Source organism: Phaenicophaeus curvirostris, chromosome 28 (assembly GCF_032191515.1).
Source record: "Phaenicophaeus curvirostris isolate KB17595 chromosome 28, BPBGC_Pcur_1.0, whole genome shotgun sequence".
Lineage (NCBI taxonomy): Eukaryota > Metazoa > Chordata > Aves > Cuculiformes > Cuculidae > Phaenicophaeus > Phaenicophaeus curvirostris.
In genome coordinates this window covers 5557186-5675872 of record NC_091419.1, presented here as the reverse complement: position 1 = coordinate 5675872, position 118687 = coordinate 5557186, and the positions used below count along the sequence as shown (strand labels likewise).

Genomic DNA, 118687 nt, shown 5'->3' with positions numbered 1-118687 from the left:
GATAACCCGAGTGCCCAGCGGGGAGGGGGATTCGGGGACCCGTCTTGTGCCGAGGCGACCTTGCAAACCTCCTGCCGTGGGGCAGCAGGAGCCGAATGCGGCGCCCACAGGGTGTTCAGCCCCCCAGCACTGAAGCAGAGCCAGCTCTGCCTTAAACCCCAACCTCATCATCCTCTTCACGCGCAGCAGAGCGAAGCTCCTTGGCTGCTGAGGGTCCCCAGCCTGAGTTTCACCTTCAAGCACTTGCACGGGGGAGGCTGAACAAAGCTCAGCGCTTGGGCTTTGGGCTTCAAGACAAGCTGCTTCCTCACAAGGCCTCGAGGAAGAGGAGGAACAACCTCGCTGTGTGGAACGGGGCTTGTGCAGAGAGCCACTTACCCTCAGGGCTGGAGGTTTCGGTCCGGCGGGTTCCATGCACACGCTTGCACCCGACAGCCCCGGCTCCTTCTCCAGCTGCTGGAGGGAAGCGAGAAGCGGGGACTCATCGGGGAAGCGGCAGCCGCGCAGCTGGTTTGCTCACGGGGGCCTCTGGCTCAACCGCCTCACCGCTTCCCCTTTCCGAAGGCACAAACAAACCCGCCTCGCCCATCCCGTGGTTCCCTCGACGGCAGCCCCGGGGCCGCCCCGGCGCCCGCTCCCACCCTCGCATGGGTTGTGGCTCTAGGAGGGTCCCACGGAATCACCCAGAGGGTTGTGGACCCTAGAGCACAGGGAGCTGCGAGCCAGAGATGGCTGCGAGCCAGCGATGGCTGCGAGGACAGCGATTGCCACAAACTCCTTCCTCTTCCGTTCGGAGAAAAACCGCTCGGCGTGCGCCGTGGGAGCCCCGCACAGGGGCTGCACCCGTTCGCCTCCTGCCAGGGGCAGTGTGGCCTCCGCGGGGCTCCTGCTGATGGCTCCTTCCCCTTCGCTGCTGTGGGTTGACCCTGGGCAGCACCAGAGGCCCCGAGGCCCAGCAACACCCTGATGCAGCGGTAGCAAAGCACAGAATCGTAGAATCACAGAATCACCAGGTTGGAAAAGCCCCACCGGATCATCGAGTCCAACCATCCCCATCAATCACTAACCCATGTCCCTCAGCACCTCGTCCACCCGGCCCTTAAACCCCTCCAGGGAAGGGGACTCAACCCCCTCCCTGGGCAGCCTCGGACAGGGACCAATCACCCTTTCCGTGAAATATTTCATCCTCATGTCCAGCCTGACCCTCCCCTGGAGGAGCTTGAGGCCATTCCCTCTCGTCCTGTCCCCTGTCCCTTGGGAGAAGAGCCCAGCTCCCTCCTCTCCACAACCTCCTTTCAGGGAGTTGGAGAGAGCAATGAGGTCTCCCCTCAGCCTCCTCTTCTCCAGGCTAAACACCCCCAGCTCTCTCAGCTGCTCCTCTTGTTCTCCAGCTCCCTCACCAGCTTCCTTGCTCTTCTCTGGCCAGAGTCCCCTGTGCAGGTGACACAGACGGCTCAGCTGCCAAAGCCAGCGGGCGAGGGACGAGGCCGTGCTCTCCTGCCCTCGCCGTGTGCGGTCTGGTAGGCGAAACGGCGTTAGCTCCTTCCCGAGGAGCCCGTGGGCGGCTGAGCGCACGCTCCTCATCCCGCGGCCCCGAGCGCGCGCCAGCCCCGGCCAAGCCCTAATCAGAACAAGATCCGCTCACACTTCAATTACTCAGAGACCGCAGGTTTGGCAGCACTTGGAATAGCAATTACCCCGCGCTCCAGGAAACCGCAAGAGCAAAGAGGAATTAAGGTTAAATTTCTCTCGAAGTCCACAAGAGCGCGATGGGTATCAGAGCCGAGGGCTGCTCCCAAACACCAGGCAGCTGCTCCGGCTGACGGGATGGTGAATTTTCCTCAGCTCGGATGAGGACGGCATCTTCTGAGGCGCTGAGGGACGTGGGTTAGTGATTGATGGGAATGGTTGGACTCGATGATCCAGTGGGTCTTTTCCAACCTGGAGATTCTATGATTGTCTCCCGCTCCCGAGAGGATCTGGGGAAGCGGAGCCGTGCAGGCAGCCGGGAAGAGCAAGAAGGGATAACAGCAATTGAATAAGGGATCTCTGAACTTCAGCAGCCTCTCCGTAGCTTAGAGCCCAGCAGGCAGCAACCCCAGCCCCGTCACAGCCAGCTCCAGTTTTGTGGCTTTGCTTCATTTTGTATTTTAGGATCATAGACTAGTTTGGGTTGGAAGGGACCTTAAAGATCATCCAGTTCCACCCCCTTTGCCGTGGGCAGGGACACCTCCCACTGGATCAGGGTGCTCAACGCCCCATCCAACCTGGGAAGCAGCTCTCGCTGTTGCAGGAGGAATTTCTTTCCAGGGATCACCCAACGCCTCAGGCTGCCCAGAACCCCCTGGAGTGGACACAGCCCAGGGAGATTCCCACAGAGGAGCTGGACCGGTGCTTGTGTTCCCTTAACACCATCCATTCTGCAACTGAAAGCCTTGCTTATTCCGAGAGGTTTATCACTCCCTCTGTGGCAGAGCAGCAGTCGGTGCTGCACAGACAGCAGAAACAGCAGGAACAGCGTTATTCTTGGATAATTTATTCAGAATTTTAATATAAACAGTTAATTGTTCAATATTCTGACACACAGCAAGATTTTTTTTCCTTAATATCCAAAGATACTTTCTGTACAAGTCACTGCTTGGCTCTGATATGAAAACATTGAAAAAAATAAATCCGGGGGAGACTTTTCTTGGTTTTTTTTCCCTTCTTTTTAAAAAAGCCAAACATGGCACATTTGATCCTTTATTTCAAACGAGGTATCTGCAACCCTTTTGTATTCTGGAGCCTCAGACACGCAGAGAAACAGAAACCCCCCTCCAAAAACCTCACCGAGCATCGCTCCACAGGTAACCGAAAGCGCCGTCATAGAGAGCTGCTCAGATTTCAAGAGGCTTCTCTTAAAAACCTCCATCAGCCAGTTTCCACGGGGCTCGGTGATGGGAGACGTGGACTCGGAGGGTGGAAACGTTGCTGGGGAAAGCAGGATTAAGAGCTTTGCTGTCAAGCCCAGCTCCGATCTCTCAGGTTGTTAATCCTGAGCTCGGGCTGCCCCCACACCCCAACTCCCCTTTCCCTGCCAGACCCTGCGCCCACAGGCACCTTCTGGCCTGGGAACCTCCAACCCCTCAGCCACAACACCGGGCTTGGACCAGAGCAACTCCCAGAAACATCATTTCTTGCCCCCGACAGATGTGTTGGAATAAAATCCCCAGGCTGCAGAGTTCATACTCACTTTATTAGACAATATTTAAGAAGTCTCGGAGCCCACCTCGTGCCGCAGGGCCTGCAGGTAAGTGCTTCCTGGCAGAGAGGGACAAGCAATTCTGTTTTCACAAAGAAATATGCATTGAATGACAGCAGCTGGGATAGAAACAGTCTCTCTAGGACTGCTTTCCAACAGCCAGGTTCTCCAGAATCGTGCGAGGGCACAAGGCGAAGCCAGAACGGAACGGGCTGAACACGTTAACGCTGCCACAGCCACGGGTAGAACCCAAGAAGAGCTAACGCAGAGCCAAGCCAAAGGGAATAAGAAGGCCAAATCTAAGTTCATACAAATACAAAACTAATCTCATTCTGAAACTCATGGATTTCTTAAGCAACCATTTCTCACTTTCTATCCGTTCAGCAGCTCCTTTCGCTGGGAGATTACGAGGGGCTGAGCCCACGAGGCTCCCACGGCGACAAGAGGGGCCGGGACACGGCGAGAGCATCGGAGGGTTTGTCTGCAGTTTCTTTCTCACTCCAGGCTCTGGATCAATCTCACACGGATCACGGCAGCACCTCGCACAGCCTTGAGAGTAAAGGTTTATGGCACAAAGGGATTTCACTTTCCGATGTGTAAAACAAGGTTCCAGTCTCGGTATCAGGAATCGCTCCTCGCAATTCCTAACACCACAGTGATGGTAGGAGGGAACTGGATGGCCTCCCTCCCTCCCACAAAACAGAGGCTCAAGAATCACCGACGCAAGAAACCCCCCTCAAGAAACCCCCTCCTTGCCCCTGACTTTTCCTATTTGCCTCCGTCATAACCGGGCCAACGACAAATTAAGCGACTTCGAGAGTTTCCCAAAGAAATACCGAACACCATACGCAACGCACTAAAACGAAGCAAAGTGTCTCATCACTATAATACAAATTCAGGAGGAAAAAGATAAACTATCCATAAATTAAAAGTACCCTTCAGCAACCTAAAAGCAGCCTCTCCCATGCCAACACAGCTGCTTTGTGATCAACAGAGAACATCCCATCGCAGCGCGGTCAAGTTCCTATCACCATTTCTGAGCTGGCACAGCTTATGTTAGTCTCTCTTCTAATTTACATCACGACTGAGTATTTACAGGCACCCAGGGTGGTGCTGAGCTGGATAACGAGCGTCGCGATGCTGCAGGACAAGTACCAGGTTCGCAGGAGGCGGTTAGGAAGGGGCAACTGAGTTCGGCGTGCAAAGCTTCTGAGAAACCTCTCCAGCCTCCCACTTCGGACACCTGCCCCGGGAAAACACAGCGGAGGACGGAGCTGGTCCTTACCCTCCTGCTTGGGCAGCGATAGAGGTAGCTGCGAGTCCCCTCCCTGCTGCGATGCTCCCGAGCAGAGCAGAAAGTCCGTGCTGGAGTGGGAAGCTCTTCGCCAGCAAAGGGCAGGATCCAGCGCTCCAGCAAACGCCACCTCAAGAGAAGAGCGAGCTTCCCCTCCAGCCACTCCGCTCGCCTTCCCACGCGATCGCTTGGCTCCTCAAGCAGCACCAGGGCTTCTGCTGCTTTGCCCAGCCGGGGATCCTGCTGGAGCAAAAGGGGAGCAGCCCCCACAGCGAAAGGGCCAGTTCCTAAGCGTCCTCCCAACATCCCTCCTGCAGGAGGTTTCATCCAGCATCTGCGACCTCAGCACGTACGCAGCCCCCGTGTCTCCACACAGGGATCCCCCAACCCAAGGGAGGGATGGGGCATCCCCAGGGTGAGGATCTTCCAGCGGCAGAGGCCAAAGTGTCACCTGTGGGCCGAGCATAAAGGCTTTCCCAAAGTGAAGCCGGACTTTACGGGTGATGCCATTTATTCTTCCAAATGCTGTAATTCAAGAGTGAAATCTTTAACGGCCACGTGTAGCAACGGCTACTGTTATTTTTTTGTTTTAAAGAGGGGAAAAGCGACATCCTCCCCCCAGCACCATTCCTTGTCCCTAGCACAACAAAAGGAGAGCTGGAACGATCTCCGTGCAGAGCATTGGGTATAAACGCCCGCTCCAAGCTGACAACGTGAGCCGCGCAAACAGACTTTGCATCCAGAGAGCAGAACACGGCTCCTGGCTCAGTGCTCCGAGTGTTGGGGACCGCACGTGCTCGCAGGGCCAACCAATACCAACCAGACGGAAAAGCCAGACCCAACGCGAGGTTCTGAGGGTTGTTTGTATAAAAGATCTATTCCCACAGTTACAGTCACTGTGATTTAAAACGTTACCCAAAGCAGGATGTGCTGGGGAAGGGTGATGCCAGGAGGTTACACCGGCCGGACTCTGTTACACCTTGCGCAGTGAGAAATGCAGTGACCGAGACCACCAAAGTCCAAGCATTTAAATGGCTCTTTTCTTCTTTTTTCATCACTTCAGAACCAGACGATGGTACCAGGATATCAAATCCAGATTTGGGATCTGTTCCTTTGGTCACTGCTGCTCCGATCGGCGATGAACAGTGCCGAGCCGCTCTCTTGCCCATTCCCTGCGGTGAATGGTCCCCAGCAATCAGCCAATATTCATTTTCCCTGATCTACAATAGGTCCAGACCAGAATATTTCATCAGGTTGAGAGGTGTGTAGTATGAAAAATATCCGTAAGAAACACTGAGGTAGAAGGCACCAGAACGGGACAGAAGGAATCCCACCACACCTACTGGCTGGGGTTTTACAGGTACAAATTTACAGGTTCTGTGTGTAAGAAAACAAATTGTGGCTTTTTTTTTCTTTTACAGTGTTTTAGATATTAAAATAAATTAAAAAAAAATCTAATAAGAAAAGCTTCTCTTAGAAAAGAGTGAGAAAGTCTCCTGTCCTGTGGTGGTGCACAGAGCTGCTGAGCAGTTCTACTTCGTAAAGCAGAAGAAATGTAAACGAGGCCTTTTCCTTACCCTCTGCTGCCTATTTCCCACCAAACTTGTGAGCAGCCTGCACCCTCCTCCCTCCGAACCGACCGGATCCCACCAGCGCACGGAGCCCAGCATCCTCCCCTGACCCCCGGGTTGAGCTACAGCACGTCACGGGCTTGGAGAGGCGCTTCCCTACAGATCCCAGCCCCTCTCATCGGCTTCAGGGAGAAATCTGCAGCACCACCCAGGCTGGAATCAAAAGCCCCACGTCAGCCTGGCACCCCCTCTCTCACCAAGTCAGGGAAACCTCATTTTTTTTTTCCTAACAGAGCACAAACCAGCTCTTGGGCTTCCCCAGGAGGACCAAGCATCTCCCCTCCACTTGCAGAACCACCTCCCAGACGACAGCAGCATCGCTGATCTTCACTCCTCACTGCCACCGCGCTACCTCCTGACACATTTAGGTTCGCGATCATTTTCTAACCAGTTCTGTCTTTTAGGCAAACAGCAGCAAACAAAGCAGAGTCCAGCAGATGGAAGGTGACGTCCCAAAGAGCTGAAAGCACTGGATCCCGCACGCGTCCCAGAAGTGAGCAGGATGCAGTGCGGGTATTCCAGGAAAACAGCGGTGGCCAGCAGGTAGCACGGTGCCAGGTGCCCACACAGCGGCAGCGAATCACATTCCCATCCAGCTTCTGCTTCACCTGCAGAGCTGCGAGCCTCGGGCTTTTCTCGCTTCGAGTTCTCACTCGTCCCCTCTTGCCGGCTGCTCCTGCGAGGAACGTGGGGGCAACGGAGCAGCAGGACTCGGGATTGGGATGTTCCGGTGTCCTTCAGCCCCCACCAACCAAGCGAAGCACCAGCCACGTTATCTCGGGGCTTTGGCCAGAGCCATTGACTGCGTTGTATGAATCACGAAACTCTTTTTTATAAAGCCTTGTCAAGAATAAACTTAATGTGTGCTTCACAGCTAAAGGGCAATTGGCTAAAATCAGTTCATTCTGAAATCTTTGGACCACTCTAAGACCAAACAATCCCCCAGATTCTCCCTTCCCCGAAAGGACCATGAACAGTCAATAATTTATATGAAGTTAAAATTTAAACTAAAGACATTTTTAAATACATTACAACAAACAATATATATATTCGATGCTGCGAGGACAAAACACTTCGTGTCTCAGGTCAGGGGACTCCAACTTTGTTTGGTCTTGAAAGTACCCACAAATCTCAGATTTCTGCTCCTTTGGCTCCCAGCACATTTTCCTCATTCATTAATGAGTAAAAACCTGCTCCCAAGAGTCCTCAGTATAAAAATAATCTGTTTAGGATTCAGTCACTCCAGGGAAATGGGAGGAAAGATAAGAACACGCTTCCAAGAAGAGGAAAGCTGTGAGAACATACAAAATATGTACAAAAAAACCCCAGCAGCGTCTGTTTTGCTGGACACACAACCCCACGTAGAGATACTGCACACACACAAGCACACGCACGCTCGCTCCCCTGGGATTGAACCCATTTTAAAAAGGATGAAAGCAGCAGCTATTGGTCAATCTGAGGATCTGGCGCGTCCGATCAATGTGTTGAATCCTTCAGCTGTAGTGAAGAGTTTGCCTGAAAGCCCGGGATCCTACTGGAAACGCTTTTGTCCTGCAGAAGGTTTGTTCCGCTCTGTTGGCCCGTAGCTCAGATCGTAGCAGAATTTCACGTCTTTTGTTGGCAAAGGCGGGTGCTCCTCCCGTTCAACCGACACGGTGGCTTCCTGTTTTGAAACCATGGTTACAGAAGGGACAGCAGCCATGGAAACCTCTTCCATTTACGTTCACAGATAAATCCACTGACAACCAGTCAACTTGGCAAAAAAAAAAAAAGTATTAATCATCAGCTGATTAAAAATCCAAAGAGTCTGTAGACGTTTGACATCCACTGTGGCAGCAACAACGAGAGTCCTGAGATCTGTGGAGGGGGGAAAAAGCAGACACAACCCTTGGGCCAAACAGGAAGCGTTAGGAAGGACTTGACCTGGGCATGGAGAGAATCCGCCCATTTTTCTTGCCACCGTTCATGTGAGTGTAAGGTATGTGCTCTTCGTAGTTCCCCTTGAGGGCCATGGAGGGCCCATTGTCCCTCCCCAGGACTTTGTCCCTCTGCGAGTACGAGGAGGGATCGAGGGGAATGCTCTCCATGTTCTCAAAGTCCATCTCGTACTCCTCCGTCTCCAGAGGTTTGTTCTCCTCACTGTAGAAGAACGAGACCTCGTGGAAGCTGGGGTGCAAGTCCTCCTTCAGCATCTCGATGATCTCGATGAAGGTGGGGCGCATCTTGGGGTTGTACTGCCAGCACATCTGCATCAGGCTGTGCCTAGAGCAGGACAAAGCAGAGTCAGGAGCAGGAGGAACACGCACCCCTGGTGTCTACCTCAGACCATCTGCCACCCACGCAGCTCCTCTGTTCTCTTCCTGATCTCCGTATCTGCCTGTAGATCCTGACTCTCTTTTTTCTCTATTTCTGTTGAGATGAAAAATCCCTTCCAATTCCTTCAATTGTTAACTCAGCTTCCAAAGGAAACGGAGCTGCAGTTCCCATGCTCTGCACATGCACACATCCACTTAGAGCCAACTTTTTAATACACTCATTTTTAACTTTAACTCAGCCTGGAAGACAACAAAGCTCCTAAGACTTAAGAGGAGAAGAGGAGGCTGTACAGAGGACAGAGGTCCTGCAAACACCCTGCCCCAAAGAATGGCTGCGGTGAGAGGTCGTATGTTATCAGACACCACGGAGAAAGAACATAAGACGCACAAATACAGCTCCAAACTAGAGTTCGTAACTGCCCACGGGACAGACAGCTGGGACAACAGGCTTTTCTCATCAGGAGCTCATCTCATCTCGTCGCTGCGAGGTGTTTTGCACTGTCTGCCTGCAGTGCCCTCTTGTCCCCCTAACCCTGCAGGCAGCCTCGCCTTGTCCGTGAAGCGAGTCTGCCCCAGAAATGAAGAGGCCTTAGACAGGATAAACAGCTCCTGGCTCAGCACAGCCTCCCCATCCTCCTCATCACCTGGATTTCTGAAAACGGGTGGTCAAAACCTGCTGTAATCCTCAAGACTTGTTATGTACAGACATGAACTACAGAAAACCTCAGCAGAGCTGGGATTGAGGAGCTGGTCTCCAGCCTCTGTAGCCATGTGGACACCGATGGTGGCCAAGCTTTGCAGTGTGACTTTCAGCAGCCACTAGTCCAGAGTGAGGGAAAACCATTCTGTTTGGGCAATGGATACAGCACTAATTTTTAAGATTTTCCTGAGCTTTGTGCTCCTTCCTGCATCTGCACTCACGATGAGAAGTTCAGGTTGGTTTAATTTCCCTTTGCGTGAAACAGGCTGGCTCAGGTCTCTAATTCCTGATCACTAAGGATGCACCAATTGCATTTCTGAGAGAGGTGGCTCACTAAGGTCTGTTTTGTTCCTTCCCAGGCCACCCTGGCTAGCCGCACCTCAGCTAAAGTGCGTAACTTGCTCGACTGTCCCCACTTCACTACTTACAGCCGCTCCGGGCAGTTGTCCGGCTGATCCAGGTACCCTCCGTCCATGACAAACTTTAGCACCTGCTCGTTGGAGAGTCCCTGGTACGGCTGCTCCGCTAAACTGCTTATTTCCCAGAGGACAACACCAAAGGACCTAAGAGAGAGAGAAAACTCCTGGTGAGAATGAAACATTCTTAAGATCTACAGGTGATGGTCTGATTTGGGAGAGTAAGTACTTTAAAAGAACTCAACTGTATTTCTAAAAGGAGGGTTTCAAACAAAGCTTTGTCTTGTCTGGACTCTGAAAGAGCCAGCAAGTCATAATTTAAATTACTTATGTTAAAGCAGGGAGCTCCTGAGCTGGAATCCACGTGGGCCTGCAGAGGACAACTTACCACACGTCAGAATAGGCAGTGAAGACGCCATCCTTCAGCGACTCAGGCGCCATCCACCGCACAGGCAGCAGCCCTTTGCCTCCTTTACGGTAATAATCTGTCTCGTAGATGTCTCTGGTCATGCCAAAGTCTGAGAAAAGCAACGGGGATGTGTTAAACGTCTCCGCTCCCATGCTCCTGTCACTGTGCAACATCGCCAGATGAATGGTCCCTCTCTCCGAGGCCAGACTGTTCGGCCCAACCTGCAGTCGCTTGTCTCCTTGGCATTAACTTCCAAAACATTTCCCTTTTCCCTGCATATTTTCTACAGAGCCGTGAAAGAGGCTCCAGAGGTAAAATCTTCAGTGGCAGCTTCTGCTCTAAACATTATTTTAATTCATCTCTTTTAAGTAAACCAGAGCTCTCTGCCCTGAGATACCACTGCCTCGGCTTTCAGTCCAAGATGCTCCAAAAAACCACTGTGTTGTGGTATTTTGGTTTATTTTTACATGTTAAATTTACTTATTTCTAAAAGGGTTTGGGTTAAAAAAATGGTTTTTGCGGAAGATAAATGACTTCTGAAATGACAGGATTATCAACATATGTTTCGTTGCACAGAATGATCTCCCGGTCCCACGCTACTTACCTCCAATTTTCACGGTGAAATCTTCTGCAACCATACAGTTCCGAGCCGCAAGATCCCGGTGAACAAATTTTTTGGCGTTCAGGTAGGCCATGCCGTCAGCGATCTCAGCAGCCATCTGGATCATCTCTCTCAGCGTTGGTGGTGGACGACCAGGGTTGTTCTGCAATAAATAAAGCAGCATGAGAAACCAAATCACGTTACTCTGTCGCATAGCAGATACTCTCTCTCCTGTCTTACCTCAGCATCAGGCCTCAAAGAGCGAAGGTAGCTTTTCAAGTCTCCATGTGCCATTAACTCCATCACCACCAGAGTCGGTTGCCCTTTCGAGACCACCCCGAGGAGGCGAACCTGGAAAATAAGTGCAGAATTCCCTCGAAGCTGTGGCCAAGCGCTCTGGGAAGAGCTCAGCTGTGAAAAGAAGGGGACAGAGCAAAGCCAACAGCCCCAAACAAGACCGCAGAGCAGCACCAAAAAGCCTGCTTCTGCTGGGAGGTTTGGAAAGATGCATTTTATAAAATACAACACAGAAAGATCCTATTTTTGACCAATGGCCCCTGCAGACGCGTTACTTTTGCAAGCTGAACGCTTCAAGAGCACCAAAGCACCATTAGTTATGTGATGGGACTTGTTAATCCCCCAGGCGCCCTGCGATGCTCACCACATGATGGCAGCTGAATCCTTTCATCACAGACGCTTCGTTTAAGAACTCGATGCGCTCGCGGAGGCTGGCTGATTCGTTAACGGTTTTCACAGCTACGCGTGTCTCTGGCTCTCCCTTCACTATGTCCTTGGCGATTCCTTCGTAGACCATGCCAAAGGAGCCCTGGCCGAGCTCTCGGAGCAGGGTGATCTTGTCTCGTGAAACCTCCCATTCATCGGGGACGTAGACTGTTGAGCAGAGGGAAACGTTTCTGAGCTGAGCTGAGAGACATCTCTGCAGCAGCCTCGCACGGCTCTGCCACAGGATATTGTGGGGACGCATTTCAAACAAGGATTAAGAAAACCGCCTAAGGACAAGGCCAACCCCGCGCTGCTGCACTGCCCGAGCCACCACACAAGAAATAGGGCACTGAAAGAAGCCCTCACTGCTCTCACCATCACTGGCGCTGAGATACTCAGGGTTAGAGGATGCGTAGAGCGGTCCAGTTGGCCCTTCCGTTTGTCTGGAAGAGAGACACAAGTTCTTCAGCACATCTGCAGCTTTTGACACATCAGAGCTGAAAGCACATGATTTAATTCCCAAAGCATGTGGCAAATCCAAACTGTCCCGACTTCCAAACGCACAACAGATTTCCTGAACTAGCTCAGCATTGCAATCATTATCTAAATCAGAAAACAAACACATCAGCATTACTTGGAAACAACATAAAACTGCGCTCACCTCTTTTTCACAAGCACGTAAGCAGCTCCAATAATTCCAGCAATGATAATAGCAAAGATAATCGGAACAATTATCACAGCAATATTAGGCTGAGCAGTCACTAAGAGAGAAAGAGAGAGTTGGAGGTATTAGACAGCCCCAAAATCCAAGTCTTTTCCTCAATAAAATCCCCACCTTGAATCATTCGGAGCAAACATGAAACCTGAAGCTATGTCAAATACAGAAGACGGGGCTGGTTGGAACGAGGACTCATGAAGGAAAGTCACACATTTCTAAGCAATTTCAGTTTCTTGGAAGTAGATGAGTTGATGAGTATTTTCCAACCCCCTCAGTTGCACTGCTTGCCAAACTCCTGTCTTCCAAAACACCCCAGATTTCTATCAGGAATTGTGTTGCAAAACAAATCAAACTCACAATAATCAGCCACATAAAAATAGGTAGGTTCTGTCCAGGATCCATTTCCAGCCAGAGAGGTAGCTCGTATACGGACGCTGTAGTTCCCAGGCTGGAGTCCACGGAGTTTACAGCCCTGCTCACTGGCAAAATGCTTACGGGAAACGCAGTAGTGAGCTTCCTGCAGAGGAGGAGAGCGGACACCGCCTGAGCTGCCTCTGCGAGGACCACAGCTCTGTGACAGCACATTTGCTTTTCCACCTTGCCTCCCCATCCCTCAAACCCACACAAACAGGGCTTCCAGATGCTCAGGTCTTTTCCTGTGCGGTGGTTTGTCCTGGATTTGCGTTTTACAGTTTGGTAGGTCAGGTTACAGCGAGAGCTCAGCCCTGAAACCTGACCTGGGCTGGCAGCCCACCCTGGGCACAGCCCTCTGCCCTCCTGCAGCACCACGGCTGCTTTATTTTCTCTAAGCAACTTAAGTCCAGATGTGCATTTTCTGCCCTTCCACAAAATAAAATTCTTGAAAAACTCCATAGGGAAAGCTGGCAAAGTGGACACACTTTTTTTGCAAACAGGCACCTCCAAGGCAGGGTTTTATTTCTGGATGCTGCCCCAGACTGACCTCCAGAGGGTACAAACTCACCAGAGAAGGTTTATGTCGCATTGGTTCATGCACAAGGGAAGTAGATTAGGATAGACCACCACATGCATGAGGACTATTAAAGACTGGGCTTTAAAGGTAGTACCACTTCTCCAGACTTGTGGGGTTAAGGGACAAGCAGAAATTCTCACCTCTGTCTCCCCAAGACGCCCGTAATTCACCTCGTACAGCACAATGAGACCATTTGGCTCCTTTGGTTCCTGCCACTTCAAATGTACAGTATTTTTCTCCACCAGTTCATGAGTAACTGGACCGACGACATCATCAGCCTTAGCTAGAACCAAGGCCATAATTAGTAACAGCTTTATTTTGTGTACTTAGAGGGGCTCTAGGAAAGCTGGGGAGGGGCTTTTGAACAGGGAATGCAGGGAGAGGATGAGGGTGAATGGTTTGAAGCTGAAAGAGGGGAGATTGAGATGAGATCTTAAGCAGAAATATTTTGCTGTGAGGGTGGGGAGGCCCTGGCCGAGGTTGCCCAGAGCAGGGGTGGCTGCCCCATCCCTGGAGGGGTTCAAGGCCAGGTTGGATGGGGCTTGGAGCCCCCAATCCACTGGGAGGTGTTCCTGCCCATGGCAGGGGTGGGACTGGATGGGCTTTGAGCTCCCTTCCAACCCAAACCATTCTGTGATTCTATGATTCTGTCTGACAAAACTCAGACCTTCCAATACTTCCTCCATCCTCCTTTCCCGTCAGGACACAAAGACAGCACCGCTCCCACGTGAAGTTTCGCTATCGCAGCCAACTCCCCTAGGAACAGCAGCATTTGAAAGCAGCCTTCAACCCAAAGCAAAGCTCAGGAAGACAATTACCTTCTGGCATGGTTCTGGCACTGACGTAAGCTGCAACGCTGCATCGGGATTCCTGAGCATCGTGGTTACAAGCATGGAGCTCAATGCGATAGCCAGTGAAATGCCTCAGGCCTGAGATAACCAGAGATTCCTTGGACTTCACTTTTTCAAAAGGTTTCTGCTCCTCTGCACTCTCGGATGCTGCTGAGGAGCTGTTCGGGGAGGATGGGATGGTGGGTATCACCACGGTGGCGTTTGCCACAGACCCCAGGTCTCTTCGTTTTCTTGATGGCCTGTTTAAGAATACAGGTTACGGTGTTATTTGTTATATTTCATACAGACACATTCTTCTGAAAAGGAAGAATTAAAACAGGAGGGCTCAGAGTGCCACTGAAAAGTCAAATATAAGCAACGCAACAAAGAAATTCAGGACTTCTTCTTTTCAAACAAGTGATCTTACCCCTGTAACGCACGGAGCTCTTTACAATCACATATTTTTGCTGCACCACTTCACACAGGGCGGGGGGAAACCCCAATAGTCTAAATATTTGCTTGAAAATTCAACTTCCAGACCCTCTCAGTGAGCACAGCTTTAGTGGGTGCCTTTACAGATGCCTCACGCAGTGTTGCAACGCTTTGGAGTTCATCTCCTACACATGCCGGCTTCCAGCAAACGAGGTCACATCCAGCCCAGCTCGGAGGCCCTTGAACTGCCGCGTATCCCAAGTGTCATAAACTTGCATTTACAAAGCCCAGGACCAGTTTCACAGCCCATAGGAATAAATCCACCACGCGGAACCCTGAGAGACCCTCTCACCTTTTCCCGAGAGCCCACACCTACTCCGTCCTCTTTAGCAGATGCATTTAAAGCTCCCAGCCTCAGCTGCCACATTGCTGTGCTGTTTGCTAACCAGCCTCTCAAATCACTGCACCTCACTCTGAAAATCTGATTTTTGGAGCTGCACAAACAGCATGGACAAGACGATCTTGTCGGCCTCCCTGTTCGCAAATGCTCACAGCCACCTTCAGCGACAGATTTTATCAGTAAACAGACAGAATCAAACCCACAGAACCAAGAACCATTCACAAATTCAGTTTTCTTGAGAAAAATGAGGAACGACTAACAAACCAAAACTCCTCAGTCTAGCGCTTAATGCCTTGCCGCAAGGAATTCCAAGCTGGGAGCCAACCAGCGTGGTGAATCAGGAATAGGATTCAGTTACACAAAAGGCGTTGATGCCGTTTGAGAACCCGGCTGTGTATTTTAAGGGGATGATGATCGTTTTGTGTGTGCGGCTATTAAAGGGTACGACGGTGACCTGAGCTGAACCCACGCTCGAGGTGTCTCCAGTCTCTAAAAATGTACCAGGCTGCTGAAGCAAAGCTCTGCGGCCGAGCTGAACTTTCCACTGCCACCCTCCGACTCCAGGGAAACGATCGCACAGGTCAGGTCTTCGCCTGCAGCCCCCAGCTCCTTTCCCAGCTGGTTTTTCTCCTCCTACAGCAAATGCAACCAGCTGCGAAGTGGATTTTCAGATTTCTTCAAACTAACCATCTGGTTGTACGCAACAACATCAGCACGTTCACCCACCTGGTGACCAAAGGGGATGCCGAGCAGCAGGTTCAGCAGAGCGCACTGCAGTTTTTAATTTTCTCTTTCTCTAATTACTAATTAACCCGTTTCAGAGCTGCTGTTATCTCAGCTCGTGCATTGTTCTGCACAGCGTCCTCCAACAATGGGGCAGAGTTCAGAGCGCCAGGGCTGGGTCGTGCCCCCTCCTCTCCCGTGGAAGGTTTCCTTACGGTCAGCCAGGACCTGGTTTGGACTCGCAGGCACAGCCACGTGCCGCCGGGTACAAAGTGTGGACTCAGCTGTTCCTCGTGTTTTAAAGAATTTTGTTTTTCACAAGTAAAAGAGTAATTTGACTGCTGATGCACACATAGTAAAACGCAAGAATAATTTTTCCCTCCTCCAGGAACAGAAAGCCAGAAAACCTTCTGAAGCTGTGAACCCCCATCTTCGCGTGTTTATTATCCCAGATTTACAGTAAATTTCTTGCCAAATTCTCTGTATTTTCAAACACCTGATGTCTTCCCAGAGCTGTTCCAGTGCAATTTTCATCACGGCTGTTTCAGTAGCTCCACTGACCTTCCCTTCCCTGGGGAATACCCAGACTTGGGCTCCTTCTCCTTCCACTTCCACAGGCTCTCGGCGTGTGCGAGAGCTCCCAGTGGGAAGGATGGAAATAAAAACTCATCACATGCAACACAGCCTGTGCTGGGGGAGCGTGAAGATGCCTTCGCTACCTTGCACCAAGTGTTTCCACACACTTGAAGAGCAGAGGAGCAGCTGGAAAAGAGCTTCCCCCTTATGCTGGTAAAAATCTTGATATATTTGATTCTTCTGCACAATGGGATCGAAGTGGGAAACCAAGAAAATAAAGAGTTACTTTTAATGTGATTCATTTCCCAGCTTGTTCACTCTAACTCATGAATATTTGTAATGGCACAAGGGTGTGTGACAGAGAGAGGGGACGCAGACAGACAGAAGAGCGAGATGCTTTTGCTGTGGTAGCGATGGTGGAGAGTAGACATGGAATTACCCCTGAACAGCAGCCATTTGGTTCTCCTCTGCCTCTCAGGACTTTTTTTTTTTTTTTTTTAGTTTTAAATCTTTCCAAGCTTTCCACAGAATCGCAGAGCAGCTGAGGCTGGAAGGTACCTCTGGAGATGGCCTAATCCCCACCCCTGCTCAAAGCAGGGACAGCCAGAGCAGCTGCTCAGGACCATCAGGATCAGGCTCCATGCATCTCCAAGGATGGAGACTCCACAGGCTCCCAGGGCAACCTGCTCCAGCGGGCAATGGCCCATTCGCTCCAATCTGTGCAAAACTCGTTCCAGTATAAGACCAAATAACACAGGAAAGAAGAAACAAAGCATCAGCTTCTGATGGCCACTTTGTTCACCTGCAAAGGGAGGTTACAAGACTTGTGACAGCATCTCCTAGAGCAGCCAACCAAACGTGCCGCGGAGAAAGAAGGGCTCCTGCAATTCCCAAAGGTTCTCAGAAGGAGAGGGGGGATCAGAGCCCCGTACGGACTGGATACCGCACCAGGATCAAACAGTCGGGAGGAGGATGGGAGGAGAAAAGTGGTACATGGAAAACGAAGGGGTAAGACATAGCAGGAGTAACTTCTCAAGTGCTCTGCCTTCCACACCCCTGCCTTCTCACATTCCCTGCTGGCCTCATCCATGAGATTTCTCCCCGTGACTGGCAGAGGCTTCTTGTCTCAAGGGAAGCCTACAGAGGGCCTGGAGAGGGGTCAGTGAGCTACCAGGAGCTGCATAAAGAGAACTCGAAGTAAAAGACACTCCATGTTCAGCTGCCAGGCTCAAGACAGGCTGCCCGATGAGCAGGCGACAGGCACAGGGATCACAGGAAAATTAATTCTATTTCCCGGTGCCACAGCCTGCAGCCTGGCAGAAAAGACAGGCAGGACCATGTCAGCAGGACAGTATCTTTACTGCTGGCTTTGAACGGCAAAAGGGGCTTGTAGGGAAAGGATTTGTGAGCCTAGGGGAAAAGGAGATTCCTTCCTTAGCAGGCTGACAAGGTGGCACATCCTGGTGATTGGTTTCTTCCCAGAATACATACCCCGGAAACGGGCCTGAGAAGCATCCTGGGCTGGCTGCACAGTGAAATTGGGAAAAAAAGAAAAGAGAAATGAGATTGTCAGAATTGCCTGCCTACATCGAGGAGTTTGGCTTTGGTACATAGCCTGGTCCTCCTCTGCCTTTGAGTATGTTGTGTCCCGGCATCATTTTGCACACTGGAATTTGTCCTTTTGATCACATTAACAGCAAAGAAACAGCAAACAGAGGGACTCGGCAAGAGCTTCCCTGCAAGAACTGTTAGGTCTCAGAGAAGAGAGTAATGCACTCAGTAATGAAAAGCGTTCAGTGCAGCAACATAGCTTTTGTCAAGCACCTGCAAATAAATGTTTGTTAGGAGGACAGCAAGCAGAGAATAAATATAGAGCACAAAATCCATGGCAGTGAAGAGGGTAAATTGTTACAGACTCTAACCTGATTCCCAGTTCATATGAAGTGTGAAGACATTCAACACCGCTTACGGTGACCCTGTGTATGCCACTCATTTTATCCCCCAGCTGCGGAGAATTCAGAGATGGGGAACAAGAGCAGGATCTTCCAGATTTGCAGAACCATCCCCTGTAAGTGCTCAGCTCTCACTAGTTTCCCACACACATTCAGCCAGACCAGGCAGTCTTAGGGAAGCCCAGAGAGACTGGCAATACAGCCAGGTCCAGCCCAATATCTTAGTTGAAGAATTAATTACATTCCCCTGCCTGGGAAATATCGTTTGATATTCCTACCTGGGGACAAACACTTCATTGTGCAGGTAGTTCTCAAACGTCTTGCGGAAAGCAGACTCTTCCAGCTCCTTCTGTATCTGAGAGTCTGTTTTGGGACAGGAGCAGCACTCTCCACTGACATCCTCGTTTTCACTCTGATTATACTTCTGAGGGTCTTCGGATTCAAAAGGAGGAGACCACGTCCTCGAGGGCAGCTTTAATCCTGTGGACAAAACAATTTTAGTATCACTGGTGCTTGACAGGGCAGAAGCAGATGTTTGATCCTACAGAGATCCCAAACTAGTGCACACAAGATTTAAAAAAACTTTTTGGGCACTCTGAGCTTTAATACTCAGGGCCGAGTTGCTTTCCCTCTGGTATAACAGGCTTTTCATTCAAAACTGCTCTTTTTGAAATGGAGCTCAAATGCTGCTGTAGTCTAATAGAGTTCTACCTGGTTAGCTACCAGCAGGTGAGATTCTGGGAGTCCCGAGTGAAACTCCGTGTTCTGAAAGAATTCCAAACCAGGCACAGGATGCCTTCAAAAATTAACCCAGCCACTGACCTCCTGAAGCACTGAAATCTTTTCCCTTGCTATCTCCATAGCTATTATTGAACTTATCACTCAGTTTCAAAAGGAAGTGCAGAAGGGACATCCCCCAAAGGACAAAAAAAAATCCAATCACTTTGTAAAATTATGGGTTTGGAGACGTTTTGCACACCACTTGGGAACAGCACCCAATGTATAATGTAACTTAGCAGCAGGAGAACACAGCTGCACCTCAGCCACACCTCAGCCTGTTTCATGAACAGCAGTCTTGGAAACAGTAAAACGAGGCATCTGGAGCACCTCCAACGTGTGGAAAATCTCTGGATGAACTCAAGAAAGCCTGAAAGACAGGCACAGAGAGAAACATGTGCTCACCTTTTAAACAGTAATCAAGCTCATAAAGCTCACTATCTTCTGCCTGCTGCTGCCAGAACACCAGGTAGTGCGTGATGTTTCCGTTGGGCTCTGAGGGTGGCTTCCACTTCAGGATAATTTGGGATGAGGAGTTGGAAACAGATATCGGATCTAACGGGACTGACGGAACTGTGTGGGTGGGAACAGACACAGAGGTCACTTCCACCGCTCTGCAAGAGCTTGACAGAACAAGGGACAAACACAGGCAAGTTTTGTTTTTTTTTCCTTGGGAATACACAGCATTCTCCGTAGCAGAGCCACCTAAACCCAGCAATCCTGCAGCTGGACATACCAGCAAGTGCACGAGCTCTTACACACAGCCACACATGCCTGGTGGAAGAACTGCACGCTGGCACCACCACCCTTGCAGGGAAGCAAGCCTTCTCCTGCTTGTTTAAGAACACCTTCCTACCAGAGCAGAGCTGTAATGGAAGTGGAAAGTTTCATGGACAAGGGACTATCACAAACACTGGGCAAACAACTATTTATTTAGGTCTATTTTTCTTTTTCACCAGTAAGGTAACATCAGTTTAACGATACTGACCAGTAGCGTTGGTCTGGACATAGATGATTTCACTCTTCGCCCCATACGTTCTTCGCTCGTCGGAGAAGGTGACCAGTGTTTTCACAAATATAGCATATTGTGTCCAGGGCTTCAAGCCCCGCAGAAGCCAGCCCGGCTGGGCTTGGGCTTTGGGCTCGTTGGACCGGGGTGGTGGGTCAACATCCACGACTGTCCAGCTGTTCGACCCGCAAGCATCTTGGCCATCAAACTCTGTCACATTTTGGTATGGACTTTAGGAAAGAAAGAAAAGCCTCAAATGAACAGAATCTTCATTCAAGCTTTTAAAAGCCTTATTTCTAAAGGCATTATTGGAAGTTATAATCCTTTAACCTTCAGAGAAAGCAAAACTATCTCACTGTATCCTGAAAAATGGAGTTTTGCAACCCAGCCTCTTAACAGCATCACGGACCAGGTACTGTGCCACAGATGAACCCAACAACTAAATCCAGGCTAATTACTTCGAGCTTTATGAAAACCAACTTCATAACCTTGATTCTAGAAGATTGGTTCCTACCTCAAAGGGAATAAAAACCTGAACATCCCATGGAGAGAGTGGGGAGGTGACACACTCCAAGGTTTGAGTATGTATGTCTGGAATAGTTGGAAAAACTCATGTTTGGATTGCTTTTAAATGAGGAATTTTGAGTGTACACAACCCAGGGGAGTTGCGATCTTAATGAACGCCTTCATTTAAGGCTAACATTGGAAACTTAAATGCCAGCTGCCATTTGGGGAAGCCCAGCCCAGCTATTCTTGTGTAACCTCGTGGAGGATTACTTACGCTTCTTTGTAAAAAAGCATAAATCCCAGGAGATCACGGAAATCGGGAGGCCAGTACGGCTCCCACTTCAACAGGATCTTGTCATGAGATGTCCTAATGGAAGAGAATTTCAGCAACTCATTTTCACCTGTAACAAAAAAGAAGAGACAATAACTTTTTTAATGCTAAAAAATAAAGGTTTCTCTTTTTAATTATCTTCGACATATTTATTTTCTCCACAGATAAACAGGAGAACCTTGGCACTGGGACGAGCTCCTTATTAAAACCTCATCGCACTTTAACGCTATTCCTGCCTGAAGCTGGAGGCTGGGATAGATGAACCTTCCAAGACTCTTGTCAGCTGAAGAAAATGACCCGTGTAGGAAAGCTGAACGTGACCCTAATAAGTGGCAAATCTAAAGGCAACGTATTTTTCAACTCATTATCATCTCTACAGCTGAACTCAAGCGCCCGGCTCTTGTAGACTCTGCACCCCAAGAGCATGAATGCCCAGCCCTGCCCAGGAGCAGCTCGGTCCCTCTGCAAACAGGGTGGAAGGACAACCAGTTGCAGGAGGGTGGAGTTTGAAGGCTCGAGGGACGCATTACGATATGCTATGTCCAACAACCCAAGAAGGATAAACTGTAGCTCCGATTAGATTTGTCATTCCTGCGGTAGCTGCACAAGGGAGCACGAACATTCATTTCTCTGGCACTGCAGCCAGCACAAACAAGCACTTATTTTTCCTTTTTTTTCAATAAACAGGATGCTGCCAGTGTGAAAACTCAACTTGAAATGTGAAAACAAGCAAAAAGCCAAACATGCTGGCAACCTGTGGTTTGAGGTGGAGGGTGGCACAGGGAACAGCTCAGCAGAGAGGAGTTCAAGCTGGCAAAGAGAAATGCAACCATCGCCTCCAGCTGCCTTTACACAAAACACCACAACAGCACAGGATCAGAACCCCAAAGCGAGTTCCAAATGCAGGGAAAGCTTGTTGGTGTCCCATGGGAGGAGATGACCTTTACAGGCAGCTGATTCCGTGTGCCTCTTTCACCCTGCCCAGGCTGGAGCTGTGATATCCCTGTGGGTGCTGCTCCATGGAGGCATTTTTCCTGGAAATGCTGTTTTTTAGGTAAGCAGTCCTTACATTACCCTCTGCCCACCTAGGCTGGCATGGCTGCATGTGTTGAGACGTGGCAAACCAGATCAAGAAACAGATTCAGCCAAAAGATCTTCACTTTTTAGGTCTGTTCACAAATAGCTGCAGCGGTCCAACCTCGAGGGCAGGGCCAGGGAAGGGGCTGGTAAAAAAAGCAAACACTACATGTTTGCTCCTTAGCTGTGCTGACACAAGCATCATCTTATCGCTGTTCTCAAAGAAAGCTGTTAGCTTAAAAACTTCTGAGAAGCACAACAAAAAGCGTTGGGAAAATTACTGTTGTCATAGCGATTCCCTCACGTGGCTCCAGAGACGGGTGCAAGTTTTGTTTCTCTACTGTGTTTATTCTGTCGCCTTACGACGTGGGAAAAGAAGATTATGACTATTAATCAGGTTCTCAGCAGTAACACAAAGTCCCAGGCTGGACTGAGGTTACGCTGTGCTAAATTCTTCAAAAAGACACAATAATACACTCAGCTGTGAAAAATGAACAGCTGAGCACACAGAGGGGAAAATTCTGAGGATCAGAGTCGGCAAGGTAGGCTCCTGGCTGCAGTAAAAGCCTGTAGTGCTTTTACTCCTAGTGTATCAACAGCAAGTCACATGCCTGGTGCTTTCCCAAAAGGACAAGGGAGAGTCCCTGGAAAAACATCACAGGCTGAGCTGAGAAAAAACAGAGTGTGAGGTCAGCAAGGCACAGGGAAAGCAGAAAGATTCAAGTCCTGCTGCATGCTGAGACTTTCTTACACGAGGCCTGATCGCCGTTTGTCTTCAGGGCTATGTCGTTCCTCTCCTGACGTCCCTTAGTCCCAGAGATTTCCTCCATCTTGTGGATTTCCGACAAACACAGTTTGGGATTATAATGGAAGAAGAGTTTGCCTCGTGCAATAGTGAGGTTGTGTTTACTCCAGTCCCAGAGCTGGCGAAGATTCTGGTTGTCCAAGGCATAAAATGAATAATTCCTGAAAGCAGAGAATGAAAACATGGACTGATCCATCGAAAACTCTTCTTTCTGCATGTACTAATCCAGACACCAAAGAAAATGAATACAAACTATCTTCCCTGGTCAGCTACAGGCAGGAGAACATTTAAAAATAACTCAGGAACCAATACAAATTGCCCTGATAGCCCTGGCGCTCCTTAGGCTTCAAAGCATTAAAATAAAACCCTTTTGAAAGAACTCACCCAGCTTCTAGGGTTTCTCCTCTAATCAGATGGAGTTTACGAAAGAAAGAAAGAGAAACCAAGGCGTAAGACCGGCGGATTTTTAGGTAACCTGAGATTTCTTCTATCAAGCCAAGATTCGCCTCTAACTCAGCGGCTATGTTATCTGCGGAGAAGAAAACATCCGCTTTAGCGAGGAATACTGACACCGGAGCCCAGACACATTAAATACAACTGTTTTATATTACTTAATAAGACCTTACAAAAACCAGTTAGCAAAAAATCCCAGACAAATGAGGAATTGCTTTGCAGTTCTTTTTCTGAGCCACTCTTAGGATTCCCAGTGGTTGGAGCAGAAGAGAAACGCCCCAGCTCACAGCGGTGTCATATTCGCTAAGCTGACAGCCCTCTCACCCCTCACTCGTGCAGAACTTACTTCCTCCGCGGATATTTATAACTAAGCTCCCATTAACCACCGTGCAGCCACGCAGCTCCTGGGCCGATGTCACCGAATCGATCGTCTTCTCTTTCCCAAAGTCGCAAACCTTTGGACAGGGCCCTGCGCAGGGGGTACAGTGCAGGCTGAAAAACAAGAGAGGCAGGAACGTGGGTGCGATGCTTTCGCGGAATGTCACGGGAGGCGACCCCAGCAATTCCCAAAAGCAGAGGAACCAGCTCAAAGCGACAGCGTCCTGACAAAATGCTGTAGGATTCACTTGCAGCGAGCAGCACGCGGCTCTGGGGCACTCTAAATAACTGCTGATAATTAGCTAAATTGTCATTTCCACATTCTGAACGTTCATGCCTCTCTATGTAACAGAAACCAGAACGGAGTGATTTGACTGTTCAAAAAGCCCATTCACCACGATGCACACACTGCTACACACACCAGGGGTTTTGAGATCAAGAAACCCAGGCCCAGTCTCCATCCCAAGATCGTTAACCTAACCCATAACTGATGAGCAGAGAGCTGGCTCTCTGGGAACCCTCAGACTGACGTCTGTACATAAAATTGATTTTTTAAAAAGGCAAGCAAGCCTGTGCTTTGTGCTCTGAGGAAACACCTCTTGAACAGCACCAAGCTGATCCCTTGTCCTGGTGATAACATCACAGTAAGGATGGAGCAGCGCCATGAGGTCCTACCAACAGCAGCTTAGAACAAGCACAGGGGAGAGGCTACGGCTGCTGTTCCACAAGCAGCTTTGGGGGCTGCGAGTTCTTTCTTTTGAAAAAGCAAAACAGGAAACAAAATTAAAAATTCTGTTAGAGTGAATTCCCTGAAATCGTTACGGCAGGAGCAAAAACATGCGAGCACAAAGCTACCAACATTCATAGGAAATCTGACTCATCACAATATCTAACGATATTGCTCTAACGATATTGTGATACAAACAGCAAAGTTCTCAGTGATAAACAGCTCTGCAACATAATTTGTTTCATTCCTTTGTTGGAAAACCCTGAGAACAGTCCGAATGGCTGTTCCCTGCTTTGACTCATGCACGCTTGTTTGTTACATTGCTCATTTCTGTCTGGCACAGCCTGAACCTGCTCAATGAAAGTAATTACAGGGACGCGGGACGGACATTCTGAGAACGAGCCACTGGGCACACGCTGCGCTCTTCTCATTAGACAGGACTTCTCCCCATCTGCTGAACAGCCAGGCACTCCAGTCTGAGGGCTGCTGTGGAGGGGAAAGGAATGGGGCTACTAAAACCCATCTCCCTTGTCCTGCTTGACTACAGAAAGACCCTTCAAACATCAAAACGTCCCTTTTCCTTGTCCTCTCTCTCAGTCTCCCTTTCCCACTTTTACCTAACTTAAGAGGAAACAAGCAGAGGAAGAATAAGCTGGTAGGTGGACCTGTCTGTGTTTAATGGCTTGAATTAGCAAGGTCTTAGTTTGCAAATCATATTAAAGCACACCAGGTAATTGTCACAGACACCTCAATGCCGGAGCCTTTCCTTGGTCCTGACACAGAACACAAAGTGAGACAAAAGCACTGCACAAACACCACAATGTGGTTTCATAGAATCACAGAATCACCAGGCTGGAAGAGACCCCCAGGATCATCGAGTCCAACCATTCCCATCTATCACTAACCCATGTCCCTCAGCACCTCGTCCACCCACCCCTCAAACCCCTCCAGGGAAGGGGACTCAACCCCCTCCCTGGGCAGCCTCGGACAGGGAACAATCACCCTTTCCACGAAAAATCTTTTCCTGATATCAAGCCTGACCCTCCCCTGGTGGAGCTTGAGGCCATTCCCTCTCGTCCTGTCCCCTGTCCCTTGGGAGAAGAGCCCAACTCCCTCCTCTCCACAACCTCCTTTCAGGGAGTTGGAGAGAGCAATGAGGTCTCCCCTCAGCCTCCTCTTCTCCAGGCTAAACACCCCCAGCTCTCTCAGCCCCTTCCCCAGCCTCGTTGCTCTTCTCTGGACTCGCTCCAGAGCCTCAACATCCTTCTTGTGGTGAGGGGCCCAGAACTGACCCCAGGATTTGAGGAGTGGTCTCACCAGTGCTGAGTACCGAGGGAGAAGAACCTCCCTGGCCCCGCTGGCCACGCTGTTTCTCATACAAGCCAGGATGCCATTGGCCTTCTTGGCCACCTGGCCCAGTTCTGGCTCATGTTCAGTCTCTGTCAACCAACACCCCCAGGTCTTTCTCCTCCAGGCAGCTCTCCAGCCAGATTTCTCCTAGTCTGTAGCACTTCTTTACCTGCAGACCCTTGTACTCACTTGCTGGAGTTCATGATGTACCCTGAGGGGCACTCGTGAACACATTCGTTGTTGTGGATAACGTGGCACCCCGACTCTCTGGCGTTCTTGCATTTGTTGTGCAGCTCCTGGCAGAAGCCGAAGGTCACGCAGCGCCATCCCTCGAAGCGATAGTATCCGGGTGGGCAGGTGTCGACGCATTTGCCGTCAAGGTAGAAGTTGCGGCAAGCCACGCATTTGTCAGGGTTGTTTGGCTCCGTGCAGTCCCCGAGACACTCGCTGTGGCAGCACTGACCGTCGGAGGTGCAGCCCTGGGACTTGCAGGCCGCGGGGCAAACTGCAGAGAGAAGAAAGAAAAGGCAGCTGAGCACCACAGGACAGTCCGATGAGGTATAACCACAAAGAGCTTATGAGCAACCACACCTCATCCTGCTCAGCTGGGTAAGACGTCTGCCTCGTCTCCATTTCTAAGCTGTGAATCCCCAATTTCAATGATATTTTTGAAGTTATCATTCACCCTCACGAATCATTAACGCTCATCTTTAGAAACGAAAACTGAGTTTTCCCTTGTCTTAGCCCAGCACTCAGAGGCTCCCAGGGATGCTCAAGCAAGCCCAACATTATTTCCAAAGCCCAGAAGCGATGAGACTCCTACAGCGAGAGCTCTGGTCTGGAACAGCCAGGTTCAGTCAGAAGATTTGAGTTTCTCAGTTTAAGAAGCTAAGTTTCCCACAGTAACGCTGCCAATAACACAAGTCCAACAATACTTTTACATAACCCTCCAGCTTTATCAGAGATTTGCTTCTTATCCATCCATTACCCTGTCACCGGTTTCCCTGGAGAAGCCCTGGCATCCCACAAAAGCTCTATGGTGACTCTACCACAAATCCAAGAAGAAGAAGAAGGGCGTCCACAAGTATTATTGCTTGAGGTTTTTATGGTTTACTTTTTTATTACCCATTACTTAGCGCCTCACAATACTTTTAATGAGCAGATTGGGCTTTGAAATAGAAACCAAGCAGCAGCGTAGCTCAGAGCAAACACCGTGACTAAGACTGAGCAAACCCAGAGCAGCTCTGAAGGGAAGGACAGTCCTGCCCCTCTGCTGCTCAGCATCTTCACACCCAGTCGTAACAAGTCAAACGTGGCTGAACCAGTTAGACCCAATTCTGTCACCCAGAACACGCTCCAGACCTTCAAGTTCAAAAATAATGGGACAATTAGGGTTGGAAGGGACCTTAAAGCCCATCCAGTTCCAACCCCTGCCACATGCAGGGAAACCTCCCACTGGATCAGGTTGCTCACAGCCCCATCCAACCTGGCCTTGAGCACCTCCAGGGATGGGGCAGCCTCACCAAAGATCTAATGAAGTTGAAATCACCACTCTAAGAGCCATTTAAACAGCAGGAGAAGGAAGCTGGGATGAAGAACGTGGCCAGTTTCATCCTCAAGAACTATAAAGGCTGGAATATTCCAAAGAGAATCCTTGTTTCTCGAGGAGCAGATGAGGAACTGGGAAATGCTGGCCCTCACCCAACGACACCGGGCACCTACAAAACACTGTGCCACACAGGATTGTTTGAATTTGTTATGAGAACCAATCTTCAAAGCCCTGTTGACACGTTTTGAGTTCAGCTGCAAATATTCACAGGGCAGAAACTGTCTGAATTCTCAACTCTAAAGGTTTTTAGAAGACATAATTACACTACTTTTAAACTGCTGTTAACGTTTCTCTCTTTCCTGTTCTATGAGCTTTTGATGTTTAAAGACAGCCTGAAGAACGCAAGGCAGCCAAGGCAACAGCTTTGTTTCCATTAAGCGCTCAAGATCAGAAATCATCAATGCTGTTTTGAGCAAGATCCTGAAGAGACATCATCTCGATGTTATCAAAGTGTGCAGGCTAGGGAGTGTTAATATTTCATTTTTTCCAATAAGCACTTGAAAGTCGTGTAGGAAGCTCTCCAGCTTTTGTTCACCACCACTTCTTATAACGATTACTACAGCATCCAGGTTACGGGACCTCAGATGGATCAGACAGGGGTTTTGTTTGGGTTTTGCTTCAAAAGGGATCTTCAAAAATCCCAGTTAGAGACAGGGCAAAGCTGCTTCGGGGTGGGGGCAGAAGTCACCACGCCGTTCCACAAAAGCTGCTGCTGGAAAAGGTGCTTCAGCACTGGCAGCAGAACCAAGCTTTTCATCACCACCACAGATCCCCTTCATCAGATCCTCAGGAAGAGGGCTCCAAATCCCTGTCCCAAGGATGACAAACAGCACAACGCTTAACTAATCCACCCCGGACAGAGAGACACGGAGGTTCAAACCTATTGTTCCAGGGGTGAATAAATATTTAACTAGCAAGCCAGAGTGGCTCCAAAGGCTCAGGGAACAATGCATTCTACAAACCTTCCTGATTATAGATTCAGCCCGACATTTCTTCACGCTGCTGAGGCCCGGCTGGGGGGGACAAAAGGCAGCAGAGTCAGCGCAAAGGAATTTCTACCTCTGTGGATCGCTCCTGACGTTTCACCACTTCCCTGTGCTTCAGGTGGAAAGAAAATACATCGATACTGTAAACATATTCCAGAGCCAAGACAGGTAACCAGGAGATCTGCATTTAACAGGCAAGTCAACCAAGCGCTAAGCTGTTCAGCTAACAAACACGGTTTGTCCGACTATGGAAGTACGATTAAAAACACTGGGTTTAGGTCTTGTTTTGCACTCTCTGCTAATAAAACAAGAGCAGGGAATAGTCTGAAAAAAGGGATAAAAATCACTCGGGTAATTTTTGCTTTTCCTATGGGATCCTCTGGACCTGGATGGGTTTAAGCAGCAGTGCCTGGGTGAGCCGAGTGTTCAAACAGCAGTGGTTCGGGTACAATAAGAGGTACAGAGCTCATTAAGAAGAAGCCCTAATCCACACGTATGAACGTCAAGACGCTGCATTACAGACTGCAGGAACAGATGTTCTCACAGGGGTTTAGGATGGATTTGTCATGAGTTGACATGCAATAACAGCCGCATCCGTGTGAGCGCGGGTCAGCGGCGGCAACCAGGGCCACCATGGGTCCTCTGGGGCCACCAGCCGTGTCCCATGCAAGCCGCTCCTCTTGGCCAGCAGACAAGCTAGAGGCAGGGAGCAAACTCGCCTCGCACCACCAGGTCCGTCTGCGTGAATTACACAAGTGTGTTTGGATTACAGACAGGGCAGCTCGGAGGCTCCCGATCCAAGCGAGTCCAGGACAGAAAACAACTGCGGCAGGAGAACCGCCCTCAGCTTCAGCCAATGTGTTTGCTGCCTGCACAGGGAGGCATCCAACCGCTCCTATCTGCACTGGGCAAACATGCCTTAACCCCTGCCAGCCACCTCAGCCAGGGCTCCCAAACCAGCCTTTACCCACGCCACCGTCTACCCACGGCGCCACAAAACCCATCACGCCAAAGCCATTTACCCAGCTCTCGCAGGGGTTTTCTCATGAACTCGCAAAGGCGTATTTATAACCACGAGAAAAATGTAGGAGGAAGCCAGTCCGGACCCAGCATTAACACAGCTCCAGAGGGCTTGTTTTGGCCGCGATAGGCAGCGCCTGGTGCCAGCGCTCGGGCTGCTGTAATGCTGCATGACGTGTGCGTACGGGTAGAGTTCAGAGCCCCGCAGAAACAGGATCGGCACTGCCCTGTGTTTTTTCCCTTACTGTAAATGGCTACAATAAGCGCGATATAAATTTATCCGCCAACGGTCACTGTAAATGGCTGCAGCATCCGTGAGAGGAATTCACCACGAACAGCCCCGCACAATCACACCGAGTTACGGCTGCAGCAGGAACTCTAATTTAATTTCCTAACCGTACAGTCACGATAATGACCTCCGCAGCAAGGGGTTCTTGTGGTTCTCAACCAAACAAACCCAATAAGGAATAAAAAGGAAACCCAAGGACTAATCGCCCACGGCAGCAGCTCCTCGGAGTGTGTTGCAAGCACGGGATCTTAATTTAGCACCAGAGTTTGTGCTGGGTTCCTGAACTTCTGCAACGGCTGAGCGGCATTGTTGCTATGAAATCCACATGGATCTTACCTCCTTAGAAAATTATGTATTAAATCATGCTACACTTAGAGCATTTACTTGATCACTTTTGCTCAAGACTGTCATTCTCCTCTTGAGAAAACGACTCCAAACTCTGCAACTCATAGAATCACCAGGCTGGAAGAGACCCACCGGATCATCAAGTGTTTGATGCATTTTTTTCTGTAAAACATTTGATTTGTTTTACTCAGAATCACCTGTTTTCTCGTGAGCATTTATCTGATCTGAACACATCACGATGACGCCTAACCTGAAGGCATCAGCATATTGTAAGGCTGAAAAGAATAATCCAAAATTAAATGAAATTGTGTTCAGTGAGACCAGGTACAACCTAAAGCTCCAGAGGAGAGGGGGTGCACAGAGCTGCTGTAGGAAAACCAGCGTGCTGCCAACCCCCCTGCACTCTGCCTTATGTCCTCGTTGTGTTTCTTCGTGTCATCAAGCCCAGAGAGGCAGAAGCCCAAGCCCTGAACCACATCAGCCACAGCTCTTGGGCTGCACAGCGACATTCAGATGGAAGCGGCGCGCCTGGGGAGAGCGTGGTTACAGAGCTCCACTTGACCCGGCACTACCCACCAGGCCCTCTCCAGATCCTCCTGAGTCTACAAAAGAAGAGGAGAAACCAGGACAGAAGAGAAAATAAGAGTTTAACACGCTTCTACAAAACAACTGCCAGCAACACCCACCACCAGCTGCCGCTACCGAGCGAAATTTGGGAAACATCACAAAGCTTTCAAGCAAACTTTATGTCACTCGCAGCGTTCAGCTGCTCTTACAACATTTATCCCTCCCTCTTCCTCAACGCCAGAGGTGTCCAAGGAACAACCTCCCCAAACACATCGACTCTGTTACCCACACACAGGATTTCAGTTCTCAGCACCAACTCGGGAAGAAGCAAGTGCCAAATAGACTCAAGGTTTGACAATCAGCACTAAAATTAAAGTGTTATTTATAAAATAAGGTATTACAGTACATAATGCCATGACCCTGTTGGGCCACGAGTTGGGAATGTTAGGAGGGCCGTATCTACACAGGAACAGATAAAATTAACTGCAGGTGCCTCCCTTCCCATAGACCGGGGCTTCCAAAAACAACATACGGTTATGAAAACGTAAAGGAAACTCTTCCCATTGACATTTCTCAGGACAACACAACTCTTATCTCCTCTATCAGCAAGGATAAGAAAAAACTTGTTTCTCCTCCCAACCCTTTCACAAGTTATGTGCTCGTTTGGAGCTACGGGGAACGTTCAAACATTCCAGAATGGGATCGGTGCCACCTGTGAACACCACGTATTTGGTTGCTTCTTGTAAGGAATCTTCCCAGCCAAGAACAGCCGCTACGACCAACACCGGCAGAGATGCTGGTGTGTTGACCTGTTGGGATCGGAAATGTGAGTTTAAAAAAGATATAAGGGTTTGGAGCTGTGTGCCACCTTGTCCAGTGGCGATAACGGAGGATACCGAGGTCTGTGAAAGGAGTTGTTGAATGGAGACGGGGGGGAAGGTTGAGCTCTGCTGTTGAGAGGAAAAGATCAGCCTCTTCTTCCTTCTGCTGTTAGACTGGAGTGATCCATTATCAACTCCTGGTGGAGCGTTTCTCTGGAAATAGAGACATTCACTCATACACGAGTTACGAGTTATTTATGCAATATACAAAAATATATTTATACACAAGTTATCTTAACACAGTGAAGCCTGGAGGCAGTAATCCAGTGCAACAGACCCACAACACCTTTGGTCACTCACTCTTGACTTCCTGAAGAAGAACCTTTGCCAACGAGGTCCTCCAGCTCCCACCGCGAGGACACAAGGCAGCACCCGTGCCCAGGGTACCAAATCCTACGTAGCTTCAGATTCAGTGGCTCAGCTCTGTGGCTGGAGGTGGTAGGACAGTCCAACTATCACCTCTTATTTTCAGAGACAGAATCTTCCTGGGCTACAAGCCTCAGCTATGAGCGTCCCTCACCTCTTCTCAATAAACCTCCAGGACAGGCTCCCATTTCACACATCTTCCAGAACTTTGTTTCGTCTTTGTTTTCAGCCCTGCTCTCCTTTGTCACCCCAACTATTTACAGAGAGCAGCAGATGCCTCCCACTCGGATACGCCTAACATTGCCCAGATAGAATGAAGATCAAAGAAACATCTTCCTTTTGTGCATTTTGAGCAGTGCACACGGTGTTCACGCTCCTTACGAGCCAAAGGTACAGAGCAAACCATTTCTCTCTGATCAAAGCCAAGGGACAAAGCTAAAGTAAAAAATTACCAATTAAAACTCCAGGCTGGGTCTGTTGTCATTCTTGAGTACCTTTCGATCTTGCTGACTGCACAAACAGTTAAGAACAACTCTCAGGAATTTACCTGAACTGTTGGCAATTAGACTCTAAATACCAAAACACAGAGTCTGATGTGAAAACACAGCAGCACCGTTAAAGGCAGGACAGGCATCACAAAGTGCACATGAGGACAGAAGAAGGCGGAAACGCTTTACCTGGTGCCCACAACGCTGCTGTTGTGCCACTCCAGCAGGCAGATCCAGCCTGCTCCTTGTCCTGTGCATTCAAAAAGACACAGGGGCTTAGGACATCATCAGAGATCAGGAATAACCTCTGGCTGTGCTCACCTGCTTGTTGTTGTTTGATATGCAAGCCCCAAAAATGACTCTACATCTTTAGAACCGAACCTGGAGTCTCAGCGAGTTATCATAAATATAACAGCCCATGCAAATCCATACCGGCTGCAGCCTTTCACTACCCTCAGCCCCTTTGATGGCTGATAATTGAAGATGATGAAGAAGCCATCACATCCACTCCTCTCCCTCAGGTTCCTGAGCCCTGAGAGGATGGAAGGTTCCGAACTTCAGTCCTTCAGACAGCAAATTGCTGAAGAGACACTAAGGGAAATCCCTCTCCCCATCAAATGGAGAGAGGTGTTCAGTGTATGCTACCCCTAGTGAACACAAGAGATTCGTAAGGAGCACATAATTCTAAAGTCCTTTAGACACCCACCTCCTATTGTACCTCATGTCGTACAGCAGAACAGAAGATCTGTAATTCAGACCCAGACAAGAAACTTTGAAGAGCTTTTCTGTAAAGCTTTGCTCATTGCTTGACTAGATGATCTTAAAGGTCTTTTCCAACCTTAATGATTCTATAATTGTTTTCCTCACAGCTATGACTGTGCTTTTTTTGTTGTTATGGTTTGTTAAATTTCAATCCTTATTACAACCTGTTTTTATCATTCAACGGCTGACATGCCACCTGGGAGCCTCATGAATGCTTCCCGTTAATATTTAACTATATATTGCTCTTTCCGATGCCCAGCATCTCACAAACATCCCTGTTCACTTTAACCTACTCCGTCAAACCTGCTCGCTCGCATTGCAATCCCAGAAAACCCAAGAATCATAGGGAAGCGGGTCCAGGCAGCCACAGACGTCCTAAAAATAAGTGTAATTGCATGTGAAGTTTGTATCCCTGCTGTATTTTGAGTACAGATCTCCACTGTCGTACCCAGTGGGATGGGAACCAGGTTTCCCTCAAGCCTCATCAGTGCGGTGCGAGAGGCAAGTTTCTCACCACAAGAGTTTGTTTCCTAGTGATTGGCAGCGTGGCCTGACCAGAATAAGTCAGCAGCTCGATGCTGAACAAGAGATGCTGTAAAAGAGAAATTTATACCTGTCCTATTCAGAAAAGGAGACAAAGGCATGCAGAAGCACTTTGATGTGCAGTGATGGTCTAAGAACAATGGTCTCCTAGTTTTCCAAACGCCGATCTAACAGAAGCTACTGCGTTTACCTACAAACCTTGCCCTGAAAACAAAGAGTGATACGATCAAAGCACGAGGCGAGATGTATAACCTTTGCTTTCCGCAGTGATAAGAGAGGGAGAGGATTGCTTTTCTCAAGGCCACGGAGAAGGATGTTGTAGTAAACAAGGCAGGAAAGAATGAAATGCACTCAGCTCTGAGGGAATAAGATTGTGGTTTAGATTAGTTACGTGAAAGATGTGCAGAACGTAACCTGGACACACAAAGTAAGAGCAGATCTACCTCAGAAAGGACACACAGTACACAGCAGGTAGGAAAATGGAGCTGCCCGTAACAGAGAAAGGTAACGAAATGGGTGGAAGCATAAGATTAACCACAAGGCGATTACACTGATAACTAATGATCCACGCAGAAATGTCAGGCAGAGGTTAAGATTCTAATCTGGGCAGATTTCATGGCACAGTCAGGAATCGTAAACACAGACACTGCCGTGGAATTAGTGTTTGTGGATGAAAACACTGAAAAGACACCAGAGAGAAAGAAGGAATATAACTAACCCAGATCCCCCCTCCCAGCTCTCCCTCCAGAGAGGATGAGGACGGAGAAAAGGAAAACATCCCCTGAAGCCCAGCGCACAAAGGACTACTCAGAGGATGAATCTTCCCGTGCAAAGGTCCCCAGCTCTGCCAGCCAGATCTTTTCTCTTGAGTTACCAGGATGCATAAATGTTTTCATGCACGGTCACTTCGCGCACTGCCCAAACCCCTGCCAGACCCAGAGCGGCTGCGAGGGGAACCTGATCCCAACACCAGCCTCTGCCCCACGGCAGCCACTCCAAGGGTAAAGTGTTCCACTCGGTGCCAAGCGAGGCTGACTGCTGGAGACGGCAGCGGGGAGAAGGCGACTCCGGGTCGCGAGCAGGCAGCGCCCCTGGGAGAGAGGCTGCCAGTCAGCTGCCACTGGCACAACCCCAGGCTGGAACAGGCAACCTGGCAGGAATCAAAGAATCATAGAAACACAGAATCATAGAATAACCAGGTTGGAAAAGACCCACCAGATCATCGAGCCCAACCATTCCTATCAAACACTAAACCATGTCCCTCAGCACCTCATCCACCCGTGCCTTAAACCCCTCCAGGGAAGGGGACTCAACCCCCTACCTGGGTAGCTTGTTCCAGTGCCCAATGACCCCTTCCGTGAAAAATTTTTTCTTAATGTCCAGCCTAAACCTCCCGTGGTGGAGCTTAAGGCCATTCCCTCTCGTCCTGTCCCCTGTCCCTTGGGAGAAGAGGCCATCACCCTCCTCTCTACAACCTCCTTTCAGGTAGTTATAGGGAGCAATGAGGTCTCCCCTCAGCCTCCTCTTCTCCAGGCTAAACACCCCCAGCTCTCTCAGCCGCTCCTCATAAGACCTGTTTCCCAGCCCCTTCCCCAGCTTCGTTGCTCTTCTCTGGACTCGCTCCAGAGCCTCAACATCCTCCTTGTGGGGAGGGGCCCAGAACTGACCCCAGGATTCGAGGAGCGGTCTCACCAGTGCCGAGTCCAGAGGGAGAAGAACCTCCCTGGCCCTGCTGGCCACGCCATGTCTGATCCAAGCCAAGATGCCATTGGCCTTCTTGGCCACCTGGGCCACTGCTGGCTCCTGTTCAGTCGCTGTCAACCAACACCCCCAGGTCCCTCTCCTCCAGGCAGCTTTCTAGACAGACTTTCTCCTAGTCTGTAGCACTGCATAGGGTTGTTGTGCCCCAAGGGCAGGACCCGGCACTTGGCCTTGTTAAACCTCACGCCATTGGACTCAGCCCAGTGGTCCAGCCTGTTCAGATCCCTTTGCAGAGCCTCCCTACCCTCCAGAACGACACTTCCACCCAGCTTAGTGTCAAACCAGAGCAGTCGCACCTCCTGTGTGCAACCAGCGCACGGGAGGCTTCACCCCAGGACTAACACGTGCATCCTCCTCTGATGAGACTCACATCCCGCGTAGATACCTCCAAAACTAAGTACTATAACGTATGGCTTCCGGTCATTTACTGGATGTTGTCATGGGTTTCCCCGAACAATGATTGTTTCAAAATCATCTTTGAACTGCGGAAAGGAGAAACGTATGCAGTAGCTCATTATCAGGATTATATGCATAGATTACACGCACCCATAGAACGTTCTCTCAACCAGTCTGGTCGTTTTGGCCTCATCAGCTCCCACCCACTGACTTACACACCCTGCTCTCCTCACCCAAAGCTATAACTATGGTCTCCACAGTTTATTTCTAGGTAGAAGAATTTACTCAGCGGCACTGAAATAGATACCATTTGCTCGCAGCCACAGAGCCAAGCAATAGAGACCTCCCTAGGAAACCGGTTTTTATTTACTACTTGCCCGTGCCATCTTCAGCACTCCAGCAACGCCCCTTTCCAAGGAATTCAGCGCATAACCTGCACAAACTACCCAACCCAGCTCAATCCAGGGATGTACCTGCTGAATGTCATTACAAACACCCTGATCCCTAAGGGGTTTGAGCTGCAGGACGCATGACATGCCACCTCGCTCTGCTTCTCTAACCCAAGTGCCAACGAGAAACGGTAAAAACAACTAAAAGCCACATGGACACAACCCCAAGGAAAAACAAACGGCTATAGATTAGCACAAAAAACCATTAACTACATTGCACAAGGCGTCCTTAGAGGCTATTAATCTCTTTCTCCTTGTAAATTATGCAAGAGAAAGTTGTAAGCTGAAGGAATTCAATCCCAAACCAGTCGTGCCCATGCCAACAAGGAAAGGGAACAGAATCTCTGCAGTTACATTGAACTCTGGGGAGACCTTGGATTCTCAAGCTTTCTTCCACAACAGTTAACGGCTCCAACTGCCTGTTGCCAGCATCACAACAATTCTGCTTTATTTCATGCCTCTCCTGTGGTGAGCTCTTCAAACAAAACCAACTCTCGCTGAAGTCACTTTGTTCAATAAGGAAGTACAGCAGTAGCAGAGGTCTCGTTATCCACCCATTAAGCAACGCTCAGAGAAGCAGGATCTCCTTCCAGAACACAGACCACGCAGACATGTGCCTGGCTACGAGGCTTCAGCTGGTGTTGATCAACTCAGATAGGGTCTGATCATCAGCCACCACCAGCATCATCCCTTTCAGAAGACAATTCAGAGCCGGTCTAATTGATACGGTAACATGAGCCACACCACCTGCCGATACCTAAATGTGTATTTATCATGGGGGGAAATCAAGAAATTAAAATTACCGTGGATAGAGTTCTCAGGGGGCAGGGGGCGAGGAGTGACACAAACTAGCGTTATCCAGCAAGAAAAAGGGATGGAACCTCCTCTACACAAGCCTGAAGCCATATCAGTTTCTCCAGAAACAGTCTTTTTCTTAAGCAAACTACAGCAGTTTCAATCTCAGCCCAGAGCTGCCATCACTGAAAGCAATTTTACACTGGAGAGGGGCCGAAGTTTCCCAGACGCTGCCCAGTCCCTTCACCTACCCAAGGCCAGATAAATACTTGACCTAGACATTTCTGACAGTTGTCTGTTTAAACCCATCTTAAAGATAAATTCTGCCTCAAGCAATTCCTGTATTTGCTGGCTGACGTTCATCGATCAGCTCCGCACGACAAACACGCCCTGAGGCACAGAGAGGGGCATGGAATCACCCAAGACCAGCGCTGAGAAGAGGCTGGTGGTCCCCAAGTCCACATCCACCACACAATCCTCTGCAAAATACTTGATACAAAGTGAAACTGAGGGTGATGAGGCACTAACCCAGGTTGCCCAGAGGATGTGTATAGGATACTCCTTCCCTGGAGGGGTTCAAGGCCAGGTTGGATGGGGCTTGGAGCCCCTGATCCAGTGGGATGTGTCCCTGCCCATGGCAGGTGGTTGGAAGTGGGTGGGCCTTGAGGTCCCTTCCAAGATTGTCTGAAACACTTGAGAGTTCATTGCTGAAGGCTGCTCGGTCTCCTCCAGCATCAGAGCAAGGCTCGTGTTTGAAACAGTGTCCCTTTGGGTGGATGGATGTCTTACCGCAGTGGATCATCACTGACAGATCTGAGCACCAAGCAACCTAACGCATGTTTGAAAAACACAATCTGGAGTTCTCTTTGTTATCACAGATTTGAGCATGTGGAAAAACAACACGCTCTTCCCCAGCACTGATCAACAAGAACCATCATGCAGCAACTCCTCCTTTCGCCAACAGAGCCATGCAAAACACCAGGAGGTTTTTGTTATCACACCCACCAAAGTCACACACAGCACAAGCACTGAGGAGAACATTTTCTATTCTCCTGAACAAAACACCTGATGCTGGATGCAGATACCCTGTTCTAGGGGACTTTTAGAGCAGTTCTCTCCATCAAGCCACAGAAACTCTGTATCCAAGCAGAGAAAGAGCAGCCAGACACTACAGAAATTATCTCAGCAGCCCTGGAGATAAGGTTATTGAGTGTGGCAGAGGAGCCTAAGGAAAAGGCAATCTACACACGGCATTTCTTTTGCTAATTTAACAATTGTGGAAATCTGATGGCCAGGTGAGAAGTTGTTTTGGATGAAACTCCACTTTCCATATAACTGCTTTTTCACTGAGTCTCCACGTAGAAAAGAGAAGGGCTACTGCATCTTCTGCTCCTTGTTCCTCCAGAAACCCAGAGCATGCAGAGTCCCCAAGCCTAAACCCACAGAACTGAACCAACAGAGAAACTCTTTGAGCTCAAAGGCTTCATTTTGCATACAGTTTTAAAACAAATGCCTTATTCCTTTAAGCCATGTTAAGGCTCCACTGGGTGAGACTTTCAGAGCCAGACATCGCACCATGAAGCTCCATTTCCTCTCTGGCTTTTGGGAGCTTTCGTGGGGTACTCACAAGGGAACTCTTGGACTCATTCACCTCGAGCCGAGGCTGTGTAAACACATCCAGCGCGATCTGCCTTCCTAGGGAAGGATGACAGTCAGCGAAGACTGAAGACCAGAAAAAACAAGTCCTATTTGTTTTATTAAGTCATCGCTGTTGATTTCCCTGCCCGTAGAACATAATTGGTCTGGCTTTGCAGAAGAGACAAGAAAAATATTTGGCTGATACTCCAGTTGTAACAAATAAGGCTCTTGAACTATTAAAACCCTTGCGGTGCTGTAATGCAGCATGGATGCCTAATGCAGTTTAAAATGGTAACAGAAAAATGCTTAGTTATCCCGTGGTGCCTGCTGACTGGCACGTGCCTTGTTCCTGGGAAACCCAATACGCTGGTAAAGCTTCCTGCACCATTCCAAAGATTTTCTAACCATGCCTGTAACAGTGCAGCAGGGTTCAAGCCCACCTTCAAGTGCAAACGTTCTTTATATGCTGCCTCCACCATAAAAAGCTGCTGATATGACTGAGTTGTGGCCTGAAGTTCCTGCGTGAGGGATTTCCAGGTGCTCAGCTCAGGGCAATAGCTGGAGCTTGATGGGTTTTGCCGCAGGTTGCTTAGTTAAAAAAAAAAAAAATCTCAGTTACTATTTTCAGATATTTCAGAACCAACAGCTCTGAAGCTGATGGCACTTCGCACGTGTTACGGGAAGCCAAGCTGCCACGCTCAGCAGCTCCCACAGACACCACACAGCATCAGTTTGGTCTCTCCACATCAGAGGAAAGAACTGTAGAATCATGGAGTGGTTTGGGTCGGAAGGGATCTTAAAGCCCATCCAGTTCCACCCCCCTGTCATGGACACCTCCCACTGGATCAAGGTGCTCAAAGCTCCATCCAGCCTTTAAAGCCCAGCACTTTATTTGGTTTAACAAACTGAGACCGACCCCCCTGCCTCCCTACCCAGATAATTCACTTTTTAAAAGACTAGATGAGAAGCCACCGTGCTTAGAGGCCAGGTTAAAGCAAACCAAGAGGAGCATGAAGAACCATCAAGCCAGCTACCTCAGACCTGCAGGTATCCCCTCTGATCTCTGACAAGCTTGCTACCTAAGTTGCCCTAACTCCATGGTTGACTTAAACCCAGTCTTCCCCTGTAACTTGAGCTCAGGCTCAGCTCCTCAAAGCAGAGCCCTGAAATTCCAGCGTGGCCACATACCAGCGGCAGCAGCAACTCTGCGGGAGACCCAAGTGACCAGCAGTAAGATGTGACCAGCAGTTAGATGTGCCCATCTCCAGAAACCTTCGGACTACAGCGAAAACAAACCACTGGAGTAGTTCTATGAGCAAATTAATGACATTCCCTCTTCCCAATTAGAAAGATCTTGCAAATCTTACACCCTTCATTAGGCCAGTCCTGCTAAATACCTGTCACCAAAGGGCTGGAACACTGAACAGCTCAACTGTCAGGCACCTGCCAGAGCTTCAGCGACTGCAGCGTGGGAGCCAACGTCTGCAAAATTTACAGTTCCAACAGAGCGGTATTTCTTGACATCCTGGAAAAAGGACACCTCTAACCTGATATAGGAGATTAAAGTCCCATTTATTTTTCTGGCACGCACCACGGCGATGCCAGCGAAACCACATACACCTTGAATTCTTTAATAAAACACAGAAGACTATGAATCTCAGCATTCTGCTGGACTTTCTTTCCAACTCTTTTATGGGTTTTCCTTTAAAACACCTTCTTCCTCGGAGCCTCTGACCTCTCAAGGTGCTCAGCCTGGTCAGCGAAGTAAGCAAGCAAAGCAGACTGAGCTGGAAGCCACTTGTTTGTACGGAGCATCCTCTCGCCCTGCCTGTGTCCTTCTCCTCCATAGCAATTCTGCTCCTATTTTGAAGGGTGTAGAAAGAAATTCCACATTGGAAACCTGTTTGGCCGTGAACAGGTGCTGAGCACCCTGCCCCGATTTTCAGTTCATTTAAATCCAGATTCACAAGGCAGCCAGACACAAATGACAACATTACACTCGCTCTGCCAACACTTAAGCACCTCAGAGAGCCAGAGTTAATTCCGTGGGGTTTAAATGCCACAAGGCGAAATGAAAGCCAGGCTGAGGGCTCCCACACAATGCCAGCCCAGTGCCCCCTCATCTGCAAAATCCCAACAGAGACGATGAGCGCACGCAGTTGTCATCTACAGGATGGCAGTGGCCCAGGCACAGGGCGCTGCTTCGGACACTCCCGTGATGCCAGACAAACTCGGGATCAAAGTAGCAACTGGAATACCGGCCGGCACAGAGCAACAGCTCAGCCCGTGCCAGGCAGTCCCAGCCAGGACCCAACAGGGGGGTTTTCAGCTAATTCAGTCCAAATTAAGAAGCACAAACACCCCAGCAAGTTCATTTGCACCCCTCCAACAGGAACTTGCATGTAATTATGGGGAATAATTGGGAAGCTTGGTCACTGCACTTTTAACCAGCTACTGTTTCAAACAGAGAAGGGCTAGTGCTGCTTCCTCCAGGACGCGCTTCATTATTCACCAGCTCTGTCGTTAATCAAAAGGTCCCGAAATCCTCAGCCTTTCAGCCCAAAATGATCTCTGCGCTGGGTACACTTTTGAGGCGAATTCTCTGTATTTATTGCCTATTAACTGTTGGACAAGCTAGGAATTGGTTCTTGTTCAAATGCTCTGCAGATGGAACAGATCTGATGGTGCCTTCTGTCTACGGTGCTGCTTGAGAATTGAGGCTGGGGAAAAAAAGTCTTCAGCCTCTCCTGCACTCAGGTAAAGGTGCGGCAGGGAAGAAGCCCAAGAAATATCAACATGGTGAGGCCACAGGAGCTGCACCCATGGGGATTTCTCAGCAAACTGAAGCTGTCAGTGTCGAAACCACCCAAGGTCAGAGGAGAGAAGCCTGACCAGATGCTTCTTAACAGCCCCAAGTTTTGTTTGGTGTTTTTAAAGCAGGTAGGATGTTTGTATGGAGTGATCATTCCCACCCTAGTTCCAAGCATGAGTACCACAAATCTCTTAACCACTCTTAATAAAGTAAAATTAATCAGTTGAGCCGTTTGCGAGCATCACAACAGCCCCAACCACGAGAGCTACCCGCGCTCAGTAACGCTGCCGCTTGGCAAGGCTGGAGCAGACGCCCCAGCGAGATTATCGGGTGTCAGCTTCCATCTGGCATTTGTCGGAGCAGGGGAAAAGCGGTTCTTATCAGGTCTCCAAGGAAAAGGAGCACTTCCACTCCATGTGGCAGCAACTGGAAACATTTCTTTTGTGTTTGAAGCTTTAAAAATATCTTGCCCTGGAGGTCGGCTGAGTCCATTTGGTGCTCCAAGACCCCTTTCCCAGACAAAGGTAATAAAACCAAGCTGCTGGTGACAGAAATTCCCAGCACATAAAAATTACAGGAAGCTGTTGCTAAGTAATATTTCTACCTAAGTAAACACTGCAAACCATTTCCCACACACACCTCTGAACTTTGTTATTCAAACCTGCCTCGAAGATGTTCGCAGTTGCAGGATTCCTTCTGGCACGGGTCTCTTGGAAAGCTCCCGGTGCTATTTCACAGCGGCTGAAAAACATTCCAAGCGGAGAAGTGCTTTTTCCGAGTGCTTTGTTGTGTTGTTTGTACCAGGAAACAAAGCAGGCTCCTAAAGCCACTCCTCAGTCCCCTACCTGTCCCAGGATTCTTCCTGGATCAGTCACAGGAAGATTAAAGAGAGATGCTGTTGAACCCCTATCTCCAGAGCTAAACATCATAAAAAAATCAGGACAAATATTTTCATACAATACCCTTCTTCAGCACCTCCTCGATGCGTCCGTCACCTCCGAAGGCCACCCCGTTATCAGCTCTGGTTTACCATTCTTTTCATTTGGCTCAAGTAGTTTCATGCACCTTCTGCTTTCTCCTCCCGAGGTCAATGCTTTGCAGCAAATTCTAGGCTGTGCTAACGGACAGACTCAACTCCTGCATTTATCCCATAAAAAGCAAGACATCAGTTTGAAGGAAGAGTCTGTCAACAAATCTGCAATGGCACAGGGTCTCAAAAACTCAAATTTCCTGTAGCGTGAGGTCCCAAGATCAAGATAACAGCCTCCTACGAAGGCTGCGTTCAGGATGAACACAAGAACTTGAACCTCTTTACATCCTCTAAGCAATGAAATCTATATTTCAGAGAGCCCTCCTTATATTCCAATACTCACCAAGGGACTGGCTGACCCCACAGATCATTTTCCTGTTCATTTTCATCTGGCCATTCTACTTTTCCTCCCTATTTCCTTATTCCACCTCCAAATGACCCAATATGCAAGTAAAAGGCTGAATCTACCTTTATAATTAGACTGTCAAAGCCATCAGGCTGCTGCAAATTACACACGGACGGAGCAGACTCGCTGCTGGCAGGAAATCCCATTTCAGAGGGAATTGTTCCTTCCGCAAGCGCAGTGACAGACATATAGCGTTTTTATTACATAAAAAAAACACATGTGGAAAAAAAATGCAAACTATGAAGATCATGTTTGGCAGATGCTGCCTGAGGTCTAGGACGTGGCATTTCCAGCATTTTTGCTGCCTGAATTCTTCAGCAGAGACGTTCTCTGCGTGAACACGCTGCTCCAAATGGAGAACTTGGTTTTTATGGCAGTAAAAGTAAGTATGTATGGAGGAAAAAAAAGCCTTATAAAAACGTGGGCTGAAAAGGTACAAACGTTCCAGAAGAGGAACGGCGTTTGGCTGCCACAAACAGCAGAAGGCTGGACTCAAATTCCAAACAGACTACACATTTCCCTCTCTTCCTACTCAAAATATACCATGAGTTGGCCTCAGTTGAACCGATTTGCTTTTCACACCAGCAAAGCCAGGCAGAAAACAGAAAACTCCCAGGACACACATCCCAGCCGATCCCCATCCGTGGCATATCCACCTCCGCACCTCTGCACTCCAACACAGATCCCTCAACACTGAAACTGTTTTCAAAGCTGCCCACAAACCATTTCAGTTCCTCCCAGCCGGTTTCAACCACCACCTTCGCTCCAACATTTCTAAGATCCTTCCCTTTGTTGTCTTCAACGTGTTATCATCAAGGAAATAAATTTCTGGGCTGGACGTAGAGCTGCAAGGATGATTCAGAGCCTTGGACGGGTGCCGTAGGGATAATTACATGCTACATCTAAAGTTAGTCTGGGAGTTTACTGGGATATCTGTGCCGATTAAAATAAAGAAATATCAAAGATGCAGGATCTGTCTGAGATGTGGCAGGGATAAAGCAAAGGAAGAGACCACCAAGCAGGCAGAGAGGGTCAGGGACTGGTACGGAAGAGCTGGGACCCCACTCCAACGCAAACCATCACTCTCTCAAGAGCTTTCTGGGATCTTGCAGCCTTCCCACATGCGTGCTCTCAAACCTCTTGCCCGTCTCCTCATTTGCTCCAGCAAGACTCAAAGCTCAGCAGGCTGGAAAAGCTCGCCAGCTTGAGACTCGACTCTTGCCAACCCACACGCGCTCTGTAACATCCAAACAACCGATATTTACATGCTCTTCAGGGATTTTTTTTTTTTTCCTGGTAGACAAAGGAGCAAACAGTCCCAGGGTAGCGATGCTCTCCAGCTCAGCCACCAGTTGGGGCAGCAGCAACTGCCCACCCACAGCAAAACAGAGGAGAACCTACATCAAGTATTATAAAACAAAGCAGGGATACAAATACCCCACGTTAACACACACACACAAACTCAAGCTTCCCCCCTAGAAAATTGTACTGAAATCACTACAGTTCACTCCAGCATCGGTTTAAAGGCAAAGAGTAGAAATAAAAGAGGGGAATATTCTTAAAGCACAGCACTTGCGCTGAGGATTCCCAGATAAGCTGCAAAAATGCAGAGGGGAAGGTTTGGTGGCATTAATGCCCTCGGTGCTGGGAGCTGCTGGGAGGCTCTTGAGGCTAAGAAAAGCCAACACAGAGCTCGCACAAGCGCCTATTAATCTTGACAGAACAATTACGCGTGCTAAGGATTCGTTAAGGCTGGCACGGGAACAGAGAACCCAAGGATTCGCCAAATAAATGTCACTTCATCTCCACAGACATTACCAGCGCGTGTGTGTGTGGAATGTCTAACGCTTAAAAAAACTGTAAGAGCACATGGGCAGGTGCCACGAGGCACAATATCACACAGACACCAATAAACTAAAGCTATCAATAAATAAAGGTACAAATCCCAGCGTTCAGCACACAGACAAGTGAGGCTTGCAAAGTGGTTTTGAAAATGTATACCAGTTACAGCCAAAACACACAGGAGGGTTGCTCCTCTAAATAGAACACAGAAAACCAGATGTGAGCATCCGGACAGAATTACTTTTGAAACCCTTTTCCATTTCAAATTACAAATTCAAATTCAAGTGGAATGGACCTGCCGGCTTGGCTGCCTTGGGTAAGCAAACTACAACAGCGCGTGGTGCCGGGAGGGGGATCCTCCAACACATGGAGCCAAATCCACACGATCGGCTCAAGAGCAGAGATTTCTGCCCCAATAGTCAAATACGACATTCCACCAGGTTCCATGGGAACAGGCAGCTGTATAAAGGAGAGAAACCCTGCATTCCAGCCTGCTGGAGCACAAACCCAGAATATTCACTGGAATAAGGGACATTAGGGATGGCCCAGCCACAGAGAAAGCTCAGTTCCATCTTTAATCTGATGAAATAGCAGAAAACAAAACCTGAATGTGTAAGAAACCAGGTTTCAGTGCCGATAAGAAGCATAAACCAAAAGAGCTTATAAACAAAAATGCTTTCTAACCTTATTTTTCAGTTTAAAAAGGAACAGACTCAAACACTTCCATCATCTTGCTCATACCCTGTTATGCTGGCAACAAAAAATAGCTGCTTTCTTTAAAAGGAAGCCAGACGATCTTGGGGTGAGAAGTAGCAGAGGGGAAACCACATTAATTTCATCAGTTTATGCATGCTGGTAGGAATTCCTTCTCCAATTTGGCACTTAGCACTCAGAATTGCCCTTTAAAGCTTGGCAAGAAATGCTCTCCAGCCCGCAAGTTTCCTAATTTTGCCTTCAGACACACAGCTCCATTGGGATGCGCCACCTCCAGAAAGAGAGGCAACTTAAACACATCAGCTCCACCTCAATTCATTTTGCTCCCCTCGTCAGTCAGGTTTAACACAAATCCAAGCAAATGTATAATTACAACTAAGCTTAAGCTCAGTTCCCAGTTTGGAAACCCCAAATCTGTATGAAATTAAAAGCAACCCTAACACAGTTTAAGAAACAGAGCTCGGGGAGGGTAACAGCAGCTGACTATCCCTCCACCCTGAACCGAACACCAGGCTCAAAGCCCAGAATTTTCACCCTCCCCTGGACTCCAGCAACAGGCAAACCCAGTTCAGGTCCTCCTCTCTTCTCCTTTCCCTTCAGCTCTAATCTTCAACTCGATGGTTGGACTCAATGATCCAGTGGGTCTCTTCAAACCTGGTGATTCTATGATTCTCGCACTGCACAAACACTGTTCACTCACCTTACACCTAGTTTCAGCAGGAAAGTTTCAGTGAAGGTGTGATTGTCTCTGGAAAGAGTTGGGTTCACTCCATAAAGCCTTTTCCCCACCATCCTGTTTCAACCCGCTGCAGCTTCTCAGTCCATTTGGACTCTCGATCTCCTAGCCAAGCCCTGACAGGGATACAAACACCCCAACTCCTACACAAGGTGCCAGTCACACTCACAGGTAAACTCGTGAGCTCTAGGCTCTCCCTAACTTTCCAGGGAAACCAAACACAACATCTTTGGATACATTATTCACACAGGTGACAGAAGGCCTAAAGCAGCTCCGTCCCAAAGGTCTTCTCACCTGTCAGACGCTGATTTTCAGCGCTGCTTTTAGGAACCCATGCTTAAAAGGTAGCAATGAATTAGTACCTACAAGCCTTCTGATAAGTCAAATAGGTTAAAACCCGACAGCCAAACCATAGTTGACGTCCGTCACTCACCTCTCTGGCAGCGATCGTGGGTCCAGCAGCGTTCAATGAAAATGCCATTTATCACCGTAGGCGGACAGCTGCTCTTCCCTTTCACGGTCCCCGGACACACATCTCCACACTCCTCTTTGTCGTCCTTGTTGGCCACGATGTAGTTATCTTCTACAGAATCCAAAATCCTTGACCAGTCGATGGTGGACAAGTAACACAATTCATTGTTCTTCTCGATCCGCACGGCGCCTCGCGTAATGTTCATCAGGTTGTAGAGGCCGATCTCCTTCAGGTGAACCATCTCAAAAATGACCAGCGCGTAATTAAAAAACAGGTGAGTTCCTCGAATCACAGTGAGGTTGGGGAAAAGCCCCTTTAAGCTCTCCAGGCCATAGACACGGAAAAGCAGCAAGTAGTCTGTAATCATAGTCAGTTTGGGGAAGCTGAGCTCACGGAAATCTTCGGGCTTGGTTTTAAACATCAGCAATATCTGCAAGTGGCCCTCGATCACAGTGCAGTTCTCCAGCATGTTGAGCCGGGTCAGGTTGTTGCGAATGTCCATGCTTCTGCAAACTGGAATGCAAAGAACAACGGTATTTATTGGTGAAGAAAAGGTGTTTAGTTTAGTTTTCTAAACACACAGTTCTGCCCAGGCTCACTCTATATATTCTGCTAGGTCCTTTTCAAAGAATCATAGAATCACCAGGTTGGAAGAGACCCCCAGGATCATTGAGTCCAACCATTCCCATCAATCACTAACCCATGTCCCTCAGTGCCTCGTCCACCCGGCCCTTAAACCCCTCCAGGGAAGGGGACTCAACCCCCTCCCTGGGCAGCCTCTGCCAGGGACCAATGACCCTTTCTGTGAAAAATTTTTTCCTGATGTCCAGCCTGAACCTCCCCTGGTGGAGCTTGAGGCCATTCCCTCTCGTCCTGTCCCCTGTCCCTTGGGAGAAGAGCCCAGCTCCCTCCTCTCCACAACCTCCTTTCAGGGAGTTGGAGAGAGCAATGAGCTCTCCCCTCAGCCTCTTCTTCTCCAGGCTGCAAGGGTTAAAAACAAACTGTGGGGAACACTCGCTGGTACCCGATTACAAAATAAAGAAAGAGGATTTCATCATTTTGCTGCCATCTTGCCTTTCTGGCTATCACCTCTGTCACGACTGCGGCTGGGAGCCCGGTCCCCAGGCAGCACTCGGTGCTCCCAGAAGCCAGAGAGGGCTCTGCAGGAGCCTGTTTCCCTTCGGTAGCTGCCAGCAACACACCTACCTCAGCTCCGATTGTGCAATTAATGCTGGTGGATGAGAGGGGCAACTTAGTGATTGCAGGGAGGTGGAAATAGGAATAACGCCTAGGAAACGGTAGCACCTTGGAAAAGAATGGGGAACAACTGGAAATGCACCCACCGAGGAGCAGAGCCGATGCTCCTGCCCAGACTCTACTGATGGGAGTAATTTACTACACCAGTAATTTCTGCTCCGAGCATTCTTTTCAGATTAGGTGTTCAGGCTTTTCTGTTCTTACTCTCTCGGGGTTGCACGTCTCCCTGTCTTGGCTCTGGACAGTTTTGTTAGTGGAACCAGTAACCCAAAGAACTGGCAAGTGAACAACTCCACGAAGCATAAATAGGATGGGAAACAGAATAATGTGAATCCAGACACCGGCAAAAGGAAAAGGTGGAAAAAAAAGCTTAAATAGGGAATTATTTTTAAGTCAAAGGGCAGGTAAGAAATCAAGAAGGAAACAGAGAGCCCCGTGCCTGTACAGCACAACAAAAATCTCAGTGATTACCCTTTTAAACTCAAATTTCATAGAAGCAAAGCCAGACTTCAACATCCCAGGGAGCCTGTGTAAAGCGAGGATACAGAATAGGGTAAAAATCACCATTTCACCATCCCACCAGGTGGATTGTAGTATCGTTTTTAAGACTGCCTCCACTTCAGGGATCCTCTCTGTAAGACCCACACACCCCCTGCCCCAAGCCATCCTTGAGAGTTAAAGGCACAGGATCTTTACTCTTCGCTGTATGTAAATCTCAGTAACTATAAAACTTGAAGCTGCAGAGTGACAGAAATCACCCAGCAGTACCCAAGCCTTACAAAACTGATGGAGAGGCAGATGTTGAGCAGTTATGATTATCGGACCCCTCATGCTTTCACACAGACCATTGCCGTGTGCGTTAAAAATAAACTCCATGCAAAAGCCTTAGTGATTAGTCAAAAAAAAAAAATAAAAAAAAATAAATCTGGCAACCCTGATACAGGATTTGGAGCGACGCTATTGCCCAACGGGTTTTTCTGGCACTATATCCAAGTTGTTTCATAAATTGCTTTCTGGAAGAAAAAGAAAAAGAACACAGATCAAGGATGCACATTTGAAAAGTGGGAAGAGAAACGTGATGCCCAACTGGCAGCAGCCTCTTTGCCCCGTGAAAAAATGTAACCGAGGTGGAATTCAGAGAGAGCTGCCCCAGGGCACGTGCCAGCCACGGGCTGAGAATCAGGAGAGCAAAGGATTCCCTTTAAACACTCTCAATATTTATCTTAAACGGTCAAGGTATTTTCAAGGCAGCATATGGGTGACAGGGTGGGTGACAGTTTTCTTTGTGAAAGGGGAAACAACAGAAGGACAAATAAAACTCCAACGCTACCGACCCAGGGAAAAGGGAAGGTCAGAAAACGCAGCTCGACTCCATAGACTCAGGGTTACCTTCAAGAGGAGAAGCTCTGAGCTTTTCTTGTGACTCAAGGCCACAAAATGCATCAATGCACTCAACACAATTACCCGAGTCTTTCATCACTTCAACTGGAATTCTGTAAATCAGTAGAACTCGGCCACAAGCTACCCCCAGACATCCTGAATCCACACAGCTCGCCCTGCTCAGCTCCACGGAAGGAGAAGACAGCAGGAGCTCGAGCACCAATGAGAAGTGGCTGTAGCCTGGGACAGCCAGGACGAAGCCCTCCAAGCGCGGTGGCCACGCTTCAGGCTACAAACATCTTCCTTCCCTACAGTGAAGAGCCTGCAGAAGCCAGGCTGGAGGAGCTGTTCTGGAAAGCCAACACCACGTGCTGGAAGGTTGGGTGCCACGCACCCAGGAAAATCAAGTCTTTTTCACCCATTTCTGAACTCTGATGCAGAAGGCGTTACTTGTAATTAGCCCTGCTGGCACAGATGAGATAGGAGAATCCACACACCCCAGCACACCGGGACACGACCCGAGTTATTCAAACCCTGCTGCTTTCAAATCCAAGCAATCGCAGGATAATAACCGGCACGGTGGCTGCTCTGCGACCGGGGTTCCAGCGCCAGCAGCTCCTGCACAACAGCAACATCAAACGCTGCCGTCAGCCCGGCACGGAGACAGAGGAGGAATTTTAAACACATTAGAGGGTTGTTTCTGAAACCAGCAACTGAACAAAAGGCTAATATTACTGCAAAGCTACAAAGATTAAAAGGTTTTGTACTGATTTTGTCCATAGAGAAAAATCACACTGAAGAACTAGTTTTCTTTTTCTAGGTTTTAGGTGATAAACGTCACTATAGTATCTGAGCTCCTTCTTTTTACCATCTCAAGGATCAAGGAAAACCATACGGAGTTCAGAATATCAGAAACAAACCACACTTTTTCATTGGAGAGCTCTCAATCTTTTCACACTCTTGAATTCTGTTCAGCATTTGCAGCTTCTGTTCACGCAGAAGCTGCTTAAGTCACCCCATAAATTTCTGTTACCAAGACGACAAGAAGCAGTTTTAAGCAAAGTAATAAGTATTTTTCCACAGCTCCTCTCGATAACATTCCTTCTGCAGGGGCAGGGGAATTAATCAGCCATTTGGTATGAGGGCAGGTTTGATCCCAGAAGAGAGAGAGCAAAGTTGAGCAGTCAGTTATCAGACAGACGACCTGGTTTCAAAACACAAATAAATCACGGCCGGGGAGGACACGCTCCTCATGCCCAGCTACCGAGCAATTCAGAGGAACCTAAAAGCCCCATCATTACGGATGTCTTTTTGATCAGACCCCCAGGAAAAAAAGTTGGGAGGCAAGCTTTGAACCAAACAAACAAACAAACAGACCCCAAGATGCCAAAGCCTCTTGAACCCATGAGTTTCGTAACAACCAGACAGTCCTGAACAGAGGAACCAGCTCCGATGTCAAGGGGCAATTTTCCAGACAGAGCCTCACCAGGAAGAGCTGGAACTGCAACCGTGTTTAGAGTAAACAACGTGGACACCAAACCTCACTGATTCACTGCTCTAAAGCTCTGGCTCTTTAACAGTCAACACCAGGACAATGCAGCACGGCACAGGAGAGCACAAACCATTTAAGGTAACTACTGAATTCTGCATTTTAGAACATTTGCTGCCTACTTGAATAAACAAATTATTTAAGAAAAATCGCACTCACTTTGGTCAAGTCAAAAGCTTTGCGATTCTAGATAAGGCTGACTAGAAGTGGTATCCAGAAGTTGGAAAACAGCTTTGGGGTGCTGCTTGGGATGACAGCCGGGACAGGAAAACAGCCTGTTAGGTGACAGGCTAGCGAAGGGGCTGTCAGACAACTTCTAGACTACCAAATCCAGAAACGTTCATTTTCAGACTTGGGTTTTCCACCTCAGTCATTCCGATCTGAGCAAATTCAAACGCAGACGCAGAAGCGAGTCTGTCTACAAACCTCCAGCCCCTCGGACAACATCTTCTGCCACAGCAGCCCAGGACCACGGGAGGTCACACAGGGCACTACCAGCCTTTACGACCCCCATCGCTTCAGGGGAGCAGGAACAGGCTGTACACGCTGCTGGTTCCAACATAACTTCTACTCCTCGCAGCAGTCACCTCAAAACTGAACTCCAGAAAGCTGATGAGCATGACTATGCAGAGAGGTGGTGTAAAACCTCTCTCAAACAGCAAGAGGGTCCAGCAGGACACGCATTTACCACTCAATGCAGGAAGCTCTGATGCAGGACTTGGTGCTAGCAATCTCAGCATCCTCCAAAACCAGAGTCAAACATCAAAGCAGCCGAAAGCCTCTTGAATTAGGGACTTCAGATCACCTGCAAAATACTTTACAAAGTATTTGCACTGCGCAAATTATATAAAACTATTCCAGCTTTGACATCTTGTACATCGCTCCCGTTTCTCTGTCTGTGAACTGTACGGCTCGTTTTCCCAACACAGGGGAATACAGCAAACAGGAGGGAGTTGAGATCATAAACACTTGCAACCCAAAAAGTAAATATGATTTAAATAAATAAATAAGAAGCTTCAGTGCAGCAGTAATAATAACGTTTTCAAATTAGGCACTGCTGGACTGAAGCCGTACACACATTTATTATTAGTGCTGCGTGTCAACTCCCTTTTCCGTTCCTCTGTCGGTAACGGGCAGGTTTGTACACCCTCACCAGCTAGAACTTACCCCCCACATAGACTCCTACCCCTGGTCTCTCTTGTCTTCTAATATTAAAAACATGATTGAAGAGAAAATGGGGATTTTGGAGATAGATCACTCGCCTGACTGATTCAAAACAAGAGGCTGTCTCAAGGGTACATCCTACGTTATTCCCTGAACACCAGGCACATCTCAGAAACACCCATCACTGCACTTGAAGCCGTTATCCCACCACTGCCCTGTGTGATGGGAAAGCCAACAGGCAGGTTACGGATTGTCTACGGGACAGACCAGCGTCCAACCCTGTCCCCTCTCTTTGAGAGCTTCCCTTTTATTAAAACACACCTGCAAACATCACCCAACATTAAAGCTTTTGACTAGGAAATCCTGAGCGAGTTTACTTCATCAAACCCATCAAGACCATTCGTACAGCTACAACTCCCATAGCCGTGGATTCTAGGAGACTGCAACTTCGGATGCAACATCTTTATACCTCGGTTTTACGGGATGCTGCTTCAGTCACTGGAATACCTGGATCTGAGAGACATTTCCCTAGAAATAGTCTCTTCTGAGGGCAGAGCTGAGTCCAAGAGCAGGGCTCGGCTCCCCAAGAGCAGCGCAGGTTCCCAAAAGCGGAGCTCAGCTCCCCAAAAGCAGCATCAGGTCTGAGCGCGGAGGTCGGCTCCCTAAAAGCAGTGGGGGCTCCGTGAGCAGGTCTCAGCTCCCCAGAAGCAGTGGGGGGCTCCCTAAAAGCAGTGCCGGGTCTGAGAGCAGGGCTGGGCTCCCCAGAAGCAGTGGGGGCTCCGTGAGCAGGTCTCAGCTCCCCAGAAGCAGTGGGGGGCTCCCTAAAAGTGGGGCCAGGTCTGTGAGCAGGGGTCTGCTCCCCAAACTAGGTCCCAGCTCCCCAAAAGCAGGGCCAGGTCTGAGAGCAGAGTTCAGCTCCCCAAAAGCAGGGGGGGCTCCCCAAAAGCAGGGCCAGTTCTGAGAGCAGAGTTTGGCTCCCCAAAAGCAGGGTGGGGGGGCTCCCCAAAAGCAGGGCCAGGTCTGAGAGCGGAGCTCGGCTCCCCAAAAGCGGGGGGGGGCTCCCCAGAAGCAGGGCCGGGGGTCCGAGCGCAGGCAGCTCCTCGGGGCCGCAGCCGGGGATGAAGGTGACCCGAGCCGCTCCCCGGTTTTCCCGGTTGCCCCGGGCGCTGCAGGAGCGCTGCGGGCCCCGGCTCCTCCCGGCTCTCGCTTTCCCCGCTGCCCCCGTTGTCCACTCCCTGGGCCCCGGTTCCCTTCACTCCCCTTCTCCTCGGGGCCCTGCCTTGCCGGTCCCGCCGGTTCTCCTCGCTCTCGGCCTCCCTCACCCCCGATTCTCCGCGGGGCCTCGGGTCTCTGGGTTCCCCCCTCCCCCAATCCCCCGGAGCTCCGGTTTCTCGGTTCCCCCCATTCCCTACACTCCAGTTCCCCGGTTTCCCCGACTCCCCGGCCTCCGGTTCCTCGGTCCTCCCGGTTCCCTCGGTCTCCGGTTCCCACCCCCCCACCCCGCCCCGAGGCTCGGCGGCCCCGCGGCTCCCGGCCCCGCTCACCCTCGGCGCGGCCCCTGCCGCCGGCCGCCAGCAGCAGGGCGATCCCCGCGGCCAGCGCCGCCGCCGCCGCTCCGGCTCCCATGGCCGCGGGGCGGATCAGAGGCGGCGGGGCGGGGGCCGGGCCCGCATGGCGGGCGGAGCGCGGTGCGGGGGCTGAGGGCGGCGGGGGGGCAGCGCGGGGCCCGCGGCGCACGGAGAGGCCCCTTTATAGCGCCCGGAGAGGCCCCTTTATAGCGCCCGGCGCCGCCCCGCCCGCCCGGGCCCCGCGGTAAACAAGGGGCGGCCCCGAGCCCGGGGCGGCGGCAAGAGGCGGAGCGGCGCGGGGACACGGGACAGGGACACAGGGCACTGGACACGGGATATGGACATAGACAGGGGCACAGGACAGGGACGTGGGCACAGGGACACGGGCACAGGACAGGGACAGAGAATCATAGAATCACCAGGCTGGAAGAGACCCCCAGGATCATGGAGTCCAACCATTCCCATCAATCACTAACCCATGTCCCTCAGCACCTCGTCCACCCGGCCCTTAAACCCCTCCAGGGAAGGGGACTCAACCCCCTCCCTGGGCAGCCTCTGACTATGCCCAGTGACCCTTTCTGTGAAATATTTTTTCCTAATGTCCAGCCTGACCCTCCCCTGGTGGAGCTTGAGGCCATTCCCTCTCGTCCTGTCCCCTGTCCCTTGGGAGAAGAGCCCAGCTCCCTCCTCTCCACAACCTCCTTTCAGGGAGTTGGAGAGAGCAATGAGGTCTCCCCTCAGCCTCCTCTTCTCCAGGCTAAACACCCCCAGCTCTCTCAGCCGCTCCTCTTCTTCTCCAGCCCCCTCACCAGCTTCGTTGCTCTTCTCTGCACTCGCTCCAGAGCCTCAACATCCTTCTTGTGGGGAGGGGCCCAGACTGAACACAGGACATAGACATGGACATAGGACACAAAACATAGGACATGGACACAGGACACGGGCATGGACACAGGGCATAAGACACAAGATGGGGACACAAGACAGACACAGGCATGGGACATGGGAACAGGACACGGACATAGGACACAGACATGGGCATGGACACAGGACACAGGACACAGGACATAAGACATAGGACAGGGACATGGACACAGGCACAGACACAGGCACAGCACATGGACACGGGCACAGGACATAGACATGGACATGGACACAGGGTATGGACATGGACACAGGATATTGGCACGGGACGTGGACACAGGTCCTGGACATGGGCACAGGGACAGCACAGGGAGAGGCAGGGACACAGGACACGGACACAGGCCATAGACACAGGCACAGGGCATCAACACAGGACATGGACACAGAATGTGGACACAGGCATAGAAGACAGACAGAAAACACATGAACACAGGACATGGACGTGGACACAGGACATGGACGTGGACGCAGGCATAGACAGAAAACACAGACACAGACACGGACATGATGCAGACACAGGCAGAGAGCACGGACACAGCTACAGATACAGACATGGAACACGGACACAAGCACAGAACACAGGCCGTGGACACAGATTACAGACAGAAAACATGGACACACAACCACCAGGAGGGCTGGGCTGGGCCCTGCGAGCGCTGGGCTCAAGTGTTGCCCGAGGAGGGATTGTGTGGGGGTTGAGGAGAGGACGAGGGGCTCCATCAGCACCACTCCAGGTGTGGGGAGGGGACAGTTCCGTGTCCCCCAGTGTGGGAGCGGGGCTTATTCCCAAATTTGTGAGCTGCGCTTATTCCTAGCCTTAAAGCAGAGCTCATTCCCAACCTTGGAGCTGGGCTTATTCCCAACCTGGGAGCGTTTTCCTCTCCCTACAGCCTTCAAAGACAACGAATTGTCGCAGAGACTCGGGAAAGAAGCTGGGGGAGAGGGTGGCACCTCCTGGACAGTGCCATTTTCCATATCAGTGAGCCCCGTTCAAATAGTTATTGCAGATTTCTGGTTGTCTTTTCCAGTGGGATTCGGCATTTGATGCCTTTTTCTCCTTTTTTAATCATCGCTGCAGTGTAGTCGTGCTAAGCCGCAACACTACGTTTCCTGGCAACTTCCAGTAATGCGATCTGGCTCTTGCTTTCCCCCCATTTCTACGAGATACCAAGTTAAAAAAAGCTCTACTCCAGCAGTTCATATAGAATCATTGAATAGTTTGGGTCGGAAGGGACCTTAAAGATCATCTAGTTCCAATCTCGTTCTCGCTGCCATTTCCCAGGTGTATGCAACTCCTTACAACTGGTGAGAGCTTAAGAGAGTTGGAACCTAACCCCCTCTCTTCAGAGCACTTCAGGAAGGAAGATACAGTCAAGGAATGGAAATAAACAACAAAAAGACCTGTTCTCTGCTTGCAAATGACCCTGCTCTGTGACTGTAAGCTTTGCATAGAGCAGACAGAGCCAGACGTCATCCAGAGAGCTCAGGCAATGTGGAATTCGTGATGGGATTGTAATAGCAACCTGCTTTTCTTACTCACTGATGTTCTTGTTGCCTCTCCTGTAATAATGCTATCAGCTTACAGATTGGTACAGGAGGATTAAAGGCTACAGATTTATTATCTTTCCCTAAAATGCTATTTTTAGTTTCTAATTACTGATTAAGAACATCAGGGTGCAATCTTTCCGGCATCTCTCCCGTACACTCACTGCTAGCTCCTCATCATGCTGCAGTGCGCTCGGTTTGCAATCAGATAAACCAACAGGAGCGATGTGGGTGCGAGGAAACTCAGCCAGCACCTGCTTATTCCTTTTTTTTTTTTTTTCTAGTAGCTGCACTGCAGGCTCTTCTCTCATGTCTGATTCAAGAAAACACAAAAATCACTGGTTTGATATATTAAATATGTCTCCTGTCTTCAAAACATTCACATTTCTTCCTTCCCTCCGCAGTGATAATGATAGAATCATAGAATCATAGAATAGTTTGGGTTGGAAGGGACCTCAAAGCCAGTTCCAATCCCCCTGCCATGGGCAGGGACACCTCCCACTAAATCAGGCTGCTCAAGGCTCCATCCAACCTGGCCTGGAACACCTTTTTTTTTTCCTTAAAAAAAATCCCTGCAAGGAAAATGAGTATGGAGCCTTGAAATAACGTTCTCTTTTCTGACTTTCAGCATTTTTTCTCTCTGATGCAGAACATCATCTATTATTCCATACCCAGCAGCGTATGTTTGCAGCAGGTGAAGGATATCCTCTGTAGGACAATTAAAATGCACAGAAGCATTGGCCTTGTTACTGCTTGTGTCTGGAGAACCCTCAGCGTGGCTGGGATGCAGGATCTTTGCCTTTGAAACACTTTAGAAAGTCAGTGTGACGAATGCGTATTGTACTTGCAGAGTGGGAGCCCAAGCGGCGTCCCTGCTGCGGTGTTTTCATGCAAACACACTCCAGTTTGTGTCATCTTTGGCATTTCAGCTGAGGTAACGCTCGGTGAAAGTGCTCTACACCATACAGGATAAGAGCAGCGCATCGTGAGATGATGCGAGTGAATTTATAGGCCCCATCAAAAGCCTCGTTCCTTTTGAAATCCCAAAGAGCTGTCCCATGGATTCATCTTTGCGCTCCCAGTCACTTCACAGCTGCCAAGAACAACAGGGCAGTACAAAAAAAGCCCAAAAACCAGCAATTTAGACCTGTATGTGTAGTTGTCTCCTTCTACAGAGGCGTGCGATGTCTGTAGGGTGGGTGCAGTCCAAACACCAGCCTTCACCCACCGCTTAGCGAGGCCTTTTCCTAACGGTGAAGTGCAGCTGCCTGTGTGAGCGGCTGCCCCAGTGCTCGGGTCGCTCTGGTTTTATTGGTTTTTCAAATGTACTTTCCTGCTCGTGAGTTTCTCACCGTGCAGCACACACTTTGCTCGGCCTCCCAGCCTTTGAAGATGCAGAGGAGTCGCCACGAAGCCAACAATAGCTCCGTCTGCATCCCTGGCAGGATGTTGCTGTGGAGGTTACAGAGCGGAGTCTTGGTGACCAAAGCCCTAAAGCTGGGAGTACAGGAGGCTCGACCTTGGAAAATTTATCTCATCCTGTTTGGATTCACACAGAACTGTTTGCCAAACCTCTTAATATAAAATATTTCACGTCATGGATCGACAAGGTTCCTTTCTTACCCTTCCTTCCGTCCACACCAAATCCGATAAGTGACGGCTCCCTTCTCGGTGGGAGAAAGCTCAGAGGATGAGGATCCGGTTGCTTTACGTGCTCAGGACAGCGGTCCCAGGGTTTTTACTGCTGAAACAGGAAACACTGTGAGATCCTTCAGGACAATTCTATTGTTACATTACCAAACGCAACCCTTGCCCAAGGTGGAAATGGCAGAGGGCATCTCTGCTCCGTCGAGTTCAAAGGAGCTGGAGATGAGGGATGCGAAGGAAATCCCAGCTGATCGTGGCCAGCTGCAGCACTGCCCCCTTTGGTCTTTTCTTGTCCAGTTTGTGGCTTTGTTTGGTTTGACTTTGGGATGCCAGAGACTTATTTTCCATTCCTTGTCAGAACATTTTGATATCAGGTCTTCAGGCCCCTCCAGTCCTCGTCCCCTGCCGCCTCCACCATTTGCCCCCAGCCTCTCGCAGTGGGTGCTGCTGGTCCCACCCTTAGCCCCGCACCAAACAGTGGCCACGGCAGCAGCTCATAGCCCCACAGCACCAGTTCTGATCCACATTCACCACCTCAAACCCCCTTCCTTCTCTTCTTTTATTACCATTTTGTTACACTACGGCACGTTTTTGTTGATCCAGTCAGTTTTGGCAAGACAGCTCAACACGGGGGAGCTCAGCAAACCGTACCCACGCGCTGCTTTGTCTCGTGTTTTACGTTTTGGACAACACAGAACTTCCAGTCCCTGCTGCGATAACCAGTTTGTTTGGTAGCTGGGAGACGCCCTGGCTTTGTAAATGTTACGGAGCAGGCACCTCTCATCCATTATGCACCAACTGCTGCCGCTTCCCGCTTCCGTCTCCGGTAAAGAGGCAGCGCTCGTGCCAGAACTGTCAGGGTGGGGTGACGGGTGGCAGTAGCGGAGCCGAGTTGGGTTTAACGTCACCCACATTCAGTGGGAGCACAGGGAGAGCACACACCAAGCTCCAGCAACGCAGCCGCTCAGGACGAGAGCTGCAGCCAACCCTGGGCTGGGCTGTCAGGCATCGGCGCGCTGCTGCCGAACAAACAATCAGATTATTAATTTCTGCTCCTCTTTGCTAGAGTATCACAGGTGAAATGTTTTCCATGCTGGTAACTCTTACTCAAAGCCTTTGATTCCCAGGTTTCATTTCAGGTTTTACAGCAGGCAGCGAGGATGGAGGTGGCAGGAATGGAATGTCCTGTCCATTGCATAGCTCCCACTCCTTCAAAGATCCTCGCTTTGGAGAATAACTGCTGGTTTGGAAAGCTGCTCACAGCCCGTACGCTCCGACACACAGCAGCTCTGCAAAGCCCAGGGAACACGCGCCTGAAAGAAGCCGATGTTACCCACCCACGGGAGCCGGTTCTCTGCTCCTGCTGTTCAGCCACCCTTGCTGACAGCCTATCGACTAAAAAATCCTTCCCAAACATCATAACTGGCTGTGACCGCAGACACGCTTCAAGTGTTAACTATTATTATTATTAGGAGTCTCTGCCACCAAAGCCCTTTGCCAGGAAAGCTCAGATTGATCCATAGCTGCTATTGCTGCCGGGCTCAGAAACCGTGTGGTCACCAAGCTCGGAAACGGCGCAGTCGCCGGCCTGACACGACCCACGTCCCCAAAGGATTGTGTATTTTTTTTACATGCTCTCTGGAAGTGGGGAGTCTGCCAAGAAGCCAACCGAGGCCCAGCCCTACGCCTGATAAACATCTCTCCAGCTGGATTTCCCAAGCTTTTGGGAAGGTTAAGCAATCTCCCCTTCACAATGTCTGCAACTCTCACAGAGCTATCATAGAATCACCAGGTTGGAAGAGACCCACCGGATCATCGAGTCCAACCGTATCGCTACGTATAACGTTTCTCTGCAGAGACTGGCACTTCAGAGCCCCACGCGATGAGATGGAGCTGGGGCTGAAGCAGCAGATTGTACGTTAGTCAGAAATCAAACCTGTCTCTCCATGACAAGGCACAAAGCCCTGAGCGATCGTTTAATCTAAATATCACCTATCCTCAAAGTGGTTTGAATGAGGATAATTACTAAACGAACTCAAGAAAAGCAAAGCCTGCAACTGCCAACAAACAGCTGTCGCACGCGGGGCGATTGCTGGCCACTGAGGCAATGAATCCGCGTGCCGGCCAGGGCCGGAGGTAACATTCTTCCGCCGGGTCAGAGGTAACTGCGGTGCCGTGCAGCGCTGGAGGCACTGTGCTCAACGGTCACGCGAGATAGCGCCGTGGGTGTCGCTAGTTACAGGCTTCAGTCTCAGTTCTGAAAGTTCAGCCTTCAAAATAACAAACACCGGTAAGATGTCAGTGGTCAAAAGTTAAAACAGCACCTGGTTCTGAGATGATTTCCTAGCAGGTTGTTCAGTTGGTTGTTCAGCAGGGACTGCTGCTGGCATAGAGGGAGGATATTTTCTTCCCACTTCCAGCAGTTCCCCTTCAGGTCTTTCTAACTGAACTTCTAATTTATAAGTGCCCAAAAGTTATGGCCAACGCATGGCTGACGGCCACATTCAGCTTCAAACTAATCTGCAATGAGGCACCAAGGCTTTTGCAAGCTGGAAAAAAAGATTTATTTCAAGTGATAAAGGGGGAAAGCGTTACAGACAATGAAACATTGATATTGTATCATTCCAGCATCTCACACAAAAAGCCATCCCAGAGTTTCATCCAACCTCTGCTCTAAGAGCAGAGCTCGGCACTGAAACGCTTGCAGGGAGAGCAGTAAACAATTAGAATTAAAAAATAATTAGGTGACACAGCATTTGCTAATGAAGCGCAGTGAAACGTCACAGCTGAAGGAAAACAACCAGGAAAAACAGAAGTGTCTATAAATGGATTGTTACAACCATAAATGTCTATAAAGCTCAAGAGAAGGAGTAAGTCTGCTCATACAGAATGAGCGTTTACATCAATGTGTGCTGGAAGAAAGAGCTGTGCTTCACGGTACAAGCCCTCATTTGATAAACCACGACTGCATGGCACACGGCATTGAGTCTGAAAAATGAACTGAAATACTTCATGCCCTGAGAACAGTGAACATTTTTAACACAGCTGGTTTTGTAACGAACAAAGACCAACGCTGAAGGAACAACGCATCGTCAGGACACGATCAAAGCAGCACTCGGAATTTCCTATGCAGTCAATCGTGGTGACAAATGGTGCTGCCCCACCTTGCTCTGCCCAGGGTGGCAGTGGAGATCCCAGAGCTCTGAAAGCCCATTGGGGGTCCAGACAGACACAGGCAACAGGACAGCAGAGTCCACTCCTGCTCCTCACTCCCTCCACCTCAAACGCTGTCCACACCTCAAAGCCAGCACTTTCCAACCAAGAATCCAGCAACGACAGCATAGATGCAGAAGGATTTGCTTTTAGTTTATCCCAAACACTTAAAAAATGGCTCTTACGCTGCCACAAAAAAACTGGTTTTACTGCAGGCTCTAAATTGTTCTAGCAGTAGCAATACTTTAAATTCATTCTCATTTATCCCATCTCTGCTTTATTGCAGTGACCTCCTCAGAATATGACTCTGACACAAACAATCCCGATCGGAATCATTTGTCTCAAAAGGGATAGGCTGGGGTTTTTTATTATTTTATTTTTTCAGCTTCGTTTGCCCTTGTCTTACAGTGAAAAAGTGTTTGTGCAGGTGAGGTCGGTGCCACACGGAGGGTACTGCACGTACAGCTCCACGGTGCCAGGGTCACCGTGTTTTGTTGATGCAACAACACCAACACAACAGACAATGAACGAGTGAGAACATTTGCACGTACAGAAAGGGAAGCAAACACTGCAGCAAGAGGCAACTTGAGCCCTTCTATACCAAGCCTAAAGAGCAGAAGACTGCCAAGTCCAGTCCCAAATACTCATGTGGGAAAAGGTGAGCGCGAAAAAAGCTTTACCTGTTGATAGTCTGAACCTGAGCCAGGCAGCCCCTTAAAGGCAGCATTCTCTCCTGCAGCCTACAGCTGTGTACGTAATAATGGCGTAATTAAATATCCTATTGGCAGCAGGGTCCTACCTCAGCACCATAAAGCTGTGGAGACAGGAAAAAATGTAAGACTTCAACTGCTACTGATACTCATATTAAGTAAACGCCTTTTAGAGGGTCACAACGTGCCACAGCCACATTAAACCCAGGATTGTATCTCTCCACTAAAGAGCTTCTTAGCAGCTCAGTGTAAACTGCCATCTTTATCCCATTTCCCCTCTCCATGGGAAACGATATAAAAAAAGGAACAAAATATCCACGCGTAGAAAGCCCACAAAACCCTCCAGTGAATCCAGCAGCCCTTGTACAGACAGGATGGGTGGAAAGAAATGGATCTGCTGTATGAAAGAAATGACTGCTGTAGCAGCCGGGCTTTCCGAGAGCGTTGGGGCAGTTTGGGGAAAAAAATGTCATTTCAGTTTGGGGAAGATTCTGATGAAGAGAATCATGCTGATGAATATAAAACAAACTACGATTAACATTATCCACAGGAGCCAGTTCACCGACTTCTTAGCGTGCTGTTCAAGGCGGTCCGACTCATCCTTGAGCTTCTCAAAGTTCTGGTCCGCCATCCTGAGCGAATGCGACAGTGTCTGGGGAGCAAAGCGAACAAACAGGTTTAGGAGTTCTGACCACCGTCCCTTCCAACAGAGAAAAGGTTTGGTTGCACTACAGAAGCAGACAAGCATTGCTTCTAGGTCTCCCAACTCTCATCTCCCCTGGAACTGAGTTCCAGGCACAGTATTTAACACACAAGCATTTCAACCTTACGAGCTACACAACTGAGAGCTCAGCACGTTAACGTGCACTACCTGGTTATCTTGCTTTATCACGTTCTGCGCAGCCAGAGTGTTGTTTTTGAGACTGCGAGCCAAACTTAGCATTTCTTCAGCTAACTTCTCCTGCATGTCCTGGTGGTGCTGTAACACGGCATCCAGCTCGACTGCCGACTGCTTCTCATCGGACGCGAGGCCTCTGCAAGAGGAGGAGGAAAATAACTGGGCATTTGTGCTTCCTCGCAGGTCAATCTCCCAAGGGTTCCCCAGACTCTACAACTCTGACAACAAGAACAGTTAAATCATAGAATCATAGAATAGTTTGGGTTGGGAAGAACCTTAAAGATCATCCAGCTCCAACCCCCTGCCATGGGCAGGGACACCTCCCACTGGATCAGGGGCTCCAAGCCCCATCCAACCTGGCCTTGAACCCCTCCAGGGATGGGGCAGCCAGAGCTTCCCTGGGCAACCTGTTCCAGGGCCTCCCCACTCTCACAGCGAAGAAATTCCTCCTTATGTCCAGTCTAAATCTGCCCCTCTCCAGTTTATCCCCATTGCCCCTCATCCTGTCACCACAAGCCTTTGTGAACAGTCCCTCCCCAGCTTTCTTGTAGCCCCTTCAGGTACTGGAAGGTCACTCTAAGGTCTCCTTGGAGCCTTCTCTTCTCCAGGCTGAACAACCCCAACTCTCTCAGCCTGTCCTCACACAGGAGGTGCTCCAGCCCTCGGATCATCCTTGTAGCCTCCCCTGGACCCGTTGCAACAGCTCCATCTCCTTCTTATATTGAGGATTCCAGAACTGGATACAATCCTCCAGATGAGGTCTCCCAAGAGAGGAATAGAGGGGCAGAATCACCTCCCTAATCAGCTGAAATAATTATATTTAGGTTTCTGCCAGCAGGCACTTCACCCAGGTATGCCTGAGATTTAAAGGTCATTGGGAAAGCAATTACCAAAACACAGAGTATAAGAACGAGAAATTGTGACTTACTTCCGTTTCCTGACATTTAACTCTTCAGAATCTGGGGCGAAAATAAATCAAAAAGAAAGTTTAAATCGTGTTTTAGTATGTTATAAATTCCCACGCAATCACAGGCTGAAAGAACAAGTTCTCCGTACGGGATTTTCACAGGCCCAAATCGTACTCTGCCCTCTGCCCCAGGGAATATGGGTTTCAAATTCGTACCTGCTTCCCACAGGGAAAAGACAAGACACAACATCAAAGGTAGGGTTGAGAGAACAAACAGATGAATCACACCCCTGGGGGCACAGTTTAAGCCCGTGTGTCTTGGTGTTCTCTTTCAGGACACGTTAGATTGGCCCGGCTCCAGCCACTGTACCAGTAGCTATGGAAACCACAAAGTAATTCCTACCCGCTCCCTAATGGATAACGTGGTTGTGTATTTAAGAGGAACTGAACAACGCCTACTCCAAGCGCCTAAAATCACATGATTTGCTCAGAGCAGAAGAGAACAGGAGCAGCAGCAAAGGTAAATTGTCCTTGCTAATTCTATAATTAGAATGTCGGGTTCTGTACAAAGTCTAGGGAAAAAAAGGGCTCCTGCAAGTCCCTGCTCCGCATTGATAACAACACCGAGGCTTTCATGTGTTAGGGTTGTTTGGTTTTTTTTTTAAATCCACTCCCTAGAAAAAAAAGTGAGGCACTAATTAAAAGCATGCTTTAGCCATTCATTAATACCTGACCTTCCTCTTTCCGTTCAGGTTAACTACAGCTAGAGAAAACAATAATTAAACTCACCATCGATAGCCAGGGGGTCCTGGGAGATGGAAAGAGAAACAAAACAAAATATTACAAAGGGACAGCACTAACAGACAGCCCTCCAGGCCTGGCATAATGCCCGTGCCCAGATTTAAACTATCCAAACCAGACCAAGGTGACTCCCCGCCCAGGCTGGAACACGTCTGAGGCAGAGCCACCACAGGCAGATGAACCAACAAGAGAAGCTAGAAAACAACAGTAAAGAAGCAGCAGCACCAAAACATACCGTACCAAGGAGCTCGCTCCTCATCTTGCCTGTGCAGCGAGCCTTTGTCTGCAGATGAACCGTTTTGGTAGCCGGGGTTCGTTCTTTGGTTGTGGTTGGGGTACGTCCAGGGGCCAAGAACTGATTTGCCAGAGCCTTTTCAGTTGATGAAGACTGGGAGAAGGAAGAGGCAAAGAAAAGTTGTGAATATTGCATTCTGCAGTATATGATCACCTGGACGTGTGACCGAGAGCAAAGAACACTTAAGTCTTTGCAAGCTGAGCCACCAGAACTTACCAATTTCTCAGCTTCCAGAAGTCCCTTTAGGAAATCCACTTTGCGCGAGTATTCATTCAGCAATTCCGGAGCAGGCTTGCTGTTGGAATTGAAAAATAACAATATGAAGTTATCAGTGTTTTCTGCTATCCGGGTAACTTTCCAAATAAAATAAAACAAAACACCTCCCCTACTCCAACACCTAGTTCTACAAAGCAGCATCTTTTAACAGGAGCCAGGAAAGTCACCTTTTCCCAGCCACAGTGGCAAGGACAGCATGCAGCAGGGGCACTGCCTGGGTCACGGCTGGCAGCCTGGAAATGTATGTGAGCACAGGGAGCTGGTGGCTCCTCGCTGAGCCGTGTCAGAGTGACTCTGTGGGCACCAAGCTTCCCTCAGTGACAGGGATTGCCTCAAGGCAGCAACCTTCCATACCTGAAGGGGCTACAAGAAAGCTGGGGAGGGGCTGTTCACAAAGGCTTGTGGTGACAGGACGTGGGACAATGGGGATAAACTGGAGAGGGGCAGATTTAGACTAGACATAAGGAGGAATTTCTTCCCTATGAGAGTGGGGAGGCCCTGGAACAGGTTGGCCAGGGAAGCTGTGGCTGCCCCATCCCTGGAGGGGTTCAAGGCCAGGTTGGATGGGGCTTGGAGCCCCTGATCCAGTGGGAGATATCCTTGCCCATGGAAGCGGGGTTGGAACTGGGTGATCTTTAAGGTCCCTTCCGACCCAAACTATTCTACAATTCCCAAGGTGGGAATCTCTCTGCCTAGGGGTTCTCTCCACTGCAGAGGTGAGAGAGTAAAGAATCCTGCACCCATCCTGGGTCCCAGAACAACTCACCCTGCTTGCTGCTTCAGCTCATGCAGCATGACTTCCAGCGCAGCCACATACTGCGGAGAAAAAGGAATTTCAGTGACACCATTGAGGAAAAACGTTCTATCTGATCCACCAGAGACCATGCTGCCATTCTGGAAGACCTACACAGGCTGGAGAGTTGGATGGGGCGGAATCTCGTGGAGTTCAGCAAAGGCAAGTGCAGAGTCCTGCAGTTTGGGAGAAACAATCCCACAGACCAAAAAAAAAATGCTCCTGTGAAGATGGGGAGGCTCCAGCCCAGGTTGCCCAGAGCAGCCGCAACTGTCCCATCCCTAGAGATGTCCAAGGTCAGGTTGGATGGGGCTTGGAGCAAACGGATCCAGTGGGAGGTGTCCCTGTCCATGGCAAGGAGTGGGCTTTGAGGTCCTTTCCACCCAAACCATTCCATGATTCTGTGACCAGGCTGTCCTGGTTGGAGCTGATCACCTGGGAAGCGGCTCTGGGAAGCTGCTCCGGGAAGCTGCTCCGCAGGAAGGATTTAGAATCATAGAATCATAGAATCACCAGGTTGGAAAAGACCCACCAGATCATCGAGTCCAACCATCCCCATCAATCACTAACCCATGCCCCTTAGCACCTCGTCCACCCGTCCCTTAAACCCCTCCAGGGAAGGGGACTCAACCCCCTCCCTGGGCAGCCTCTGCCAGGGACCAATGACCCTTTCTGTGAAGAATTTTTTCCTAATGTCCAGCCTGAACCTCCCCTGGCGGAGCTTGAGGCCATTCCATTTGGAAAACATCAAGCTAACCACGAGCCATCAGTGAGCCCTGGTGGCCAAGGGGCTCCTGAAGTGACACAGAAGAGTGTCAGTAGCAGGTGAGGAGTGTTCTCCCCCTCTGCTCTTCCCCAGTATGTCCAGTGGAGTCCAGTGTCCAGCCCTGAGCCCCCCAGCTCAGGAAAGACCAGGAACAACTGGAGAGAGCCCAGCAGAGGGCACGGAGATGAGGAGGGCCTGGAGCATCTCTTAGGAGGAGAGGCTGAAGGACCTGGGTCTGTCCAGCTCGTAAAGAGGCTGAGAGGGGAATCCCATCAATACCGAATCATATACGAAGGACAAGAGGCAGGAGAAGAGGGCAGATTCTGCTCTGTCTTATGCGGAGCAGCTGAGGGAGCTGGGGGTGTTTAGCCTGGAGAAGAGGAGGCTGAGGGGAGACCTCATTGCTCTCTCCAACTCCCTGAAAGGAGGTTGTGGAGAGGAGGGAGCGGGGCTCTGCCCCCAGGTGACAGCGATGGGATGAGAGGGAACGGCCTCAAACTGTGCCAAAGCAGTTTCAAGCTGGACATCAGGAAAAATTCGTTCACTGAAAGGGTCCTCGGGCACTGGCAGAGGCTGCCAGAGCAGGGGTGGCTGCCCCATCCCTGGAGGGGTTCAAGGCCAGGCTGGATGGGGTCTGGAGCCCCTGATCCAGTGGGAGGTGTCCCTGCCCGTGGCAGGAGTGGGACTGGATGGGCTTGGAGGTCCCTTCCAACCCAAACCGTCCACGATTCCGTGATTCTCAGCGACAGCGCGAGCTGCTGCCCGGGAGGCTCCCCCGGGACGCGAGGGAAGCGGCTGCCAAGGAGCCCCGGGTCCCGGCTGGGGCCCCGCCACGCCCCCTCCTCACCTTCTCCAGCCGCCACTCCTCCGGGTCCCGCCGCTCCGCCGCCAGCGCCTCGCACCGGCTCAGCAGCCGCATCAGGTTCAGCTCCAACCGCGTCGCCGCCATGGCGGGCGGAAGGCGCAGGCCACGTCCGGCCGCCGCCGCCATCTTGGGGCGGGCCTGAGGGGAGCGCGGCCGCCATCTTGGGGCGGGCCTGAGGGAGTGGGGGCGCCCAGTTTAAATGAACGCCTCAAAAAGAACCCGAAACGCGCAGGCCCAGAGGAACTGCCACGGGGAGCGCTCCAGCTGTCCGCGTCCTCTCCTACCCTCATAGAATCATAGAATCACCAGGTTGGAAGAGACCCCCAGGATCATCGAGTCCGACCATCCCCATCAATCACTAACCCATGTCCCTCAGCACCTCGTCCACCCGGCCCTTAAACCCCTCCAGGGAAGGGGACTCGACCCCCTCCCTGGGCAGCCTCTGCCACTACCCAATGACCCTTTCCGTGAAAATTTTTTTCCTAATGTCCAGCCTAAACCTCCCCTGGTGGAGCTTGAGGCCATTCCCTCTCGTCCTGTCCCCTGTCCCTTGGGAGAAGAGCCCAGCTCCCTCCTCTCCACCACCTCCTTTCAGGGAGTTGCAGAGAGCAATGAGGTCTCCCCTCAGCCTCCTCTTCTCCAGGCTAAACACCCCCAGCTCTCTCAGCCGCTCCTCTTCTTCTCCAGCCCCCTCACCAGCTTCGTTGCTCTTCTCTGGCCTCGCTCCAGAGCCTCAACATCCTTCTTGTGGGGAGGGGCCCAGAACTGACCCCAGGATTCGAGGAGCGGTCTCACCAGTGCCGAGTCCAGAGGAAGAAGAACCTCCCTGGCCCTGCTCGCCACGCCGTGTCTGATCCAAGCCAAGATGCCATTGGCCTTCTTGGCCACCTGGGCCCCTGCTGGCTCACGTTCAACCAACATCCCCAGGTCCTTCTCCTCCAGGCAGCTTTCCAGCCAGACTTCTCCTAGTCTGTAGCTGCACAGGGTTGTTGTGCCCCAAGTGCAGGACCCAGCATTTGGCCTTGTTAAACCTCATGCCATTGGACTCAGCCCAGCGGTCCAGCCTGTTCAGATCCCTTTGGAGCCTCCTGACCCTCCAGCAGATCCACACTTCCACCCAGCTTAGTGTCATCCGCAAACTTGCTAAGGGTGCACTCGATGTCTTCATCCAGGTCATTGATAAAGACATTGAACAGCAGCGCCCTCAGCCCCATCTCCCCCCACCATCCCTCCCAAGCGCAGGAATCAACCCGCCTCTCGCTCTCCTTCACAAGCCCAGCACTCCCCTGCTCCGAGGGGACCTTAGAGCGACCTTCCTGTACCTGAAGGGGCTACAAGAAAGCTGGGGAGGCGCTGTTCACAAAGGCTTGGAGTGACGGGATGAGGGGCAATGGGTGTAAACGGGAGAGGGGCAGATTTAGACTGGACATAAGGAAGAAATTCTTCATGATGAGGGTGTTAAGACCTTGGCCAAGGATGCCCAGTTGAGTAGTGGCTGCCCCATCCCTGGAGTTGTTCAAGGCCAGGTTGGATGGGCCTTGGGCAGCCTGATTTAATGGGAGATGTCCCTGCTCATGGCAGGGGGTTGGAACTGGATGATCGCTAAGGTCCCTTACAACCCAAACAATTGTCTGACTGATTCTCTCCCGAGCCTAGTGCACTCTCCCCTCTTTCTCCCAAGCCCAACGTTCCCTGTGTGACTACTCCTCACAGAATCACTAGGTTGGAAAAGACCTACTGGATCAAGTCCAACCCTTCCTATCAATCACTAAACCATGCCCCTCGGTGCCTTATCCACCCATCTTTTAAACCCCTCCAGGGAAGGTGACTCAACCCCCTTCCTGGGCAGCCTCTGCCAGTGCCCAATGACCCTTTCTGTGAAAAATTCTTCCTGATGTCAAGCCTGAACCTCCCCTGGCGGAGCTTGAGGCTCACACCTCACCAAGGAGCCCCAGTATGTCAGGAAGCACCGACAGAGGCGATGCCGTCCTTCAGAACAAACCATTCATCAGGCAGGACAGACTAGGATAAACCAGGACGTGTATTTTTAAAAAGTGCAATGTATTAATAAACATTTTTATATATTTTGGTCTCAGTTAAGGCTATAACGACATTAACGGTTCTGTAAACCACACAAAGTTGTCATAACAACGTAAAAAAAGTAAGGCAACACACATCGATCCAAACTCACTGTTGGTCCCATGAGCCTGTCCTAAGGCAAAAGGAAAAGGCACGGCAGCAGAATCGGGGGACGCCATTTATCCCGTACACTCAACTCACATATTCTACTTGACATGAGTTCTACGTTAGGTTTTCTTTGCAGAGTTTTAATTTAAAGTGAAGAATATTTGTTATCAGCAGCCCTGCTTAACCCTTTCAGCACTGTATGTTTCCAGGCTGCCTTTCCAGCTGCCACAGAGGACATGAATAAGTTCACAGCCTTCAAAGGGTTAAAGCCAAAGCTGCAGTCAACTTCAAAGAAGTCCAGACAGCTCAAGTATTTCACTTCTCCATACAGGGAATGTGAGAATAAGGGTCCGAAAACCTCCGTTTTACTTTTGCAGTTGGTTCATATTCATCCAGGAGTTCCTGAGCATGGGCCGCTGCAGACCCTTGTGCAATGTACACAGAGTGGATTTTATCAGTTCGCCTTGCTGGCTGCTCCCTCCGTCTCACCGTTATCAGAGTCTCTTTGTTAGCACAAATCCTGCCCTGGGATTCTGTACATTTGAAAATCCCAGGAGGAAGTTTGATATTTGCGGTTGGCATCACTGGAGTTCGGCGGGGCACTTTAGTCTTGGACAGAATCAAAGAGGATCTGTGTCTCAAAGACAGGGACGCAGAGGAGGAATTTGAAGAGGTTTGCAAAAGAGAAGGCACTTTGCAAAGGTCTTTGGCAGGCACGCTGGCGCTCTGAGCACGGCGGTGTGATCCCATCATCGCTTTAAAGAAATTAGATACTTAGATACTGAAAGCAGGGATAAAAGTGGAACTTGATACAAGCAACTGGGACCAGACAACATCTGGGCACCCGGCTGCATGCAGCGAAAGATGTAGAATAAAAAAAAGCACACACTACCTTAATACTGACCTTCGGTTTCCACCCGTCCTGTCCTCTCCTCCAGCAGGCTCTCTGTGCTTGCTGAGGTCTCAGAGTCTACGTTTTCCTCATCAGAGCCTCGCTGGTCGAGCTCAGGTAACCGGTAAGTTATGTCTTCCCTACACAAAACAGATCAGAGCACTCTAGAAAGACATCACTGCTATTGAGCAACTCTATACATCACATCTTTCAGGTAAACCTTGATGACTATGTGCAGGAAACATTAATTCTCATGGTGTTTTCTCTCATCTAGTCCTTTGCATTTTCTTTTTCCCCGTTCATAAAGGGTTATAAACCAGAATTAAGACAATTTTGGACAAGAAGTACCGCTTTACTCTCTGCAGTACCTCCCACTGCATCGCCTACAGAGATAAGGGGTTTTCAGAGCTGTGACTCACTTTTCTTCTTTTATCGACTGTATGCGATCAATGAGAATCTCCTTTTCCCGGTTATCAGCTTCAGAAACTTCCTCTTCTTCATGCAGCGAGTCCAGTTCTGAGTTGCCACTGTCATTTCCTTTGCTCTGTGAGCTTTTACTCTGCAAGACAAATTTACGTGTAACCCTTCTCAGTCATCAGAAGCCGCACGAGTCTTGTCTGGTTGGGAGGTGGAAGAGAAACGAATGGGGCAGACAGAGCTGGTGGGATTGATGAGCAGCTGTTAGTTATTCATACAAATGTTTCAAAGAGTAATAAGACATTTTTCTCTATTCACCTGATTCCTGGAGTTTTTTTTGAAACAGTAGTTTGATTTGCCAGCCTCAGCTCAGTTTTAGTAGTCACTTATAAGTAATATTATTGCATCCAAATTACATTTAGAATGGCTTTAAGATAACAGTCATGACAGAACAGGTCAGCAGCCCTGCATGCAGGCTGGGGAGGAAGTGGCACCGATCCATGCAGTCTCAGTCGTTCCAGAGAGTATTTAAATCCAAGTTACAATACATGTAGTAAGTGTTTTAGCCATGCAACAGCACAAAGTAAAAACCACACCGAACATGCACTCTGAACACTGTGTACATACCAGCATCCCCTCGTAAGGGGAAGAAAAACCCAGTTTTACAGGCCAGAGCTAGAGAGAGATGAAGACCAAATTCACTGTACGTGGCTTCTGATCAGTTTGGTTTAATCAGTACAACAAAACCAAAAGTACTGTTTAACCCTTACAGTCCTGTACTTTTCCAGGCTCTCTTCTCAGCTGCCACTTAGAAGAACAGGAGCAAGTTCACAGGCTTAATATAATGTGGCATGTTTTTTTCCACCATCCACCTCCAGAGTAAATGAACTGCTCTGCCACATAAAAGACTGCAATCTCAGTTCTACCAATTCACTTATATGGGAACAGATTTTGACCACTACAAGAGCAGATCCCCACCCCTGCACCCTTCACTCAAACTGAGACTCCAGGCAGCTGTATATCTAGCTCCTACCTACAGCTCAGGGCAAGCCCAAATCCCTTTTCTTCTTCTCTTCCAATCACCTTTGGCTCAGCGGATGGGATGGACAGGATAAATAAGCAGCACATCCCTTCCCAAGAAACCAGGGGTCGCTTTCTGCTGGATGGTGTGATTCCGCGGTTTATTCCAACACTTACCGTGTTCTGCCGCAGCAATGAGAGTCGTCGAAAAGCAATGCTCTCTGCTGCTTCAAGCTGACTTATTTCATCCATTTTTATCTTGTACTTCCTTATCTGTTCCTTGATGAGCATCTCCACACACCTGAACAAAAGGACAAGAATTTATTCAGCAGCCTCATACTGTTAAAGCTAATTGCGGTGGGATGAGCTGCCTCTTTAGGCTCGGGGGCGTTTGCCACAGACACACATGGATGAGATGCAGTCGAGTGTCTCAAAGGAAGCCTTGGAGAGGGTTACACGCATGGTGACACGGTGAGGAGTCCAACACAGCAAGCGGAACAGGACAGACTTAAAGGTAACAGCACATGCTGTTCCTGGGGTAACCAGAGCCTCTCAGCTGACGGCACACAACCCCGGTGAGCAAACAGACATCACCATGGCTGCCAGCTGCTTCTGCCGCCTGCGCTGGCACAGACTGGCAGACACAGAAGTAGCCTGAAACTGCCCTTCCCCACCTCTATGGCCCCACGGGTCAGTAAGATGTTACAAAAAGCTGTCACTTTTCAAGCTGTTTTCATTTGGGGCAGACTCAAGGCTGGTCATGCAGCGAGGATGGCAAGGGGCATTCAGACAGCCAAAGCTGCACGAGCTAGAGGAGAACAGAGATCAAGGACAGAACCTTCTTCAATTCAAGGGACAACACAGCAGAAATTATCAGGGGTTTCCAAGTATGCAGGAGGCAGCTGAATTCTACATCCTACTGTTCATTACGGCTTGAGGCTCAGCAAAATATCTCTTAGTGTAGAACCTCCACAAATAAAATACAAACCTGATATTTACGAATTAAAAGTCATCTTACTTTATGCTTTGTAAACATAAGACAGGTGGAAAGACTCAGAGTAAGGCACAAAGTGGCATGAGTTGCAGAACTCTTAACCCTCAGTTTCTCAGCTTGGTAAGAGTAATTTGTTGTACCAATTGCAGGTAGTTGTACCAGCTCTCCATCGTATCTCAAGGTACTCCTTTGCAGCAGATTACTAAAACTTACATGGTTGTTTTTGAAACATCCTTCATGCTGGTTAAAGGATCAGAGGTATCAGGACAACGCAAGAGGCATGGAGCAAAAACAATGGCCAGGGCATTGGGTGACATACGGTTGACATCTTCAATCAAAGCCACTCTGAAATTCAATGTTCAGAACAAAAAGATGGTTTAAGCAAACCTTCCTAGAGCAAGAGCTATCTGATTAAGCTTCACCAGAGTTCCCAAATAACACAAGAGGCCTCTAGGGCACCGAGTACAGCAAGGAAGTACTAACCTTATTTTACACCTACTACACAGACAGTTTCACGCATCAGATAAAGGAACAGGAAGCCACACAGGTTAAGCTGGCTCGGTAGTGTCTCAAAGTATGTCTGGTGAGTCAGTGCCTCCTCTTTAAAAACCCCTTTTCCCTGTGTTCAGAGGGCCACTCAGAAAATTCACAAGTTCCTTGGATGAGAGCAGCCCCTGTGCCAACACCACTTATCCCTGCTCCCAAAACTAGTGTGTGTGCAAGCGTTTATAACCCTTGCACACTCCCTACCACGTATGCTAACATACTCAGTTCACTATGTACCCATCTGTATAAATCCTGGTGTCCAGACTCAAGAGCCTTTCAGATCTACCTTGTCCTCAAAGCTGTTCTTACCCAATTTGCTAAAATACACCAGGTGGTAGAAGTAAGCACATGTCTAGCTTTAAGCACAACTATCACCTGCAATTCCTTCATTCCCAAACCAGCAGCACAGTCCCTGCATCGACACTCAGGGGGTTGAAGATCTTAAAGCTTCCAAGAGGGACTCAAAAGTTAAATGGAGTTTCTCTCCAAATGAAGTAATTAAACTCATTACTTGACCAGATGGAAGATGAGTCGCTCCAAGGTGTTGTGATTTGCTTGTGGAAGCTGTTCCAGGACGCTGTAAATGGCACAGAGTTGCTCCTGCTTTTCTGGTAGTTCTGTACAAGGGGAGAAAGCACAAGATCATAATTGCGTGTGATGCTTGGAAAGCCACCAAGCCCTTACTGACATTGTCTTAAACTATCTGCAACAGGTAGAGATTAAATCCTTGGCAGCCACACTGTCAATTCATATACCAAGTGTTCTAACTGGATGTTCAAGTATCCCTCACAGCTCTGCAACTTTCCTGCTCTTTCAGCCGTCGCTGCTGTTAGCAATCACCAAGTGACACAGCAAGGTCTCCAGCCTTGGGTTCTTACTCCTGCTGAAGCTAAATTAATCTGAGGATTTGAGATATCTGGCTGGCTACATCTGGTCCAGAAAATCAAGAAGGAAAACACACTGTACGAAGGGAAACCCGCTCAAATGCTTGCTGTTTTTAGAAAGGGCAGCTGTGGAGTGACACCACGCTACAGAAAAAGGAACCCCAATGCAAGGTCAGATAAGCAAGAGGATAAATTCCCCAAGAAGTGTTTTATGTAAAATGCCTACAATCATCACTAAGTGTACTGGAAGGAAGCTGCTCAGCCAGCGTGAGCGCCTTTTAAGTTCTCCTCCCAAGGACGTGATAAAGCTAAAGAAAAACAATTGCCTCCAACTTCTAAAACCTACCTACAGCTCGGAGAAAATCGTTGTACTGCGCTGATGTCATCAGTGGGTCAGGCAATTCCCGTAGCCACTGCTTAAGGATCCCCGTAATGGTGTGGATAGGGTAGTTCTCCAGTTTCACGGAGTTTGGATCTGAAAATAAATGTTTTAATTCTAGCAATTCATCCCTGTGATGGACACAATGGGTCCCCAAAAAAGTAACATTAGAAACCATCCCATTGCTGAATCAAAGCAGTAATTCAGAAGAAAAAGACTGCTGCTTGTCCCTTTTATGTGCTAAGCAGCTTTCTCCAGGCAACAAAAATATAGCCTGCACACCCACCAGAAAGTGTTTTTTTCACAGCTCTCAAAAGCAGCAGATAGTTTCAGCAGAAAAGAATTGCAAGGAAAACTGGTATCACACAAGGAAGTCAGAGGGCAGACAACGCTGCCTGACCTGCTTGCAGCAGCTGTTTCAGCTCCTTCATGCGATTTGCTGATCCTGATTTCCTGTAGATGCCTTCTGTGTAGAGGCCATGCATCTCCACATACTCCAGTAACTTCTCCATGACAACAGGGACTGAATTTCTCTCACTGGTCAAGGAACTCACACACACTCCAAAGTGACGTGGTTCTGTGTCCTGTTCATTCTGGAACCGATACAGGTCAAGCACCATAAGCATCTCTTCCCAAGCTAGGAGATGCCATTGCTTCATGCTACAATTAGCTTTTGTCGCTGGAAGCATAAGCTAGGTGTTTTATTAGAATCATGGAATGGTTTGGGGCAGAAGGGACCCTAAAGCAGTATTGTGTAGTATCACAGTAACACTCCAGTTCTACTGTTCTTACCTTTTTTCCACAGGACATACAGCTGCTCTGTATTTTGGACATGCATTTCTTGTGACAAGTCAACTTGCACACTAGAGAGAGGAGCAATCGTTACAAACATTCCAAATCACAGGAAGACTCTAAGTATCTTGCCTCACTCGCTGTATAACCTGCACGTGCTGCTCACTGAGCTCCATCTGCACCAGCCAAAGCTACCAGCACTGTGCACGTGCGGTGAGCTGAGAGGCCAGAGCAAGGTGTTTTCACTCACCGCTGCAGAGACAGGCCTTCTCCATGGGCCAGATGTAGGACGAGCAGTGCTCGCACGACTGCCGTATGCTCACTTGGTAGTTTGTGAATACGTGGCCATTGTGTTCTTCAATCTGGTGGGAGACAGAAAGAAATTAATGGCTTTTGTTTGCCTTTTAAATTATTATTGTTGTTATTAATAACATTATCTAATCCCATCTTAGATTTCCCACTTTTGTCTAACAATTACAGCTGACAGCTTTGACCTTGAAACCAAACTTCACCCTATCTCAAGGCAGCTGGGTTTGCCGGGTCATTCCATAATTGACTTACTGCCCTGGTTGAAGTTAATCAGCACAAAACATTAGCTATATGGTTTGTTATTGATGTTCAGTAGTTTTCCTACAAACAGCCCCATTATTGAGAGAGCCATTATGTTCTAAAAGGTACTATGGAAACTGCTGGAGTTCCACCATAAGTAAGATCTCTGATTAACGGAAAACAGTTTTACATTGTGTCACATGTTATTAAAGAGGTAAGTGATCTACCATGCAAAATAAAGCAGAACTGCAGTACAAAATCAAGCTCTTTCAAGAGTATTTTTCTCTGTGTTCTGCAAGTGCAGCTGAGGACTTGGATTACTGCAAGAAGAAATGTACTTACTGCCCGATCTTGTTTTCGTTTCTTCTTCTGGGCTTTGGTTTGCTGCATGGAACACAGAACTGGCGTTAAGTCTTTGAAATTCAAACGTTCCACTCCCTCTTTTTTTCCTACGCAGTTTCCCAGACCCTACTTCACCTCCAGATGTTTGAGGCACCACGCTGCAGCTTCAGCTCAGTGCGAGAGCTGTCTGAGCCCACACTGTCAAATTCCTAAAAGCCAGCTGAACTCACTGCCTAACGACAAAGCAATTCTACCGCTAAAACTTTCAGAACTCTTAAGTTCTCACCAAAAAAAAATCTGCAAACACTTGAAGATTCTGAAAATACTAGAAGTTAAATAACAAGTAAACCCCAAAAGGTTTATCAGCATCCGGAATTTGTTATATGTGTGATTCACAAATGGAAAGTGTTTCCCATATAATGAGGAACACTATGGAGACTTCAGAGGTAACCTAGGATCCTTATCCTGGGAGAGTAGGATTGTTTCATCATCCCATAAGCCAGTAACAGAGTAAGTTTTATACCTTGGGCTGCTCAGATTCCTCTTTTTTCGTATATCCTCTGATGAATTCATCCAGAAGGGATTGGAAGAGATTCAAAACTAGCTTGACTTCTTTCTCTTCCCTTTTTTTGGCCAGATTTGTAACTAGAAGCTGGTAATTTTCCACCAGATCCTTGTAGCCAACGTGGATTTGCCCATTCTATAGAAGAAATATTATTCAGAAGACAGTATTTTTGGGTGCAGCTGATACAGTTTCAGACTTTTATGTGTTTAAGTTCCAAGGTAAGAAAGTACATTTGTGATTCAAGTAGAAGATAGCAGCCCATGTTAGAAACAAGTGAGCACGCTCCCCTACTTCGCTGTAGAAGGACACTTGGCACAGACATGGCAGTGCTGGAAGAACAAGGAAAACGCTGCTGGCACCTCTTTTGGTGTTTAAACACAGCAACCTGAAGAGGATGAAGACAGCAAAACTCATCCATTTCTAAAAATAAGTTACGGCTGAGTTACTGAGAAAGGGAAACAAAACAGTCTGCTTAAGGCTACAGCAGAACTGTAAAAGGTTCTTTTTCATGTCTAACATTCAGCTTTGAATTCTATGCTAAGAGCTGCCAAACTGCTTTGTTAAAGACCTGTAGGCCAAGCTTTTAAACCACACTGAATTTATTACCTACCAAGTTTTCCCTTCATTGAGACTTACTACTTACAGGAGCAGAGTACATGGTCTTGATGTTTCCTCTAAACTTCTCTGTGGCTTCAAAAAACAAACATTCAACCCCAGACTTCTGGGAGCGCAAGTCATTGATCTAGAAGGCAAAGACACCTGCATCAAGTTTCATTAAAATGAGAATTTCCAACCGGTGTCAAACTTCAGTTGCTGTGCTCGGTCACCTATCCCAGCCAAAACCAGGACAATGACCATTCCAATGATTTACACCAACATTTCCTAATGCACTGTGAGGGTACAAAAATAGGAGGCGGGTAGGCACTAACAAACTCTCTACTTCCTTACATGAATGCCACCAGGATTTAATGTAATGTAATGTAATATAATGCAGTCAGTCACTTAAAAGAAGGAATAGGAAGAGCCTTAACAGAGACCTAGTTCAGTCAAGCTATCAAATCAATTCCCCTTTGCTTTAAATCATAACAGAAGCTGGCACCTAGAGAAGCAGTCTTTAAATAAAATTCCACACAAATAGTGAACGCAGACTTGAGTTTTGTCCTAGTTGAGCGTCTGTTACCTTGTTTAGGAGGAACTCATCAAGATGTTTCAGCTCATTGGCATTTGCAATCTCACGGACTATGGATGCTCGCCAGTTCTGGGACACACTGGAGATCTTGCTGATCTTTATAGTACGGTTCTTCTTTGTCTTACTGCTCTCTTTCACGTGGCAGTCCCCAGCCTGGGGGCGACCTGGCTGTCCAGAAGAAGCTGGGGAAGACATTAATTTGTACATTAAAGCAGGATGACTGTATTTCACCGCATTTGCTTCCGTAGTAGCCATGCAAATATTACAGAAAAGACAACATGAGCGAGCTGGAGATTAAGTCACAAACTCACCTTCTGAAACCTTCTGGGTTCCTCCCAAGTCTGGAAAGAGAACACAAGAAACAAGGGAGAGGCCTTCTCCTTCATCAATCACATCAGGACTCTCCTTTGGAATTTTCTTCTCTGGCTTTTTCCCCAGAAGTCTACGCAAAGGACTTTTAAAAGCAGACCTGAGATAAAAGCAGATAGAGGTTTGTCACATCAGCCGTGGAGGCTAGCTCTGCTACAAGAAAAGGCTCTTTTAACAGCACAGCTCTCACCCACACAGGAACAACCTCTGCTCTGCAACTTACTCTGAGGCCTGGAATGCCAGAATGGAGGGAGCAGGACAGGGAAACAGCACTACAAGCTTGCTGGGTTAAGTTTCTCTCATTGCTGGGTTAAGTTTCTCTCATTGCTCTCAACGCAGCCACTCCCACAGCGGATGTCAACACGTGTCCCCACAATCAGGTTTTCAAGAAACAGTGGAAAGCCTCCCCTTTTTACCCTTTTTCATAAAGGTGGGTCAGTCCCACACGGAATACGTACTTGGCATCTGTTTGCTGACTGGCTGACTGTGTGGAAACAGCTGCGTCCGAGATAAGGAAGAAGTCACTGGGCTTCTTTTGCACAGGATATTTCTTGTTGTCTTTTTCTTCTTCTATCATATCTGGCGATTGCTGCAGTAGAAGAGGGGTCAAAAGCAACTACATATTGAGTGAAACAGATTCTTCAAATGGTTTTAAAAATTAGGATGGTGAAAAATTTTGCTTCATTGAAATGAAACACTTCACCCAATAGGTATTGGCTTACTATTATAAGATCCAGGTATATTTAAGGACTTGATGGATGGTTCATGTATTAAAAATGAAGTTTTCAAATTGTTGAATAATATTTGCTAATGAAATTCTTTTATGTGGGTATCAAGTCAAAAAAAACAACCTGAAAGGAACACAGGCATGCAGAACATGCTATAGCTAATTAGAAATATTAGAGGTTGGAATAAACAAGATTAACCAAGCATAAATATGCACAATAGCATCAGTACCTGATTCATGGCCACAGACTGCGCAAAAGTTGAGAGGTCATTTAATGAAGATGAACTCCCCTTCTTTCTGCAATGTTATAAGATCAGTTTCAGATGACATATTTTAGAGAAACCCATACCCTCTTAATATTTACCACCATTAAATAACTCACATATGGACATTAGATACAAGAGAGAACCCCGATCAACTCTTTTAACTCACTTTTAAATGCAAAATGAACTGAACAAGGAAAAAAATGGGTCAGGTTTCCTGCCATACCAGAGAGATGATGCTTGCAAACTGCAGTCACTAAAATCTTCTTTTCAATGAACAAAAGACACATGAAAACAAACTCCAGGCACTGTAACTAAAGCCCTGGCTCTCCAATTTGAATTCAGCAAGGCAAGCCTCTGAAACATTCTACCCATACAGACTCAGCTGCAGGACTGTGAGCCAAGAAAAAGCAGCAGTCGCTCACAGCTCTGCTTTCCTCCCATAACACCTGCAGATACATAGGCTATCAGGAGTTCAACATCTATTTTTAAATATTATATAAATATGTTTCTTGAACGAGTAAAAATATTCAGGAAGCCACCCTTACTGTAGCTGATCCTGAGGAGACTTATCCGCACGTGTCCTTTCATCCAAAGACTGACTCAACATATCGTTCTGACCGGCATCAGACTGTCTCTTTCCTTTCCACTTCTCTCGCTTGTATTTTAGTTTCCCTGGGTCGTCCACATATCTCTGGATTGCCGAAGAAGTGGGACTATCCAGGTCTTTGGCTGCCTTCTGAGCATGACGTTTGTTTTTATCTGCCCAGCACTCAGCCGGAGTTTGAAAGCTCCCAGCAGCAGACAGCGTGTTACAAAGATTCAGCGCAAGATCTGTCGGCCTTTCAGGGCAGCTAAAGCTTTGGCTGCCTTTAATCTGGTTATTTTGGGTCCCTTGTGCTTTCGCGCTATCAACTACTTTACTATCTCCTTCATCCTCTTCTGGTACAGGTGGTTGTTCAGGAACAGAGCCGCTCTCCGTTTTCTCACTTGATGGCAGTGAGTCTGGAAGAGCTTTTTCTTCACTCCGACTTTTCTCTCCCTCACCGCTTCCCTGAAGGGCAGCATCTTGTGCTGGGAATTCCTTTGGCTTTGGAGCAGTTTCCAAGGCCTCTTCAGAAGTGGTTTGATCCTCATGGCACAGTAATGATGCTCCTTCTAAGGAAAACAGGAGATGCTTATTCTGTAACTCGTTATGTTCCAGCCCCCTCTGCCGACGGGACTCGCGTTTCTCCCGGCTGTTTGTTACTTTCTCCAGGCCCTCTGTCACGTTCTTCTCGGGCAACGAGGCCTTTCCAGATGCGCTCAGGGTCTCAGATTCCTCATTTGGAGCTTGATCTCTGTCCTCAACAGCTCGATCCAGCTCTGTTTCGTGTTTCGCTGGCTCTGTTGCTGGTTCACTGACCTCATCCTTGCTCTCAGCATTCTCTCCGTTCTGATTTTCCTGCATTTCTCTCTGCTTTTCCTCAGCCATTTGCCGAAATCTGTGAAAAATTTGTAAGACAAACACAAATGTTTAATGCACAGCAGTCAAAGGAAGCACCCAGCTGTTGAAATGCAACCTGAACTGCAGTGCAGACGCAAAGCACAAATACAGTCCCTGTATGCCTGCACGGAGATCCCTTCAGGAGGACTGGCAGGCATCAACGCAGCTCAGCTCAAGCACCAAGCGCTTAACCAGTTCCCACACACCATGAGCCAGTTAATACCAACTGCAGCATCACTCAGTAAACAAGTCAACACATCTCACAAACTGAGCCTGGCAACTGAAGCCAAGTGGCTAAGTGGTTAAAACGCCTGTTTACACATCATATCGCTCCCCACTTCTTTACCTCTTGCGCTGTAGATGCCCCCTGACCATGGCTTGCAGGAGACAAATTCTCCTCTTCTGCTGGAGGTAGCGTTTTCGTTCCCTGTGTCTTCGCCATGCTGACTGAATATAAACAGCAGCGTTATTCCTCTGCAGAGCCACCCTGACACAGCGGGAACGCCAGCAAGCCTAAGAAGGGACATTTCCAAAGTAAGGGTGGTGTACTCGAAGACGGGGAGCGTTATTTGAGGAAGCTGGTTTGTTTGTTTGGTAAAGACTACTGGCAATTCTCAAACTTACCTGTAAAACAATGGCTGCCTGCCTTGTTCTGAGAAAGCGCCTCCTTTCTAAAACCATCCTGAGCCAGCTCTGGATGAGAATGATTTTCCTGATTACTTCTTTGTGTAGTGTATCCTGTAGCATCTGCCGCTCAGCCTCTTTCATAAAAACCTGCTCAGTTAAAGAAAAGCTCATCAATAAAAAGTTCAGAGGAGCCTTTCAGCCCCCACTGGAAGTACCTCCACAAGCTCAAAAAAGAGAATGGTAATACTCATTACTGAACCAAACCTTATCAGCTGACAGCAATGAGCACGCTCAAAAAGTAAAAGTCCCTTTGTTTTACCAAACCCCAGTGTGTTGATTCTATGACACACAACTGTCCTTACAGCCTTCAAATCACAGAACTCTTCTAAAATTAAAAGACTGACCCATTTGACAAATGCCAACAGCAACAATTTCCCCAAATCAATATCTATACAAAACACATTTGTGCTGTACTGCAAGGAGACAGGTTGGCATCAAAACCAATGAAGCAACTGCTCACATCTGTTTCAACATCTGCAAGAATCAAACCAGCCAATTTAAATATAAAACGCAGAAAAGAGTAACCCCATAAATGAACTGCACTAAATTTTGCCGTGTACATCAGCATTTCTTACTGGCTTACAGAAAGTTTCACAGACCTTGGTCATCCCTATTTGATAGTAGTTTTCATCCAGTTTTAGTTTATTCAAATAAACACAAATGTCTTCCTTAGAGGCTTTGGCATTTTTGGGCAGTAACACCTGAAACTGGTCTATGAATTCCTGTGAAAGGCAGAGACAAGAGATGAAAGTTAGAATGCAGTTCACAAGTTGAGAGTTTTAACTAGATTTCTAAAATTAAGCTAAGACATTCAAGCTATAAAGGTTGGAAAGCACTTGTTTCTCAGTCTAAATTGGGCTCTCTTCTTACTCTGTAAAATGCAGTCTTCATTCAACCTCCAACCAACAGCAGAGATCACCTTTCTGTGATCTACAGAGCTACACAGAGCATTTTATAGAAATTCACATCAGGAGGCAATAACATGCAGCACTGATCGCTCACACTGGAACACAACACTCGATGCTTTCCTTCACGTAACAAGTGAAACAATTCACTGGTAGATGACTCGCCCAACAGTGACTACAACTTGTTACCATGTCAGCCCTGTCCAAACTACAGCTGATTTTTACCGTTCCACCTTAGTGAACATGAGCATCACGTGAAAAGAAGCAAAAGACTCCAAGGTAACATGTGTTTTCCCAAATGGAGCAGATATTTCTCAAAGCATAATTGGCACCCACATACCTGGAATGTGTATTTGGCACTGTAGCCAGATCTTCTGATCCGCACAGTTTCTAGCATGCCAGTATATCTCAACTGTTGTAGCACCAAGTTTTCATCAAAAAGCATCTCTTTCTGAAAAAGACAAGCAAGTCAACAGCCAGTGGATGCCTGGAGCCCTAGTTCTGTCCAGCAGAGAGAGCATATTCTGGTTTTACACCCTAGGGACCTTTCACCTTCACACAGAACTCGGGAGATTTATTACAGGGTTGGAAGACAGACCCGTGGCTGTCAGACCAACTCACCTCTCCTCCTAATGCAGCCTTACCTTCTCAGCATTGGAGCGGATGCAGCGGATGAAGAAGGGCTCAGCTTTACCCAGGGTCTCCAGTAACTTATTAAGAGAAGTCTGAAATGAAATATTCAGAAATATTTGTCTTCTTCAGATACCAGCATGTGGAGTTGCACTTGACAGCAGTACAGCTTCTTCCTCAAAAATAATGTGTAGAAATAATCTGATGGCTACAGAAAATCCTATGTTATCCGAGAGAGAGGTTCTCCCACACTGCACAGCAGATCCCTCTGTTTTTCACCTTTTCTCAAGATAATTAAAGTGGAGTTTGCAATGCTGTAACAGTAGCACTAGATCTACCCACAAGAGCAAGGATGACTAATACAGAGAACAAGCACATTTCAGAGTATGAAGGTGGTCTTTGCATGCAGTCTAATCAACTCATAAATCTACTTCAGACAAATGCCACGAATAAAAACGACTGTTTCAAGTAAGATGAGCTTAGGTCAGAGCAGAAAGGTGCACCCAGAGGTGTCAGTCACCCACCTGGAACTGTGCGCTTATGCTGGGGGGTTTCTTCTTCTTGTGTAAGTGCAAGAGGGATTTTGTGGTTCGATCGTGCAAAGTCATGCTCACTATGAACTTCAGGGATTTGGAATCCAGCAGGTTCTGGAAGAAAGGTTTTATAATCAAAGTGCAAGTCGCTAACCAAAGGGGACACATTTCTGTCTGCATGAACATAAGTAAGAACAAAACTAACAACCTAGAGCTCCACACTCAATGACACATTACACTGCATGATTATTTCTATTTTAGACCAAAGCAGCTTCCTAAGAACAAAAATTCTCCGCTGCCCCATCCCAAGAGTCTAAGGTGAACAAGGTGAATTACATGATCCCTGTGTTTGCCCTCCATGACTTGATTAGAAATGGCTTTATCCATGGCATCCCCAGTCTAATTAAACTGATGCCAATTCAGTTTTTTCCCCATTCAGTACATTCACCCATCCTTTAGATTGCCAAAGAAGAAGTTTTGGAGAATAAAGGTTACAACTTTACCATCCTATGAAAGAGTATTTTCTGAAGTTAGTTCTGTCAAACAAAATGAACGTTCACAGTGAAAAAAAAAAAAACAGCAAAAAAATAAATCTAAATTTACTGTACAACTTTACCTTGGGAATGATCTGCTTTTGTTTGACACCTCTACTTTTCCTGTTAAAACAGTAAAGCTCATTTAAGACAAAAACACACGTGATTTTGGTTATTTCAGCAAGCTGTAAGTTGGTGCAATTCATGAGGCAAGGTGCAGGACAGAAGCAAATTAGCACAACAGCAGCAGGGTGTGTTCATGCACGTCTCTTGCAAGCGACTAAGGCAAGAAATGCAAACTGCTTCATAATAAGAATATTTATTTATTGTTTTTTTAATAAACTGAAGGGTATTGGAAGCCTTCAAAGGTGAATATTTTCTCCAGTGTTAAAGCTATTACAAACCACACTTGCCCAGCTGATTTTTGTGTGGGTTCTCCTGTTTTGCTAACCACACAGGCACCAAACTCTCATCGTGCTGCTGAGGCACTATTGAGTAAAAACACTTGATTCAGAAGTTCTTGCTGCTTGCACAAAAGCCCTGTGAAAGTACTTAACTGCTCGCAGAGGGACAACACACCCCAGCACTCCACTTAGGAGTTCGATACATCTGAGATCACCCCAGAACATCCTGGGGCACCTCACAAACCCCAGGCACTGCTCACCCACACATAGACAGGGAACTTGGAGCAGAAGCTCTCAGAAACAAGGCTGCAGCTCACATCCTCCTTATTTTACGCACGTGAACATAAGACGCGGTCCAACTCCACACCTCCCATGCCATCCTGAATTTCATGAAATCATTAGTGATAACTTGTGAGAGATTTCACTGTCGAATGTTTTGCAACAAGCTTGTACTAGGTACTTGGCATTTCAAGCAAGCTTACATGAAAAGCAGGTTTAACTTTCAGCCAATGCAATGAAGCGCCAAAGCGTTCCCCATAGCCGCTGTATTTTTTAGTAGGGATTCTTTTATTCTTAATTGTCTTGTTTAGTTTTTTGCAGAAGACAAACTTAGGGCAAGTTTATTTTTAATGGACTAGACTAATTGCTTGATTACTGTTGCACTTTCCAAGCAAGACCTGCAGCACCAGAACTCACGGGAAGTGGGAGCGGTGTTGGAGTCGACTGAGTGACCGAAGCAGCTTACAGGGATCATCCCCCTGCCACGGGAGCTCTTTTATACTTGCGATGATTTGTTCATGCATGTCTCTAAAATGATGCACAGCAAAACAAAGATGGCAAACAAAGATACACAGCCACAGGGGGGTGAGGGAGGAGGAATTAAATACCCAAGTGATCCTATCACCAAGTGTGCTCCAAACAGCAGCAGGTCAATCCCAGACTACTTCTTCCTAAGCGTGAATGATTCTTATCTCATACTAAACTTCATCTCCAATTCTATCTTTTAATATAAATTCTTGACTCATCAATTCAGAAAACAGAGGGAAATTTAGCAAAATGTACGTAATGGGCAAGGAACCTTTTGTTAAGCTAAGCAGCCTTTTCAGATCGATATAAGCTTTATTATGATCAAGCAGTAAACATTTTCATAGAGACTTGACTACAAAAATGGGGCTGCTTAAGCAGATTTACACCAGAAAAGCTAAAAATTAGCTATTTCAGGAACATTTGATGAAAGTTTCGTTTTCATTTCATTTCAAAATCATTCACAAATTGAGCTTTACAAGTAAGCCTGGGATGGTCCCCACATCATGGCAGATTCCATTATTTGAAGCATGCACCGTGCTGGTGAAGCATTGTGGCTTGGCACAGAACCTACCTTCTTTACTCTCCAGAGAGGCACAAACCAAAAATAACAGAAGCATAAGAATCACTTCTGACTGTTAGATGATTCTGAGCTGCTCACGGAGGCAGCAACGCTGTTATAGACAGCTGCTTCCTTCCCTGGGTGCCTCTGAACATTTTTGAATATCAAGATTTGATTTAAGATCTCACAAGAAAACAGATAAGTTACGCTACGGCCAATCCTTTCACCCAAATCGTATCTTTAGTTCTTAACTGCCATAAGTGATAGAGACTGTCCAGGATGGAGCAGTTACGAAGCAGCATGAAGTCACTACTCAGCGTGTACTTTATAGCTTCACTTTGCAGTGAGCGTGCTCAGAAGGGTCAGTCTGCCCAGGAATGTGCCTCCCTGGCCTTTGACTGCAGGTCTGTGTCTACTTACTTCTTGCTTTCATAAAAAGAAATGATGTCTTCAAAAGCATTTATATCGAAATCCTCAGAACAATCAAATGAGAAATCAAGCATTGAGCAGCTGAAAAAGGAACACGTATAAAACCTAAATATTCCATAGAAAGGCAAATACGCCTCTGCAGAGCAGTTCTTTAAGACTTGCCCTGCCTCCTAATCATGACACAAGGCTGCAGAACACACGAGTGCTGCTACGAATCATTCAGTGACACAGATTGGCTGCAGAGGAACTCGCCCTGCTAAAAGCAGCACACAAAGTACAGAGAATTCAGATCCCAGCGGTAAATGCACTGAGGCAACGTCACTCACTCTTGGTAGTGGAGGGTCTTACATAAAATATGCTAGAGTATTGTTTTGATAGTATTAAAAAGGCCAAACAAAACAAGACAGGAGAAATAAAACTGGTTATTGTTGTGGAAAGATCTACTTGACATGAAAATGTGAGTTGGCAAATCCGGTCATTTCCCTGGTAGGGGTTAAGTACGTGTTTCTCACCGATAAACTTTTTCTACTGGTGTATTTGATCTCTGGAGTTCTCCAAGGGGAACTCTGGGTCCTTGACGTATCACTCCTGTTATAAAATAATCAACATGTTGGATTTTGACAAAGGTAGGAGTATAACAGATAAAAAAAATATCCCCAGCAACTATAACAAGCAAAATAATTCTCCAAGGGCCTGGAGTTTTTACCTAGTACTTTGGCTGTCAAGCTAGACCATTTCTTCTCAAGCTCCCTACTACTAGAAAGTAACTTGCAGCTGCTCAGAAAGGCTTATAAAAAATCAGTCTTTAATCCTCAATACTCATTTGAAACTTCACAGAGGTTCAAGAAGATCAAAACCAGTAACAAGAGAATCGCGCATACTAGAACTAGTAACATCTTCCCAACTTCCACAGACAGAACTTCAAATTCAGCATAGCCTGCTCAAAATGGTGCACTTTGTGGAGGAGGAAGACTGAGAGATGTCAGTAAAACAGCACCGTTCTTTGGCATGTGAACGTTAAGCCATTTTCACAAGTCAGTTGTGTCCTTGGTACCAAACCAAGACCGTATCTGGATGATAAGGTTTTGCTGTGAAGTGGTTCTGCCAACAAACACCAATTGTACAGCACATGAAAGTGTTTCCAGGGCGTTTTTTCCCACCATACCTGCAGTCTTCTGAGCTCTCTGGCGCCCAGCTTCTGCGAAGACGGCCATCGCTCGAATAGCTGCCCGCAGGACTGCCCAGCGGAACACGGCCACAGGGTCCATGCCTATCAGCTCCCGCACGTAAGCGCTGTCACTGCTTCGCAGTAAAGCCACGATATCTGGCCTCATGTAATCCATATTTTTCTCTCTGAAATCCTGCAAAACAGGTAGATTGAACCATAAGCTCTCAGGAAAGCTGTGTTTTGACCCAATATATTGATCACTACTCAGAATAATTCATTATTCCGTATAAGTCTCACTATAGTGAGCATTATCCTCAAGTCTAGAACATCACCACCAAAAACAATAATCTGCAGTACATAGAATCATAGAATAGTTTGGGTTGGAAAGAACCTTAAAGATCATCCAGTTCCAACGCCCTGCCATGGCCAGGGACACCTCCCACTGGATCAGGGGCTCCAAGCCCCATCCAACCTGGCCTTGAACCCCTCCAGGGATGGGGCAGCCACAGCTTCCCTAGGCAACCTGTTCCAGGGTCTCACCACTCTCACAGTGAAGAAATTTCTCCTTATGTCCAGTCTAAATCTGCCCCTCTCCAGTTTATCCCCATTGCCTCTCAGCCTGTCACTCCAAGCCTTTGTGAACAGCCCCATCCCAGCTTTCTTGTAGCCCCTTCAGGTACTGGAAGGTCACTATAAGGTCTCCTCAGAGCCTCCTCTTCTCCAGGCTGAACAACCCCAACTCTCTCAGCCCACAGAAGGCCAGAATCACCTCCTTCGACCTGCTGGCCATATTTCTTTTGATGCAGCCCAGGATATCTGAGGACACAGCTGATCCAGCCCATTCCCAGCAAATTTTAATCCTGATAAAAACTACAGGATAGGTAATTTTGTAGCCATTGGATCTATCACCTACTTTGATCTGGTATTTAACTTTCCCGGCAAAGTGTCGAATAATAAAAGCAGGCTCCATCACTGGGGTTCCAACAAAAAACTTGTTCTCCTCATGCTGCTGTTTGAATTTCGCAAGCAGAGTTTGGTTGGTGGCATGTGGAAAGCTAGGAACACAAAACAGAAGAGATGAGCTATTTTTCAGACACAGGTACGTTTATTGAGGTGCAATGTGACAGTGCGGAATGCCTACTGATCCCTGGGGAAAGATGGGATTGTCCAGGATCCCTACATTTAGGTTGACAAACCTGCTTTGAATCTTAGAGGTGGGCTCAATTTCTGGACCAAAACCAAACAGCTCCATAGACAGCAGAATAGTCTGAGGTTTCAAGAATCCATCAGGCCTTCCTCCCACTTCACCAGCCAGGCTCAGTTAGTACCGTATTAACTCTTTACCCCATTTGCTACATAACATTCCAAAGCTTACACTTGCATTTTACTGCAATCGCAATCCCGTGGTAAAACACAAATGCGAGTTTCTAAGTCTATTTGAGCCAAAGTTCAATTTATATCACCCCCACAATGGAGTCATTAGAAGCGAACTAGATGTAGATCACGGTCAAAAGAGAACCCTTTGTTTCCCATAACATTCCTCTCCTTTTCATTTGTATTTCTGTTCCCTTCTCCAGTCCTTCCCTCCTCCCTGCCACACTTTTTTTTTTTCAGAAGACGTTTGTTGCTTACTTGCTTTCTTCATCCAGAAGATAGAAGAGGCCAGTGGGCTTCTTGCTGATTAAGTGAATGCAGGCCACATTATCAGTATAGTCAATATTGTGCCAAGTGATCCCTTCACTCTTATATTCCTCCTGTGTAGCTCAAGAAAATTCCCTCATCAGTACAGTGCCCTGACCTTCAGTGTCCTGTGGTCTAAACTCTTAAAAGACATCCTGGAACAGCTACAGCAAGTTAGGTTTGTGAGTTCAGGCAGAAACAAAAATGAAGACGATTTATAAATAAGAGCAGAACAGCAGGCACATCGGGTCAGACCAAAGGAACTCTAGGAAAGTCACTCGGCAGCGGGTGCTTGGGGAAAAACTATTTAAAAACCAAACCAGTGCTGTGCCTTCCCAGCAACAGCAGCCTGGGAACTTCAAGTCAAACATTCCATCTACATCATTGCATTAAACCCCTAAGGTAGACATACATTGTAGGAATTTAAGTCTGGTTTTCTCTCCCGACTTCCAGAATACTGAGCTCCAGAATTTCCAAATCGCGCTGTCAGACAAATAACAGAAGTTTCACACAGGCGGTTTAGTCCTACACAACATCAACACCCAAGCTTCCCTAATCAAGCAGTGTGTGTCGCTTTGGGTCACAAAACTTGGGAGCTCTTTGACAAGAGAAAACGAAGCTCTTCTGCTGCAATGACACCACAGCAAACGCCTGCCAGGACAAGCTTCCCATGAAGATACGGGACCAAAACAGCAGTTTTTAATGCTGTAAACACCCCCCCCCCAAAAAAATCCTTAATGATTAAGTACCAATGTAAAAAATAATGCATAGAAAATTAACTAAATATGTTTTATGTTTAACAAAAGACAAAGAGCACCTCTCAGTGTTCTATGATGATAGGAAGTGGATTATTTCTAAGGAGGTAGAATCCATCTGCCTAAAGACAGACAGCTCAGTGTGCACTCCACATCGCAGAACTGAAATGCCGCCTTCCACAGACAAAAAAGCCTTTCTTAAAAAGATATAGAGGGCCCCTGAGGGCCCTCATGCTGCAAGAGATACAGGAAATCGGTCACTCCAGGATTAAGCTTATTTGGAAAAATGGCACAGAAAAAAGAAAACAATCTAACTATTTACTCTAGTGAGCCTGGGGAGCCTCTGCTGTCCCAAGCTACAGAACATCATGTTTACATACAAAGTTTGTATGTTTGGTAGTTCTCTTCTCTTTAAAATACTGTTTAAAGTTATCTACAGAGTGTTGACAAAACACCGCATACTGCAGACCGCTTCTTTCTCTCAGCAGTGACCTGAGAAGACTTGAACTCACAGCAGAAAAAATCCAAGTCTAGAGCAATAACCCCCAAACCTGAGGCTAGAATGGGGTCTTCAGCTCCTGCAGCTCTCTGAGCACTGTGAGACGATACCCTCTGCGAACACATAAGTCAACATCTGCCAGTAATACTGGGATGTCAGAACCACTGCCAGTACTGGCCACAGCTGTATCCCTAAATGCAGTCATGTGGAAGAAACAGGGGCAGGTTGTTAAATATTTACAAAACAGACAAAAAGAAGAGAAACTGTTTCCCAACCATTAAAAACAAAACCATAAAAACCTGAAACAACACCTCAGCTGCAGACTTTCAATCTCAAACTTTAATCTGAACTCTCTCTGGGGTTGCACAGGCATCTTTATAGTTGCAGTCAAGCAGAAACTTAACACTAGTCCTCTAAAGAAAGAGACTTTTCTATCATTAGGTTATGCAGAGCACTCAGTACAACAAGGCTGCAACCTTCAAACAATGCCATAACAAGGAGTAATAAAACAATTAAAAAGTAAGACTTCAGGAAATACATTCAAGCAATTAAAGAATTACACCATGGGGTTTTGCAAAACTGTGGCTAAGTTTGCACACTATAGGAGCACATGATAAAACAAGGTTTTTGTTTCAGCAGTTCTGATTTCTTACCTGTTCCAGTTTGAAAATATGCTGATTGAAATAATACTGGAGCTGTTCATTCGCGTAATTTATACAGAATTGTTCAAAACTATTGGTTTCAAAGTCTTCAAATCCAAAAATATCAAGTACACCAATGGACAAACACTGAAAGAAGAAGTGGAAATCTCATTAAGCCATCTGTCACACAAGGCCCAAGCCCACAGCAGCTACAAAGAGCCCTGCAGACCACGGTGACAGATGTGGAGTATGTAACAGTTATGTTGATTGTGCAGAGATGATTAAATATTATCATGTAAATTAGCATGGACTTAATCAAAGCTTATCCCAGATATCCGAACATGTCATCTACACTGCTGCCTGTGAGCTCTAAACACACAGAGCCTGATTTCTGTGAAGACACCTACTGTAACAGACTCCTCCATGTCCTTCTTGTTAAGGAGCGCATGATTAATTCGCAGAACGATCCAATCAAACAGAGCACTGTATAAGGACTTTGCCATCGAATCACGAGCTGTGATTGCCTGCAGATGAAACAACAGTCACTACTTCGTTTAAAACCAGCATTTCTATTTCAGGCCAGTGTCAACCAAAGGTCACAATCCTACCAGAGACAAAGAAACCCCAAAGCGTCCCCGACTACACTTTCAGACATCTCTCATCAAATGTGATAGCGTATCACGTTAGCTTTTTTGTAGCCAGAAAGGTGAGTTTAATTATTTAAAACAACACTACAGGTGTTCTTTTACTCACCTCATTGAGACTATATGGCAAAATCAGCTTATCATTAGCGGTCACAGTTTTTCTTTTTGTTAGCACTTCTACTAGAATTTCTCGTTTCACCTTCAAAACAAGCAAGAAAACACGGAGTTACTGCACCCTCAAGCTCTCCGAGGAGTAATCTGATAGCAACAGTGCACATACAACTTCCTCACAGAAGCCTCTCTGACAACAGCGACACTTATCATTCACCAACAGCTTTACAATTTCTTCAACTTCTTTATATCATTCTCAGCTTGGATTCATTTTAGATGCTTCCCCACGGTGGCAAAGAACACACCTGCGCTAAACTTATTTCTACTTAGCTCTATAATTATTGGATAAGCAAATTTGACTTCTATGCCGTAGGCCATGTCCCACCCCTAATCCCAGTAACATCACCAATTTTATCCATTACCCTCCTATAATACAAAGGTTGTGGAAGTGTTGTAAACTACATCGAGATACAGCAAACTGGCACCAACATATTCAAGTAAAACACTTAGGGAGAGGATGATAAAAAGATTTATCATCAGAGCTAAAGAGGAATACTCTACTTTTAAGAGCTGGGAAAGAATGTCCAACACTTCGGGAGGTCCTACTTCCAGCCCTTCATCACGGCCTGTAGCTTTCTTCTTGTATGTAACGTTGCCCAGATACAGAATAGCTGAAAGGATTGAAAAAATCCTAGGGAAGAAAAACAGAATTTGGTAAGAGTTTTTCCTTTAGTCCATTAGAACTGGTTAGTAGATTGAACTCTACTTCAACACCCTCAAACATTCAGCTCTCCTTGCTTCCCACTGGACTAAATGTGACCCCAGCACACAGACAGTTTATTGCAGTTCATGAACCGGCTATCAGTAACAAAGCTTAAAGGATTCTACTCACTGTTTTTTTGTTGCTGAAAGGAAACCAACCATCTCCATGGCTTGTTTTAATCTTTCAAAGTCATGTCGGAGATCTTCCCCATCTTCAATTTTCAAGTTATGCTGTGAAGGGAAATTCATAATTAAAGGCAAAGAACGAAACCCAGACATCACAATAAAACAAGTACAATCTGATCTGCTTTCCTTAACAACACATACAACACTTTCCAATGGGTTTGTAAATCCCTGTTACAGATTACCTGATTGAGGTAGAAATAATCTTCAGGTTGCTTGAGGTGAAATTCTTTACGCTCTTCCGCATTGACTCCAAGTAGCAAATAATAAAAGACATGGTAGTTCCTAAAAAGTCAACACATTTCTCTGTCATGAAAACGTAATCGTTTTTCTCTTACTCTATGCATTTCACAAGCTCTTAAACTCTCGCATTGATTATAATTGTGTAGGTAAACTGTACTTATCTCTCACCTTTCATCTTTTTCTTGAGAAACCAGGCGGGATTTTTCAAGCAGGTATTTTTCAACAACAGCCCTAAAGAGCCACAAAAAAATGGAAAAAGTATGAGGGCAAAAGAAGAGACCTCACAAAACATCAGAGAGCAACTGCCAAGAGCTCACATAACAACACCTGCACTGGGATATACAAGAGTAGCTCAGTCACCATCTCAAATCTAAGCCAAAAAAATCAAGTACACGCTACATGGCAATTGGAACAAAAACAACTATGAGGAGCCATCCATCTGCAGTGCTTGTTTGAGGAGACATAACTGGAAAAGGACAAACAACTCTAGAGTAGTGCTGATGAACTGTAAGCAGAAACAAGATATGGAGAGTGCGAGCAATCTGTTATCTACTCGGAGATTAACGGTCATCTGACAAGGAACACAAAGACTGCAAGATCCAAAAAATACCCTGGATAGCCATCTGATTCTCAATCTAATAAATTGGCTAGGTTTTCATGATGAAACACATATCAGTCTGAAATGGAAGCCAGGCAGAAATCCCCTGAGTAACTAATCTCCTAAAGAAAACTCCAAACTCCTTGACATGGAATAAGATGAATGAGGCCAAAGTTTGTGCAGCTTTTTCTCGTGCTGAAGACAAAACAAATGTATTCAAACTGTACCAGTCTCCTGGGCCAGTGTGGCTTCATCTGAAAACATGCCAGATTTGTTCAGAATAAGACTCAAACCAAATGTGGTACAGAGTCCCCAGGCGGTTCTGTTATCGGTGTTTTGCAAGCTGCAAACGCAAAGGTGACCCAGAGAAAAGATATTGGATAAAGCCAGTGATGGCAACACGGCAGAGGGCAGCAAGTTTCAGTTCCAGGCAGAACTCCACACCAATATCGCGTGTTATGGCACTGCACCTGAGCTAGCACAGGTACATCATGTGTGACACTGCTGGGGATTCTGCAGATACAAGCGTTAAAAACATTAAGATGCATTTTACAAAGCAAAATCAGAAAGAAATTATTCTATGGCCTGATGCTGGACGAGGAACTACACGTGGATTCGCACAGAAATCACTAATATCACAGAAAAGTTTTGGACAAACTCCTTCACGTGAAGTAAAAGCACCCACTGTTGAATCAGAGCAAAGCACAATCTTTGATTAGTGATATCGAAGAACTACATTAATGTGACATCGTACATCTAGTATGGGGTGAACAATATAAAGAGACCGCTATGACTCAGCTGCGACTCTTAAAGGCTAAAAAAATAAATGTAGATATAGACTATTTCATGCTTGTCCTTCGGACAGAAGCACACGATTTCAAATTAGTAAAAAATTTTATGGTTTGCTTTATCCCTGTAACTGGTGTATAAGTTGCTTCTTTAAAATGGCTTCCTCAAATGTACTTCACTTCTCTCCAACTCCTCTTAAATATTCAGATCCTCTATTTTTAATTGCAAAATGGAGGGGTTGTGAAAAAGCCTTCATTTTCCACAATTACAGAGCAGCAACAGCAAATTCTTAACCCGACAAGGTTGTACAGCGAGGGATGATTATGAGGCAGCACCTGATCGTTCCACAAAGCTCAGTCAGAGTCCTGGGAAGCTGTTCTCAAGTAGAAGAGCCTCAATAAGGTTTCATATACACCAGAGCCTTCATCAACTCCTGCAGGCACAAAGCTCAAGCCCAGAACCGCCTTGCGCTATACTTACCCCCGGACAATACCGTTCTCTAAATAGTTGACTTGAATAAACTTCCCAAAACGACTGGAGTTATTGTTATGTGCTGTTTTTGCGTTTCCAAATGCCTGGAATAAAGCAAAAATAGTTCATTTTCAATTAAATTAAATACACCGACACTGAGCTTTCCACGCTTTTCTGTTCATCGTTCAGCCTCCTCTCAGCTTGCAACATACGCTCAGAATCCTACAGAAATGTCACCATTCGGATACCCAAAGGGCAGCTTAAGCAGCCTCAGCTGTTCCTCACGGATCCATACACACTTGTTATTTGCCCCATGCAATAATAACTGGGATTCTGAAGGAGGGGAATAATAAATTAAGAGAAGGGGAAAGATAATTACAGCTGGAAAGTGTGAATCAGCCTCACTCATCACCAGGTATGACCTTGGAAAGGATATTCCATAGGAAGACGGCACAGTTACCGCGAAAAGGCCTCTCCCATAGAGAAGCCACAAACTACACCCTGTTCCCTGACATACGGCCCCCACTCAAAAATGTCAAAATACATAGAATTTCCCTTCCAGGGAGAACAGACCGTTAGGATCTCATTCCTAAAGTCAGCCTGTGAATTTTCCAAGTTGCATACTGAAACAACAGGAGAAAGACAAACAGCAACACTTTGGATCGCAGGACATAGTTGTGCTCATTGGCCACCTAACTCTGCTCCCCAACACCGAAAAATGTGATTTCATTAGGAGGTGTCAGAAAGGGGAACAAAGAGGTACAACACCAATCCAAACGGAGCATCTTTAACACTTCTGCCTGTATCAGGAGCCCTCCGACAGATGCTAGCACACACAGAATGCAAAATACCTCTGTGTGAGCCACACTTAAGAACTAGAAAGAGAACTTATTACATTTAAAAGCCCAGTAGAATCAGTTGTTGTGAATGTCCTTAACTTTATCAACTTTTAGCTATGTATTCCTTAGTTAAAACAAACTTATCCTTCTAATACCCAGGTGGAACCCACCATACAGAGAAGAAACCCCACGCGAAATGCAATTCATAGAATAATAGAACCATAGAATGGTTTGGGTTGGAAAGGACCATAAAGATCACCCAGTTCCAAGACCTGCGTTTATCCAACCGTTTGGATAAACATACCACTCAGTGTGGGCTATCACCAGCAATTCAGTCACAGATATTTCCTCTTGAAGCTCTGAGCAATGAAGGTCTCCGTTAGGAAATCCGGCTCCCCTAATATAGAACACTTGTGGAATGATGTCACTAAAAATGCCACCCTCTTCCTCCACACGCGCACACACATCCAGAGCAGGATGGACACGGAACGTGGATCCCAGACACAGCACAGAGCTAAGCTGCACATACATAAACCTGCCCAGTCACGGTGTGTGTCCTACAGGAGCCCTGTTTTCATGGCAGCCACTTTGTAGATTGAAAGTGCTCTCCTTTTTTTGTTTTCGTGTGTTTCAAACTCCCTTACAGGGTTGTGGCTGCAGCACAGCGCGACACCACTGCCAAAATGGGTTCTCAAAGCTCTTGCACAAGTAGGTTTCCACTGCCAGCTCCCTAGCGCTTGGAGAATCCAAAAAACAACTTCTTGCCTAAGAGAATGTCCATAATTCTTCAGACGGACGATTTTCTGACCTGAAGGAAGAGCCTGAAGGAGCTTTTCCTGTGCAGGGTGAAACCCACAGGGTGGTTCTGCTGTCACTTCAGAGTGGCTGAGGGGTTTCTCGGGAGCGAGGATCTGTGCCCTGCAGCACCGGCCAATGGCTGAGACCAGGCTACGCGTTCAAATGCGAACTGCTCATGTTTCTCAAAGTAAGCATTGACCAAGCCACCACTATTATCTTCTAGCTACTACTCAACAAGCTGTCATGCAGAATTTTTTCCAAGCCCATTCTGCACACACATATGTGAACACGTGCATAAAATCCAGTCCAACTCCTCCCAGCCACCTAGCACCACCAAACCGAAAGGGGGGTCCAGTAACATCAGTGCAGCAAACTGTCTGGTTTGTACATCATAGAACCCGCTCCTCTCCCACCATGGGGCTCAGCAGCACTCTGAACACCACCATCCAACTACCTGTTCCCTAAACTCCTGAGGAATCCATTGGAGTGAACCTTGCCACGCTGCGGGACAGAGGACCAGCGAATTGATTCCAAAAGAACTTCACTTACAGGAAGTTTTCTCTCTGAAACCAGCAGTTAGCGACCAGTTCACAGATACATGCAAGAAACCAAGACACAGGAAAGCCGAATTGGCCACATTATGTTTTAATAATAAACATTTTGGCATTAGAGAGTTAAGAAATCCCATAACCCCAGCTTCCTGAACAATTTTTCTTAGTGATTACTCATGTAAGCACTGAATACAGTTTCAAACTAAAGGCCCTTGTGATCTCATGTGTCTGGTATTTGGTCAGAGCATACAGAAAATTCTTAAAAGCTGATCTAATATTATCAGTTTTTAGGAAACTTTTCATGTACTGAATGGTTTCCTCATAAAAGCCTTTAACATCTACAACCTTTAAAGAACATTCCAAGTCACTTAACGTTTTGAGTGGGGAATTTTTTTGGGTATCCTTTAGCTTCAAACTCCAATCACTGCTACCACATTCTCCAATACACTTTGACGAGTTAACTCTGTAAGTGACATTCCTGCCTAGAATCAGAAAGATACAAACATTTGAAATATTAAACATCGTAGTATTTACAGTTGGGTATCTTGAACCACCCAGAGCTTTATCCTACAGAAAAAGGATTACAGATGAGAATTAATCACCCTCATTGCCCAGCCACTGCTCTAGATAGGAAGTATCCATCGTGGATAATTCTAGCCAGGTAGTCTAAACACAGACAAATTCAACTAAAATCTCCCTGGTTTGCCTTTTGGAAAGCCACCTACTCCTTTCCAAAACAAATTCAGATGATGTGAGGGGATGAGAGAATTCCAGCTAAAGAGAAACAACCGTTTCTATAACCAAACCCATTCACCATTTTCCCTTGGGAGTCCACAAGGAGATGGATAAAAACAAATCCCTAAACCTACGTCTCTCCATGCAGAACACTGGCTCTATGAAAAGCAAGTGAGTCAAAAATAGCAGAGCAAGGCCAGCAGGAACCAGAGTGCAGCCACCCTATTCTGGGAGTCAGGAAGCCATCCAACCCATCCTCTCACCTTGGAAGGCAGGAGGCATAAACTAGAGCTGCTACACAAAACTCCAAAACAGGGACAGCTTTAAAGGCATTTTTTGGGGAAAAAAAGCCAAATTCTCCTCTTATTTATTGTAAAAAGAAAACCCCAACACCACAGCTGTGCTCCCTATCATCTACCTCAGGAACACAACTGAAAATCAACACAAGTTCTTTGATAAGGATTGCCAAAACCTGAGAAAGCTGTCAGGGTTTCTGTGCAAACCATTCTCATCCACGGCAGATCCACTGCTGCGCAGACCAAGCCTTTCCTGTGCCAAATCGTTTTGCAGACCCAATTTCCACCCCCTGGAAGGGGAAATGAGCTTCAGAGTTGGAGCTGGTTTAGCAGTGGTCTTCACAAACATGCTGTAAAATTCACTAACACCAGGGCTGCGGTGCTCAGGGGATTTTGCAGCTCCAATGTCCGGGGGAAGTCTTGGCAATCCACGTGATGAGACTGTACAAAGAACAAGGTGATCTTTCCCCAAGAGATGTGTGCAGCAGGGAAAAGTACACAACAGCACATTTCTACCAAAAAAAAATAGTAACATCTAACCCACTGGAAAGAGGAAGTTCCATTCCTCCTCTGATTATGACTCTTAAAACACACACATGCAGATAATAGCTCCAAAACAACTACTTTCCCTTTGAGAGAACAGACTACACCCACTAAATATATATGCAGGCTTTTATGGCAAATACAAATGAAAACCAGAGCTGAAGCCCTGGTACATCTATAACTGCATTCTTCAAAATCTAGAAACTGTGAAGAAGGAGCTAAATATCAACAATAGTTTATCTGCAGATTACTTGGCGATTTGAACAGAGATTAATTAGCCAACAGAAATGGGATTCTGTGAGGAATGTTTCCGAGTTCAACAAGTATGTGACGATACAATTATATACCTACCTCCCCAACACACCAAAGGTGCTCACCTCTCTGCGCTAGAAACGTTCACTTTATCTCCTTGAACTTTCATGAAAGGTCAGCCTATAAACAGACACATTTTACTGAGGTGTCAGGAAAATAAGAGGTTGCTGAAAGGGGGAAGTTCTGAGCCAAACTGCAACCAGTTTCTACAGCGCAAAAGTCAGGGCAGCAGACTTCAGTCCAGAGCACATTTTCATCTTTCATGAAGACTCAAAATAAAACATTAACATTGAACAGAACATCCTCAAATAGCTTAGACTCCCTACAAAACCTGCAAGAAATCCCCCGAAACGTCCATTTCAAAAAAATTTCCTTTCAGCACTTCAGTTCCCTTCAGTAAAAACCCAAATGAGTCATCACAGTTGGACCCAGAAGTGACCGACTCCAACAGAAGAGTCTATTGGCAGTTGAACTTCCACGAAGCAGACAGCTCTCTGTGCGTTCCTCCCTAGACCAGGATCAGTCCCGGCTTTTTAAAACTACGCTCAGTGACTGGAATTGCACAAGAGCATGCACACTGGGGAACATGGAAGCTTTGCTGTCCACCGAATCCACTCTGCAGTATCTGAAGCAGCACAATTTGATATTACTTCTCTTTTTGATGTGCACTGAAGTTAGGTGAACGGAGAAGTTTATTCCCACTGCCTTAAACAGAGCTGGGCCAAAATCACAGGTTCCCAGGGATTTATTTCAGCCCAGACAAATCTTCACCTCTGTAAATTACAAAAAGTTTTTTCTCCATTGTTTCAAATCAATGAATAATAATTTTAATACAAAAACATATATTTGATGCTGAAAGAGGTTTTAGGATTCAGATGTTCCCACTTTTTATATGTTATTGTCAAACCCCTTTAAGTTTTGCTTAAAGTTTTTTTAAGTTTACACTGACTCGATGTGCGACTGACCAACACCCTCAGAGAAGCAGAGTGAGAAGATTCCTTGAGAATTTCAGAGGAGCTTCACGCTATGGACAGTACGTACTTCAACAGCCACGTTAGAATCCATTTGGCAACTCTGTAAGCTAAGCTTTCACTCAGTCATCATTTTTCCAGCTAGCAAGACTATTTCCTCATAAAATACGTTACTAAATGCTCAGCAGCAGTCTGAAGAAATTAAAGTCCAAAGGAAAAACAGCCTCACTGTAGAAAGCCACCAATGTCTCTTAAACATGCCCAGATGTACATGACATTTACCTGTGACTCCAGCAGAGTAATTAATTTTGATTTGGAATTAAGGGATGTGTGCATTTCTCATACAATGACATTCCAAATCCCTATCTGCTTAGACCCAGCTGTGTCACAGCCGACAGAGACGGGTCGGAAACAGTTAAAGTTAGCAAGGCAGCCAGCTCAGCTGATCAAACAGTGCTTTCCACAGTGACCCCTTCCTGTTTTCTGTTTAGAGCTGCAAACTTCAACTCCAGCAACCAACAAACCTCAGACAATTTTACTTCTTCTTTCAAGCAGCAGAAACCAAGGCAAAAAAGAACTTGCATATATTCCTCATTCTTTATAACTGCGATTTGAAAGCTTTTCTGTAAATGCTTCATTTTAAAATTTAACTTAAGGGCTCTTTCCTATTTTATCTAAAAGCTTAAAAAAACAAGCTCTTTTTAATGAAAGCGCTGTTACATCTGAGCATATTTAAACCTACAAATGGCAATGGCTGTGTTCAAGCTTCTGGCTGTTCAACATTTTATTACAGGTGACCGTTACATCCATCCCAGCTTCCAGAGTTCTTCCTTTCAGATGAGAGAGTAAAAGGGAGAGGTTGAAATCTAAAAGGTCAGTTTAGGTTTCTCCTGCTGTTTCCTAACACAAGAGCTGTGATATCCCCTCTCACATGCCTAGTTTTGCTTTGTTAGAAATACTGTAGCCATTAAGAGCCAAAAACAACTCACACTTTCTCCCCAACTAACAAAGTGGCTCTCTTTAAAACAAAGAGCTGTAGAAAAGAAACAACTCCCTCAAAAAGTAAGTTTCCAAAGATGCCAGAGGCCTTGCTTACACAAAAAGCCAAGACTGCACCGAGCAATTGGGTTTCAGTGGAACAGTCTTTTTATGAAAACATTTACTTACAATTTGACTCAAATGCCATCAAAACTTTCAGAAGGAAGACGCAGGTAACCTCTGTCCTAGACTATCAGTGTTCAGTGGGGAAAAGTTAAGTCAAACATAAACTAAAAGCAACAGGAAGTCAACTGAATGGGAGGGTAACTAAGGAAAATCTATTAGAAGCAGCTGAGCAACACAGCCAAGCACCAACACACCTCAGTGATATTTAGAGCTCGGCTCGAGCAGGTGACCCCAACAGCACTTAGCTGAGGTTTTCAAGAAGCAGTTTTCACAGAAGGCAATTTTAGCATAAATTTACCTCCAGAACTGGTCCAGCTCCTAGAATAGTTCTCTCCACACCACTCGCGTACCCTTTCTGGCTCAGTGCCGTGAGGCAGTGAATTAAGAAGTTTGTGCTTTGAGTTTTGCCAGACCCGCTTTCACCTGATATCACTATGCACTGGTTAACACGTTTCTTCAGCATGGTGTGATAAGCCACGTCAGCAATGGCAAAAATATGAGGCTCCAGCTTCCCGAGCTGATGATTCTCATACATCTTGACATATTTAGGATTATAAATGGGCAGGAACTTGAAGGGATTAATTGCAATCAGAATACTTCCTGCGTAAGTGTAAATCTTGTGTTTGAGAAAGCGGCATTTGAGATTCTCTAGGATCGCCTTCTCCGTTAGGTTGGGGAGGTTGCACAAGTCATCAAAGTCCTCGTGATGCCATGGAAGAAAACCCCTTTCAACCAATCGCCGGGCATCTGTCTCCTTGGAAAGCAACTGCATCTGGACATATTTAATGGTCCCATCAGTGTTCCTTTCTTGCAAAAGGAAGTAGTACCCATCCTGTTGTGGATGCTCATCCTGAGCACGACGAGGCCAAAGTAAAACTCTATGAACAGGAGAATCATTTACATCAAGCACCCATTCTTCACCACCTGACTCTTTCACCTCCACAAGCACATAATGTTTTGAGACATCCAAGTTTAAGATATTTATCACGTCCTTGATGACATCTGAAGATGTGCTGTCCTTGGTTGCTTTCACTTTGCAGCAGGGAGCACTTTCTGTCGAGAGCTGGGGATAAATATGAAGATTATAGGCTGCCTGTGCCTGGCAAACTGCACTGTCGGCATCTTTTAAACTCATTCTGCCCCCAAACGGGCTTCAGTCTTCCACCTCTGCTCAATGTGCAGTGCCCATTGTCTAAAAAATATAAAGAGAAAGAAAACAAGTCAGGTGTTTAAAAATGTGTACAAAAGCTATAGGGGCAAGGTATTATTTTCTGGAGAAGAATAAATTTATTAAAAATTATTAAAATCCAAATGCACTATTTATGCACAGCAGTGATGTTTTTCAGTATCTATCCTCTCTCTGCTTTTCCTTCTACCCCCAAGCCACCCCTTCTTCCCTGGTGTGGCGCCACGAGCATCCATACGGCCACAGAGCAAACTGAATTGGGATAAGCGTCCAAATTAAACCTTCCTTTTTTTCTCCAGGTTACTTTTCACCCAGATCATTTCCTTGACCCGTTTTGCTGTTTGGCAGACAAACATTTATTCATCCTCCCACATAAACCCTCCCTTAAAGCTGCACAAGCAACACAAGGTAGAAACGGGGTTTGATCTCTTCTTAACTCCGCAGTGGCGGTGCAGAGCAGCCACAAACCATGGCAGAATGAACAGGGCAGAGGTATGAGGAGGAAAACGGCTTTGACTTCAAGAGCCACACGTCTTCTTCATTTCCCTCAACTGAGCTTTCTTCGTGGAGGGTGCAGGGTTTACCCCACTCAGTTTTACACGAGCAGTGCCCACAGGTGACCAGGGCAAACGCTGCCATCAGCTCCTCCTAACCCTGCACACCATAGTGATGTCCTCAACACACACAATTTACCCTGACAAACTGCAAATTTCACTCAAGTCAACCACATCCTTGCTACAGGAAGGTTTGAACATGCTCTTTACCTTCCGTTTTAGGCAACAAAGTAAAATTAGCCTCATTACAACTACTTCTCAGTTCAGCTAACAAGATCCCCAATAACCTACTTAATTCACAAGCCTTTGTACCTCTCTCAACAACTCTTTCCTTGCTGATTTTCAGGAACCTGATACGCACAAGTCTTCAAAAATCATCAATTCTGACTGCTTTTTCCTCCTTTCAGCCCCAATGCAGGCCAGGATTTCAACATCAACCTCACAGAAGTCAAACTCCTCCCTACGACCAAGTCATCGTGCCTTTCCCAGAGATCTTTCTCACTGCTGCTTGGAACACCCCAATCACTGCGACCAAGCTCGCTTACATGGCTTTTATTAAACAGTTTATTAGCAGTGGAAGAAGGAAAATGAAGTACCCCTTGCAACAGTAGGTTAAGCCTCACATCCTGAACATCAGTTCACTTTTTGTTTAAGGAACAAAGTGTTCTAATTACACAGTTCCATGCTGAATATCTGTAAAAAAAAAAAAAAAAAGAGAGCGAAATGCCAATGAAGTTGCTTTTTGCCACTACCCAACTGCACAGGAACTCGCGTAAGGCCACAGAGAGCAATCATTTCAAATGAAAATCAGAAGAGTTGGAAGCATTTAGCTGCCACTTCTACTGAAAGCAATGAATCACTGCACAGAAACATATGAGACAGTTGTGCCTCACCAAGGGCCTCAGAGCAGAGAGCTGTGCCTTAAGGGAGTAGTAAGCATACAGAAGGCTTTGTTATGCAAGCCGGATCGTTTTTAGTGGCTGCTCATCAAAAGGAAGCCTGAGCAAGCCACAGACAGCGAGACAACCACAGCAAGTCACTGGGCAAGCTCTGTGATCCCTCCCAGGATAGTTTTTGTTCCTTGTTAAATTTCATGGTTCATTCATTCAGGAGAGCTTATTGCAAGAACCTGGTCAGACAGAAGGATGGACCAATGAGCTCCAAGCCCCATTTCCTGTAACTATCACTGACCAGTGGCTAATTCTGAAGCACCACGAAGGTAATTACACAGGTGTGAAGCACCCTTAGTCTATAAAAGTTCAAATGACCCTAGCATTCAGTAGAAACTGCTGCTCAGGGAGAAGATGAATGTGGAGCAGCCAGAAAAAAAGAACAGCACTGACCATTTTCCTCTCTAGCTGGGCAGCCAGTGCAAAGGAGACGGTGCTGGGCAGACTTCCTTCTCTCTTCCCAGCAAGCAGCTTCAGACACCCAGTCTGCTGCAATAGAGGAAGTCCCCTCAGTAAGCATTTTCACCAAAACAGCACCCTACAGAATGCGGCATCGACTTCTTGCTCACATAGAAGAGCTGAGCCTAGGAGCTGACCTCTCGCATTGCTAAAACGCATTTCCTACTCTCATCTCATGTCAGCTACAAGATAACCTGGTATATTGCTGGAGACTCCCATGTTACCCCATCCAGAGAGGGAAGCAGAACTGAGATGGCCTCTTCCCTACTGGTGAAAAGTCCAGGCCAATTACAGCCAGCAGCAACGTGATAGCTGGCAGTGCTGCCCAGATGTGTATAAAACCAGAAAGAGAGAGACCTCTCCTCCTGAAAAAGACAGGTTTCTGACAAAGAAACATGCAGACATGATCCTTAATGTATTTACTCTCCATAGAGACTTCTGTCCAAGAACCAGAATAAGAATATTCAGTCATTACAAACAGGGGTTTGAGGTAAACCTGCTGGTCTCCAACTCCTTATGCTTTTCTTAGAAAGAATACCAAACTTATTTGATGATAATACTGCTCCAAGAGTGATCAACCTCTGACTTCATACTGAATGATATTTTGAACCACAAATTAAAATATGAAAGCAAGGAGCTTGCACCAAACAGATGATAAATTGGTTACCTAATGAGTCCCAGTATTCGACTACGGAGAGGATACCATCAAGCAACTGGAGGATAAGATTCTAGTGAAGTTGCATTCCTGGCATCAAAGCAAATATTTTCATGATTGTTCTGAAAGAAAGAAAAGGGATATTGGTAAAGAATGTGTCAGAGGGAGATGGAGAAGGCAGCAAGGACTCAAAAAGCTAGGTCAGTTATATAGTTCAGTAGCACAGGAGCAAGAAAACAAATGCTAAAAACATTTCTGCTCAGTTTATAGATTTATAACTTCAAATTTATCAAAGAAATTTCCATACCACAGGGATGGAATGGGACCTGTCCTGAAATAGGCTTGAAAACCACAGTGAGTAACCTTTTGAACATGGTATTCTAGCATCATATCACAAGCGTGACAGCATTTGTAACCCCCAGATAAACATTAAATAAGCGTTTCAGTAGGCAGCTGCATAACCCTTGCGCTCCAAAGGTATGGGACCAAATATCACCTCGAAAAGAAATTCAGTCAAGCTGAGTTGTAACAACAAATCTGACAGAAAATACCCCCTTACAGCAAAACAGTCTGAAGCTTTGTCTGCAAGAAACACAAGGAAGAGACTGATAAGGGTTCGAGTCCTTGCGTGGGGAAGGAGAGTTTGGTAACAACCACCAGGCTGGAGGACAAAGCCAGAACACAAGGCAGCAGCTGGAATTCAGAGCCAGACAAACTCAGGCTAACACAAGACATAAATATCGCCAGAAGGCCACACTACACTGCAAAACTGACACCACAGAGAGGGCCTCATTGCTAAAGTGCTTTTTAGACAATCAGACAGTCCCCAGTCACAGATGTGCCTCTTAATAAGGTAACACCACCTCATTTATGGCAAGAGTGGTCCGAACAGATGATTAGATGGCTCTTTCTGATTTTGTGATCTCCAATTGTTTAGAGAAAAAACTGTAAGCAATTGAAATCACTGTAATGTGGCTCATCAGGGAAGCACCAGCCTGAATTCAGGTGCAGAGAATACTGGAAGAAAAAAGGAGAAATACAAGAGCAGAAGGTAATAATGAAACCAGCGTGTTCAGCATGCAAAACAGCAAACTCGGGAAAGCAGCAGTCTCGCACCACTGTCAAGTTTGTTTTGTAGATGGAAATTCTGCAAAGCTACCCCAATTCCTTTCAGTGGTCTTACTTATTAGAAGGTCCTTTCCAAAGCATGGGAAAAAACAAAGCCGTGTGGTAGTGAATTTAATAAGCAGGAGGCAGAAGCTGGCACTGGGTGCACATCTACTCATTTTAGACTCCCTCCTGTTTCCTTAAAACGTTTTACTTTGCACAAGCCTTTTTGTAGCACAAGCGTAGAACTTCACAGCACTAAAATATACTAAGTACGTCATCATTACCTACAAAACACACAAGCTCCCAAGGTAACAGTCTAATGCCATATTTATTTTTATATTACCTCTCAGTTAGTGCTTTCAGTTGCTTATAAAAAAAAAAATAACCCCCCATGGGGCTTACCAAGCAATAATCTCTGTGAACACATGGCTGGATGGTTTAGCCCATCACTGAAGGGTTGGTTATATTGCCACTTAAATCATCAAGTAGGGCAACACCACAGGTAACCACTTCTATGCTTTGTAGAAGAAACATAGTAGGCTACAGAATTTATCATCAATCTGTAATACTATTTTTTGCTCAGACAACATTAACAGAAATAGAAAAAACAAAATTCCAATTCTAGATGGTCAATTGATGGTATTTTCTAAGCATTTCAAGCCCCCATTAAGCCAAATAATTTTTTAATATGCACTAAAGTCAACATTGTCTACTTATTAATGTAGTAAAACGCTAGGAGAGGACTTCACCCCAGCCAGTGCAGGGGATCTGTTTAGTTTAAATAAGGCCATAATTTGAAGCCACATATTTAGTCAGTGAATCATAGTGGAGCTAAAAAGGGAAAGCTACCATTACAGCAAAATTGTTGGAGACTAACTTTAAAATATCCTAGTTCTTCACATTTTCATGTACATTTCTCCAGTGCCACATTCCTCAAACGGAAAGATTCCCACATCTCCCACTGTTCATCAAGTAATTTTCAACACAAACGTAGAAACACATCACACCTAACTGGCCTCTGAAGTCCCTGATCACCAGCATCACCAATGACCGTTCAAGAGAGACCCCTCTGTCCGAACAAACTGAAAATATTCAGCTATTACTTATCCTTGATTTCCAAAGCAAGGGATTTCCAGCAAGGTAACAAGCTACAGGGACACCTCAAAATGTCCACGATTAGCTGTGTGTTCCAGGTAAGGCAAAGGCCTCAGCCCTCATCTCGCCTAACAGCAGAAGCTGTTAGTGCAGCACAAATAATTTCTACTTTTTCCCAGTATTCCAGACATTTGTAGATTCTTTGAAATCCGCCGAGTATTCTGGTAACAACTCAATATTTTTCTCGATCATAAAAAAATCTTCTGCTGAGCTGAACAGCTTTAGACCCTCGATTTTCCCTAACAAAAAGCTCTCACCTTTCTCTCCTTCAAGAGGAGTTGTTCTGAATGGAGCATGCAATTTTACATCACATTTATCCCTACTTTATGTCATCAACCCTGCCAGAGAAGGTGCTGCCACAGCCAGCCTAACGAAGGAGAAGCCGGGCTGCAAGGCAAGTAACTCAACAAAGAAAAACACCAGAGAAATCACCTCCATTGCAGGCGGTTCCTTCTTTCTGCTCCCCAGAGACCCTGATCCCAACCTACACCCTCACAGCACCCACAGTGCAGACCTCTGCTTCCTCTTAGTGACTCAGAGCACAATTTAACACTGATCCCTTATCGGGCTCACCGTGACACTAACAGTCTACAACATTCTATTACCTTACAAAACCGCGACGTCAGAGGTAGAGGTGTGCGCTCGAGTATGATTCAAAGGAAATGAAGGCCCTGTTGAGAAAACAAGGAATGAAATCCAAACAACCCTGTGTTAGAGGCGAGAGATGTATGCCAGAAGAACCCTGGAGACTGTTCCACCACCTTTTGTAGTTTTCTTAATTTAATCCTTAATAGCACTACAGCTGTCAACAAGGGAAGCCAAAACCTCACTAGCCTAATGCTGCATTTACACCAGTAAGAAACTTCAGGTTGAATTTTTCTGTGAATTGGAAAGGAAAAAAAAAGGCATTCATCAGCACAACATGCACATTTAAAAAGCATCTTTAAGAACAATTTTATTGTTAAACACTGCTGGTCTTTAAAGGAAGGGCAGATTTTTCTAGTATCTGCATTGGGTTTCATTTGGTAATCAGATACAAACAGTACAATAAAGCTGAGATAAAAGCAACTCCACGGGCCACACTTGAGTCACTTGATACACCAAGAAAACATGATATACCAGAGACAAAACCCCTGAATTCCCATTTTCTGAAATAAAGACACTCCTACGTCTTTCAGAAGGCAGATCAGCTACTGAAAGAGCCATCTATTGAAAAAAATACATCCTCATCAGCATCTCAGGCTTTACTTCTTCACATTGGGATAAGCAGGTCTTGCTTCTTAAAAATTAAAATTAATAAACACCTTCAAATTCACAAAGAAATACTGAACCACAGACTTTTTGTTGAGTCATAATCTTTTACTCTTCTCCTCGGCTGTTGAGATAGCTGGTACCATTGCACCTTTCAGGAAATTTCCCTTTGTAAACGCCCAAGACATGGAATCACAGCATTTACTGCCGCGCTGAGGAAAGGCCATATTTAGCCCAAGCAATACTGAACTACGTGCGTGTGAGTCAAACAGTTATTCACACACAGGATTATTCAAGAGGTCTAATGTTTGAATCATTCTTCGTCAGAAAACCCATTCTGGACAAAGCGTTACTTTCTAGGTGGACCTCGTTTAAATTTTTCATCAGCTGCATTTACTCTTCCTCAATTATTCAGTTCTAGAAGCATTTCACTGCCCTATCACTGCAGAAACAACAACATCCAGCTACTGAAAAAGCTTTTTGTTGAGACAAACATTCAAGCAGCGTGACAACAAGAAACCCAAACAATCAAACAACCCAAACTACCCCGTTCCACAACAGTTCCAGTGCATTACTGCGGTCACTCAGGTTTATGTTAATAAATAAATGCTAATGATTAAGGAAATGGCCTTAAGATGCATCATCCTGAAAAGCACAGATCGTGCTACAGGACTCAAACTGTAGAGCAGATAAAGAATCTCCTTGTTAGTTCAAAGACAAAACCAATTAAGATTAACTCCTCTCTAAAGTGCCCGCATGAATATTGTTGCTAGTATGAGCACAAACATGCGTTAGAATTTCCCCATAGTGCTTCCCTTGTATTACATCCATTTGTTCCTGACAAGACTCGGAGTTAGACACCAATGACTTACTAAAACTTGCTGGGTGTGACAGCAATCTACTAAACCGGAATGCAGTGTTACCTCACACTGACTTCAGGGCAAGTAGTTCTGCTGCGTATTCCAGCTAACAGACCTGAAACCAAAGAGCTCCCAGTTACCCACGTCCCCTAAGTTACTCTTATTTACAAAGAGCTAGGCAGACAAGCAGATACCAATCTTCCTCCAGGAGCAACGTGGGAGGATGCTGATGACATCTTGGAAAGGCTAATTGCATCTGCCAGAAGCCTGAGATCGTCTCCAGCCCTTTCCTACACTGCCAACCGTTTCCAGAGGGCAAAATCAGAGAACACTACACTCATTTGCATGCCAAGCATTTCTTGCTTTTCACAACCACGACCTCTTAAACGAAGCTGGGTACGAATTTCACCAATAGACTGACAGTAATAGAAAACAAGGTTAAAAATTATACTATAGAGTCACCTCACATTAGGGTCACACATACGTACAGTCACAACAGTCACGAGTCAGGACCGTTCACTGCCACTTTGGGTCTACAAGCATCTAAAAAAAATTATGTTCCCAGCTTGGAAAAGTTTTGCTTTTCAGAGATTGCAAAACCAGACTTACCAAAAAGACACAGCGCTACCAAGACAGAGGTGGCCGGAGGCACACAGCAACCCGACAGCGATGGTCACTGCGATAACACACAACCTCAGCACAGCGGCAGCACTGATGCCGCCAAGGGATGCCCCAAAATGAAACAAAGAAAGAAAAGATCATCCTGACGATCTTTTTTGAAAGACGCCGTTAAGATTTATAGAAAAGATTAAGGGCTGTTCACCATGGAGTCAGAGATGTGAATGAGAAAGGAGGACACTGCCTGGCTGAACAACAGGGAGCAAAAGGCAGGAGTTAAAGTCGGGGTTCACGGCTCCAGGGTGAGGAATCCCAGCCCAGCTCCTGCTCTCAGGGCACCTCCAGCTCTGCTGATATGGAGCAAGAACCGTCATAGCGCCCAGCCCAGCTCTGTGGGGAAGCAGAGACCCCACAGAGGCCGGCCCCAGCTCCTCAAGGGAAGGGGGCACGGATCCCATAGAGCCCGGCCCCAGCTCCTCAAGGGAAGGGGGCACGGATCCCATAGAGCCCGGCCCCAGCTCCTCAAGGGAAGGGGGCACAGACCCCATAGAGCTCGGCCCCAGCTCCTCAAGGGAAGGGGGCACGGACCCCACGGAGCCCGGCCCAAGCTCCTCAAGGGAAGGGGGCACGGACCCCACGGAGCCCGGCCCAAGCTCCTCAAGGGAAGGGGGCACGGACCCCACGGAGCCCGGCCCCAGCTCCTCAAGGGAAGGGGGCACGGGCCCCATAGCGCTCGGTCACACCGGCCCCGGGGGACGAGACCCGGTCCCGCTGGGGAGGCGGCGGGGTCCAAAGGCTCACCGGATTCCCCCCTCCCCACAGCGCCCACCACACCAACCCCAGCTCCTCGGGGGTGCGCCGGGGCCACCACATCACCCGGTTCCCGGGGTCCTCGAGAAGGCGGCGGGGTCCCACGGCTCCCCGCCCACCGGAGCCGCCACACCGGCTCGAGACAAGCCGCGCTCCCTCTGAGGCGCCGCAGCTACAGAGCCCTGTCGCCTAGAGAAAAGGCAGGAAAGGAAAAGGAGAACGGGCACCAGCCTCAGAGCCGCCCCGCGCCGCCGTTTACCTCCGCCGGGGGGTGAAGCGCCGCCGCCGGCCCCGCCACAGGCCCCGCCGAGGCGCCGCTTCCGGGTAGCGGCGGAGCAGGGCGGCGCCCATTCAGCGCCGAGCGCGCACCGCGCATGCGCGCATCCACCCCCACCCCCACCCCCTCCCCGCGGCGCGCGCCGAGGCGGGAGGCGCGAAGCAGCGTCATGGCGGGAGGAGGTGGTTGGGGAGGAGAGGATGGGAGAGGTGGGGCTGTTCAGCCTGGAGAAGGGAATGGTGGAGGCATGGAATCATGGAATAATGGGATTAGAGAGTCATAGAATCATAGGATAGTTCTGGTTGGAAGGGACCTCCAAGCCCATCCAGTCCCATGGGCAGGAACACCTCCCGCTGGATCAGGGGCTCCAAGGCCCATCCAACCTGGCCTGGAACCCCTCCAGGGATGGGGCAGCCACAGCTTCCCTGGGCAACCTGTTCCAGGGCCTCACCGCTCTCATCACAACCCCCTGAAAGGAGGTTGTGGAGAGGAGGGAGCTGGCCTCTTCTCCCAAGGGACAGGGGACAGGACGAGAGGGAATGGCCTCAAGCTCCACCAGGGGAGGGTCAGGATGGACAGCAGGATGGAATCTTTCCTGGAAAGGGTCACTGGGCCCTGGAACAGGGAGGGGGTTGAGTCCCCTGCCCTGGAGGGGTTTAAGGGACGGGTGGACGAGGTGCTAAGGGACATGGTTTAGTGTTTGATAGGAACAGTTGGACTTGATGATCCAGTGGGTCTCTTCCAACCTGGTTATTCTATGATTTTATGATCTGTTCCACAATCCACTTGTCACAAGTCTCCATCTGGACTTCGAGCCATTGACCGCCACTCCGTGAATGTGACCATCCAACCAGTTTCTTTTCCAGCAAACTGTCCACCCGTCAAATCCATATCTCTCCAATTAGAAGAGAAGGATGCTTGTGCGGCTGCATGTGACTACGAGGAGCGGCTGAGAGAGCTGGGGGTGTTCAGCCTGGAGAAGAGGAGGCTGAGGGGAGACCTCATTGCTCTCTCCAACTCCCTGAAAGGAGGTTGTGGAGAGGAGGGAGCTGGGCTCTTCTCCCAAGGGACAGGGGACAGGACTAGAGGGAATGGCCTCAAGCTCCACCAGGGGAGGTTCAGACTGGATATCCGGGAAAAATTTTTCACGGAAAGGGTCATCGGGCACTGGCAGAGGCTGCCCAGGGAGGTGGTGGAGTCTCCATCCCTGGAGGGGCTTAAAAGGCAGCTGGATGAGGCGCTGAGGGACATGGTTTGGTGTTTGATAGGAATGGTTGGACTCGATGATCCGGTGTGTCTTTTCCAACCTGGTGATTCTATGATTCTGTGCTCGATGGGCGCCACCGCCTCGCGTTGCCCAGCCCTGAGCCGTGTCGCTCGCTCTCTCAAGCGGCTTCTAACCCCTCCGCTTCCCCGCGGGTCCCAGTCCCGCCGTGCGGGGCTCTCGCTCCTCCGCGCCGACAGGGGGAGCGCGCGCGCCCGCGGCCCCGCGCGGGGCGGGGCGGGAGGAGGTGGCGCTGCGCGCGCGCGCGGCTCAAAATGGAGGGCGGCTGAGGTGGAGCGGGAAGCGCTTTGTGGTTCTCTTTTTTCCTGTGTTTTATCTTGCTACCTCCCCTTTTCGTTGTCTTTTTCCAAGATGTCCGCGCCGCCCGGCGGCTCCGGTGCTCTGGCGGCGGGGGGAGAAGCGCCTAAGAATAAGCGGAAAGGTAGCGCGGCGCGCTGAGGCGGGTGGGGCCCCAGGAAGCTCTCTCACGCGTTATACCGTTTTGTTAATAAGTCATTAAAGTAAATTTGGGAGATAAAAGCTTCCCCGAGGCAAGGAACGTCTGTTTCGCGTGGCTAGCGGGGAGGAGCTGTGGGCAAAGCTCATCCTTTGCAGTCACAGAATCGTAGAGTCGTTTGGGTTGGAAGGGCCCTTAAAAGATTATCTAGTTCCAACTCCTCCGAGATGAAGCTGCCCGAGGCCCATCCAACCTGGCCTTGGACACCTCCAGGGATGGCGCAGCCACAACTTCCTTGGGCAACCTGTTCCAGTGCCTCAGCGCTCTCATAGGGAAGAAATTCTTCCTTATGTCTACTCTGAATCTGCTTTTCTCCAGTTTATACCCACTGCCTATTGTATTATCACTACAAGCCTTTGTAAACAATCCTTCCCCAGCTTTATTGTAGCTCCTTCAGGTACTGAAGGGTTGCCCGAAGGTCTCCTCAGAACCCTCTCTCAAAGAGCCACGGATGGTGAATCGGAGAGTGGTTGGGATTGGAAGTGTCCTCTGGGTACCATCCAACCCTCAGGCTAAAGCACCCTTGTGGGCACTCACTGCAGCGCGTCCAGGTGGGGTTTGGATATCTCCAGAGAAGGAGGCTCCACCCTCTCTCTAGGCAGCCTCATGTGTCCTGGGAGCAGAGCTGTGTCTCTTCCCAGACAAAAAATCACCCTGTCTCCACTGTGCTTGTTACTGCTGTGGTATGTGAAGATCCCCTGCAAGTACTCCGAGTTGTGTCGTGACCGAACTCTCTGTGCCCCTCTTTCAGGGGGAAGAATTGTGAAGTCTCGCTACCTGCAGTTTGATAAGAAAGGCACCAAGAAGGTACTTGGACACCTCACTGCTGGGCTTGGGGGGTGGCCAGCAGAAAGTGGAAAGGGTCTGAGGGGTGGCTGGGATACGTGGCAGTGAGACTAAGTAAAAAATGGCTCTGCTGGGCCTGTGAGGGAGTGTTACCTGGTGCAGACTTCCCAGGAAAGTGCTTGAGTCCCCATCCTTAGAGGTATTTAAAAGATGGGTAGATGAAGTGCTCAGGGTTGTGGTTTAGGAGTGGGCAGGCACGGTTAGGCTTGATCTCAAAGGCTTTTTCCAACCGCATGATTCCATGACCTGGGTGGGAACCTGGGACTTGCAAAGCACCAAGATGCCCTGGGATTGCAGTTGTTTATTATCAACATCCTAGTCAGAGTTAAGGTATCGCTAGTCTCAATTACTGCTATGTTTAGTCTTTTCTGTTTCTTGATTGCCAGGATTCTTCAGCAAGTTCCTCTTCAGCAAATTCCTCTTCAGCAAATTCCTCTTCAACGTCTGCTGCTAAACTGTCTACTGCTAAACCACTGTCTGCTTCTAAACCAACGTCTACTGCTAAATCATCTTCTGCAGCTAAACCACGAACAGTGCCTCCTCAGAAATCTAAAGCTTTTCCTGGTAGGTTTGACAGAATTTGAAAGTCCTTCTTTTGTGAATTTGTATTTCTAACCTGTGTAACTCCTTAACAACAACTCTGATATGTTAAGAGGTGATATTTTATGTTAGTTACATCACTGCCAGTTGTTGTCTGTATACAAAAGGAATGAGAAAACTGGTGTGGGATTAAGAAGTGTAAACTGAAGTGTGTTGAACTGTTGTCTGGGTATTCTGATAGAAAACTAATCTGGAACTGAGTGAAAGCATATATAAGTGTGAACTTGTGCAGAATCTGTTCTAATTCTTCTAGTCTGATAACAGCTTCTTTCTACAGACGTTACCTGTAGCTCATTAAATCAGAGTAGTTTTGAGAAAGGTAACTTGCAATCCACCTTATTAGATGAAGACAAAATTAGTCTACCGGACCTTGAACTTTCAGCTATTAATGGTAAGCTTCCACTCATACTCTATTTCTTTGTTTATTATTCATTATTTTTAATGTGTGTGTTGTAATTTGATGACAAGTAACCCATATATTCTACCATATTTGCAAGAAGATTTTGTTAAATAAGGTGAATGTTATTTCAAGTTTCTCTAAGCAGAGTTATTGAGACCTTTAGTGTCCATTTTTAGTATCTTTTGGGTGCTCTGTTATTTTTGCTTAAGATCAAATATCAAAGAACAAAGTACCCTCAAGTCTTTGTTCCTCTGACAGATGGGTGTTAGATTAACATCCTTTCTGAAAATGGTGTCGCATCTGTCTGTTACTGAAAACTAAATGTTGGTGTGATCCACATCTTGTGAGTATCGTCAGAGTCAGAAATCGAGCATGAGTCTTCTTTACGTAGTAATTTTGGAATTACTTTTGTCATGAAGAAGCTTGATAGTATGTTGACCCACCCTGTATACTTTGGTAGAAGAGAGCAATAACTCCTCTGTCGTGATACAGGTAAAACTGTCCGCAGAAAGACTCCTGCTTCAAATTCTGCTGGCAAAGCCAAGACAAGGAAAGCTCCAAACCCCCAAAATACGGTCAGTCTCACTGCTTCAATAAGTGATTTATTTTGAAAGATGTGAAATGGAGATTTTTTTGTCATCTTTAATCTTGATAACTTTGAGGTCCTGGGATGCCTAAAGCCTTCTGGCTCTCCTACTGCTAGCAATGTTTTGTTTTATTGAATGTCTCAACACAACTGAATCTTTGCTTCTGTTTCTTGTGGTCAAGAACCTGATCCAATTGTAACATCTCTGCAAGTCGATTCTTTTTATATTCTTGTCCATACTTTTTAATTATATTTCATTATCTTCATATATTTCCTGGTATTTTTTTTTCTCCAAAAGCTGGCATTGATCCAACCTCATTTGGAGTGCCTTGTTTGGGAATCGTGTCTAAGATAAAACTGAAACTTCAAATTCTCTACCAGTATTATGAAAAGTGGCTGACAATGTTATAAAAAGCAGCGGAACAAAGACTTATTTAATTAACATGCATTGTTTAAGAACCCCAACTGTTCTCATTGAGCTGACTGTTGCTGATGGTGTTCCAGGCACAAACTGGCCTTCCAGTAATTTATTTGAACCTTGATAAAGTAACTGTTGAAATACTAAAATTGATCTAGTGATTTGTTTTCTGTTCTGAAGGGAGATGATTCTTGTTCTGAGATACAACAACTGGAATCTCTGACACTGCTTTTAACTTACCTAAGAGTAAGGGTGAGTCAGTCAAGTATTTCGTGTTTCAGGTAGAGGAATTTGTTATTGAGGAATTGTTTAATTTCTTGTCTACGCTTTTTGTTCCATAAAGGTAGATTTTTATAACTTCATCTGTTTATGGCTCTAAAACTTTATGACTTACTTTGAAAACTTGTAGTGTGAACTCAGTGCCCGTTTAAGCTGGTGCTGGCCCTTCATGGAATGGGGGCATGCAGAGGTGAGAGCATGTGGGGCTCAAGATTGTGGCAGTAGCTTTGTTCTCAGTTCACTCAGTGCTGTACATGTGTGTTTTGCCTTGCAAAAAAACACTAGTGGGTGTGGGGGAAGAAGGTGAAACAGAGGCTTTAATATACTGTGCTTCTTGAGTGAGGTCTTTTCATTAATTGAAGCTGTTTGACCTGGTCTGAGGCTTGTATTTGTTTCTTTAGAATATGTTAATTATTTAGATGTAGTGTCACTTTAGTTGTGAATCTCTTTTGGATATAATAGGCAGGAAAAAATCTTGCCAAGCTGGAGGAAAAAGCAGAAGAAAACTTGATTATATTGTGTGAAGAGAAGATGAGACAACAGGAAAAGCTCTACGAGTTGAAGCGTGAAATTCTACTCAAAGAGAGAGAGCAGAAACTTGACGAAGCATTAGACAAACAGGTAGGCTTGTTACAATTTATGCTTTTACAATCTTTTAAAGAAGCTCACTATGAAGTAGTCCTTTATGCAGAGATGTCCCTGCCTCTGTGGTCTGCTAGGGTAGAGTTTTATCTATCTTAAAATAAATCTCTCCTTCCTGTTGCAGTATGCAGTGCATTACAGTAACCTAAAAAATACCTTTATTGCTTTTTGGTTGTCCCCTGTTGGACAGGCAGGAAGGAAAATTTTGAGCTGTTGAGCAAGGGGCAGCATTTGCACAGGGGCTGCCAGAGCACTTTACAGCTTTGCACGGGAGATGCAAGTGTCTTAAACACATGTAAAGGTCCTGCAGTTACGGTTAAGGGTAGAGCTGAGGTGCTGACCCTTAGATGAGAAGTGAACATCTTCTAGTTTTTGTCTTATTTTCATACGTTAGGCAGCAGTGGTTCTGGCCTGGTTGTAAGAAGGCAATTAACTTTCAAAACTGAGCCCATATTTGCTTTTAACAAATACACATTGCAAAAATTATACAAGACTTCTGTTTTTTTGGAGAATACAAAGTATAAAACACTTTGCCTGCTACATTGCTGATACCTTTGGGTTGCAGTAAGAAGGAACTGGTGTTGACCAAGGCATTTTGAGGTGGTAGGGGAAAAGCTGTTAAATGACGTAATATGAAAATTGTACCACAAACTTCTTGATTCGCTCTGTCAGCGAGCATTTTGGAGTGGCGTTTGGGGGGTTTTATCAATTATTTTTCTCTGTTGAGCCAGGTTTGTAGTAACAAAATGACTGCTTTTGAAGAAGTTTTGCTTTGTCATGTGTCTTTTTCAGCTGGAAGTGCTTACGCCCCTTGTTGCTGTTTGCGAACAGTTTAAAGAGCAATATAAATGCTTTGCAGATGCCCTGGATGCCACTAGACATGAATTACCTGTAGAGAATATCCACATAGAAGGAGATATGCACACATACCTTGGTATGAAATTTACTTTCTGAAATAATAGTGGATTTTTGGTGTGCTGAAATCCTTGCACTGTTAGTGCTAGATCTGTCTCTGGCCGCTGGAGGAATCTAACCTGCTCTCAGAGCTCATGTGGCCACTGTGCTGCAGTGTTAGTCACATGTTTTACTATTAATAATTCTGTTCTCTGTTTAGCTGCACTTGAACAATTTTTTTATCTTGCAGCAGGTAAGAAATAACTTTCTCAAGTAGGGCAGTCTTCATATAAACGTTCTTTAGCACATTTCTGTATCTTTTAACAGTATTCATGTTATTCCTCCTTCCTTGTTCCTCATGGGTAAGCAAGTTGTAGAAATACTGTGGTCTCTTCTTCTCTCTGTGTCTGAGAGGTAAAGTATATGAGCTTGTGTTCCCTGTAGAACCAGAGCTGAGATATGTAGTGTGATGTCTTGAATTGGACAAGTTTGGTTTAATAAATGAGTACTCGTGCTTTGTATCAATGTCTGGACAAAAGGTTAAGTTTTAAACTGCTGCTCTGCAAGAAACAAGATTCTTAATCATGTTAATATTCTTATTTACATCTTAAAACAAAGGGAAGAGGTTTATTGAAGAACTTGGAATTCTTTTAAGAGCGCTTAAAAGGAAATAAGTGTGTATTTTTCAGTTTAACACTAAAGGGGAGAGGACTGGATAAATCTCCTGTCAGGGGTGCATGCCAATAGCAATTTATGTAACTGGCCAAGTTATTTTGGATGTTTAATGTTTTGGATGTTTGGATTGTTTCTTCTCTTGCATTTGTCTTGTAAAAATCTTGGATATACTCTAAATGAGGGCTTGATTAGCAATTTTAATAGGCTGTTGTTGATGTTGGTCTTCATAGCTAAAAGTAGTTTGGCTTTCACAGTTTTCTCACAATGTGTTTCTAAAAGCTGAATGAACAGTAGCTTTCCATTATCTGGTTCACTTTTCTCTCTTCAGTAACGTAATATTCCAGCTATTCATTAATGTTGTGTTTACTGCTGCCACGGCATGTATTTTGGAACAATATTTGTAATATCTCATGTTGCAGGTGAGCTGGGAAAGGAGTTAACTACCACCCAGGAACTTCTGACAGAACTTTTACCAAGCTGCTCAGATGAAAGCGCAAATGCACCTAATGCTCTGAAAGAGCTTAAAGAAATGTCTCAGAAAATGAGTAAAGGGCTTCAAAGGTATTTACAACTGTTGGGTGAAAAAAATGGCTCAATATTTGGAGGAAAATCTGTAGATCTTGCCAGAATGTACATTGGACGAGGACAAATTGATGGGAAAATAGCACTAAGTTTGATTCTGTTGGTGTTAGACACCTGTGTTTCTGTTTCTTCCCTGCCTGCAATCAAAGTAAAGATGCTTGAGGGCTTTCTTGTGTGTTGTGTGCGTGGAAATTGATAGACCATAAAGGCACCCATCGCCCCCTCCTCTCCTGCACACGCCAACCTTTGGGAAGAAAATTCGCAGCTCATCTTTCCTCTGGCGGCTGCATGGAAGGACAACGACACAAACATCCAGGCATGTAGCCTCTGGGGACAAGCAGAAGTTATCCTCCAAAGTAACTGATTTAGCTCACTTCTTCTGTTACAGGAGCTTCACACAAGTGCAGAACCTGGCATCTGAAGCAAGTAA

The 118687-nt window shown here is 47.2% G+C and overlaps 4 protein-coding genes across 14 annotated transcripts in view; 1 reads left to right on the top strand and 3 right to left on the bottom strand.

Moving 5' to 3' along the window:
* Window positions 1-2520: 2520 nt before the first annotated feature.
* Window positions 2521-53287, bottom strand: INSR (insulin receptor). 4 transcript variants are annotated; one of them, XR_011339214.1, is made up of 23 exons: window positions 53168-53287; window positions 46235-46786; window positions 25556-25871; window positions 23258-23403; window positions 22843-22987; window positions 22405-22619; window positions 20520-20646; window positions 19718-19968; window positions 19135-19302; window positions 18231-18432; window positions 13858-14129; window positions 13180-13322; window positions 12406-12565; window positions 11992-12091; window positions 11706-11773; window positions 11269-11498; window positions 10848-10958; window positions 10611-10770; window positions 9986-10115; window positions 9610-9744; window positions 3611-8428; window positions 3233-3300; window positions 2521-2970 (listed from the first exon to the last, which is right to left on the bottom strand). XR_011339214.1 is itself a non-coding variant. In XM_069877985.1 (21 exons), exons 1-21 carry the CDS (start codon window positions 53247-53249, stop codon window positions 8074-8076), a joined length of 4068 nt encoding a protein of 1355 aa, XP_069734086.1. In that variant the 5' UTR covers window positions 53250-53287; the 3' UTR covers window positions 2521-8073. The 4 variants fall into 4 exon arrangements, 1 of the variants encoding a protein (XP_069734086.1); XR_011339211.1 differs by having other exon boundaries at window positions 3233-8428; XR_011339212.1 differs by having other exon boundaries at window positions 2521-3300.
* Window positions 53288-59844: 6557 nt separating this feature from the next.
* USE1 (unconventional SNARE in the ER 1) lies at window positions 59845-66954 on the bottom strand. Its single transcript, XM_069877894.1, has 8 exons — window positions 66811-66954; window positions 65171-65220; window positions 64345-64423; window positions 64069-64221; window positions 63822-63840; window positions 63054-63084; window positions 62099-62261; window positions 59845-61879 (listed from the first exon to the last, which is right to left on the bottom strand). Exons 1-8 carry the CDS (start codon window positions 66952-66954, stop codon window positions 61697-61699), a joined length of 822 nt encoding a protein of 273 aa, XP_069733995.1. The 3' UTR covers window positions 59845-61696.
* A 1897-nt stretch (window positions 66955-68851) lies between these two features.
* MYO9B (myosin IXB) lies at window positions 68852-110551 on the bottom strand. 8 transcript variants are annotated; one of them, XM_069877962.1, is made up of 43 exons: window positions 110537-110551; window positions 104486-104595; window positions 100968-101861; window positions 94470-94564; window positions 92771-92833; window positions 92545-92644; window positions 92307-92407; window positions 91976-92105; window positions 91413-91502; window positions 91067-91183; window positions 90672-90806; window positions 88717-88838; window positions 87998-88139; window positions 87082-87277; window positions 86429-86504; window positions 85908-85997; window positions 84818-84928; window positions 83801-83840; window positions 83176-83298; window positions 82666-82746; window positions 82362-82472; window positions 81716-81838; window positions 81054-81203; window positions 80776-80942; window positions 79492-80427; window positions 78911-78977; window positions 78412-78542; window positions 77896-78053; window positions 77576-77766; window positions 77039-77137; window positions 76354-76530; window positions 75831-75872; window positions 75190-75301; window positions 74940-75010; window positions 74548-74740; window positions 74115-74243; window positions 73396-73501; window positions 72552-72683; window positions 71522-71645; window positions 70952-70999; window positions 70327-70466; window positions 69920-70047; window positions 68852-69770 (listed from the first exon to the last, which is right to left on the bottom strand). In XM_069877962.1, exons 3-43 carry the CDS (start codon window positions 101802-101804, stop codon window positions 69331-69333), a joined length of 6624 nt encoding a protein of 2207 aa, XP_069734063.1. In that variant the 5' UTR covers window positions 101805-101861; window positions 104486-104595; window positions 110537-110551; the 3' UTR covers window positions 68852-69330. The 8 variants fall into 8 exon arrangements, with proteins under 8 accessions (XP_069734063.1, XP_069734064.1, XP_069734066.1 ...); XM_069877968.1 differs by having other exon boundaries at window positions 69634-69770; window positions 69908-70047; XM_069877963.1 differs by lacking the exon at window positions 70952-70999.
* Window positions 110552-112097: 1546 nt separating this feature from the next.
* The window catches only part of HAUS8 (HAUS augmin like complex subunit 8), a 7385-nt gene continuing 795 nt past the window's right edge, over window positions 112098-118687 (top strand). Inside the window, exons 1-10 of the mRNA XM_069877783.1 lie at window positions 112098-112260; window positions 113087-113142; window positions 113568-113745; window positions 114059-114172; window positions 114674-114756; window positions 115366-115437; window positions 115927-116085; window positions 116899-117040; window positions 118095-118236; window positions 118646-118687. The exon at window positions 118646-118687 is cut by the window's right edge and continues 795 nt beyond it. Coding sequence (XP_069733884.1) covers window positions 112191-112260; window positions 113087-113142; window positions 113568-113745; window positions 114059-114172; window positions 114674-114756; window positions 115366-115437; window positions 115927-116085; window positions 116899-117040; window positions 118095-118236; window positions 118646-118687 — 1058 coding nt within the window. The 5' untranslated portion in view covers window positions 112098-112190. The remainder of the gene's footprint in view (window positions 112261-113086; window positions 113143-113567; window positions 113746-114058; window positions 114173-114673; window positions 114757-115365; window positions 115438-115926; window positions 116086-116898; window positions 117041-118094; window positions 118237-118645) is intronic.

What these genes read in the sequence shown, in the direction of transcription:
- INSR (XM_069877985.1), bottom strand. Translation starts at nt 53,249, where the DNA reads ATGGGAGCCGGAGCGGCGGCGGCGGCGCTGGCCGCGGGGATCGCCCTG. An exon ending in ATGCTTTTTTACAAAGAAGC is followed by an intron (nt 19,969 to 20,519) that starts GTAAGTAATCCT and finishes TCTTTCCTAAAG; the next exon opens with TCCATACCAAAATGTGACAG. An exon ending in TTTTTATGTGGCTGATTATT is followed by an intron (nt 12,092 to 12,405) that starts GTGAGTTTGATT and finishes TTTCTCTCTTAG; the next exon opens with TGACTGCTCAGCCTAATATT.
- USE1 (XM_069877894.1), bottom strand. Translation starts at nt 66,954, where the DNA reads ATGGCGGCGGCGGCCGGACGTGGCCTGCGCCTTCCGCCCGCCATGGCG. An exon ending in TTCTGGAAGCTGAGAAATTG is followed by an intron (nt 64,222 to 64,344) that starts GTAAGTTCTGGT and finishes TCCTTCTCCCAG; the next exon opens with TCTTCATCAACTGAAAAGGC. An exon ending in TGATAAAGCAAGATAACCAG is followed by an intron (nt 61,880 to 62,098) that starts GTAGTGCACGTT and finishes TTTGCTCCCCAG; the next exon opens with ACACTGTCGCATTCGCTCAG.
- MYO9B (XM_069877962.1), bottom strand. Translation starts at nt 101,804, where the DNA reads ATGAGTTTAAAAGATGCCGACAGTGCAGTTTGCCAGGCACAGGCAGCC. An exon ending in AAAAGCAGATCATTCCCAAG is followed by an intron (nt 83,299 to 83,800) that starts GTAAAGTTGTAC and finishes CCTTTCTTCCAG; the next exon opens with AACCTGCTGGATTCCAAATC. An exon ending in ATCAAATAGGGATGACCAAG is followed by an intron (nt 81,204 to 81,715) that starts GTCTGTGAAACT and finishes TTAACTGAGCAG; the next exon opens with GTTTTTATGAAAGAGGCTGA.